At 31.9% G+C, this 135,132-nt stretch overlaps 9 protein-coding genes across 20 annotated transcripts; 3 read left to right on the plus strand and 6 right to left on the minus strand.

The window, feature by feature from the left end:
- The first annotated feature begins 16,726 nt into the window (after nucleotides 1-16,726).
- On the plus strand, nucleotides 16,727-28,876 carry LOC145315444 (alpha-(1,3)-fucosyltransferase C-like). Its single transcript, XM_080155426.1, has 9 exons — nucleotides 16,727-16,897; nucleotides 18,286-18,365; nucleotides 18,690-18,785; nucleotides 23,220-23,352; nucleotides 25,612-25,731; nucleotides 26,349-26,437; nucleotides 26,752-26,986; nucleotides 27,888-27,974; nucleotides 28,521-28,876. Exons 1-9 carry the CDS (start codon nucleotides 16,727-16,729, stop codon nucleotides 28,740-28,742), a joined length of 1,233 nt encoding a protein of 410 aa, XP_080011552.1. The 3' UTR covers nucleotides 28,743-28,876.
- On the minus strand, nucleotides 19,639-20,413 carry LOC145316927 (uncharacterized). Its single transcript, XM_080157756.1, has 2 exons — nucleotides 19,915-20,413; nucleotides 19,639-19,760 (listed from the first exon to the last, which is right to left on the minus strand). The coding sequence occupies exons 1-2, from the start codon at nucleotides 20,280-20,282 to the stop codon at nucleotides 19,655-19,657; spliced, it is 474 nt and encodes a 157-aa protein (XP_080013882.1). The 5' UTR covers nucleotides 20,283-20,413; the 3' UTR covers nucleotides 19,639-19,654.
- An 8,425-nt stretch (nucleotides 28,877-37,301) lies between the features above and the next one.
- LOC145316941 (uncharacterized) lies at nucleotides 37,302-42,811 on the plus strand. Its single transcript, XM_080157787.1, has 7 exons — nucleotides 37,302-37,386; nucleotides 37,833-37,880; nucleotides 39,373-39,449; nucleotides 40,007-40,033; nucleotides 40,518-40,593; nucleotides 41,602-41,682; nucleotides 42,151-42,811. Exons 1-7 carry the CDS (start codon nucleotides 37,342-37,344, stop codon nucleotides 42,214-42,216), a joined length of 420 nt encoding a protein of 139 aa, XP_080013913.1. The 5' UTR covers nucleotides 37,302-37,341; the 3' UTR covers nucleotides 42,217-42,811.
- A 321-nt stretch (nucleotides 42,812-43,132) lies between these two features.
- On the minus strand, nucleotides 43,133-69,925 carry LOC145316936 (uncharacterized). Of its 3 annotated transcripts, XM_080157779.1 has the most exons (19): nucleotides 69,779-69,925; nucleotides 69,192-69,486; nucleotides 68,312-68,841; nucleotides 67,423-67,598; nucleotides 66,364-66,468; nucleotides 66,021-66,100; nucleotides 63,774-63,817; nucleotides 59,671-59,746; nucleotides 59,083-59,171; nucleotides 56,004-56,100; nucleotides 55,207-55,290; nucleotides 54,078-54,392; nucleotides 52,452-52,513; nucleotides 51,294-51,789; nucleotides 50,932-50,975; nucleotides 49,353-49,578; nucleotides 49,089-49,183; nucleotides 47,368-47,536; nucleotides 43,133-43,314 (listed from the first exon to the last, which is right to left on the minus strand). In XM_080157779.1, the coding sequence occupies exons 3-19, from the start codon at nucleotides 68,431-68,433 to the stop codon at nucleotides 43,186-43,188; spliced, it is 2,409 nt and encodes an 802-aa protein (XP_080013905.1). In that variant the 5' UTR covers nucleotides 68,434-68,841; nucleotides 69,192-69,486; nucleotides 69,779-69,925; the 3' UTR covers nucleotides 43,133-43,185. The 3 variants fall into 3 exon arrangements, with proteins under 3 accessions (XP_080013905.1, XP_080013906.1, XP_080013904.1); XM_080157780.1 differs by having other exon boundaries at nucleotides 49,353-49,467; nucleotides 68,312-69,486; XM_080157778.1 differs by having other exon boundaries at nucleotides 68,312-69,486.
- Nucleotides 50,661-97,332, plus strand: LOC145316934 (protein deacetylase HDAC6-like). Of its 7 annotated transcripts, none has more exons than XM_080157771.1 (20): nucleotides 50,661-50,681; nucleotides 84,860-85,083; nucleotides 85,372-85,507; nucleotides 85,640-85,754; nucleotides 86,076-86,242; nucleotides 86,425-86,554; nucleotides 86,668-87,305; nucleotides 87,480-87,671; nucleotides 87,784-87,958; nucleotides 88,861-88,972; nucleotides 89,518-89,655; nucleotides 90,055-90,152; nucleotides 90,477-90,566; nucleotides 90,727-90,841; nucleotides 91,101-91,178; nucleotides 91,889-91,957; nucleotides 92,420-93,254; nucleotides 93,738-93,878; nucleotides 94,046-96,262; nucleotides 96,910-97,332. In XM_080157771.1, the coding sequence occupies exons 2-17, from the start codon at nucleotides 84,919-84,921 to the stop codon at nucleotides 92,873-92,875; spliced, it is 2,874 nt and encodes a 957-aa protein (XP_080013897.1). In that variant the 5' UTR covers nucleotides 50,661-50,681; nucleotides 84,860-84,918; the 3' UTR covers nucleotides 92,876-93,254; nucleotides 93,738-93,878; nucleotides 94,046-96,262; nucleotides 96,910-97,332. The 7 variants fall into 7 exon arrangements, with proteins under 7 accessions (XP_080013897.1, XP_080013900.1, XP_080013901.1 ...); XM_080157774.1 differs by having other exon boundaries at nucleotides 94,046-94,529; nucleotides 94,897-97,332; XM_080157775.1 differs by having other exon boundaries at nucleotides 94,046-94,529; nucleotides 94,905-97,332.
- Nucleotides 69,391-74,595, minus strand: LOC145315445 (transmembrane protein 14A). Its single transcript, XM_080155427.1, has 5 exons — nucleotides 74,522-74,595; nucleotides 73,971-74,037; nucleotides 73,604-73,705; nucleotides 69,779-69,862; nucleotides 69,391-69,486 (listed from the first exon to the last, which is right to left on the minus strand). Exons 1-5 carry the CDS (start codon nucleotides 74,593-74,595, stop codon nucleotides 69,391-69,393), a joined length of 423 nt encoding a protein of 140 aa, XP_080011553.1.
- On the minus strand, nucleotides 74,523-78,990 carry Rcd-1 (Required for cell differentiation 1). Of its 3 annotated transcripts, XM_080157785.1 has the most exons (9): nucleotides 78,857-78,990; nucleotides 78,560-78,726; nucleotides 78,037-78,338; nucleotides 77,787-77,894; nucleotides 77,057-77,216; nucleotides 75,988-76,823; nucleotides 75,329-75,795; nucleotides 74,867-74,979; nucleotides 74,523-74,703 (listed from the first exon to the last, which is right to left on the minus strand). In XM_080157785.1, exons 1-6 carry the CDS (start codon nucleotides 78,927-78,929, stop codon nucleotides 76,683-76,685), a joined length of 951 nt encoding a protein of 316 aa, XP_080013911.1. In that variant the 5' UTR covers nucleotides 78,930-78,990; the 3' UTR covers nucleotides 74,523-74,703; nucleotides 74,867-74,979; nucleotides 75,329-75,795; nucleotides 75,988-76,682. The 3 variants fall into 3 exon arrangements, with proteins under 3 accessions (XP_080013911.1, XP_080013910.1, XP_080013909.1); XM_080157784.1 differs by having other exon boundaries at nucleotides 74,867-75,795; XM_080157783.1 differs by lacking the exons at nucleotides 74,523-74,703; nucleotides 74,867-74,979 and having other exon boundaries at nucleotides 75,361-75,795; nucleotides 75,992-76,823.
- LOC145316937 (retinol dehydrogenase 13-like) lies at nucleotides 78,941-82,796 on the minus strand. 2 transcript variants are annotated; one of them, XM_080157781.1, is made up of 8 exons: nucleotides 82,628-82,796; nucleotides 82,320-82,376; nucleotides 80,955-81,127; nucleotides 80,690-80,840; nucleotides 80,397-80,564; nucleotides 80,106-80,186; nucleotides 79,749-79,856; nucleotides 78,941-79,364 (listed from the first exon to the last, which is right to left on the minus strand). In XM_080157781.1, the coding sequence occupies exons 1-8, from the start codon at nucleotides 82,779-82,781 to the stop codon at nucleotides 79,228-79,230; spliced, it is 1,029 nt and encodes a 342-aa protein (XP_080013907.1). In that variant the 5' UTR covers nucleotides 82,782-82,796; the 3' UTR covers nucleotides 78,941-79,227. The 2 variants fall into 2 exon arrangements, with proteins under 2 accessions (XP_080013907.1, XP_080013908.1); XM_080157782.1 differs by having other exon boundaries at nucleotides 80,955-81,137; nucleotides 82,628-82,700.
- Nucleotides 97,333-98,503: 1,171 nt separating the features above from the next.
- Glut1 (Glucose transporter 1) lies at nucleotides 98,504-132,182 on the minus strand. The gene is made up of 10 exons (XM_080157769.1): nucleotides 130,917-132,182; nucleotides 123,508-123,639; nucleotides 110,899-111,067; nucleotides 110,379-110,474; nucleotides 105,347-105,635; nucleotides 103,533-104,212; nucleotides 102,775-102,978; nucleotides 101,167-101,309; nucleotides 100,659-100,756; nucleotides 98,504-100,443 (listed from the first exon to the last, which is right to left on the minus strand). Exons 1-10 carry the CDS (start codon nucleotides 131,612-131,614, stop codon nucleotides 99,986-99,988), a joined length of 2,967 nt encoding a protein of 988 aa, XP_080013895.1. The 5' UTR covers nucleotides 131,615-132,182; the 3' UTR covers nucleotides 98,504-99,985.
- Between the last annotated feature and the right edge of the window lie 2,950 nt (nucleotides 132,183-135,132).

Raw genomic sequence — 135,132 nt, forward strand, 5'->3', positions numbered from 1 at the left:
GACATTATCTAGCTGCATAATCATCATAAACTGTTGACTTCTGCCAATGGTAGCTAAAATCAGGAAAATATATAATATTTTTTTTGTATGTCATTATATACACAATACTTTTGAACAAACACACTTTCACACACTAGCGCGCACGCACGCTAACTTCATGAGAGCGTGAATCTAAATAAATAGAAATTTTCTACCATCAGATGTTCTGCTGTGTTGTTACATCTATTTTAAATCTGTTATCTTAACAGTGGCTCCCCTCCCCGTTGGAATCTCATTAACTTTTTATCATTTGTTTATCTCATAGAGTCTCTTTTTCTAAATTGCTATTTTTTTTTGGTTTCAAATTTTTTTAATTTGATGTGCTGGTAACTGTAATTTTATTGGTTAATATTTGTTTGCCTTTTTATTCTCCAATAAAATAATGTATAGGCTTGAAAAGAACGTTTTTTTTTCAAAGGGGTGGTACATAGTGGTGATTTTTAGAATTTATTTTTAAAGTGAAAAGTTAGTATTTTTTCTCAACCTACTTTTAAAAATTGCACTACTCTAAGATATATTTCGATTTTAGCAATCATTTTCAATTCATTTTGTCTAAAAAATATTGGTACAATACATATGATAACAGCAATAAGATCAAAAATATGAAACATAAATTTATATAAAAAAATTATTTTAATCAAATTTTCATAGAACTTTTCCATTTTAAATAAACCAAACTTATAGTTAAAAATATTGAGTTTCTTTTCTTTAATTATATCATATTAATTAATGATATAGAAAACAGGCATTTTATAATGTAACTTCCCTTTTCACAAAAAAAAATTCTTTTTTATATTATTTATTATTTTGAAACCCAAATTTTAAGCATCAAATGTTTTTATAGAATATAAGAATATCTATCTAGTAAATATAATATAAACTTCGAGCAAAACCACATAAGTTATATTTTTCTCTTGTCCGTCGTTATGTCAAAGTTTGAAAGATGAAACACTTTTATTTGCCATTAACTTCAACCTGTAATATACACAATTAACTGTATTTTTAAAATGTATTTTAAATGTTAATACAGCTTTGATTTGGTTCTGATGACATTATAAATATTATTTTGTATATTTTTTTTGTTGAGCTTTGTTCAACTACTACTTGTTGTTTTACATTTAATCTTAAATATTAAAACATTTTATTTTATCAATCAAATTTATAAACACCATCTGATATTGTATTTTTATCAAATTTCGTAGCCCTGCATGTTTTTATTTTGATATTTTACAATCAATAGTTTTTATATATCTTTTGCAATTAGGATCAACTTTTACAAAATTAACACTAAATCAATAAAGCTACACAAACAAATTTATAAACCAAGAACTTTGGACATGTTTGTTCTTGTCTGTTTCGCATTATACAATATTTTGAACATAGTTCTTAATTACAAAAAATGTATTAGCTTACCTTCCCCATTCGAGTTTAATTCTATTACTTAATGTTTTTATTGTAAGCAGGATTAATATCTTTTATGATAATCCTAATCTATTTCACTCCTAGTAATCCAAAGCATTAATAAGTAACAGATTTTTTGGTTAAAGCAAAAATTTTTTTTATTTTTAACAAATGTCTAGTCACACATCACATTACTTATATTTTTATATTCGTTTTTATGTCATTTTTGGTATTGACATTTAATAACCCCTCCCCTTAAGGTGAATATTTTAATTTCAATTTACAGAGGGAGTCCATATTCAAATTAAAACTTCTTGTTTTGCAAACACGTAGCTATTATATTTTTTGGTCTGTCAGTCCTTCCTTATACCTTTGCACATGCACAAACCATTAATCTACTTACGAGGTTGATACCTCCCCCGTCCAGCTTGTTGGTTAACATTACATTTAAAATATTTATTTCATTTTGAAACAATGAAAATGTTTAATTTACAAAGCACGTCTGTCTTAACTTTTGACCCATAGGAAAAATTAATACAGGTAAACATTAATACAGGTAAACTTTTCTTTTTCAAAACTAATAAACTTTTATTTTAGTGTACACATAAATGTATTATACATTATCAAATAACACAAAAAGTACCCTTACAGGTGCTTTTAAATAAATCATTTTCATAACTAACCTGTACTGTATCTATGTACGAAATTGTTCTTGTTTCTTTTGTACTTATAAATCCAAACTAGTTTTGGCATTAACAAAAGTTATATACACAATATTCCTACAACGTTTTTTTTTACAACAAGCGAGTCTTTTGTATGCATAGGATCGGTCTGTCCGTACGTCCATTTGATGTATGTTGAACTTTTCAATGTAATAATTGTCCCATTCATCTGTTTTCATCATAATGATTCTTGGGACAACCAGACAAAATATTATAATGGGAACAAAATTAAATCTTCAGCTTATTTATAGTTCTTCAGATGTAAACTATCCCTACACAACTGTAAGGCAAATTTATACACACTTTAGTTTAAACTTATAAAAGAAAAAGAAAAAATTTGGTTTTGGTCTCCAGCTCCATACAAAAGCTATTAATGGTTTATTATTTTTAAATATTTTTTTAACTCTACAATTTCGCTTTAATCGATGTTGACAAAATTCCAATAATTTTTGAAGACATATTTTCATCACTTAATATAAAAATTGAGTTATAGCCATAAATATTTACATAGCTCGAACCCCTTTTCATGTTTTACCCCCTACATAAATGATAAACCTCACCATAATTACTTAATTATCCCAACCATAGTTTTATGACTAATGCTCAAAACAAATTTGCTTTCAGAATACCTTTTCCCTATGACGCAGCCTCTAGGTGCGTCATAAACGAACCACTTCTTTAATAAAAAAAAATCTACGCACAAATCTAAATCGCTTTGGCAACAAAAGAATTAAAAAATTATCTTTTTTTTCTTTCTTCAAAACATTCCAAAATGCCATAAAAGATCTATTGCGTCGTACTAAAATGGTAAATGCCAAAATTTGACGTATTTTCAAATCCCTAGCAGGGATTTCAAGGGATGTTGTTTGATATTTTATTTTCTACCCATCTACTTTTATCATAAAACTATTTTTGCCTCACATATTTTTTTTTTTTTTTCTCAACATAGCGATATATATTTTTTTAAATGTGGTTTACTATCCCTATTCATCCCTGTTAATGATATCTGAGGCCTTGCTGAATCTTAAATGGTTTTGGGTTTTCAAAACCCCAGGCCATATTTGAAATACATTTAAAACAGCCAAGATACTTTGCAACTTTTCAAATTAATTTCCTAACCAATGACGCTCACAATAATTCTGGTTTTTGATTAGTTAATTTATAGTGTCATTGTGCGTTTAATTTAATATTTTCTTTTACTTTATTTTCATTTTTCCTTTTCATTACAAAACTCATACTCCTAAATTACATATGAATTTTTGTTGCTACTTTACCTAAACACCGTTTTCAAATCCACCCATATCCAATACACACACATTGTTAATAGTTCGACGTAATTGTAGCAAAACTACTCTATAACCACTTATAATTTGACAACTAACCCTGCAATGTATCTATCTTAATTTTCGACCTACAAGAATGCATTTAAAGTAACAACAAAGAAACTCTTTTAGTCCACATCTTGTCTTGCACATTTTTTTATTTTGGTTTTGGCCTTCTACTCATAAATGATGTCACCCTTGTTTTGGTTCAATAATTTTTTTGTGGAAAAATATATTCTATTCAAACTCATACAATTAATTTTTTTTCTCTTCAATTTTTAAGGGGGTGGCTCTACCTTTTTCTATAAAACAATATGCTTTACTTTACTATCCTTCAATTCCTGTTTAACATAATAGTTGAATTTTTAATCTGGGCTCCAAACCAAACTTCAATAGAGCTAATTTATTTCAAAGCAATGATTTATACAATTCATGTTCGCCTGTCATACCTTATATCTTGTCATACTGACATGATAAGAAACAAGATAAATTTTCTTTCTTCATTCTAAAACATTTTTAAAATTACTGTTTTTGTTTTAAAAGATATCAAAAAAGTTATTTCTTATTAATTTGTTTACTAACTTTAAAATACATAAGTTTATCACAAAAAAAAGCCTAATAATAGTACTACTTAAAACTGTCTTACTCAAAAATTACCCACAAAACAAAACTGTATTGTATCCCTTAAAATCCCTGGTAAATAACGATGGAAAATTTTAGGTGGACCATAGATCAAAAATTGACAAGGCCCATTGTAAGATTTAGTCCCTTCCACTTTTAAGCATAGCTTCTCAATCCATTTCAAATTTTAAATGTTATTTATAAACCTCTCTCTATTTGAGAAGTACCCAAACCCACAACCCCAATACACATTTATAACATTTTTATAGTAACAAAGCTACTCTATAATACCAAATATCCCTCCGTTTTTATGCCTGCACAAAAATGTTTTGAAAAAAACCATTACCCTCTTAACTATTATGTATGATATATAACTTAAGTCCCTACTCCATAAATCATAATGACCGTTTGCTCATTTACATTCTAGTAAGCTTTTGTTAAAAATTTATTTAATCATACACCTAAAGAATTTAAATTCACAAAATCGTTTTTAAAATTACTATTAAACCCCTATATATACATATTTAAAACCCAAAATATGTAAAAATATGACTTGAAATGTAAACTTTGGATAAATTTGTTCTCTTTAAGTATGTCTGTTTTTGTATGTTGTTTGTGTCTGTGTGTGCGAGTGCCCTCAGATTATACAAACTGAAATACCAAATAAGGATTTTTAGTTAAAATGAGTGTATACAACTTTTATAACTTAAAAGTATAATTAAAGTTTACAAAATGTACATTTTTATTTCATTCAAAACATAAAAGTCCAAATTTTAAGACTCAATACTTTAACACTTTTTATTGAGTAAACATAAACAATTAGAAATTTAAAAAAAAATCCTTAATTTCCTCGCTTTCCATGTCAATTTTTGGTATTTCTAAAAGCGAAGCTTTTCTAAAATTAGGGTTTGTCCGTACGTCTGTTCGTAAGTAACAGAAAGTTTTTAAAACAAATTGAAATGTCTTAGAATCGTCCTCTTAATAGAGTAGCAACTCTATAAATGTTACCATAATAAATTTGTATGCCCATTCAAACACGCGGATTTTAATTTTCCTTTTCTATGCTATGAAAAATAATCCTTTCACACAATTTTTGGATCACTGATTTGTAGATCAACAAAGCACAACGTTATTAGCAAAGCATCTCTATAATCAAGTCGTAAAAATGTAAGTATGCCCTAAAACAATATTTTGTTTTTAAGCAAATTTTCAACAACTTTACTTACAATTTTGTTTCGACTTTAATACATATATTTTTAGATTTTTCCGTTCGGACTTCCTACAAGTGTTAATCTTTGTTTGTTTTTTCTACTATTCCTGAGCTTCGATTTTATGGAGGATGTCATTCTTGTATGTATGTGTGTAAGTATGAACACGAGTGTAAAATATGTATGATTATGTTAATTTTATGTTTGATGACCCCCCCCCCCCCAAGCATAAACATTTGTTTTTTTTAGGGGGAGGGAACGGCTTACTCTTTTACATAATAAAACCAGGAGAAGGTAAAAATACTATAAGTAAAGTCACTGAGATTTTACTTTTTTGGATTTTTTTGTAACTAACGAAGTTACTAAAAGTATTTTTACACCTTCGCCTTACTGAAAGGTGATGGAAAGTATGCCATAATGAATGGTGTATGACCTCCTTTTAAAAAAAGATTTGATAATTAACAACAGAAAAAAACATCCTATTACTTGATTAATTTTATCTTATATAGTTTGCAGAATTTCTTTGTTTTTATCTATAAATTTTGAGTCGTTCGTTTGCTAAAATTTTCATATTTTAGTTCATAAGTAATCTATTTTAAGATATGAAACATGTTCTATAAAATGTAATTTAGTTTGTCAAAATGACATCACCCCTTACCTTTTAAAAACATAAATAGATTGCTTTTAAGCAGAATATTTACTATTAAAGTTAAAATTAGTTGACTGTATCAATGCAAATGATTTGTTTCCATTTGTTAAAATCTTCCCCACACATGGATAGATATACCCTTGTCATGCATATTAATAGATTTATTATTATTTGGATCTTGCACCAGATTTTCACATTCTATAATAAAGTTAACCTTTTAGCAGGCTAAGCGTCCTCCTTCTTTTACCCCATTCTCCCCTCCTACTGGACGAACAGCCTGACCAATAAATGCAAAGGGGTATTACAATCTAATTTGACGACAATTTCAATCTTGTCATAATATCCACGTATATTTTACATCCATTTGTATATTACTTTTGATGTAAGAAAGAAACTCCATTTCCTGTAACCTTCATTCAAAATAATCCATTATCGCACATTTAACTCATAACTGTCTTAAAAATGGCTTTCTATTATGTAAATTTCTCAGTTTGACAGAAATCATTTTTAAATCAAATTATATTGTTGCACTCATAAGTTTAAATATCATCTTTTTATATTGAATTAGAAATTAAGTTTTTTCAAAACATATTACAGTATGCCAATTTGAAATATTTTAATTTTAACATTTTTAACTTTCTCTTTGAAACATGCGCTTTCTCTAATTAAGATTCAACCATTTACTTGTCTATTTTATTTTTATTCTTGACCACCATGGTTCTTCATTTGCCATATAACTGCTTTCACAAATATTTCCAAAAAAGACATTTATATAAATTTTCTTTCTTTATTTATTAGGATTTAATTCAATTGCTGCGCTACTTGTGGACATTATTGCCCTTGTTAGTCTTACAGAAAGAAATTATATAAAATAATGTTCAATATCTTTCAAATTGACAAATCCTTTCTGATATACATGTCGACAATTAAAATTAATAAAACCTATTATGTAAAAATTTCTCTTAATTCGATTTTTATCTATCTTTGTAAAAACTCTTCTTACCCCAGGAAAACCCAAGAAAGATCTTAACTTTTTGAGGGGGGAGAGACGCGCATAAATTGGTTGCCATTATCGCATACAAAGATTAATTAAAAATTTTGAAATATTTCTATTAAAATAAAGCAAGCATCGCAAGCATCATGCTTATCAAGATCAATGATAAAGCTTGTAACAAGAATATAAAACATTTTTCATTTACCATTCCCTTGAGACTACTGACGAAGCATCTAGTATTTTACAAAAACCATTTTCATGAAAATTTAAAGATATTTAGCATTTATAAACTTTTACAAATTAATCCTTTTGATTAACTCATTTAAATACCTTAAGTTTTAACATTAATAAAAAATTTAAAATCCTCCAATTTCCTGATTCTTCATCTTATTACAAACATATGTCAATGACAAACATACATAATATTCTCAACTTTGTAACTTAAATGGATTCTAACTACTATAAGCAACTAGCGGCTACGGCCCCAGCATTTTGAGACCATGTATCTGAATATAAAAGATTACCTAAACAGCAGTCTAAAACCATCACAGGACCTCTGTAAGTTTCACTTGCAATAGAGAACCGAATCAGTTTAGTATTTATTGAGATCTTAAGCTTCAAAACAAAAACAAAAAACCTTGATACTTTACAACATAAATATTTTCACATAGTAAAGGTTGCGTGATTTTATTGAAAATAATTGTAGTTTACTTTTTTATCAAATTTCCATTCCATTTTTAGATTTAAAGAAACATATCTATTCATTACATAAAATATGAGTATTGAATACGACAAAAGTTTAATTAACCTTATATTTTATCTTTACTTTTCTGAAAAATCCCAGAGAAAAGTCTAGCACACAAATAGTTTTTAAAAATAAAAGATACGTTTTATATAGCTTAGATTCACTTTACATGCCAGTATAAAATATAAAACTTTTTAATAAACAGTCTGCTTTCTAGATTGAATGTTTCTTAAAGCTTACTTTAATACATTATCTGACAATCCATTTCCTAGAACTTAATTGTTTGAAAATAATTAAATAGAGTTTATTTAAAATACTTGCTCAAAATGGACAAACTTTTATCATATGTTTTAGTTGCTGTACAAACATCTATTCAATAAGTCACCATAACCAATTATTTCATCTTAGTTCATGGATTTAATAGAAGAAAAGTTCCCTTACAACCCTTTTTTGGACATTATTTCTTACCCAAAAATAGTTTTGTACTTAGTATCAAAGCCACGCCAAAATCCAATATCTACTTCTGTGTTTCTGTATAGACATATTAATTATTACTTGAATTTTATGTAAATATTTCAATCATGAAATTATGTATATAATTGTTAAGTAACTTTTTCTCTCACTCAATTAACTGTTCTTATACATAACACATAAGATGCTTGACAACTTTGCCATCAATTTTAAGTTATATTTAAACCCAACAGGCATCAGACATTACGACTTTTTAGAGATCTTTAGTATATTACCCATTTATTTATTTAATAGTTTGTTTCTTGTAACACTATTATTTAGAAATATAGCTCATATAAAAAAACATTAAACACTTAATTTAATCTTCTGTACTAACACAGATATTTTAATTTTAAATTTGTTATCTTTATAGTTTAAAAAAAAAGAATCTAAAGCTTTCTAAACCTATTCGTTTCCAAGAACTGTTTTTCTTAACAATCAATTTAACTATATTTTAAGTTTAGAAGCTAAAAATGTATTTCATCCACCTGTCAGTCCATCCATATGTCCGTTAGTAAATCTGTCTATCTGTTAGTCTTTCCGTGCATCCTTTCGTCCGTCCATCAGTCTGCTTGTCTGTTATGCCAACTAGTTTTTCAATTGCTTTGATGTTTTTATTACAATTTTTTTCATTCAAGAGCTTTGCTACCCATGGACGTTGTTATCCTAGTTCAATAACAATTTAATTTACTAATAATCATTTTTACCCGTACAATTTTTCCTTGTACAATATAAAATTAAAGTAAATATTACACAAAAAAAAAAAATAGTTCAATGCAGATTTTTTCCCCTCCAATTTTAGCTACCTTTTTGTCATGATTTTGAAATTTGTTAACATCCATAAAACAATTGTTTTTTTTTTAAAAGGTGGGTGGTTGATACAGGTTTTAATAAATTTTGTTTAAACATTTCTAAACATAAGAGTTGTTGTGCAATGTACGTGATTGTCGTAGTGACCCTTATTTGTGTTCTTGTCCTGGACTGGAGTACCAGTTATCAGTGGCGCAGGTTAGGCGAAACCCCACAGGGCCACGCGTCAATCTAAATAGCCTGCATTGTAGAACAATTATGTTCAAAGAAGTGTTAAAATAGAGTTATTAAAGTCCTTTAGGTTATAAACTCCAAAAAATGTATTTAAAAATGTATCAACCAAAAAGTAAACCTTAATTTAAAAATTTTTCACATCATTACTTTTGAGTCAAATATTTCTTTCAAATAGTTCAAGAAATTTAAACACAACATCTTTAAGGCCTTAATATAAAGAGAAAGTTCTGTTTAAACTTCTTAAACATAAACTTTTAGCTGTTGATTTTTCCAATAAAATAAGTTTATCCTTGTCTTAAACTTTTCTGCATATAATTGTATGTTAAATCACAACATTTAAAGCGTGTTTTATAAAATTGCATTACTGTAACCTTATCAACTAATGAATAAAAATGTTATTTGATAAATATTAGATTATCAAAATATCGTTTCACCAAATGCCTTAATGATTTACTCTTGTGAAACCCTCTAATGTTTATGAATATTTGTTCTTAAAGTTTTAACAAATTAACTCTACATTACATCTTAAAGTTATGAACGTTTAGAGTCTTGTTTACCATAGTATTCTCTTATGACTATTGCATTAATAGATATAATTGAGAACAAAGTTATATTGTAACTTAAAAGAAATATTTAATTTAAAGTGTTCCTGAAGTATCTTATGATTCTCAAAAAATTTTAAGATTTTATTTACACGAAAATCGCCACTGGGTACCATCTAACCATTTAATTTGGGTTGAGATATCAAAATTTAGGGTCTTTTTGATTTCTCAACTCAATCTGATAAGAAAAAAAAAGTTTTCTTTTCATCCAGCTTATTGTGTCCCCTAAATATAAAGGTTTGACCAACCTTTCCCTTTTATCCTCCACAACTTTCCCTTAATCCCCATAGAATTTTCTAGAGAAACTTTTTAAGACAGTTTTTTATGTTAATGCTTAGCATAAAAAGTTACATGTTTTGATCTCTAGGGTCCTCCCCCAAATGTTTTTATTTGTACTGTAAAGTAAAACATTATTGACCTATGTTTACTTACATAACACATTTAAACAAAATCCCTAAATATGTTCCCAAATTTTACAGGACTTTTTGATATTACCTTAGTCTCGTCCATAAAATATTCCCCCCCATGTTGATTTTTCTCAAGTCCCCTAGAGTATAATTAACAATTGACACCTATTTGGCCTTAACAGGGATAGAGTAAAAATTGTTACTACTCTTTGAATGAGTTGAACGATAGGACAGTTCCTCACATCCCCCGCCCCCTGAAGTATTCCCTTGTGTCAAACTACTTGGCCTTATTGGGGTAGGATGACCCATGGGGCTACTTCTTGATTCAAAAATTTTTAAATCACATTTTGTGGATGCTAACAAGACAATTAGGGCTTTGTGCTTGTGACAGCAAATTGTGATTCCGCGAAATAAATTCTCTAGCGGTATACTTGGAATTTATTTTTGCTAAATTTTCATTAAGTATTGTAAGAGGTCGAAATGATCCAAATACAAATGGAACTTATGGTCTGTACATGGCAGAAATTTATATAGTCTGCGACCGCCGAAAATGTTGACCATACAGGTTATCCGACTTTTCTGTACATGTAAAACAACATTATTCATTAATTCATTGATTATTAAGAGAATGATGTCTAAATTTGACCCAAATTAATCAATAGAGCTCAAAGCTCATGTCTGCTCATGTAATTATTTATTTCAACTTTAATTCTGGTTGTCTTTCGGTAATTTTTATTGTAAAAATAGGAAACACATTTTTTTTAGAATGTCAACAATAAGAATTTTTTTAATTTAGAGGGGTGGATAGTGTGCCTATTTTATCTCGACTTAGAGCCAGCTTTGGCCTGAAGCTGACTCTGAGTTGATTTTCTTGCCTATTTTATCTCTACTTAGAGCCAGCTTTTGGCCTGGAGCTGACTCTGAGTTGATTTTCTCTTGCTTAATCTTGGACATTGCTACATGCAATGATAATATTGACCTGGAGTCTGCTTCATGACCAGAGCTGACTCTTAGTTAATATTATCCAGTACTTTCTTCTTGACTTATAGTCAGCTCCCTGGTCAGAGCTGACTATGAGTTAACTTTTTTATCTAACTAGCCTTAACCTGTAATCAGCCCCCGACCAAGGCTGCCTACATGTTGATGTTACACTGCATTTAAGATTTTTAAATTAATTTTGTTGTATTTCAATTTTGACATATAGCCAGCTCCTTGGTCAGAGCTGACTATGTGTTGATTTTTACATTTAGAATAATCATAAATATCATTTGTTATTCTTTAATTATACCATGGTATCCTATGACCGTTTTCATGACTATAAATGAACCTTACTTCATTTTACTTCAATTGACTCTAAAAAATGTTGTTGATTTAAAAAACTTAGTTTACTGCCAGTTTCCTTCTTGGAACCTGACATTAAATTGACTTTTGGTCTAAAAGATTAGTATCAGACAACCCTTAATATTTGATGTTTAAGTCAACCAAATGACCTTAAGTTGACTAATATTCTGTTTTCAGAATACTGTATTACTTTTTTTAGATTTCAGCCAGTCTAAGCTTGAACTGACTGAGATTTGAAATGACTAACACGATTACATTAAGCTTAATTGTATCAAACTGCACTTAAAAGATTCTTGGTTTATAAATTTCAGTTACATTTATTGAGCTCACATGACTGTAAGTAAAGGTATAACTTTGCATTCCTTACAGTAAAGAAAAGTACCTGTTCTGGTATTTAATTTTGTACAGAAAAATTATCAAAGAACATTAAATCACTTCTCACAAATGATTATCAGTATCTCATTTCCAGAAAAGTTGAATTTAAATACTCTCTTACCCTATCCTTATCAACATTGATATATATAATGTTACTCTGTTCTATTTTGTTTTGAAAAAAGAAAAAATTCAGATCCCAAATATTAGTTCAAAGTAAAACATTGGTAACTTAAGCATAGTACCTGCCTGTGCATAATCACTTATTTTAAAATCTACTGAATTACAGTTGAGGTTGGTTAACTAACTTTATTTCTTTTCTATTGTCCTTTATGCCATGGTTGACAGTAGAATAGATATGATAAAAAACTTAACCTTAATTTTTATTTGTATTTTGCATGATTATCAAAAAGTTATGTAGAAATACTTAATTCTGCATAATAATTTGTCAAATTATTATTTAAAAGTTTTTTTCAAAGCTCATTTCACTGAAGTTGCAAACAAATCTTTTATGCAATTTTGTTTAATAATAAATCACTAAGTAATTATGAATTATCCATACAAGGTTTATAATTAATATTCTACACTTCTTCTTTTATTAGAATTTGCATAAACTTAGAATGTAGTTTAACAACCGCCCTTAAATAGTTTAGACTTTGTAGTATAGAATGTAGTTAAAACTAACATCTTAGGGTGGTCTAACGACTGCCCTAGAATATATAAACTTAGTAAATACACTAACACTTTAAGGTGGTTTAACAATTGCCCTATATTATTTATCTGTTTCACAGTTTAGTCCTTAGATATGTTAAGTATCTAATTTTTGGTTTAGATCTTAATTACATTAACACTTTAGGGTGGTCGAAAGACTGCCCAACGTTAAATAATTAATTTTTTGTTTATGTCTTAATGATATTAACACTTTAGGTTGATCTAACAATTATCCTACACGTAAAAACATTTAACTGTTACACATAAATGGGAAAATCGAGTTGCCCTTTAAAATACTCAATTAACAATAACCCTAATTAAACAGGCAACCAAAAAGTTTTGTTTTATTAACATCTTACCCAAGATCAATATAACTTATTGCATATTCAAATTTTCATTTTTATTTTTTTTATTTTTTTTTTTTTTTTAATTTTCTTTTTTTTCCAAATTTTCATTCTTTTTAGTTTAAAGATAATTATCTAATGTGTAAAAAAAACACTGTAAAAATCGATTCCTGCAAAAAATTGCAGAGCTCCTCTGCATTTCTAGTAGATTACTTAACTAACCTTCAAAAGTGGTGCTTTCCTACATTAAGAATAGATATGTCTCAGGATTAATAGGATTGTTCCAATTTTTTATGTTGTATTTCTTTTACCTCCCAGTCCAAGTTTTATTTCATTATTCATTTAAAGAATAGTTCTTTTTTTCATACAAAAATATACTTGAAATGTGTATTCTTTGCTGTGCTATCTATGGATGATATTGTCCGTGGTAATTTGTAAATTTTGCTCACAGCAAACCTACTCTATAATTTAAAGATAAATACGTTTTTATGAAAAAAATAACCCAAGGATTTTTAGAGACAAAATTGTCCGTCTAATTACCCACCCTTATCTTAATTTTTCCCCTTTGAAATGGATGATTTAATTCAAATCGTACTATAATATATATAGTTCCCCACAGCAAACCTACTCTACAATTTACTTAGTCTTGTGTTAAAAGATTGAAATAATTACAATATTAATTTTTTTAATGTTTTAATTGTTTTTATTTTCTAATAATTAATGATAATTAAGAATAAGTAATAATGCACGTGCCGCGGCTAGGTACGTAGGAAAATAGAACAATAAAGACAAATACAGGAATTAGAAAGCTTACCTGTATTACCAAGTTACCTTAAACATTATCAGATTGTTGTAATAGATTTTAGCAATAGCTCATAATTGTAATATCGAGATAAATATTTGTAATTTTTATGTAAATATGGATTGTGATTGTTATTGATTTTTGTATATGTTGTTTATCATATCTTGTAAAGGTTATGACAGGAGCTTAATGAAAAACTTTTTAAAATCCGGGTGACTGTTACATCCTCAACACATATATCTACCATATTATGCTATTGTAACAACATAAAACCATACTTTAAACATTTAGAATTACTGTACTCTACTATACTGTAGTTTTGTGGAAAATCTATGCTAGTTTTTGTAACAATCTATGCCCCCCCCCCTCTCTTATATACACTGTGCAGAGTGTCTACCTCAACACCAACCTTTACCACTCCTACACACACAGGGCAGGGGTGCCCCTCAACACAATCACCGTTTGGAAGAAGTAGCAGTTCTTTGCGAGCTCCGGTGCTATCACATCAAATTATATTTTCAATAGTTTTTTAATAAATTTGCATCCACGGTCCTCGAAAGAGGGCTTTGGGAATAAATACAGCTCACAAAAAAATAAATAAATGAATTTTCTTTTAAGTAGCATTTGATGTTTTTATATCTATTATTTCTGACACCCAGAGGGTTGGCTCTGTCGTAAAAAATAAAGTCCAAATAGTAGTATGAAATTATGTTAAAGTGTTGTTTAAAAGTTTAATAAAAGTTTACCCTTTCACGTGACATATTCTTAAATTTTAAGAGATTAAAGATGAATTATACATTTTTGGGTACATTTTGGGTTCTACCATTAATCTATTATTCCCCTCTTTATTCTCTTAAGATAACAAATTTTTTATCAATACTACATATACTTGTGGTGCCCAAAGACGGGTTATCTGTAAAGGTATTAAAATGGTATGCCACAAAAAATATATGTAATTTTTTATTTTTAATCTGTTATCTTAACAGTGTGCGTTGAAATCCTTAGAGAAAATGACATTAATTAAAACAGACGATTATATCATTTTGAGATATTAACTGAACCAAAATGTGAAGATTTTGAAATGTAATTTGAAACAAACTTAAAATGTATTCAAGAATACTAAGAAAGTTAAAAGCTTACAATGTAAGCTATATTGTGATTGTTTTCATATTTCTTTTTCTAATTTTGGATTCACCAAACAAATTTTCAAGCAACCAAAATCAAAAGGTAAGATATATTTTTAAAAGCGAAGCTTTTCTATAATTAGGGTCGGTCCGTACGCCCGTCCATCCGTCTGAGACGGATAGCTTTTTTCGTTAATTTAGGCATGTTAGAATTGTCCTATCGATTTCAAACTTTGCATGTTAGTTTCCTGTAGTAGTTAGGTACGATTTAAAAAGCGTAGCAACTCTATAATCATTACCCGAATGTCCGTACGTCCATTTAAAACATGTTTCTACTTTTCTAACAACAAATTTTTATGTGATCTAATTATCCGATTGATCTGATTTTTGGTATATTGATTCCAGGGACAACAAAGTACAATATTATAAGCGAAGCAACTCTATAATCAAGTCATAAAAATGTATGTATTTGTATGTCCATAAACATTATCCTGTACCAAGCAGTTTTTCAAGAAATTTACTTACAATTTTGCTTCGACTCTTATACATTTATATTCTGATTATTAAGTTCTAACACTATACAAGTGTTAATGTCCGTTTGTCCTAACGTTTCAGTGCTTCGCTATTATGGATGTTGTCATCCTTGTTATCTTAAGAAGCGATGCGGTTTCACTAAAAGTGACTGTTCTGAAGCAGAAAGGGGAGGGGTTAGTTTTTCCTCTGTGTTGTTTATTAGTAGCGAAGCTACTCTATAATTCACAATGTCCGTCCGTCCGCCTGTCCGTCTGTCCGTCTGTCCGTCCGTCCGTCCGTCCGTCCGTAATTAATGAATTGGGGGAAACGTGATTTTCTCGGCTCCTATAAAAGATAGAGAGCTGAAATTTTTTGACAACATTCCCATCATTAAGGAGCACAATAAACTATGAAACATCAATGGCGGTCGGACTGCTTTATAGCAGGTTTTAGGCTATATTTTATATTTTCCAAATTTTCCCCATATCTTTGGTGTTTATGGTCCGATTTTCAAAATTTTTTCAGTTAAAGATATCAAAATTAAATTTCCCGTCATTTGAAGAAAACAGCAATGACGGTCAGACTGCCTTTTTGCAGGTTTTTGGCTATTTTTATATTTTTCACATTTTTCTCCATATCTTTGGTGTTTATGGTCCGATTTTCGAAATTTTTTCAGTTAAAGGTATCAAAATTAAATTTCCTGTCGTTTGAAGAAAACAACAATAACAGTCAGACTGCCTTTTTGCAGGTTTTTGGCTATTTTTATATTTTTCACATTTTTGCCCATATCTTTGGTGTTTATGGTTCAATTTTCATAAATTTTTCAGTTAAAGATATTAAAATTAAATTTCTGGCGTTTTATGAAAAGAAACAATGGCGGCCAAACTGCCTTTTAGCAGGTTTTTGGTTATTTTTATATGTTGATATATTTCCCCATATCTTTGGCATTTTTGGTCCAATTTTAAAACTTTTTTGCATTAACAGTTTCAAAATATTTTTTCCCATTGTTATGTGCATCTAGTATGTAATTTACTTTAACCATCTTCATCATACAAAATAAAACAAGGTTTCATGTTTATTTTCTCCAATAAATCTATTATTGATTTTAAATCTACTTCTACGTATTCCCATCCACAATTTTTGTGCTTCGCTACTTATGGATGTTGTCATCCTTGTTTTAAGTCAGGTTAGGTTAGGTTAAATTGGATAAAAGTACGGACCTGATGATGATTTGGTGTTTTATATTTTGAGCTTAATGAAAATTAACTATTCAAAATTTCATGATAAAGATTTTAAACCTGAATATGATATCAACAATTATGGAGACAATATAAACCTTCCTGTGCTAAAATCCAGACAAAACGAGACATCTAGCAACATCAATTTAAAGTTTATTTTATTCTGGAATGAAGCTTATGGTAGCAAGGTGAATATTCTAGTATAGTTTTAATTTTCATAATAATATCTTTTATGCGTGTCTTTTTAACTTTAGTTGTTTGTTAGAATGTAAATTAATTCACTAGCGACTGCGTCACTCTCCTCTAATGGTTATGCGCGATGGTTAAGAACTATTTTTTTCTCTGAAACAAAAAAGTAGTTACAGATATCATATTCCTGATTAAGATTTGTGAGAGATGATCGATATAGGTAAGAAGTAACAATATATTATACAATTATCAGAATATAGTCATTCATCACATCGCATTATAGACAACTTTCTGCGGATATAAAAATGAAAAATTTTAAGATTAAAACCAGTTTTGTTAACCCCGAAAGGGTCAAAGGCCCAGGCTAACAAAACTTGTTTTAATTTTATGATTTTTTTTAATATTCGTGAAACGATCTTTATTTTTATACATTTTGTAAAAAATATTTTGAAAATATGTTGTAACTAACTTCTTAAACAAAAAATTACAATTATTACTTATTAGGATTCTGTTTTGAAAAAAAAATTATGTATAATTTAATTAATGTTAATCTTATGATGTTTTTAAAAATATTTTTATAAACGCGTGAAAAGAACGAAAATTTATTGATAACAAGGGTACGATAACATCCATTAAAGCGAAGGGCAAACGAACATTGACTATTAAAAGTAGAGCACTAGCCCGTTTAAGTAAAAAAATGGAATGTAAGAAGTCTGAATAAAAATGAAGTAAATGAAAATCAGTCGTAAAATTATTTTTGAATGGATGTCGAATCTGGACATATACTTTTAGTTCTAGAAAAAAATATAGAGATGCTTTGCCTTTAAGAGTGTCAAGATATCACTACTATAACACGCATTATGTAAAAAATGTTATTTATAGATAAAAATCCATATCCAACATAAAGACGGATCAGACGGATAAACAAACCACGCACCTACACTAAATGTAGAAAAACATTGCTTTAACAAAATTTAATAACATGCAAGAGGCCTCATTTTATTAAATAACACATTTTATTAGTATCCTTTTTCTACAAATGGCTTCGTCCCTAGCAGTGATATAGAGCAGATGTTTAGTGGTCCTGAAAAAGGGGGAGAGAATGAGGAGAAAGAATAGAAAATCATGAAACCTTTATATCTAAATATATGTATATTGTATATAGGTTGTTTATTTGTAAGGGTTATCTTTACATAAAAAATATATAAAGTCTATCTTAAATAACAGCTGAGAAAGCATTTACAGAATGGCAGACAAAGTAAAATTATAGAGTAGCACCGCGAATAAAAACAGGCATTATGCAGCCTTAGAATAATTTCCATTACTGTGATTTGACTGTGACAGACACACAAACACACATCCTAGCTACTAATTGGTGATAATTTAGGAGTATGATATTGGATTTGGACGAAACCCTTTCTACTGGAACCTTTGTCCAGAAACCAGATGTTTTACTACAGATAACAGGTGGCAGATTTGGTTTAGCAAAAATTAATATATTAGAAAAATTACTTATTTTCTGACATGACAACAAAATTTACATTTTCATTGTTGGTTAACTTTAGTCTAATATACAATTTCATGAAAAAAAATAACACCAAAGTGTGAACTAAATTCAAATCATGGTTCAATTTTGTTATTTAAATTATACTGAAAAGTTTATCTGTATTTATATTTTTCCTTTCACTTAATTTCTCTGAACATATCAAACATCATTGCAGTTGATCTTATGGTTCAAGAAATAAGAATAAAATATAGATTCGATCTCATTCTTTATATTATTATTTACAGAACTTTGAAGAAAGTTGAAGATTTTGATGCAATTCTATTTCACCAGAGGTCGTTGGACTGGAATGATTTACCCAAAAAGAGGAACAGAAAACAAAGGTACTTTGTCAAATAACCAATGAATTCGCCTCAAGTGTGAGGTGTAGAATCGCCCCTCTCACATCATTTTTTCTTTCATATTTTAAATGGAGAGGGAGGGAAACTTATGAAACTTGTCTTAAAAATTGTGCAACTTTCAGTCCATCCGTTCACGAGATCTTGAAGGGCGTACACACAGACATACATTCTGTTACTTTAGAATATTGGCTGGTTCGAAATATTGCTGAAATAATCTATGGCTTTAGTGTAGACTTCAACGCTAATGTTGGTTATTTAGATAGACCTGTTCAATACAAAAATAAAGCTACTTGTCCTTTCATCTATAGACACAAAATCACTTACAATTAAGCAGAACTTAATTGTAAACTTTTCTCATCAAAGTTTTTAAAATCGGACCACAAACACTAAAGATATGGGGAAATTAGTTGTATAGAACAAAAGCGGCTAAAGATATTGTCTAGTAATGGGAATGTTGACAACTAATTTCCGTCTTATATCTTGAATTAGAGCTGACAAAATGGAATTTCCCCAAAACGTTGCAGAGAGACGGTCATTTTGAGTTATAAAGTAGCTTCTCAAATAAAACCTTGCGTTGAACCCGACTTCTACAAAAATTTCCATACTAACTAAACAAAATTGTAATCAAAATATGTTTTTGGATTTAGATAATATGTGAGTAAAATAACCAAAAGTCTATATAAAATATTTATTTAGATTTAGGGAATGTAAAAATATCAACAAATACATTATCACTCAATAATAAAAATATAAACAAATACATTATCACTCAATGATAAAAATATAAACATTCAATTATACAATTTTTATATACAAACAAACACATTAAAAGGTTTGGAAAATTAACAATCTTATTTTGATTTTTTGGTCATATTTTTAACTCTTATGCTGCATAATTTCTTCCATAATTTATTGATAATTGTGTTATCTTCTTCAAATGGTCTCATTAAACATCTCCTGAAAAAAATGGAAAAATTAAAATCTTTAAGCACTACCTAATTATCTAAAAATATCTAAAGAAAAAATTCCAAATAGTTTTTTTTCTTCAATTTGATTCTTTAAGTTGAAAGCTATGAAACTTTGACTAAAAAAAATAATATTTGAAACTTACCATAATTGTTTAGATGTGATCTCAGAATCTTCATTGGGAACAAGAGCAGCTTTTTCATCCAAAACAACTTTAATCACTGGCTCCTTGTTGAAGTCAACAAATTTATAAGTAACCCTCAACACAGGATCAATCAGAGAATTTTCATATGCTGTCGGCTCATCTTTAGTATTATTATCATTGGCATTTGTATTGTCTTTATCCTTATCAGGAATCTTGACTTCTTTGATCCATATTTGCTTGGTGTTCGGATTTATCCCATTGTGATGGTAGAGAATACTGGAGAAAGATAATGGTGAAGAAGCCACTTGCCTCAGCAGTGAGCTCAGATACAGGCAGATTATTACAAGGCTTGATAGTTCTAGCTTCATCTTCGACACTGGTACACTTGTGAATGTGCTCTTCTTGGGTTAAACATTTCTTTTATACCTGAGGAGAACCAGAGAGAGAGCACTGTCAAATCAGGACAGAGGACGCAAAAAAAGTTTACTTTTGCATTTTGGATATGATTCCTTACAAATGAGGATTCTTTAGAAATAATAAAAATCTGTGAAAAGAAACTTAAAAGTAAATCTTATTATATTATATAACATGCCCTATTCTTTTCAGGGAAGATCTGAAATGAGCTTAGCCAGTTTAATCAGCATTTCCCTTATAGTGACTTATTGAGTACAGAAACCCCCCTTAATTCAAATAAGAAGTCGAAGAGATTTTTGGTTTGTTTGTTTATTTCTTTAGGTTAGGTTAGGCTAGGTTATTTTGGGTACTGGGTAGCCCCGAAGGGTTCGGCCACCCTGCAGGAGGTAGACACAGGAAAAAATTACAACCCAAATTATTTCAAAATAAGTAGAGGGGGATCACTTCTCGACATTTACTTGTGGGAAAATCCCTGGGGAAAATATCTTATAAAAACTTGTTTACCCTTTGAAAGCTTACTAGGGTTCAAAACACGTCTTAATTTTTAATCTTACCAGAGATTTGAGGTTAAATCACAATCCTATATAATCTAAGTGTGTCTAAGTCCGTGTTTATTACAGCATTTGGGAAAACTGTTCTTATGGAGTACAATTTTTGGGTATAGTCCCTTTTTCTGGCAACGCCCATTAATTCGTCGTTTTTTTTAAAATGGCCTTTAATAGACAAAAGAAAACCTTACTACTTTTTACAATAGGATATTGAAATATGATATTAAAATATAATTCTTATCAAATTATTTCGTACTCATAATTACGAATTAATGAATGTATTATTTCAACGTTTAATGAAATAATTTGAAAATTAGCCACATTTTAAACTAAAACAAGGATGACAACATCCATAAGTAGCGAAGCACAAAAAATTGTGGATGGGAATACGTAGAAGTAGATTTAAAGTGTATTTATTAAAATCAAGAATAGATTTATTGGAGAAAATTAACAAGAAACCTTGTTTATTTTGTATGATGAAGACGGTTAAAGTAAATTACATACTAGATGCACATAACAATGGGAAAAAATATTTTGAAACTGTTAATGCAAAAAAAGTTTTAAAATTGGACAAAAAATACCAAAGATATGGGGAAATATGACAAACATATTAAAATAGCCAAAAACCTGCTAAAATGTAGTTTGGCCGCCATTGTTTCTTTTCTTAAAACGCCAGAAATTTAAATTTTGAATAATACTTTTTATAATAGGATATTAAAATATGATTTTAGAATTAATTAATGCATTATTTCAACGTTTAATGAAATAATTTGGAAATTGGCCACATTTTAAACTAAAACAAGGATGACAACATCCATAATTAAGTAGCGAAGCTCAAAAATTATGAATAGACATCTGGGAAAATGATCTTTAGAGTATGTTATAAAAAATTTCAATAATAAAAATCACGAAACCTTTTAAAATTCCACCCGTTTATCTTGAACAGGAGTTAAGAAAATCACAAAAACTTTAAAAACTAGGAATCGATCTAGCACCCCAACTAATAAGGGTACCGTAATCAAACTTGATGGAAATATGTAGAGTTTAAACTTATTCAATCCCTGAAATTTTCAGCTGTCTATATTGTATAGGGATCGAAAAAATCAAGAAATCCTAAAAATCTAGGAATCGATCTAGCACCCCAACCAATAAAGGCATCTTAATAAAACTTGATGGAAATATGTAGAATTTGAATTTATTTAATCCCTGAAAATTCCAGCCATTCATCTTGAACAGGAATTGAGAAAATTGCAAAAAAGTAAAAATCTAGGAATCGATCTAGCACCCCAATTAATAGACAGATGGACAACACAATGTATAGATTAGATGCGCACATGTCATGGTAATCTACACTCAAAATTTTAGCTGACAGACAAAGTGAATTATAGAGTAGCTTCGCTACTAAAATTAACATATGTGTCCTATTTATGCATTTTTTACTTATCTTTCAACAAAAATTAGGAAAATATTTTAAAACTTTAGAAGAGGCATTTTACAGACGTCAATCAAATAAAATCGCAGGGAGAAGGGGGACGTTGGGCTATAAATGATGCTGGTACCTGTCCCTGCTGGTACCTAAAGTTTTATGAACAGGCCCACTTTTTGGTTGGTCAAAAAAATTGTACTCTTATTATAAATATTAAATTGTTGGTTCAAACTAAAAGTGTAAAAACTTTTCAAACAATAAAATTTCAATCTATAGATGAACTATTTATGTTGTTTCCCATCTTTGGGGATTGATTCATCTCAATTTATCGCCCATTGGCTTATCTCTTTAGATCCATGATAAAATCCTTTTTAATATGGCTTTGCAGTTCTGTTTTTCCTTATAAATTCTATCTTTAGTAACAAAGCTACTCTGTAATTCTAAATGGCTGTCTGTCCGTCAGAAACATTTTTTTACCAATGAACATCTGCTCTACTGTCCACTTGGTCCCTTTGTCCATAAATTTCTTTGGATGTTGTCATCCTTGTTTATATTTTCAAACTTTATAAGATTTTTACTTTTTTCTTGTATATGTAACAAACCAAACATGTTAGTCTTTAGAGTTTTAGTCTTAACAAGGATGACAACATCCATAGAAGCGAAGCTCTAATATTAGAAGGAAGAACAAACGAACAATAACTCTTGTAAAAAAAGGGTACTGAGTGATAGCTGATAAGTATGTAATGCTCCCTTTTTCCTCTCATCGTCTTACTTATGGCAGTTCGTCCTTGTTTTTCTAAATATTCTATATATTAGAGGTTAAAACAAAAACAAAATAGGAATTTTACATTTTTTATCCGACTTTGCAAATTGTAAGAGGCTAATGTTTATTCAATAAGTGTATGAATTTTATTTAGGTATATACACTATATAATGGAGTCTGCTCAGTACCTGTACACAGATATCAGCAGTATGAACAACTTCTTCAACTGGACCATGACCTACAGGAGGGACTCAGACTTTTACAGGCCCTATGGAAGAGTGGTTCAGGTAGGAAGGTTACAGGTAGCGCAGCTACTCTATAATCAGGGCATTTCCGTTCTTCCGTCCAATAAAGACCTTCAGAAGGGACTCAGACTTCTACAGGTCCCATGGAATAGTGGTTCAGAAAGGAAGCTTTCAGGTAGCGCAGCTACTCTATAATCAGGGCATTCCCGCTCTTCCGTCCAATAAAGACCTACAGAAGGGACTCAGACTTCTACAGGTTGTACAGGTAAAGGAAGCTTTCATGTAGCTCAGCTACTCTATAATTAGGGCATTTCCGTTCCTCCGTCCGTCAATGACCTAAAGGAGGGACTCAGACTTCCCTGGACATATAAGAAGAGTTTAGCAAGATCCTTCACTACAAACAAAAAAAAACTTACTAAATTCTTAGGAATATGAGCATCATCTAAAGAATATTTTTTATGTACAGAAAAAATCGGGTATAGTCCCTTTCGTGGCAACACACCTTAAGGGGCGATTCTTCGTATTTTTCACAGTAGATTTTCTCCTATTTATAGCCCTTACGGGGGGCTCTAACCCTGCGGGGCAAATTGCCCAACCCTCTGGGGCAATTACCTAACCCAATATAACCTAACCTAACCTACAATCCACTAACACGATTTTAAAGGTCATTCAAAATTGAATGAAAAAAGTTTATGGTTTCAAATCCTCTATTCATATCTTATAAGATAAAATTTTTTTTTCCTTGGAAGTAAACCTTCAACAACTATTCTATTTGAATGATACCTTATCTATAATCTGAATGAAACTAGATTGTACAATGAATTCATTAATATGACTTCTATTATATAGAAAAATCATTTTCTTACATAGTATTTTATTCATCTGATTTTTGTACAAGGCTTTATTGTTTTTCGTTAAATCATTCATTGCACTTTTGTTTTTCTGGAGAAATAAATAAAGAAAGAGGTTGAGGCAAAACAATGTTGATTTGATCCTAGCTTAGGTGTTAACAAACATCATAAAGCCAGTAAATATATCTATGTATAATACAAAGTAGTTCATTATATTTCAACTAGTCCCTTAAATCAGATTTTGTATGACAAAGTTTACCTAAATAATTTTGATTTATATGTATTGTTGTGACGGGCGAAAGTAAATTCATAATCAATTTTATATTTGTTCATAGGTTCTGAAAATAAAAAAAAAACTATGTATAAAACTCAGTGCTCGGCAGCCGCGCGTCAGACGCCAGAAAGCCTCAGGGAAAGCAACCTTCTACAATTTTAAAAAATCATGTGGATGTCTAAACCTGACCTAAATATTGCAATCCCGCTTTTCAAAAAAAAACTTTCAAACCAGCTAAACGGGTTTAAATTTGAGGCTTAGTCGCGGCTGACGCGCGGCTGCTAAACTGGACTTTTTTTGGGGTACTTTTAACAGTTATAAATCTATCTCAACCATAACATTTATAAATTAGTAACTACTGCTGCTTCATAACGAAATATATTTCAAAGAAAAAAATCTTCATTATCAATCGCATCTGTAATAGAAAACAACAACATAAATAAATGAAAAAAAAGCATTAAGAATTATACAAAAATAGTCAAAATGTTAAAATATATCATAAAAAATAAAATTTTAAATTCACAGCTACTGTTTAGATCTTTACTATAACACATCCAAACATCAAATAAAGGAGAAGCGGTCAAACTGGCTGTGTAATAAGAGAGAGAAAGGGAAGGGTATATAGTTTGAAAAAAATATTTTTTTAAAAACAATTGCAACTGCATTTTGAATCAAGTTCTACGATTTAACAATGGTTCAAATTTTCTAATATAAAATTTTTCACGGGCTAATCTTATCCAAGGATTATTACTTTTAAGTTGCTCAAAAGGAACAAATTGTAAATGGCAAGGGTTGTGGCCATTTTGTGAAAAATGTTGTCCTACAGTTTTTACAGAATTTGGTTCAATTGAATTTTTGTGTTCTCTAAATCTATCCACTGCTTTACGTCCTGTTTGTCCAATATATTGTTGATGAGATTTACAAGTTCCATTATCTTTAGTACAAGTTATACAAAATATAATATTTTTTTGGGTGCAATCAGCTAAATCTGTTGCATGTTTGGTTATATTAAGAGGTCAATACTGGATGGGGTACAGATATTTTTTTTGAGGGGGGGGGGGTGGAGGTACACATTTTTGGTGGAACTTAAGAACTATAAGTTTTAGAGACAAATATATAGAGACATATATAAGGTTTAAAGATTACTACTAAAACATGTTCTATATTTATTTCTAGATAAAGCCTTTACCAGAAAATCTTGACGAATACATTAGAAGTTTTGGTGCTAAGAACCAGTTTTTAGCCGCTGGAAAGAACAGGACAGCTGCCTGGTTTGTTTCACACTGTGCTACACAGGTAATGTTATTGTCAGGAAGTAAAGAACAATGAAAGATAATAAAATTTCCTTCAACTAAAGTTATTATAATTGAATAGTGAGTGGTCTTACTATAGAAGCAGCTAATAGTGCTCAATAAAAAACGAGCTAATACAAAATATAAAAGCTTATCATTGGTCATTTGTATTGTATGACATCATTTTTTATTAGGCACTATGAGCTGCTTTCTTACTAGGTATATTTCTCCCTTTGTTATGGCAATTTTGAATTATAGATATAGCACCTGAAGAAATGGATTATTACTGACTCATTACAGTTATTTGTTTTATGTATGCAATTCTACAATAATGTATGTCAGTATGTATGTCGCTAAAACCCGCCCCCACCATCTCAAGGGGCGAAACCCTTATAGTCAAAGCTATCAGTTGATTAAGAGCTGAATTTATATCTGAGAAAAATCCCTCCTATTTAAGTAAATTATAATTAATTGGTGTTTCAATAGATGAAAAATAGCATTACTGGTAAATGGACGAACTGAAATTCATAAAATAATTGCCAACTGTAAAATATATTAAAACTTCATTCTCTGGTATGTGTGTTAGTTTCAGAATAAAAATACATCTCTATTGTACTTCAGGCCCGAAGAGAACGGTATGTGAAAAAGCTTTCCAAATATTTTGAAGATATTGATATCTATGGCAGATGTGGTAGGAAAGAGTGTCCCAGGTAATTTATTTCATTTATAATTTTTTTTTATTTTTCACATTTTATCAATGCCATTAATTTACTAATTAATGTGTGAGGGGACATTGGACTGTATATTTGACTGATACCCAACGAATTATACGCAATTTCTCTTATTTGGTGGCTTACAAATTTTTGGTACCACTTGGTAAGTTTGTTTAAACTAGAAGTATTAATTGAAATTTACCTTTATATCCTGGGTGAATGAAATTATTTTTTCTTTCAGTATCTGCGTACAACTGTCCATAAAACCATAATAGAAATGTGGTATATATAATAATCAAGATATTTTTCAGGTCAGATGATACAGACTGCTATGCCAAGATTGAAAAAGAATATAAATTCTACCTTTCATTTGAGAACTCCTTATGTACAGATTACGTCACTGAAAAGTTCTTTAATGTACTTAAATACAATATGGTGCCCGTCACGTACAATGGAGCTGAGATGGAAAAGTTTGCACCGCGGCATTCGTACATTAATGCACTTGACTTCCCATCTGTACAGGAATTAGCCAAATATCTTGAAAAGGTAACATTGTTTTCTTTCTCGTGTACTAAAGTAAAAGGATGTCTATATGTATGTATGTCGGCATAGATCTCGTAAATGGCTGATCATTCTACAATTTTAAATTTGTCCAGGGAAGATTTTTATTCACTGGGTGAGGTTAAGTTTTGATTAATTTCTTCAATCATAAAAAATGTTTATTGACTCCCCTCTACCTGCAGAGGGTTTGTAATTGATGCAAGAGACAAAGCCACTAGCTACAATTATAGTTAAAGGTCAAATCAACCTAAACAGCTGAAGGCCCACCTTTCCAAAATTACTAGTGGAATGATTGAATTGAATAACAGCACACCAACACATATACAAATATCATATTTTACACACAAAAAAAAACAAATGTCCCACCACAAATTTACTTTATTTTTTAAGGCGAAGCTTTTCTATAATTAGGGTCAGTCCGTCCATAACAGTTTGCTTTTTTCGTTGATTTAGGCATGTTAGAATAGTCCTGTCAATATCAAACTTTGCAAGATGATTCCTGTAGTAGTTAGGTACGATTAAGAAAGCATATCAACCCTATAATCGTTATCAGAGTGTCAGTACGTTCATTTTGAACATAATGATTTTTAACTTTTTCAACAACAAATTTTTATGTGTTATAATCATCCGACTGATCTGATTTTTGGAGTACTGATTCCTATTACAATAAGGTACAATATTAAAAGCTATGCATCTCTATAATCACGTCCTAAAAATTTCAGTATATCCTTAAACATTATTAGGTATTTAAGAAGTTTAGCAACAAATTTACGTACAATTTTATCAAAACTTATAAATCTATATTTTGCATGTTCAGTTCTGACACTCTACAAGAGCTTATTTTGCTTTTATGGATGTTGTCATCCTTGTTGTTGTTTAAATTAAGGTGATGAAGGATGATGCTCTGTATGCCTCATACTTCTGGTGGAAGCAATTTTATCAAGTTAGAACCTCAACACAAGATCTCAATCAGGTTATATTATAGAATTAGGGATCTTAAGGGATAAGACAATGGAGATAAATTAATTTACATGGTGTTAAACAAAATTGCCCTTTCTGTAGATTAAAATTATTTGTTGAAGAGTTTTAAACAAAAAAATAAATTAAAGTACCCAAAGTTTTTGATAATACGAATAAGATATAGTGGTGATAAAACTTTGGGTACCATTGTAATTTACAGTCCTCTGTCCCTGGCTCCCTGCATATGATAAAAAGGCATTAGAAAACTTTATACAATGGCAGCTACTTTATAACTATGTTGCGTCCAAATCTATCAATAGGTGGATAACTTACTGTATGAGATTGTCTTTTTTGTTTAAGATATAGACTTACTGTCTACTGCCGTTTCGGCTGAGGATTGTGAGAGCTACAGCAAATTTTTAAAAGTTTGATTGACTGCAGCTGCGTTTTATAAAAAATTTGAAATTTGTCAAATAAAAAATGTATGGTACTTTTAAATTATTTTACTCCGCTTTCTTGAATAGAATTATTCTCGTTTAAATCTATTTTTATTTGGTAGGCGTTCTGTGATTTATGTGCCAAACTTCATGGACAACCGAATGGTAAAAATGATCAGGAACATTCTAATGGAAGAATTCAAGAGCAACCAGATACACATCTGCAAGAAAATCATCTTGAGCATAATTTTAAAAATCCGCAAGAATTAGACGAAAAAGTTTACACAGATCTTTACAAATGGTGGGTTAAACAATCACATTGCAAGAAATTTAGAGCTCTGTAAATGATGACCTACGTTGTAGAAACCAAGAACTATAGAATAGTTTTGTTGATAAGAACATGGAGAGCTTAAATAAACCAATGCAAATATTTTTTTTGTAATTTTTCAATTGATATTAATAAAATTTATAAATCATTTTTGTACATCTTTTTTATTCATATATGGAAAAGACGCTTACATCAAAAAGTAGCTTTTAAAAACTATAGGCGTTACAGATGAAGAGACATATTTTATAGAGTAGATTTTCTACTAAAAAGACAATTTAAGATTGCTGTGTGTTTGTCTGTATTGACAGCCTATTTATAAATAAATGATTCCTAAATATTTAAATACAAAAACATGTCATAGTTATCATCCACAATGCTTCATAATAATTTTCAATTTAGAGACATACCCTGCCTATTATTTGAGAGTTAAATTAAAATTAACATGTATGAGCTGTGGCGCTATACTCATTAAATTTTTGGGGTACATTGTATCTTATTCAATAAAATGCAAGTTGGCGGTAAAATGTCAAGTTGTTCACCACAGTGAAATTTGCTTGGAAATTATAAAAATAATTTTATTCAATAGTAAAATTAAATAGACTTTTTATTTGTAGAAGCAGTTATTTTTTATTGATTACCTTTATGTAAATCAAAGAATAGTTATTTATAGTATGGTGTTATTGACAGCTTTCCGCTGATACTTAAATAAAAGGATGAAAACGAGTTTTGTTATCCCCGAGGGGACGAAGGCCCGGACTAAATAAGCTTGTATAAATCTTATGACTTTTATTTTATTATTCGTTGGAAGTTGTCTGTAATACGATGCCATACTTGATTTTTTAGTTATCCTGAGAACCAGTTCTAATTCAGCGCCCCTAGCATCCAGAGCATTGTATTTGTAGTGTAGTGAAGTGAAGAAAAATAGCATAAAACCATCCAAAGACTTTAACAATGAAATGGGGACTCTGTTTTCGAAGGGTAGGTGAAGGCGGGTTGTTCAGAAAAAAGGCTAAAACCCTTTCAAAACTTAAATCTATTCAAAAATAAAAACCTAAAACCAACCTGAAACTTATGTGGAGCAAACCTGAATTGGAGAACTCGATCGGTTCAGTTGTCATAAAAAAACCTTGATACTTTTAAAAAAAGGATATTCAATTAATTTATTTTTAACAAATCTTAAATATCAATAAAAATTTAAAATTGGAAATACTATCCCACTGTGGAGAACAACTTGCATATTTGATAAAATTTCGACCAATCAGAATATTCCTTCAGTTCCTGCTTTTTTATTGGTTCAATTTTAATCATAATTTATGTAAATTAAGAAATAATCTTGAATTCTACATAAATATAGTGTTTGCGTTTAGGTTAGATTAAATAAAAATGATTTTAGCTAAAATCTATAAAAGCTATAATGTGACTCATAAAAAGCTTCACTGTTAAGATGTAGAATATTGTAGCAGAGAGAAATTTTAAATAAGAATTATAATATTTAAGAAATTTACATATCTAAATTAAGGGGCGTGCAGAAGGTTTTGCCACACCACTTAAACCAGAATTGAGTTGTGTGTATAACAGACAAAAAGAGGGGTGTATTTTTAGTGTCATGAATTGGTTACACCCTCTAAGAGTCCACTCAATCAAAAGCTAAACAAGCGTCCCTAATTTTTATAAACCTTTTTTATACCTTAACACCCCCTTGGCTGTATTAGGGGGTGCTGGGTGGTTGACACCTAGAGTGGTGCATCAACCCCCTTCTGGACGCCTCTGCCTATATTATTGTAAACACAACGAATTTATTTTAAAAATTTTAGGTAAAATAATTTTTTTTTCATTTTTACCCTAAGAAACTTTTGATAAAATTTCTAAAAGAACCAAAGCATTTCCATAAAGAAGTCATTAATTCGTTAGTGTAACTGCGATGCACAAAAACAAAGTTTAGATTCGTTAAAAAAAAACTTTAACATCATCATTTTAACCACCTCCCCCCCCCCCCACTCCAAAAAAAAGCTCGGACGTAATTGGCTGAATGCGCAGATTCGGCTAAATTCAAATTTTGTTGAGGGTGAGGGTGGCTTAGCCCGAGTGTGGCTTACTTTCCCTCATATTTCATCCGGAGCTCAAATGAACATTTAAGGGAAAAAAACATATTTATGATGCTTATTTTACGTAAGGTTAGGAGAACCTCGCAGTGCTAGTATATTATAGGGATAGGACCCAGCAGGGTTAGAACCACCTGCAGGGGAAATATAAAAGTTATAAAAAATCTTACAAGGAGGTAGGTTCGTTTATCAAAAAGTAGGTTTTATAGAAAGCGCCGGGTCAGCATTATTAGTTGGCTTGATTAAGCCACGCGGCTTATGTTAAACCTTTTGTAAACTGCGCGACTGAACTCAGCAGAGACTGCGGATGACGAGCCATAAGCGCAAACTCTTTCATTCATATTATTAAAATAAATTTATTTATTTGTTTAGTTTTTAACTGAAAGCCAGACGTTATTTTTAGATTTTTCCTAGTATATTTTCAATTCATTATAAATCAAATAAATAAAGTTTTAGTGAAACTCTTATCTAAGAATTGAACTAATAATAACGAAACAATTTATATGAAAAAAAACTAGTTGTTTCGCCTCTTGTCTCTAGCGAAGAGCAGGGGAGGTTATACAATAGCCTAAAACCACCCCAAGACAATTAAAGAGCTCACCTAAAAAGTACTATTCTTTTGGAACAGCAATTTAAGAGATTTTTAGCTACAGACAAGAAAAAAAATTACTTACTTATCCGCGTCTTGCTGTTTCAGCAAATTCAGCCTCTAAGAAAAAACTTATTACTTTACATTTTAGGACAAGCGGCCACGTCCCTAGAGGCCTCTATTTTCAGGGGATTTTTTTTGGAGGGGTGGGGGGGGGGATGAAGGAAGACTAATATTAAAGAGCGATTTCCCTTGGGAGGGTTGAGATATACTTCCCAACAGTAGTTATAATACATCACTGGTGCTATAAGAAACTTCACTGCAAAGGAGAAACATATCGGTATAGAGGTCATCGAGACCCTTCGCTACAGACAAAAAAAGCTTACTAAATTATGTTAAAGGATATAGTCAGTAGACATCTAACCTAGTTTTAAAAATCCTAATAAACAGAGGCAAGCTTTTTTGTCTCTTCATGTTTGTTTTTAGACATGCATACTTACAGACACAGACAGACAGACAGACAATATTATGTTTAGCAGCCTTTTTTATATATATTTTTATCAATAAATTAGATATGTTAAGTACAGTAAAGCTTTCATGTTTACTCATCTTGATTTAAAAAAAAAATAATTACTTAATCATTATGTAATACTTCAGATAAACCATTAAGCTTAAATCAAAATCTTTTGTAAGTTTCGCAAAATTTTTCTTTTTATATATTTTATTTATTAAGATCTATAAAGAAAGCCATAAAAGAATAAATTCAAATAAAATTATAGATGAATCAAAATCATTATATGCTTTTTTCAAGTTATCTTCTTTATAATGCTAGTTTCTAGACTACATGTAGTTACACATAATGGCCGTGCAGAAAAAATACCAAGTCAAAATACACCTTTAAAGTCTAAAGAATTGGGTGGATGGGAAAGAGGGGGAAGGGGGGGGGGGGTTGTCCATCCCTATATTCCAACCAAACCACAACCTTACCCCTGAAATAAATCCTAGTGAAACCTGTGCACGCCTCTGGATATCCTTCTCTTACCCAATTCATTGACCTCATTTCAAAATTAGACGTCGTCGTCGGCTAGAAATACGCAAAAATTTGGTTTGAAACTTTGCAAAAACTATTTTGCTACAAATATGAAGTTGGCGGATAGTTTTGTTCAGTTTAGTTATACACGAGATACTGAACGTTACGTTATCATAGTTATCATGAATGCCAAAGTATTTGGATGTATGTGTTTGTGTGTTGCAGTGTGTCCAGTAGAATCTAGAAAACTGCTCTAACGATATAAAAATCAGATATCCTTTGTATTGGTATTATATGGTATCAATTTATTTTGGAAGATGTGGACACAAACCTATCAACCCTATGATAAGAAGTCCCCCCCCCCCTAAAAAAAATTGTATAAAAGTAAAAAGTACATGTACATGTAGAGTCTTATGATATTATTTTGTTCTTATATTACATTGCGTCTAAGTAAAGACGTTTAAATTTGTACCTACTGATGGAATTCATCTATCTTCAATAGCAGCTACTATATTAATGAGTTTTAATTAAATGGTGCTAAATTTAAACTCTAAAGTATGTACTCCATAATTGTTGCTCAAAGGTAAATTATACATATATTATGCCTCCAACCTTCACTATAGAAGGAGAAAATGCCTCAGCTTAGAATATGTGAAACTCATTATCATACACATTAAGGACTTACAGACAAAGGGTTTGTTCAATGTAGTTTGCAAAAGTTGGGAGTTTAGTGCCTTTGGATATAATATCAACCATCTAATGAGGTGGTAAAGCATAGTTAGATAGCTGCGCAGCTTGCATTTGTGGAATGGATTCATCCTTGTTATTAAATTTTCAGCTATAATTAATTTGCATATGTTGAAATGTACTTAATAGTTAGACAATAACAACTAAGTACACTAGTGCGGATCTTCATAAATGTATATTTGAGAGAATATTCTAATATTTCTTTTAATTGATTAAAAAAGCATCTTAATATTAATAAAGATCATTTTAATTAGCTTCTCTGCCCCTAGAGGCGTCTCATAAAAGTTTGGGGTGGTTATCCAAAACAATCTATTTCAAGATCAAAAATAATAATTTTTTTTGGAGTGGGTACATTTTTCCTAACTTGTGTAAGACCCTGAAGAGGAGCACTATTTGGTCCAATTTATTGCGAGATCTTAGCGGACAGACATACATTCTACTTTTTAAATAAAATGATTTATATAATATATAAATAATCTGTTCCCGAATATATACATATTTTTGATTTTACATTCTATTCTTTTCCATATAAATCAACTATAAATCAAAACTACCTAGAAAATTATGATTAATTTCACACTTCAGTTTACCATAATCAGTTCAAAGACCTCACTATGCATGCATTAAATTAAAATGCTTAGTGGGGGTCATGAAACTTAAAAAAGAGACAATAACTTATAATTATTAGAGAGGCATTTGTGTTTTTAGATTACTTCATTGTCTAATAAAAAAGATTGATAGAAAAGTATCTAAGCTTTTGAGAAAATATTAATCTATATGTTTTTATGAACATTTTGCTTCAGGAAGAACCCTAATTACATCTCAAATTGCGTGTGTTTTATTGTAAAACAATAAAAATTCCCTAAATAAATTTATTGCCATCGCCAAATTGAAACAAAAAAATTCAAATGCCTTAAGAATGCATTTACAAGAAGCTTTGAAATAGTCGTACCTTGGTAATCAACTCTTAATGCGACAAGCTGTAACGTTAGGTGTAACAGCAAAAGATAACTTCGATTGCGCAACCTTTGTTCATGACACTGGATTAAGCCTATCTATCAGTCAAGGACGTTCTCCCTTTATATTGATGCTATTTTCTGAACATAACAGTTAAAGCTACCATTTTAACAGTTCTTGAGAATATTTAAAGTATTCCTAACTAAAATTGGTCATTAGAAATAAACGAATTGCAATTTAAAAAATAACTAATCTATTATTATAGGTATCTCTATTGGGGGTCTAGACCAAATTTTTTTATGCATAATTATTAAAATATTATTATATGCACAAATCAATTAATTTGCATATGCTAAAGACACTCTTAAGACCACATTAGTTTTATTTTGCGATGGCCAGTTGCTGGAAGGGACGGGAACGAGTCTGAAACCGAAATTCGACATAATCAAAGATGTTAAACTGATAATAATAGGCTTTGTACAATAACATACAGTTTGGTTCAGAAACAGGAAAACCTTTTTGACAAAGTTTGAGACTCTCACATTAGTGTATAGAAAATCGTACCAAATCGGTGTAAGTTAGACCCATAATATAAATGCCAGCAACGATTTTGATTTTTGAGTGATGACGATAGGACACAATGTCATAAGTGACTGTTAATTACTTTTTATTTGAACATCCTACGTTTCCATCTTATATTATCATGAAATGATGTTAAAAAAATAATTCCTATGACATTAAGGCATGGTTCCACAAGCGTGGCATTTCCGTATGAAGCAGGAAAACAAAAATTTTGTTCATTTTTTGTCATAGATTTAAAAAGCATTGTTATTCTGTTGTTAATATTTAATGCTTGTCAGTCCTTGTGTGTGATTTATCTAGCGTTGCTATTAAGGATGTTGAAATCCTTGATTATATTATCAAATTACGACACTCACACACACATACATCCACACACACATGTCAAAGTAAAAAAGACAGAGAAATGAAATCTGAAAATCTAAATATCAGGACAAAATGGGGCATTTATGTTCACTGGGGTGGGCAAAAAGATGCATTATTTAACATTTAAAGGAAGCCTGCAACAAATACACCGCTATTACTGCCACAAGTAGACCCAATACCCAAAATATGAAGCCTCCAGCTTCAATAACTGTAAAGTTGTATGAATTTTGAAATAACATTTTAGGTGTATGAAAATTTTGAAAGTTTTCCATTCCTCCTGATAGAAATTAAGAAATTAATACATCGTTTTGAAGTAAAATTAAAAGCTAATTTTTAGCAGAAATTTAGGTTGTCTGTAACAAATTTTGTGTACTAGGTCTACTTGTGGCTCTTTCAGCAGATAGAGCGGTGTAATTCATTCAGGCTTCCTTTAAAATGAGGGGGCTGAATGGGGGCAGTTGATAGGGAGGGGGGGGGGGGTAGCTCATAACCTCATTGGGTTTGCACGCCCCTTGGTATTAAGACAACTTACCAAAAATGCTTATGATCCAATAACCTACCATCTAATTGTAGCATTTAAGGGGGGGGGGGGGATGTCCTAAGATGCGAGACTTTTTCTTTCAAATTACAGCAAATTTTTCTCTGTTTAAAATAATAATTAATAAATTTTCCTAAAAGGGGATGGGGGGGCGGGGTCATATTGACACATGCCGCTTCAGCCAACAAATCCCCGTCCCCTGTCCCATCCCCCTACCCACTCTACTTCGTTAAAAAGCAATATAAATAATTTCAAATATAAAACTGAAACAGTTTAATTTGAGTGATTCTACAAATAACTTTGAATCTGTATATAAAGAAAAGTCATAATAAACAACGTATTACAAGGATTTGTTGCCACTGCTGAGCAACTACATATTAACAAAATTTTCCTTTCTTTCTTTTTGTGGAAGGAAATATAACTTGCAAAGATTTTTTGCAGCTCTAGCATTCATAGGGACTTTTAGGGATATATGGCAATGGACTATAAATTAATGGACATTATGCCAGAAGGGAGGGAACATTAGTCTGTTTATTACACTAGTCGCCAAAGTTTTATAATAACATATTCTTATTCGTTGGCTTAACAACTTTGGACACTTTTCATAAATTTGATTGGTTGGTTCATTAAGTTGAATGTCCAAACGTTTAAACTACTTATTCTAATCTAAACAAGGGTTCATTTTGTGTATAATCATTGGTGATATACATTAATTTATCGGCCATTGTCTTATCCCTTTAGATCCCTGACTTTATGCTATTATGTAATTTGTGTAACCAAATCAAAATTTAGTAAAATTCACCAAATTATTGAACTAAATAATGCAGATTAAAAAATTTTAGAGACCAGTATAAATTACAGTCCAATGTCCCCTCCTTCCCTGGTCATGCAAATTTGAACCTAAGCAGGACTTGTCTAAAAGACTTGTGTCCTCTCCTCTAGTCTAGCAGACACTCATAACAGCCGTCTAGTTTACTTTTGAGACGGCGCTTGTATCACAATATTTGCAGACGAAATATTGAAAGAAAGAGAAAGGACTATACTTTCCTTTTATTATGTTGTCATACTTATGTAAGATTGTTAAACAATTATAAAATATAAATTACTTTTTAAAGCAACGCTTTTCTATAATTAGGGTCAGTCCGTAACGGTTAGCTTTTTTTCGTTAATTTAACTATGTTGGAATTGTCCTATTGTTTAAACTGCATGATGATTCCTATTACAGTTAGGTACTATTTAGGAAGCGTAGCAACGTACCCAGAAAGTCCGTAAGTCCATTTAAAAAATGTTATTTTTTACTTTTTGACAGCATTTTGTTTAGAATATTCAAAAACTTAAAGTATGACCTTTTACTGCATCCCCTATGTAAGCAATTTTGCAACAAGTTTATGTACAATTTTCTTTAGATCTACAAATAAAATTATTGTTCTGCTTATTAAGTTATGACACTCTGCAAAAGTTATTGTTCGTATGTCTTCATTCTGATTTTAGAGCTTCGCATTTATGGATATTGTCAAACCGTGTAAATTGTGTTTTAAAATCTAAGGGAAAAGGGAAGTGATTGAATAATCACATCACCTTCTACTCAAAGATGAAGCTTTATGAAAAGCATATTACAATTTGACAATTTTTTTATGCAACATATATCAACTTAGCAAAAGAAAATATTTTCAGGTTCTTTTTATGCGAGTTTAAATTATTTTAAAAATGTCGGACATGAATGCAGGAATACGTGCGATGCAAATGGCGCTAAGGAATAATGATATTATATTATATTTAATGAAGAGAGAGAGAACAGGGGTGGAGTAGTGTAAGATAAATCTTATTCTGGCACTGTCCCTCATATGGTTCGTTGATCTTCTAATTTTCTTAGGGTTAGAGCCTATCAAATGAAAAAATATTATTAAAAGTTATTAAAGACGGACTATGTAAGGAATGGATATTTTATCTCATTTCCAATACGTCAGATGCTCAATATTAATAGCAAGATTAGAGGGAATGCCTTGGCCCAGAACAGGCGGAACTTATTTCCATGAACACTAACAGTTAGTACTTTATAAAAAGATCGTACAATTAAAGAGTTAGTTGTCTGCAGTAGTTGGGATATTAGTGCCATGGACCCTGCAATGTTATTAAACGTCCCTTAAAATTCATTTTAAAAGTATTGGAAAATATTTAATATTATTATCTAAATTTTTAGTTCAAATTTCGGAAATACAGACTTAAACAGTCACACTCAAAGAGATGTAAGTTTATCCTTAAAAAGTAACAGGATGTTTGTCTGTATGTTTGTACCGAAGGATCTCGCTAACCGCTGAACCGATCGGGTTCTTCTTAACAGGGTAGCTTCTCATAGATCCCGTGAAGGTTTATAACTATTTTGGAGGAGGGTATCAACACCCTCCCAAAAGAAATCGCCCCTAGAAAAAAATTACCCAGCCCCCCCCCCAAAAAAAAAAAATTCTGAACTTTTTTAAAAATCTAAAATAAAAAGGGCTTTTGGATTCCCCCTCAAGTGCTCCTAGAGGCCTCTAGAGCTTCTCATAGATCCCGGGAAGGTTTATAACTATTTTGGGGGAGGGTACCACCAACCTTCCAAAAGAAATCGGCCCTAGAAAAAAATTTCCCGTCCCCCCCCAAAAAAATTTTAACTTTTTTTAAAATCTAAAATAAAAAGGGCTTTTGGATCCACCCTCCTCAAGTGCTCCTAGAGGCCTCTAGAGCTTCTCATAGATCCCGGGAAGGTTTATAACTATTTTGGGGGAGGGTACCACCAACCTTTCAAAAGAAATCGCCCCTAGAAAAAAAATTTCCCATCCCCCCCAAAAAAATTTAAACTTTTTTTAAAATCTAAAATAAAAAGGGCTTTTGGATTCGCATCCCCCCTTCTCAAGTGCTCCTAGAGGCCTCTAGGGGCGTAGCCGCTAGTTTTTCATAAAGGATTTCAATATTCAGAAAGCGAAAAGTCATGTTCAGCAAAGTAGTTGATTTTCTGTTCATATATTGTATATGTCCGCTGATCTGCTAAATTTACAATTTTAAGAGAAGCTTTATATTGATCTTGGTATTTTTCACAGCCAGAGCTTAGAAAAACGATTGAAGATAAATCTCTATAAACAATTAGTAACACCCACCATCCAATAATACAGAGTAAGAGTACGGATTCAGAATATACGCGATTATGTGACTACGGTCTTTTTTGGTATGTTTACATATGCTGCGACCGTAGCTCAACACGTAGCGCATCCGCTCGTCGTCGGGAAGGTGATAGGTTCGAATCTCGGTCCGACACCGCGTCACAACTATAGACGGTAAAAATGGTTCTTACTGCTGCTATGTCAGGTGCGCGACATAAATAGTTAGAGTAGGGGGCATGCCTTGGCCCAAAACAGGCGCAACTCACTACCATGCACAGTTAGGACTTCTCAGACAAAGGTCGTGCAATCAAAGGGTTGGTTGTCTGATGGGCAAATGGACGCTTTACACCGCAATCACAGGGCATAGGACTGACAACCTTATCCCATATCCATTAAAAAGCCACATTGTTACAGAAACACTGCGAAATTGTCAGCGGCCTATGCTCCCCCTGTGGAGTGAAAAGGGCTTGTTACTGTGTTTTACATATGCTGCGCGCTGCAGTTAACCGTTTGACCGCCAGAAAATTTTAAAGTTATTGATAGAAGATACCTAGTTAGAGGGGATTCCCTAAAGAGACAACTTTGATCTTCAATATTTTAGATGTTAAAATATGCAGCCTGTGAAGATCTAAGACATTGGATAGACAATAATAAGTTTCACCTTTATTTCTTTCCAAGGTAATAAGAAATTTCTGATAATTGGGGAGGGGAGCAATTGACACCTTTGTGTGACTATATCCGTGTAAGGTAAGTTGCTCGGACTGAATTGCCATATCGTCAACACAAGGCAAGGCTCTAATAAGTTTTTTTTCGCTTAAGAAAATGGAAAGCCTCTGAACCAATTTTGTTACGTTTCTAAGGATTTCTCCAGAACACCAATCCCATCTCTTTCTTAACCCTAATATCTAGAATGTAGCTGCTATATTTTACCTTATATAAAAATAAAAGGGTGGCTGTCTGTGTGTAGTAAAGGTTCTCGCTAACCACTGAACTGATATGGTTCTCCGTTACAGTGAACATTCTTAGAGGTCTAGGGAAGATTTACAACTAAGTGGAATATACCTTGACCTTCAAAAGCGAAATCACCCCTATGAAAAAATATAACACCCTCCTTTTTAGAACTGAAATTTAATTGAATGGGTCGGCTTTCCTCACTATTCTCTAGAGGCCTCTAGGGGCATGGCCGCTACATTTGAATATATTATAAACATTTAATTAATAACTATTTTTTTCAGTGGGGAAAAAAGAGAATATGCAGAAAGGTAAAAATATTTCTAAAGTTTGTTTATAAAAAGGCATTAAACTCAAGTTCAAACAATTGAATTTAATCGTGAATGCTTTTACTTATTAATAGACTTATTTAAATTCTACAAAGTTATAAGATGTGATGGAATTAGTCATTTTTATTTGTATTTTTAAGAAAGCAAGGATGGGAGAATGATAAAAGTCTACATTATTCTATAATTCTTAAGAAATTTAAGGTTTCTTTTCAATTAGGATAAAATTTTTCCATGAAAAATCATGTATTGCATCTAATTACAGACAACTTTTCACGAAATTATAACACCAATCATAAAATTAATAATAATTTTGTTTTAGAATAGTTTATTTCTATTTTCCTAGTAGTATAGTTCATTTTGACTTCGGCACCTGGAGGCTTCAAAGCTGGTTTTAATCTTGTAATTTTCGCGGAAAGCTGTCTAATAAATAACTATTTATATGACAAAATAATCATCTTTATTTTAGTTTTAATGGAAACTTAGATGCAAAATTGGAAGCATATCATCGACAATTCAACGAACGCATTAATGTTCAACCTGTGGTAAGTGATAACACTATAATACGAAGGACATTTTATAATTCTCTTAAAAGTATTATAGGAATCTCAACTACTTTTGGTGGACTTATTATTTATGGAGAAAATTAAAAAATCAATGCCCTTTTGTAGCAGAATGTGTATACTTTCTAACCAAACTGTGTTCTTATTGGTCTAATTTACTGATTATGGAGCAAGATCTACTAAATTTATTGCTATAGAAGTCATTGACAAATTTTCTTTGAAAAAAATCACAATTTCCAAGATAATTTAAGTTCTAGGTTTTCGTATTTGAATTACTAAGTGATTAAATCTATCCAGAGGTGGATTCTTAAAAAAACTTTTGCCTCACTAAAAGTCCTTTGCTTCACTAAAATTAGTAAGGCTCTCTAAAAATTTAGGGGGATAAATTTGCCTTACTATGTTAGTGAGGCAGTGAGCCAAAAAAGTTTTTTGATAATTCACCTCAGTAATATGTTAAAACAGTTGGACCAAAATGAATGGAATTTCACAAAACCATTTAAGTTCTAAGCAATCTTAACTATCAAAAAAGTGATTCACAAATACTTTGTTAAAGTCAAACTGACGTTTAAATTTTTGGTTTAAAATGTCTGAAATCATTTCTTAAATTATTTTAAAAAATATATTTTCCTAAAACTAAATTTTGATTAAAAAATTTCCTTCGAAAATTATTTTGATAATTTTCTGAGCTCTTCACTGATACTTCATCTTTCTTTACCTGTATTTCCTTGTCTTCTTTCTTAACTATTATACATACGATATGGTCTTAAAAATTCGGCAATGATTTTCATCCAGATTTGCAATTTTTAAAGTTTATTACTTTTACACAGAGCACTAGAAAGATTAGCATTTACAATATTGGATGTTTTCGTTGAAAGATTTTTTTCTCTCAATGCTTTTCAGTTCGAAGATTTTTTCCTTAATGTTTTTGAAAACATGGAAAATCTTCGAAAGTCATTTGAAAACCTTGATTATGTACCTAACTTTTTTCAGTACCTGGATTTTTTGAGTCATCCTGGTGATGGAACAGCAATGGTTCGTTTTAAACTCACTGGAAATTACTTCTGGCTGCAGGTTCGATTCTATACTCTTTTAATTTAAGGTTAAAACTGAGATAATATGCTTTTAAATGAGATTAAATTCAAACCTTAGGGATCAATTAGAGGACCCTTTCATAATGTCAAGATCCATTTTGAAGATCCCTATAATGTATCAACTTTACTGTACAAGTACATAGTATTCTTTTTATATTTTGTCACTATCAAACCAAGTACCCTCATGACCACTGATATTGACCCCATTATTTTGAAATAAATGGAAATTAAGAAGGGAGTGAATGCTTTTCGTTTGTTTGTTTTTTACTTTAGCTCAGGTTCGTTCGAATAATAAGTAGCCCCGCAGGGTTAGGAAAATCCGGGTAAAGGGCTCCACAGAGGGGTTTAGCATAGGAAAAAAAACCAACCCATTATTACCAATTTATTTAAAAATTTTATTAATGCTCAACCGGCTACTTGTAAGAAAGCACCAATTTTTCTTTTTTAGGCAACTTTTAGACTCGGACCAAACCCCGGTGATATCACATTAGATAGCTATGATCAAGGACCATAGAATATTTTCTTTTGCACTGACTGGATACCTCATGGTCGTGCACAGAGAAATTCCAAGTGATTATACTCACCTCCGCCTCTATTGTGTACAATCAGGCGGCGTTACCTCAATTCCATAATTCTTTACATTTAAATTTTAACTAACGCATATTTTTTTTGTAAATCCTATAGATATTTTGATTAAAATAATTTCATTGTTGTTCACCTTCTGATTTTAAATTAAATTTTTATTTATCAGCATTTTTTGCAATGGCCATTAGTTTGATTTCAGAAGCTGCTTTAAGATTTGATATTTTGGCAAATGAATTGCAAAAAAACCAAGTTATTGTGCATATATACAATCTATGTGAATCATCTTTAAATATCAACACATAATAGGCTTAGCTACTTTTGGAAATAATCATTCTTTTTTTGAATATAATTTCTAAAATTATTATTTTTGTTTTTACATTAATTTATGTTATTCAGGAATGATGTTATTTAAATGCTGTTCTTTTCTTATTTATATTTTATTTGATAACAGTACAAATTGATTGTAATGTAATTTTTATACCTTATTTATACATATATGAAATTAAAATAAATAAAATTACAAACTTTTTCTTATTTGAATGTTGCATGTACATTGTACACTGATGACAATTTTTAGACACCATTATAACCGCTGGATGAAGCAACAACCGCGGTAGTCGTATTAAAGCATACTTCATAACTTCGCCTTATTAAAGCCACCCATTAAAAAAAATTTATTTTGCAGACAAGCTGCTGCCGAGCATAGAAATCCATACTTAAAAGTAACAGTATCTGTGTTTGTGTGTAACAATGGTTCTCGCTAACCACTGAATCGATATGGTTCTCATTTACAGTGTAGCTTCTTATATAAATATCAATTTTCAGGAATCTTAATTAACAAAGACCTTTTAATTAAATTTTAATTATCGTTTATTACTAAATGATTTATAATATAAATTTATTTATGAAATTTTCTCCTATGTTGAAGCATAACATGTCTGGAGATGTACTTGCCTCCGCAAATATCACAATTTGTTTCTATTTTTGGTTCATGAGCTGCCTCCTTGTGTCGCTTTATATAGGATTCCTTCAATACAATAATGGTGTTTATCTTTAATACAAAGTAGCTTGATGTCTGTCCGTCTGTCTAAAGCCTAAGATCTCAGTTACCACTGAACCGATCGGATTCTACTCTTCAGGGTATATACCTATTGGTCCTGTGGTAGTTTTAAGCTATTTTCTTGGGGGTGGGACACCCCCAACTACCTTAAAATAAAAATTCCCCCCTCCCAAAAAAATAGTTTTCTGGGGAAATTACTTCACATAAAAGGGGGGGGGGGGGGGGGCGTAATGACATCTATTCTTAAACCGTGAGCAAAATGGTCTAAATATTGAGCTAGACCCTCCAAACTTGGTATATAAGCCTAGACCTATAGGTATTACATCTAAATGGCAAAAAAATCCAAAATTTTTTATTTTTAGGTTAGGTTAGGTAAGAAAAACCCTGCGGAAAAGGGTTTTTTAGGCTTTTTTGGTCTATTTTGATGTGTAAACTTACCTTAAATTGTTTTTTTCTTAGGGATTTAACTTAAATACACTTTATCTATTCATATGGACATTATTTAAGATAATTCAGCAAGTCGGGGACCGACCCCAGGGGCTAGGTGGGTGGCCCGCAGGGGTTAAGTGCTTTATTCCCAATATATATATAGTGATACATCAAATTAAGGGTTTTTTAGGTCAAGGTACTCAAATTCAGAGCTAAAATAAGCATTAGACTAATCTGAAGCTAGCCCCAGCGGGCTAGGTTGGTGGCCCGCATGGGTTAAGTGCATTTTTTCCAATATATATCTTGTCATATATCAAAATATAGGTTTTTTAGGTCAAGAAACTCAAATTCTGAGCGAAAATTAGCATTAGACTAACCTGAAGCTAACCCCCCCGGGCTAGGTTGTTTTTTTGCAGTGCTTAAGAGTACTTACCTAACCTAACCTAGAAACTTACTTTTATTTTTACAGGTTTTTTTCTTAAATAAACTGTGTCTATTAATGAGGACTTTATTTAAGATGATCCAGAAAGTCGGGGACCGACCCCAGCGGGCTACGTGGGTGGCCCGCAGGGGTTAAGTGCATTTTACCAATATATATCTTGTTATATATCAAAATATAGGTTTTTAAGGTCAAGAAACTCAAATTCAGAGCTAAAATTGGCATAAGACGTACCTGAAGCTAACCCCCGCGGGCTAGGTAGATTTTCCGTTGGGCTTAAGTGCATTTTACCTAACCTAACCTAGAAACTTACTTATTCTTTTTGTTTTTTTCCTTGAATAAAATGTGTCTATCAATGAGGACATTATTTTAGATAATCCAGCAAGTTGGGGACCGACCCCAGCGGACTAGGTGAGTGGCCCACAGGGGTGTAGTGCATTTTTTCTAAAGTATGTGTTGTCATACAATAAATTTTAAATGTGCTCATAAATAGACACAGTTTATTCCAGAAAAAAAACCTTAAAAAACAAGTAAGGTTCTAAGTTAGGTTAGTTAAAATGCACTTAAGACTTGGAGGCAACCTGCTGGGGCTAGCTTCATATTAGTCTGATGCTTTTATTAGCTGTAAATTTGAGTTTCTTGACCTACAAAATCTATAATTTCATGTATGACAACACATACTTTTAAAAAAATGCATTTAACCCCTGGAGGACACTTACCTAGCCAGCTGGGGTCGGTCTTCGACTTGCTGGATCATCTGAAAAAGGTTCTGATAAATGGACAGTTTATTTGAGAAAAAAACCTAAAAAAAAATATTAAATGTAAGTTTCTAGGTTAGGTAAAATGCAATTAAGCCCTGTGGACAACCCACCTAGCCCGCTGGTGTTAGCTTCAGATTAGTCTAATGCGTATTTTAGCTCTGAATTTGAGTTCCTTGACCTAAAAAACCTATCATTTGAAGTATCACAACATATATATTGGGGAAAATGCACTTAACCCCTACGGGCCACCCACCTAGCCCCCTGGGGTCGGTCTTCGACTTGCTGGATCATCTGAAATAAGGTCCTCATGAATGGACAGTATATTTGAGAAAAAAAACCTATAAAAAAAATATTAAATGTAAGTTTCTAGGTTAGGTTAGGTAAAATGCACTTAAGCCCTGTGGGCAACCCACCTAGCCCGCTGGGGTTAGTTTCAGATTTGTCTAATGCTTATTTTAGCTCTGAATTTGAGTTCCTTGACCTAAAAAACCTATCATTTGAAGTATCACAATATATATATTGGGGAAAATGCACTTAACCCCTACGGGCCGTCCACCTAGCCCCCTGGGGTCGGTCTTCAACTTGCTGGATCATCTGAAATAAGGTCCTCATAAATGGACAGTATATTTAAGAAAAAAAACCTAAAAAAAAATATTAAATGTAAGTTTCTAGGTTAGGTTAGGTAAAATGCACTTAAGCCCTGTGGGCAACCCACCTAGCCCGCTGGGGTTAGCTTCAGATTAGTCTAATGCTTATTTTAGCTCTGAATTTGAGTTCCTTGACCTACAAAACCTATCATTTGAAGTATCACAACATATATATTGGGGAAAATGCACTTATCCCCTACGGGCCACCCACCTAGGCCCCTGGGGGTCGGTCCTAAACTTGCTGCATCATCTTAAATAATGTCCTTATGAATAGACACAGTGTATTTAAGTTAAAACCCTAGAAAAAAAAACAATTTAAGGTAAGTTTCCACATCAAAATAGACCAAAAAAAGCCTAAAAACCCCATTTCCGCAGGGTTTTTCTTACCTAACCTAACCTAAAAATAAAAATTTTTGGATTTTTTTGCCATTTAGATGTAATACCTATAGGACTAGGCTTATATACCAAGTTTGAATGGTCTAGCTCAATATTTAGACCATTTTGCTCACGGTTTAAGAATAGATGTCATTACGCCCCCCCCCCCCCTTAGCAGCACCAGAAATACTTTTTTTTTAAATTTCCTCTTGGGGCAAAGCCCCTAAAGGCTAGGGACGAAGCCGCTAGTGCCAATATATAAAGTAGTAAGTTTCAGATGGTCCTAAGACGGCCTTAGAAAATTCTGGTTTTTTTTAGATTTAAACCTTGGGATGCTTTTAGGCTATTTTTGTGTTCAAACCTTCTCCATCGACCCTAGACCCTAGATTGGGGCGCAACCGCTAGTTATAAAGTAGCAAATATCTTATATTTGTAGTGTAGGATTTTACTCACTTCTGAATCGATTAAGTTCTCCATTTTAGGAAAGTGTCACATAGGTTCCGGGTTGGTTTAAGGTTATATTTCTAACCTTCCCTGAATCCCTACACCTTCGAATACAGCGCCCCTATATGCTAGGAACGCCGCTACTAGTTCAATCCAAAAGAAGCACAGAATAGAAGGAAGTAAAAGTGAAAACATTGAAACCCCTTTCAAACATTTGAAAGGGGTTTTCAAATCGATGTATTGTAATCAGGGTTGAAAAAAAACGGTCTGGGGTGTATATATTCAGAAAAATTGACCCTGATAAAGGGGGAGGGGGGGTAAAAAAATAAACTGAAATTTTTTTCTCGCCATATTTCTCTCCTCCTTGGTGTAAAAAACTAAACACAGTGCGTTCGAAGGTGCTTTGACTTTAGTGTCAGAACCTAAATTGGGACATAGTGCATTTCATTACCCTAGGTTAGGTAACTTCATTTCACTTTTCAATAAAATCTAAAATGCAGCCGTTTTTGAGAAAATTAGATTTGAAAATTTCAAGTTCAATTTTCACCCACTAGGAGTTATCGCATAACCATGACAAGAAAAGCAAAGATTATTTATTTAAAATTTTGAACAAGTTTGCTTTTAAAAAGTTCTTTATAAAATCACTCCTGAAGTGAGTTGATTCATGGCCATTTTTATCAGTTGCTTTGCTAAGGTCACGAAAATTCAGTCTTAAATAAATCATATAGAGAGGTTTTATGACAGACTTTATAAAAGCAAAGTTGTTCAAAATTTTAAATAAATAATCTTTGCTTTTCTTGTCATGACTATGCAGTAACTCCTAGTGGATGAAAATTAAACTTGAAATTTTATAATGGTAACATAGGAAGGTACATGGCAGATGTTTAAAATTCTATCTTAACATTTTATTATATAAACACCATGCCTTAAACATTTTGTTGCACACAGAGCACTCTACAAGTCCAGCCGTGTTATGATCCAGTTTTATGTGTTTGTTCAGGTGCCACTTGGCATGAAATCTCTTCTTGCAGGTATCACAGGAGTAAGGCTTCAGATCATAGTGCTTTGTAAGGATGTGCGTCTTCAAGGAATGTCTAAAAATACAAATTATAGAAAAGAGCGGATTTTTTAAAGTTTGAAAACGCCTTTTATGTAATTTAGGGACTATATTTGTTGCATTATAGACAAAGCTTGTAGGTTTTGAAATAAGTACTACATCAATGTTTTTAAAAAGGATAATCCCCAAGGAATTAAAGACTTTTTGCAGCAAATGATTCAAATCAAACCCCCCCCCCCTCTCTAAAAAATGTCTATATGCCATTCTGCATTTTGTAGATATCCTTTATGGGGAAAAAAGGAGTTGTAGATTTATGAAACAAACATTGTCTCCTTCATTCCTGATAATCTCCTTTACATTAAGATTCAAATTTGTACGTTACAAAATATCTTAAAAGGGGAAGGCATATTACAATTGTCCTCTTGATTTCAAACTTTAGATGATGATTCCTGTAACAATTAGGTACGATTTAGATAGTATAATATAATATCCTATTCATCTAATTTTTGGAACAATGATTCCTTTGACAACAAGGCTCAATATTTTATTTATCGATTCTTAAAAATTAAAGGTACTTTCTTAAAAAGAGTCCTGTATTTAAGCAATTTAGCCAAAAGTTTATATTCAATTTTGTTTATACTTTCAAATTATTCTGCTTATTAAAAGGGGGGAGGCGGAAGTGACACCGTGACTTTTTAAAACCCAAATTAAAAGTCAAAAGAACTCATCTAAATAAAGAGTTACATATCTGAGATTTGACATGGCAGTTGCTTTAAAGAGATACAATGTGGAACTGTGAAGAAACGGCGGCGGAACCGCCACTACCGCCGATTCTTTCTGCCTTTTCTCGCCAAATTCAATTATAAGGAACGACAGGAAAGTGGAATGCTGATAATGCATGATAGTGTGGTATTACTAGAAGTATGATGTTGTTCAATATATTTGCACTCCATTTTTTTAATATTGACGTATTTGAAATATTACACGTGTTAAGTGAAAATATATCTAAGGGAAATTTTTATGAAAAAAAAAGTTTATCTCAGATGATTAAAAATTGTCTAATTTGTCGAGAAAAGGCAAAAAAAATACGGCGAGAAACGGCGGTTTTCGGTAGACAGTTTCTTGGCAGTTCCATATTGTACCTCTTTAAAGGAACTGCCATGCCAAATCTTGAGTTTCTTTGACTTTTAGTTTTAAGTTTCAAAAAGTGTCACTTCCGTCCCTCCCTTTGACACACACAATTGTTTGTTCTAACGTTAGATTTTAGAACTTAGTTTTTATGGATGTTGTATCCTTGTTCTGTTATTTTTCTAGTAAGACGAAAATAAACCCAGTACGTAGTAGCGAAACCGTACAAATTAAAAATAGTTCCTTAATTAAATTCTAATATTAAATCTTAATAGTTTTATTTATTTTTAGTGAAAAATAGCTTAGATAAATATATCATAATAAATTGAAAAGAATATTTGGCATTATCCTCTTATAAATACTTTTTTTCAATTTTTAACAACAAGGATGACAACATCATATAGGACACTAAGACATCCTGTTTCTAAGTTTAATCTACCTAGCCTTAATTTGTTGAATACCTGGTTTTGAGAATAGTTTTACAGTGCGGACACATGTGTGCCTGTCTGTTATCACAAAATCTGTGACGGGTTTCACCAGTTTTCATCTTCTCATTCTAAAACATAGATATTAAATGGTTTTAAAGCCAATATCAATGATATTGATAAAATATTAACTAATGTGTGCTTTTGGAAAAAGCCTTAAAAACTGGGACTATCATAAGGTTTCTCTCGTTCGTTGACAACTGTTTATATCAATACAATTCAATAAAAATACATTCCTACCTTTTCTGGCTTTTCGCTTATTTGGAGTTTCTTTAAATTGTTTTGATTAAAATTCTCACTGGTTTCTTCCAAAATTCTGTTCTCTTCATCAGTGAAAGGAATATTTGATGCATCTCTAAATTTTATTAAATAATCTTTATAATAAAGTAACAGGATGTTTGTGTGTTTGTCTGTGTGTATGTTTGTACCGGTGGATCTCGCTAACCGCTGAACCGATCGGGTTCTCCTAAACAGAGTAGCTTCTCATAGGTCACAGAAAGGTTTATAAATATTTTGGGGGAGGGTACCACCACCCTCCCAAGAGAAATCACAATAAATCAAAAATATTTCTTCTCGAATAGACTCCTACGTAACATTGCAAAGTATAGTAGAAATTTGATAGAGCCTTCTTCGCAACATTGCAAGGTATCGTATTATTTTTTTAATACTCCAAACATTTAAAGTGCTACTAGAGGCCTCTAGGGTGTAGCCGCTAGTATTTTTATATTTAACTGAAGGCTTCATCCAAAGGCTATCAGTCATTAAGCCCATTGGTTTAAACTTATTCTAGTACATATACAAGTTTCTCTGTAAAGATCAGCCATAACCTTAATTACAGGCCTATTAGAAGAATACTTGCTTGTAAAAAGTGTTGAGATTGGAGTGTATATAATGGAATCATATCCTTATATAAAAGTAACAGTATGTCTGTGTGTTTGTCTGTCTGTACCGAAGGATATTGCAAACCGATGAAGGGGCGTCGTAGCTCAGTGGTAACGCACTGAATTACGGTGATGAGAGTTTGAGTTCAAGTCCCCATGTGGCAACTCAAATTCTCAGTTGAACATATTCACACAACTTCCCCTGATTGTGTAAGAAGGGAGATTATTAAGTGGTTTGGATACTTACTAATCACGTACATAATATCTGTACAACCCTTATCCCAAGCTCCTCTGCGGAGAGCGTTATTCATTACGGTGACTTAATTTGGGACACCTGCCATACTCGGCGAGGGTGAGGTAATAAAGAGTAGCTCCCTTGAGACAGCGGGTCAAGGCATAATGTACTTGGGCGTGGAGCTTGATAGCCCCAGTGGCTATACAAAAGTGTCTCGTCCTTCTGCATGACTACTTAGGTCCAAACACTAAGAAACTATGGCTACACACACACACGCTAACCGATGAACATTGAACCGATATCGTTCCTCTTTACAATGAAGCTTCTCATAGGTACTGGGAAGGTTTACAACTATTTTAGGGGCATGCACCCTTCCAAGCAAAATCACCCCTATCAACAACTATTAAAGAAACCTTTTATCTTAGTCCTTTACTTGATTCACTTCTACAAGAGGTGTGTATTAGCTCTATCTGTGTGTAACCTTGAGTTCGCTCAAAATTTTTCTTTTTACAAACAAAATGAAGATGGGGGGGGGGGGTGGGCGACTTTTCTTCAACCTCAAATGCACGCAATATAAAATAATATATAAGAAAATCTTCTTAAAACATGATATTATCACATGATTTTAAAACAGAATTCCTTATGCAAATTGTTTTTACAGCTAGGATAAAAAATCTTATTTAGAAAAATTATTTAATTTTACCTTGGTACAGAATATTTTGTTTTGAAAACTTTTCTTATCTGATCCTTTTAAGAGAAAATTCTAGATGAAAATATAGATAAAATTAAATTGCAGATTGCGGCTGTGCCTCTAGAATCTTAGGCTCCTAATTTAAAATAGGTAATTAGGCCTTAAGTTCCCAAATATAACAAAAATATATTACCTAAGATATTCAAAAGGCATTAGGTATTTAATTCATGGTTTCAGAGATCATTAGCTTTAGACTAAAAAACTAACAAACTTATTTTATATATTAATATTCAAATTGCCTATCTTTACCCCTCTGAATTATAACAGTTTAAAATAAAAAATATTTTTTTTAAAAACTTCTAGAATTTTCATGCCTTTTGCTGAATTTCTCTTTTTCCGTCCACCTCTTTCTCATTGTTTGTATTTATATCTTGTTGATTTGTATCAGTAAAATGAATTTGAACATGATCATCTTGATTATCTTGAACATGATTATAAAAGAAAGTAACTTGATCACCTCCATTATCCCCAGGTACAATAACTTGACCAACAATAACGTTATCATTTTCATACTTCATGACCAAAGAATTTTCATTAGTTTGGCTCTCTATAATCGTTTTCAAGGGCTCATTATCAGTTTGTTGTTTTGTATCATCTACTGGCATGTTTAGGCTATCATCAACCACAACAATAAACTCGTTTTCTTCAATTGCAGATGTTAATCCATTAAGAGGTAGATTATTAGAAAAATTTACTATCTCGCTGACATAATGGTCACTTTTGTCATATATTATATCGTAATTTGAAGATTGATTTGATACTTCAAAATTTTCATTGCTAGGTTCTTCTTTAAGTATGAATTCTGTTTCTCTGAGAAAAAAAAGCAACTTCAAAAAATATATATTCATCAATAGAACCTTCTAAATAAACCTTACATATATAAGATTTTAAAGTGTGTAGTAAGCGGTTTCTAACTTTCTACTCTGATTTATGATTTTAAATAAAACAACGATGACAACTGTCATAAGAAGCGAAGCACAAGAATATTTAAAGATTTATTAAGTTAAAAAAATGAAAAATCAGAGTAGGTGCTTATTATTCAGGAGAATATTTCATAAAATTTTCAGAAGTAACTGTAAGAAAAAGTTTAATGCTTTCATCGAACAATAAATAGACCCAAAGGGGGTGGCTCTAACACTGCAGGGCCATATTCCTTTATTGTACTATCTCTGTGGGGCTCTCATAACCTTTACGCAACCTAACCCAAGCTAATGTTAAAATATACGTCGCGTTTGTGGTCGTAATGTCACATTGGAAACAACTTTTCTGCATTTTTTTAAAGGATGAAAAGCATTAGGTATTATATTACAGATATTTTTTTTTCTTTCAATGGTTTAACAGAACTCTGAATATTTTACCACAGCATAAAAGGTTATAAGTCTGACATATTATGTTTAGTTGCCATATCTGCACTACTGACCAACCAACTAGAAGACTTGAAGAGCACAGGCTTATCAGTAAATGGTACTCACATTATTTCATGTTCATCCGATGATTCTTCTTCTTCAATATGAGATCTTGTTTCCATATTCTCCTAAAAATTTTGTTTCTTACATTTTAAGGGGAAAAAGAATTTTAAGTAGAAGTAAAAACTAGGTTTGGTAGTCTGAGTATTATCAGAACTATTTTATTCAATTAAAAAGTTTTGGTACCCCCCCCCCCCCCTCCCTCTTACAAAAACTATGACCCTAGCCTACCTAGCCGCAGCGCTCAGCCCCCTAGCCTGCCTAGCCGCGTTCGCTCGGCCCCCTAATAATTATAAAAATTAGCGTTCTCTGCCAGAGTCATAGTTTGGTCAGGCGCCGTAGTCTGTTTCCAAAAATACTGGTCAACGGATAAAGTAAAATGAGGTGTAATAATAAAAGTTCAGGTTCAAAGTCGTATGTATAGGTATAAAAACATGCAAAATATAGTACGTAAAGTAATATAAAATATTCAGTAAATTGTGCGCAATAAAACTAGATATTTTTTATTTCAAGAAATGACATACAGGTTTTCTTCGGGGAACTTGAAAATAAAAGCTTATTTCTGTAAGGCTTTGTACCACATTAATTTCCACTGAATTAAAACCCGTTGTAGGCCATACTAAAAAAATATTTATCGTCCACGGAAAGCTGTCAGTAATATGATTCGAAAAATAAACAATATTTAACATAAAATAACATAATTTGCTTGAAAGAGCCGTTTAATCAAATGAAATAAACAGGTATGAATGCAGGTATCTAAAGGGATAAGAATAACCAAGAACTGGATGTACATCCCCATTATACAAAAATACCTCTTCTGTGGATTACGAATACTGGTTGAAAACTAGGTTATTAACCCAAACCCGGTTTTTTTTTTTTTTTGGGGGGGGGGGGGTAGATTATAAAAAAACAGCGGATTTTTTTGGGGGTTTTATTCTATATTAAGTTAGTATTACATTTAGTAAATTATAACAGATTCCTACAATTATTTTCACTTTTAGTTTAATATTTTCTATCTAATTTAACTAGAAGTTGGAAATTGGAAGTTTTAAAGAAAATAAACATTTAAAAATAGATAAATACATTTATTCTCTTCTGTTTTGTTAATAATTGTATGTCTAAAACAACCAGTTTTCATCATTATATTAAAGCAGTTTATTTAACATTTCTAAAATAACCCACAAGAAACGGATTAATGAAAAAAAGCCGGGTTGGGTCAAACTTTTGATTTAAAAACCCGGATTTTTAACAACCCTAGTTGAAAAGTTTTGATACTTCACTTACTGATCCAACCAATCTAAATTCAATAAAATGTATGTTTGTATGTATATAAAGATTACGATATACTCTGAATCAGGTTTCCTTTGTTAAAAGGAACCCTATAGATGCCTTTAGGGGAGAAGCCGCTACAAAAAAAATAAGTGGTCATGGTAGGTTTTAATTTGTTGAACTAAGAGTTCTCTCAAATGGTTGAACTTGTAAATTTGTGTTTTCAAAGGGCTTTTTATTTGTTTTAAGGCGGTAGTCATTATCCCCATCTCCATATTTTAATAGAACCAACACATATACATTTAGGCTTGGGGCAAAACCTTTGGCATAAATAAACTAAAATTGACTAATAATTAATTTTACCTTAATACTGAATATATTTTGATCTTGCGATTCTTTCCATTTTGCAGGATCATCAATTCTTTCCAATATTGCGCCATCCCCTCCCTCAATCAAACCTTGTTCCATTACTTTGTGTTTGTCAGAATCACTTTCAAGTGAGTTAACTATTGATGTAGGCTGAGATTTTTTAATTTCATCTTCATGTTGGACTAAATTAGGTCTTTCAGTGGAATGATAAAGGAAAGTATTGTTGTCTATTTGGTGATTTTCTGGGCCATCAAAACAATCTGAATCTATTTCTTCTTGAAGTACGTTTTCATGATCAGCAATCTCATCCTTAGATAGACAAGAGTTGAACCTCTGTTTGTTTAATACTATTCTATATTTTTAAGCTTATTAAAGGTGAGATGATGTGTAAAGATGCCACTTTTTATAACACAAAAGAAGAGCAAAAAAATGTTAGAGCAAGTTTGATTAAAAAGTGGCACTTCCCAGACCTTCATCTCCAAATTTTCATTTGATTGGATTAAAGGAGAAACAAATATTTGAATTTATTATATGCTATATGAGTGTCACTAAAAATATTTATTTTGGATTTGAAAAACAACCAAAAGGCGTGTGAAAAAAAATAATTATAGGTCCATATTCTCTTTAAATATACGTATCAAATTTATAAAAGGTGTTTATTTCTAAATACCTCTAAAACAATAGTGCACTGAAACATTTATTTTATCTTTTATTACTTAAATATTGTATTTTTCAACCAATTTGTTAAAAAATAAATATGTTTTCTTGAATCTAATTCCAAGTACAGATTTAACTTGAGACATTTTTCCCTAAATATTTCCATAAATTTATATTATATTTAGGGATATTTTGAAACACTTAAAACAAAATTGATGTAGGTATGTTTTTTACTATAGTTATGGACCTATAATTAATTTTTTTCAAAGCCAATATAGTTACGGTATAGAACCTTTATTTTTGACTTCAGAAAAGTGTTTGATTATTTCTAGTTTAAAAGCTTAAGAAATAAGATTCTTTGCTTTGTTTATTATAGTTGTATATTAACTATCAAAAGAAAACTGCTTAATAATATTTTAGTTATAATTTTAAATTAAATTAGAGATTTCTGACAGCCATCTTTTACCTGTTGTTCATCATTACTATGTTGAGAAATATAAACTAGAACTTTATCTATTTGTCCTTCCTCAGTCACATCTACCTCAATTTCCTATAAAAAAAAATAATAAGTGCGATGCCCAGCTTGATCATTTGAGGTCAGGTTAGGCTAAGTTATATAGGGTAATTGGTATCCCCGCAGGGTTAGGGCCCCCCACAGGGATTAGACATAGGGAAAAAATACCCCCCGCCTTACTTTTAATTTATTATTTAAAAATAAGCGGAGGGGGGGGGGGGGGTTGTCATCAGTGCACAACCACTCACTTGTAACTTAATACCTAATAATATTCTAAAAATTAATAATTTTGATATCCTCGCCGCTGGAGAATGAATGTTAGTAAAAATATGCTGCCCAATACATTTGGTTGTATGACGGAACCGTTCGAGTTCTTGGAACGTCTAATCAATTTTTCATATGCTCTAGTTTTTAAAAAAAGGACCAGCGAACTTATCTTTTCCTTCTTTAGTTTTATATGTACTTTTAAATAGAGCTTTACTTTGGTGTGTAGTTAGGGGTCCAATTTTGTGCAGTAATAGCTTATATCTGTACATTATATATTTTTTCTTAAGTTTTCAAATATTCTCCAACAGTTTGCTTAAATAAATGTACCCACAACAAAGAGATGTTTAAATCTTAATTCCCTTACGTGGTCTCTGTCCCTCATGGTTCGAACCTGTAATAACATCAATTAAGATATTACTATTAGGCCAGGGTGAAAATATGAGTTAGGAAAAAACATGTATGAAACTAGAACAAAATCTAACCTTGTACATAGATATTTGTTGTTGTTGATTATGCCAGGAATTTACAGAGTATAGCTGAAGCTTACTAACATCTATTTCATTTAAAAACTCCTTTTTCCTGAAAAAAAAAATTAAATCATAATAGCACAAAGACCTAGGTATTCTTATTGAATTTTTTTCTCTCCATTTTTCGGTGTTACTTAGAATATCCTGCCTTAATGCACATATTTTTTTTTCTTTTCAATCAATGTTAAGATCAGCTGTTCCCAGGACCTATGAAAAGCTACACTGTAAAGGAAAACCATATCAGTTCAGCGGTTAACTGAGATCCTTCGGTACAAACAGGCAGACAGAAAGACATACATCCTATTACTTTAATACAAGGACGTCAAAGCAATTATATAAAGTTTCATAACAATCTGACATTTATTCAATGAAGGGGGGGGGGGGTTAATGCAACCATCTCGTAATCAGTGAGCAAATGGCACTTAGAATTCGAATTTCCATCTGAAATTTTGCATGAGTAATCCTTGGTAGGTCTATTTTCCCTAAATCGAACAATAAGTTGGAAAAGTAACGGCTAACGGCTGGCGGCTCAGCCGTTTGGCCATTTTTTGGATATCTATATTGCAAATTAGTCACGAAACCTATCTCCACATAATACTCTTTTCCACTCCAAAACGCTATCAAACGGTTCTAAACGGTAGCTGTTGGTACTAGAAGTTTTAAAAATGGTTATTGCTATCATTTAACATGACTAAACCAAAAATATGTTTTAAAAAGTTGATTCCTACGTAATTGATGATGAATTTACCCTGAAAATAGGCAAAAAACGGCTAAACGGCTGAGCCGCCAGCCGTTACTTTTCCAACTTTTTGTTCGATTTAGGGAAAATAGACCTACCAAGGATTACTCATGCAAAAGTTCAGATCAAAATTCGAATTTTAAGTGCCATTTGCTCACTGATTACGAGATGGTTGCATTAACCCCCCCCCCCCCCCTTTGAAAAAATAGATAATGCAGTTTTGGTTTGTATGATCTTTTTAAACAAATTACAATATGAGCACATGCGCAAAAACAATTAAGTAAGTAATCATTCTGAAGAAAAGTTCATTTAAATAAAGGTATTATCTTCTACATTGAAGTCAAATGTTACGAAACTTAAAATTACTAGTTATATGAAGCAAGTTTTACATAAATGTATTCTAAAATCTTAGGAAACTTTTTATATTATTTGAATAGATTTTATTTTAATATATTGTCTTTGTATAGGATTATGTAGGTTTTCTCAATTTCGGGACTAAAAGGATATGTAATTATTAAGTTTTCAAGATTCTTCTTAATACAGTATACGTTACGAAAAATGACCGGTTTTTAAAATAGTCTAGCCCCACCTGTAATGAAGTTGTAACCCTATTTTTTGTTTGTGTAATCTTTATATACATGTATAATGGTGTTTGTTGCGGTAAATTAGGTCAAAGAACATTATCCGACATTCAGCAGGCTATGAAAGTAAATATTCAAAATGAAAAAATTCCGACCCTAATGTATTTTAATTGAATTTTGGTTAAGCCGAAAAAATTTACTTTAAAAGATAAGGGTATGAATTTTTTCATTTTGAATTTCTTCTTTTATAGCCTGCTGAATGTCGGAAAATGTTCTTTGATCTAATTTACCGCAACAAACACCATTAAACATGTATATAAAGATCACACATACAAACAAAATAGGGTTACAACTTCATTACAGGGGGGGCTAGATTATTTTAAAGACCGGTCATTTTTCGTAACGTATACTGTATTAATTTGAAAAATAAAAAATTCATGAACTTAATGTATTGTGACAGTTTATGAATCAAATGGGTGTGAAAATATCAATTACATAAAATATCAAAATAGCTCACTCTCTCCCTTCTTTAAGCTTTTTTTTAAACGTTTCAACCTACTTAATACTTTTGACTATACCTTAATCCTGTTCTAATTCTAAAATATGAAACTTTAAAAGTTCATTTATTAAAATCTATCATTGTTTTATTTTTTTTGAGAATTAAAAACTTTGATATCACAAAATATATCTGGTTTTATAGGATCGAAAAGTGATTCCGAAGTTTTATATTAATAGGACGATACTGCCATACCATTTAAAGATATAGGTTTTGAAAATATCACAAGAAACCTAAAACTAGGTTAAATTAAGGCATAAAACAAAATCTCCTAACAAGTATTAAAGAGTTATGAACAATAAGAATTATAGTTAATAGCTTTACCATCTATAATACTAAGTAGAACGATGTTTGTTTGTCTGTCTATCTGTTTGTTTGTCTGTCTGTATGTTTGTAGCGAAGGATCTTGCTAACCGCTGAACCGATCGGGTTCTCTTTTACAGGGTAGTTTCTCATAGGTCCCGGGAAGGTTTATAACTATTTTCTTGGGGGGGTGGGACACCCCCAACTCCCCCAAAAAATGAAAAATACCCCCCCATAAAATTAAAATAGTGGGGTCGACTATCCCCCCCCCCAAAAAAAGTTATTTTTTTATTTTTCTTTTAAATCTAAAATACGAAAAATCGGTTTGATCAAACCTCTTGGGGCAAAGCCCCTAGATGCTAGGGGCGAAGCCGCTAGTTTATTACAAAGTAGAACGATGTCTAGTCTGATCGTCTTTCTAAACCTTAAGATTTCGGTAACCCAGGGATGGTCCGGCCCAATACTGGTTTTAGGCGGGCGGATTTGGGCCTATATATAATATAGTGAGCCTTTTTTGTGTGTAGCAATTATCTCGCTAACCGCTGAACCGATATGGTCCCCTTTACACTGAAGTATCTCGCTAACCACTGAACCCAAAAGGGTACCCAAAACCCTTTTGAGCAATTGAGACGCCCAAAATCAGAAAAAGTGCCCAATAGTCAATCCCTGCGGTATACGATTGAACTCTACTTTTCATGAAATATAGATACTGGTACTGCAGTGGTTTCAAGCTAATTTGGTTTTTTGTTGTTTTTTTTTTTGGGGGGGGGGTAGTGACATCTCAAATTTCCCCCAAAAAAGATTTTTTTAAAGAAAATAAAAAAAAACTTATTTTGATAGAAAGAAATTACTTACTTTGCTCTCTGAGGTCTATGTAATGGTTGGAACACCAGATTGTGATGGTCGAGAAAGTGCCAGCCAAGATCCAGAAACCTGTCATACGTCTGGACAAACAGGATTTTAACTTTTAATATACTTATATTAAAATAATAGGATCTCTGTCTGTCGGTCGGTGTGTTTGTAACCGCTGAACCGGTAAGGTTCTTTTTTTTACGGACAAGTTTCTTATAGATCCAGGTAAGGTTTTAACTTATTTGAGGTGGGTGTGAGGGTATCTAAACACTAGTACCTGCAAGAAAAATCACCGCCCCCCCCCCAAAAAAAAACCCCCACTCTTTCCTAAATTGACCGTGGCCTCTAGGGGCATATTCGCTGCTAGTACCTATATTTAAAATATAGGTAATTTCTATCTCCATTGTAGACAAACTTCGTAGAATCTTAATAGTCCTAAGTAAATAAGGGAACAAAATAAAATAGTATAATTACAAAGTTCATGCGGTAAGTCATGATTTAAAGAAATCTAAGTCGATAAAAAATCCGTAAATATTACACAATATAAAGCCCCATAGGTAATTAATTTGTAAAATAATTAAGTTAAAATTCCTGTTCACAGAGACTGCATGGATATATTTTGTGGCTTTCTTCATGTTTATTCAGATCTTCAGAACTTACAAAATATCTGCGTAATCATTTTTTATACATCTTTTTTAAAGCGAAGCTTTTTTATAATTAGGGTGGGTCAATCCGTTACGCTTAGCTCATTTCGTTAATTTAAACAGGGTAGAATTGTCCTATCAATTTAAAACTTTGCATGCTGATTCCTTTAACAGTTAGGTACGACTTAGATAGCGCAGCAAGTCTATAATCGTTATCAGAAAGTCAGTACATCTATTTAAAACAAGCAGATTTTTTTAATTTTTTGACAACAAATATTTTTGTATGTTAAATTATCCTATTCATCTAATTTTTTGAATATTGGTTCCTATTACAACAAGGTACAATGTTATAAGCGAAGCATCTCTAGCATCAAGTCCTAAAAACGTCAGTAAGTATGTCCTTAAACAGTATAATGCATTAAATTACAAATTTAATTACAATTTTGTAGACTTATGCATAAATATTCAGTTTATTCATTTCTGACACTCTACAAGAGTTAATGTTCCCTTGTCCTTCCATATCAGAGCTTCGCTTTTATAGATCATGTTGTCATCCTTGTTTTTATGTACAATAAAATTCTTATGTGTTGGTTCCTGAGAAGCAAAATCACTTCATTGGTACTTTTTCTCTCTTAAAAAATACAATATAGGAGTTGGATGTAGTTGTAGATTGTGGAATATTTGTATAAAATACTAGGGTAACGTGGGGTAAATGCGGTAGGGGGGTCTAATTCCGGTCACTCGACCAACTTTTTTAAAACCGTTTTTTAACGGTGTTCTAAACGTTTGCGAGAGATCTTCAGAAAAGCAAAGTTGTAGTTTATTGCCTATACTTTCATTTCTTACTTCAGCAAATTTTTGTCAGATCACTCCTTCTATGATTTTTTTGCCCTCAAAAAGTTGCAAAAAATTTGCAAAAAAAAATTTTCAAAATAGGCCATGTTCAACCTAAAATTGTGAAAAAATGGTAAGTCCTATTGACCCGCGGGTTTTTGTAAAATGAAAGATATGGCATTCATTTATCGTTTGCAATTGGAGGCGTTGTTCTAACTTGATTTTTTCATAATTTTTTTTTCGTCTCAAAAATATGGTCAATTCCGGTCACTTTTTTTACTTTTTTTTTATTACTATATTTATAAATATATTATACCCTAATGTTTTTTCAGGTGATCTGGAAGCATGAACAACCCCAATGCATGACAAAGGCTTTAACCTTCCCTTGCCTGTTGTTAGATGTACATTATTAGTCATTTTACTGCTTGTATTATGTCATGTTTTGTTGCCTAAGCTTTTCAAATTGTAAAGACATTTAAAATTTTTCAGACACATTTTTATAGTAATGGGAAGAGTATATCACCCAAAGGAACGCCTTAAATATTTGCCTGAAGATGTATCAGCTGCATTGGCTCATGTAAGAAGGGGTATGTCTAATAGAAAGACCGCTAGAAGATTTTAAATTCCATATGAAACTCTTACATCTTTTTCGTATAAGAGGGTGTTCGCGATTTTTGCGCGGTTTGGATTTTTTATGTCAAATCAGCTAGGATTAAGCTAGAAAGGTGTTTAAGGTGTCTATAGAAAGCTCTTTGCATGTCCTAACAAAAACTCCCCAGGATATGGGTTCTATCTCCAAGATTTAGAGTACATATTCAAAATTTTGCATTTTCAAAATTCCTGTTGCATAAAATGTGTTGAAATATTAGAGTTAGACCCCATATCATTTCGAGTTAATTGTCAGGCATGTAATTTTGCATCTTTAGACACCTTAACCACCCTTGTAGGTCAATCCTAGCCAATTTGAGACAAGAAAAATTGTATCAAAAACTGCTGTCAAAACTGGCAGGATTTTTAAAATTAAAAATTTTTTGGGAAAAAATCACTTTTTTCAAGAAATTCCAAGACCTGCGAATCAGAAATTGCCTCTAATTTATGTATAAAGCTTAAAAAAACCTAATCATATAATAAAAAGTATGATTTTTTTTTAAAAGTTTGCATGAAAAAAATTGATGTTTTTTTTTGCGATTTTACCGACTTTTTTAAAATGGGGAAAATGTTGTCAAAAAATTGTCTGATCTGCATGCGACTAGTACTGTTAGAAAGCTAATGACCTCAGCTTTCTACTCATAGTTTAATATTTAAAAAAAAAATATTTTAAGGGGGTGTTCCACCCCCCCAAAGTCAACTGACCGGAATAGCCCCACCGGTGGGGTTATTCCGGTATAGGCCAACCGCCGCCCTTTAAACCGATTTTTGACCGACTTCTAGTTGCGAGATCTTAATGGGACCAAGACAGGCTTCTTCGTTATTGCCATATCGTTCATTTGCACTCTTAAAAACCGGAAAAAGTTTTTGGGAAGTATGTTTTTTTTTAAGTTGAAGAAAAAAATTGACCGGAATTACCCCACGTTACCCTATAGACATTTATTTATCAAAAGTTTTACTATGTAAGGTAAATCAAGAGATATTAAGTGTTAAGACAATTGATGATGAATTAATTTACATCCCAACTGATGATAGAATTATTAGTTTGGACACTATTAATTTAGAACCAACCAAATAACCAATCAAGATTTAATAAAAGTAGCCAAAGTTTAAGACCAAAGTAGCATGATGTCTGTCCGAAGCTTAAGATCTCAGTAACCGCTGAACCGATTGGGCTCTACTCTTCAGGAAATATACCTAGTGGTCCTGTGATGGTTTTAAGCTATTTTCCTGGGGGGTGGGACACCCCAAACCCCCCCAAAACTAACAAATCCCACCCCCCAAGAAAATGTATTTACATTTTTTTTGTAAAATCTCAGAACCGATTGCGCTCTACTCTTCAGGGAATATACCTACTGGTCGTCTGGTGGTTTTAAGCTATTTTCTTGGGGGGTGAAACACCCGAACCCCCCCAAAAATAAAAAAAAATCCCAACTTCCAAAATTTTTTATTTTTTTTTTCTGTAAACAAAAACCAGCACCAGCACCATAAAAAATTTAAAACCTACCTATTTTTATTTCACAAATTTTAACTTTTGTGTATGAGAACAACCTGGGTTTAATTTGTACAAAATAAAATTTTTGTGTATACGGCAAACAACCTGGGTTTAATTTTTACGAATTGAATTTTTATGAAAAAGTGGCAAATTCTCAAAATTCACCTAAAACCACCACAGGACCAATAGGTATATTCCCTAAAGAGAAGAATCCAATCGGTTCAGTGGTTACCGAGATCTTAAGGGACGAACAGACAGACATCATTCTACTTTGTATTATAGATAATTATATATTAGGGTGGGTTGATTTTGGACATTTTTTTTCTGAGGCCAAAGCGGGGATCTGCAAATGATTTGTATGAGTATAATACACCTCTGGATGATTTAAAATTTATCCTAAGTCTTAAAACCTCTGACGACCAGACATTCAATTGTATAGCTATTTGTAAATGGGAGTCAATTTTTTTTGAATAAGAACTATAGCTTCATGGTGCTCCCAGGAAAGGCATTGAGGAGTAGAATCAGGAACTTTTGACCGTTTCAAAAAATCTCGTTCCTAGCCTGAGAAAATCTAAAAAACCTCTACAAATTAGACAATTCTCAATAAACCTTAAAAAATTGTGGTTTTTTAGTGATCTCTAAGGCTAGGAACGAGATATTTTGAAACGGACAAAAGTTCCTGATTCAGCTCCTCAAGGCCTTTCCAGGGAGCACCATGAAGCCATAGTTCTGATTCAAAATTTTTTTTGAATGTCGTCTTTGCATATTAATAAGTAATGAAATATATTTTTTAGTGGTCGCGTTCTAAAACTCAATTTTTTAAAATTCTTTTTCGGTCAGAAATGTTTTAAGGTTAATTTTATCTGTTGCATACCCCCTCTTTGTCTAATTCCGATATGAACCCGCCCTATTATATATATATCAAAAACATAAATCTGGAAAAAAAACTCGGAACTGTTCATAAATATTTATCAAATTAGACTACTCCATTTCATATTAATAAAAATGTTTTTCAAATAAAAAACACAGAATAAATTAGAAAAAAACATCGCATTGGATAAAAATATATTTTCCTCGAGCATCTTCTACAATTGTACAAGTCTCTTCGCACATTCACCTAGGTAATTAAGTTTAAATACATTTTAATCTTATTTACCCTACAAATTTTTAAAAAATATAGTTTAGATAAGATTCTTTTTATACGTGAAAGTTTGGCTATAGTTGGTTTCGTGACACTACCCTCTATCGCCGCTAGAAGACGCGATGTTATCGCCTCTTATCACAACAGGCATTATAATCTTGTCATAAGGGGCGTTCAAGGGGCGATAGATAGAGGGCAGTGTAACGAAACTAACTACAGCCAAAAGTTGAATTAATTTTTTTTATCCCATTCAATTTTCAAAATAGTCTAGAATGTGAGACCTACAAATCCCAATTTCAAACCTTATAAAATAAAAGCATTGATTTTCTTTCAAAGACTACAAAGTTGCTACATTATAGGAATTTTCCTTTAAGGTTTTATATCAATAGTTTTTGGAGGCCTCTAGGTTCACGTAAAATATTTTCTTTTCAATATATGACAAAATTACCATAATATTATTTTTTTCTCCGATAGATTGGGTTAGATATGTATTTTTTGGTATTAGCTGTTTACCAAAAATATCCGCTAGCGATTTCTCTTGGGAGGGTGGTGGTACCCTCCCCCCCCCCCCCCCTAATAGCCATTAACTTTCCCAGAACGTATGAGAAGCTACACTGTTAAGGAGAACCATGTCAGTTCAGCGGTTAGCGAGATCCTTCGGTACAAACAGAGAACATTCCTGTTACTTTAATATAAGGAATATGACTTAATTATCAACATTTCACGGATGGACGAGCACAGTTATGGAATCTCAACGACAAAGATTTTTTTATCCAATCTTGACAAGTGAGGTATTTTTGGAAAGAGGAATATATATAGAAAACGCCTATGAAAATTAGAAAATCCGCAGAAATCATATTTGCAAGTTATTTGCAAAAATCTGCAATGCTAATTTGCAAAATTAATTTCATGCCTTAAGTGACTTATTTAGAAAAAATCTTTTTATGAAATGTGTTTATTTATAAGTTTAGAAAATACTTAGAGCAAAAAAAGTTTCTTTAGTGTTACTTTTTTCACCTTATATATGAAAAAAGCAGTTTCTCACATTTTATGATAAAAAAAGGTATAGGAACCAAAAATATGATTTTTCTTGATGTAAACACAATAATTGGCATAAAATCTATCATACTAAATGTAAAAATCAGATATAGAATCCTTTTTAGAGCTAATATAGTGCAAAAAGTAACCAAGACATTTTTGCAAAGTATGAAAATCTGAAGAAAATAGTTCTTTTTGCTTTTGATATACATATCAGATAAATGTATATAAAATTAGTGATTAAAAACTATAAAACATGTTATAAGTTTTTTCAACATTGTCATTGATTAAATTGCACTTTTAGGTTTAAGAATTACCGAAGTAGTGCATAAAAACTCTTTTTATGATGTAATTGAACAAAATAAATGCCAAAAACCAACTACAAAATGGTCTATTGCATTATAAAAAACGCCTAATTGTTGATTTGAATTTATTTTGTTTAATAACTTAATGAAAAGAGTTTTTATGTGCTACTTTGGTAATAAGTAAACCTAAAAGTGCATTTTAATAAATGATAGGGTTGAAAAAGTTATAACTTGTTTTATAGTTTTTGATCACTAATTTTATATACATTTATCTGATATGTATATCAAAATCAAAAGAACTATTTTCTTCAGATTTTCATACTTTGCAAAAATGTCTTGGTTACTTTTTGCACTATTTTTGCTCTAAAAAGGATTTTATATCTGATTTTTACATTTAAGATGATAGATTTTATGCCAATCATTGTGTTTACATCAAGAAAAAACATATTTTTTGTTCCTATATTTTTTTTTTATCATAAAATGTGAGAAACTGCTTTTTTCATATATAAGGTGAAAAAAGTAACACTAAAGAAATTTTGTTTGCCTTAAGTATGTTCTAAACTTATAGATAAACACTTTTCATAAAAAGATTTCTTTTTAAATAAGTCATTTAAGGCATGAAATTAATTTTGCAAATTAACATTGCAGATTTTTGCAAATAACTTGCAAATATGATTTCTGCGGATTTTCTAATTTTCATAGGCGTTTTCTATATATATTCCTCCTTCCAAAAATACCTCACTTGTCAAGATTGGATAAAAAAATCTTTGTCGTCGAGATTCCATAACTGTGCGAGGAGAACATACAAAAGAAAAAAGTTTTATTTGAAAGACAACCTGTGGGTGAATAGTATTCAGATGGTAAGGTAGAAATCTAACACGGGATGGACATAAGGGACAGGGTACAGAAAACTTTTCTAAATATCAGGGTTGTATTTTTAGCTGAAAATAATAGAAAGCCAAAAAAGGTTATTTTAAAAGATAATTGGGCAAAAAAAAGTAGTAAAGATATACATATGTTATGCGTTTGGATTTCCTTACTTTCACATTCTTTCATTTTTTCAGACATACGAAATAATAAATTTTTTTTTAACATTTATAAGAGTAGGTAAACCCTCTTATTTATAGAATAGATTACTAAATATTATATACATAAATTAAAGTTTGACAACCCCTATTCCTGGTAACAAATGATGAATCTCAATATGGCTGGTCAGTTTTCTATCCAATACTCGAACTCCGCATACTTTGCAATCTTCATACTTGTCTTCACTCTTTTTTAAACCTTAAAAATAAAACATTTTAGAATAAATTTACTTTTAAGTACCTTATACATGTTGATATTATATTTTGTCGAAAGAAAGACTGTTTTTCTACAAAATGGCCGGTAAAAAAATACAATCAAAAGAAAATTGATTAGTTGATAAAAAAATACAGATTAATAATAAATTTACATATGTAGAAAGAAGAACAATAACGAATATTTTAGACAAGCGAGGTGGAAATTGATTAAAAAGAAATGTCACTTCCTGAGCTAGAGTTATTTAAAAGGGGGAGGCGGATGTGCCACTTTTTGAAACCAAAAGTAAAACGTGCATGATCTCAGCCCATTAAAGAGTTTCAGCTCTAAAATTCGGCACAGCAGTTGCTTTTGTGGAGAAACGGCGGCAGAACCGCCACTCCCGCCGAAAACCGCCGATTTTATTTTGCCTTTTTTCGCCAAATTAGACAGTTCTCAATCATCTGAGATAAACTTTTTTTCTCATAAAAATTTCCCTTATATTTTCACGTGACACTTGTAATATTTTAAACATGTCAATATTAAAAAAAGATTGCAAGTGTAAAATCTTACAAGTGTCAAGTGAAAATATATAAGCGAAATTTTTATGAAAAAAAAAGTTCATCTCAGATGATTGAAAATTGTCTATTATGGCGAGAAAAGGCAAAAAAATTTCGGCGGGAGCGGCGGTTCCGCTGCCGTTCTTCACAGTTTCATATTGTTTTCCACAAAAGCAACTGCTGTGCCGAGTTTTAGAGCTGTAACTCTTTCATGGGCTGAGATCATGCACGTTTTACTTTTGGTTTCAAAAAGTGGCACATCCGCCTCCCCCTTATAATAGTAATAGCACTAATGTCAATAACAACTAAAAGATATCTATTAGTTTATGTAGACTAACAAAACTTTCGATAATGGTAAAAAATATGATTTCATTACATTTTAGTTGTCAAAAATTCTTACCTTGATGAACAATTTTATTGTGTCTGGTCAAGCTTCTGAGGGTGTTGAATTGTTTATCACATGTATCACATGAATATTTGATTTCTCTGTGTGCTTCTAGTATATGTATCTTGAGTGAAGATTTGAATAGCTTGTGACAGTGTGGACACTCAGATACATTCTTCTTATTATGATCACTGTTTAACATTTTAGTAAAGTAGGCATTGTTGAAGCTATTTATAGGCTAGAAAATGCCTACATTGAAGTAGAATCATAAAAACTACCTAAGAAACAGTTAAAAATAGAGGTTAAGTTCTAAGATTTAGCAAAGTAGTGAACATTACAATATAAAACTTTGAAAAAACTGTGGTGTCACTGTAAATTAAAAAAAACAACTCAATTCTTAAATAAGTACATTAGCGGCCACGCCCTGTCTAGTGGAATGAAAGGGGAGGGGGGTTATATTTTTTGGAGGCGATTTTTCTCGTGAAAGATTCCCGTGACTTATAAGCTTCAATGTAATGGAGATCCATGACTGTCATATCAGTTAAATATCATGTAGCCTTACTAACAATCCTATTTTATCGAAAAGAAAGCTTCTAGAGGCGAATACAGAATTATTAATAAAATAAAAAATCTTTATAACTCCGTTTAGAAGAAACCCTTATAATAAACTATCGCTCATAAATTGTTTCATACTAGCCGCTTGCTACGCCCCTAAGGGCATTTGAGGAGTGGGAGGGATTTTAGAAGCGATTTCTCTTCGGTGGGTGGTGTTGCCCTCCCCCCAAATAGTTAAAAACCTTCCTAGGACCTATGAGATGCTGCATTGTAAATTAGAACCATTTCAGCGGTTGGAGAGATCCTTTTACTTTAATGTAAGGAATAAATAATAATAAACTAACAATACCCCTTCACTATCCTTAAATAATGTGAATCTAATTCTGCTATTCTGTGAAAACTTTGTCTGCACATTGTGCAATTATATCTGTAAATTTTCTTACTTAGCCCTACATTAAAAGGACTGTCCATCTTTCATTTTCATCTGAAATAAATATGCATAAAAAGATTGGTAGGTAATAAATTAATTTTATTCAAATTGTACAATACATAGATAAAAATACTAAAAAAGAAATAGTTAGGTAAATCACAAGTGAATTTTTTAATGTATTATTTGTAAAAGACGAAATTGGTTTTAAAAGGGCCAAATAAGAAAAATAAAAATAATAAAATTCAAAAATATTTAAGTTTATACTTCTAGAATGTTCTATCATTTGATTTATTTGTATATAAATAGTAACAAATTCTAAATAATTTCTATCTCAATCTATCTATAACTAGGCTATGATGTAAGGCATCTAATTTTGTGACATATAATATCTAACAATGTGTAAAATTTATAAATGCGATATTTCAAATATTTCTATTACTATAAGGCATCTAGAGTATAATATTATTCTATGTCTATAATTTTTGCTATAAAAACTATCTATTTAACCAATATAAGGAATATAAAATATAGAAGATTCAAATCACTACCAAAAGAGAAATGTTAATGATTTATAAATGCTGTAGGTATTACAATTAGGACTAAAAATCCATACGAATTTAAGAATAAGCAGAAGTAATAATACTTGTTAAGAAAAAACTAACAAAAAATTTTGCAGTACCTATGTAAAAACCTTTCTATTGAGATAATATTCATTTATCCCATCGTATTATAGACAGTTTTCTCCGGATAGTAAGACGAAAAAAAAATAAGATACTTCCTAAAAGCCGAAGGCTCAGACCAACAGAACAGTGATTAAGTTTTGATATTTAAATTTTTTGTTGTTGAAAATTTACTATAAAACGATAAGATATAGGTATGATTTTTTTAGTACGGCTCAGAACCAGTTTTACTCCAGTGAAAATGAATCGGATTTAAAACCATTCTGGAAAAAAATATTACAAATCTAGGAATGTGCAGAGTAAAAACTGTGGTAAAATTTAAGATCTAGCTCTCTTGTCGACACTGAGTGCGACATACAGACACTTGATTATCATCAGAAAGGATAGAGAGGCCACGACTCCGGCTGGAAATATCTGAAAAATATTATAATCATTAACTAATATATACATAACTAGATGATTAAATAATACTTATGCCATATAAGTTTATGGATAGACTGAATAAGAGTAGATTTGCATCTACAAACGTAGTTATTAAATTGACTGCAAACCTATTAGCGTAAAATCATGGAAATATCCTTTTGTTAGGGGTGTATAATTGCAAACCTAGTCGAATTTTTCCCCTCCGAACCATAAATATTTCTTTCCTAATTTATATATTTCTTTATTTCTAATAATGAAAAACATGCACCCCCTGAATATTTACCTTTCCCGACTGGATGAACCTGGCAGACATGAGTATGAAGAGTACTCCCGACACTAGCATTGACATACCCCATTGTCGCGGATCCTAGTAGGTGTTTATACATTACAATATCAATGTCTTTCTTTTAGAGAACGAAAGAACATTCGCTTCGCTAATATAATATTGTTCCTTATTGTCCTAGGAATCATTATTACAAAAATCAGATGTATAGAATGAAATAGAAACTGATTGTCAAAAACTTTTTTAATATCAATATGCTTTAAATAGATTTTGGGACTTTCTGGTAGCAATTATTGAGTTCCTGCGCTTTCTAAACCACCGTGCCAAGTTTAAAATCTATAGCACAATACTAAAATACACAAATAAACGATAAGAGCTACCCATTGCGAACGTAGGGACCTCTCTAATTTTAGAAACGCATCGCTTTCAAAAGGGAATCATTTATTTGTATTTATATTCCTGTGAGCTCCTGTATGCAGCAACTCCAGCCAGAAGACCTGAACCAACTCCCATCACACAAGACATTATGGATCCTTTAAAAAAATTAGCTATTTTGTATATCAGATTAATTTCAACATTTAACAAATTATGGATTTTAAATGCTATAGGTTAAAATTATTGGAAAAGTTTGGACACTGGACAATCAAAATTTAGTCCCCAAAGATTTAGCCGATTGCATGAGATCGTGTTTATAAAACTTAGGGTGCGAAGGAAGAAATACATTTTAACTTTAGTGCGGGCTTAAACATTTTAATTAAACGATTTAAAGAAGTGCAACTAAAAACTAGAAAAATCAAACGCTTCTGAAAATTGTTTATATGTAGGTATATTATATATTATTATATTTTGTGCTCCATAACATACAATTACCTTTAGTTAAGAGTCCCATAACCCCACCAGCTATGATCACCAAAGAATAAGCAAAACCAATGAAATCTGTCGTCATTTTGATATTTTATCTGAAAATATTATTTTTAAATATTATCACATAAATAGAAATAATGACTAAAATTGACTAAATATGCATATTTAAAATACATAACAATAAAACACTACTCAATAATAATAGTTTTCCAAAAAAAAGCTTACCTAAATGAAAACTTTTATTCTAATCATAAATTATCAATTATCTTTATGATCACTTGTGATTAATTTTTCGCAACTCTTTTTATCTGGCAACCTTGATTTATCTTAAAGGAATTGTGTAAAGACGATATCCGTAACTGTTAACTATGATTTATCTTGAGGGAATTGTGTAAAGAAGGTATCCGTATCTGGCAACCATGCCAAGGGAAAGAATGGCCACTGCTCCTGCTGGCATCAACTAAAATTTTTTTAAAAAAATTAGCTACCTAGTATTTCAAAGATCAAATGTACCAAAAAGAGGTCTGATAAACATCTAAAGGGGTAGTTTCACGAAATGCATTTGAACTTAATTTAGTGAACCGCATATTTTTTGCTAGTCAATGGGTTAATCTATATTTATATGGCATATAATTGAAAGAATTTCAATTTTCTACCACGAAGTTTTGAAAATATCAAGACTTGAAAATCGTCTTTGTGATATATGCAATTTAAAAAGACGATATTTAAGTCATAGACGTCCAAGGGGGGGGGGGTCATTTTACCCCTCCCCCATAAATACGAATTACCCCCCCCCATTATTTTTTTTACCCCCCCCCCCTCAAAAAAAAAATAGCTTGGACGTCTATGATTTAAGTCTTGATATTTTAAAAACTACGTGGTAGAAATTTGAAATTTTTTCAAATATATGCCATATAAATTTAGTTTAACCAATTATTAACCAGGAAAAAATATGCGGTTCACTAAATTAAGTTCAAATGCATTTCTTGAAACTACCCCTTTGTGTTTATGTTATTTACAGAAATGTCTTATGATGATATATTTTTGGTTCTTTGCTTTAAGCCTCATGGACGCCATCTTCCTTGTTTTTATTAATTTTATATTCTTTCTTGGTTTAACATATCTAGTTTAGCTACATTTAAGGATTAAAAGAAAGGTTTTAAGGGTTTATTAAAATGAAAAGAAATAAACTATAGTTCTTAGAAACATAGAATTAGAATATAATTCATAATTTTTTGAAAACCTAGGTGAAAAGTTTTCCATTACTAATGTTACTAGAAATAATGGGTTTCAGTTACTTAACCCAATTCAAAAGAGGACTATCCACGAACGAGAGCAAGTGATTTTAAGCACCTTCCAGCATTGATTCTAAATGTTATTTAGGTGTATATTCTAGGGTTATGTTTAACATCGTTATATCAATTTTTAAAAATAAGTTTCACCATAATTTTCTATGAATAAAACTTTGAAATGTTATGTTTTTTTATGAAATATCATCAAATGTTTTGTTGAGTTTAAAGGTTCAAATAAAATAACACGCCAAAACATAATCAAATGCTGTAAATTACACTGATAAACTGTTAATAATATTACAAGTTACCATCCCTTTATCTAAATTAACACTTTTCATTAAAAAATTTTACTTTTGTGTCACAGCAGTTTGAACTCAACAAAACATTCGATGAAATATGTTTTAAAAATTTCTAACATTTTGAATCTTTTTCATATAAAACCATGGTAAAACTTATTTTTTAAAATTAATATAACGATATTAATCATAACCCTAGTATATTCACTAAAACAAACATTTAGAATCAATGCTGGAAGGTGTTTAGAATCACTTGCTCTTGTTCGTCGATAGTCCCCTTTAATATAGTACGCCATCTTTCTTGTTTTTATTAATTTAAACGTTTTTCTAATCTAGGAATATTTATATTTTTTTGTTGTAAAAAAAAACAAAGACAATGCCCTACAGCAGCAAAGGAAAAATGGGCATAAATTATTTTATATTAAAGGAACTCTGCAAGAAATACCCTGCTTTAACTGCTGTAAGCCTGCCACGAGTAGACCCAATACCCAAAATTTGAAGCCTCCAGCTTTAATAACAAAAAAGCTACAGACATTTCAAAATGATTATTTTAGTACAATGAAAGTTTTGAAAAATTTTCATTGCTAATGATGGAAATTTTAATATTAAATTACGTCGTCTGGAAGCAAAATTAAAAGCTTATCTTTGTCAGAAACTTAGACTGCCAGTAACTGATAACATTTTTACAATAAAAACACCCCTTTTTATATTCAAAATGTCTTAAAAATTCGGTTTAAATTGCGTTTGAAAGCGTAAAATCATAGCGGGAAAAAATTAAACTAATGTAAGTAATACAGATGCTCAGCTGTGATTGGTTGTTCAGCGGACTTAGCACGGACTCAGCGTTATGATTGGCTGGAAATCCTTTAAGGCTGGCATTCTCACACTACAGAACTCTCAGTACAACGCAAATTAAACTGATTTTTTTTTATGATTTTGACTATAAAGAAGCGTGTTTTTATTGTAAAAATGTTATCAGTTACTGGCATTCAAAGTTTCTGCCAAAAATAAGCTTATAATTGTCCTTCTAGGCGACGTATTTTAATAATGAAAATTCCATTATTAAAATTGAAAACTTTTAAAATTTTCATTGTACTAAAAATATGATTTTGAAATGTCTATAACTCTTTTGTTATTGAAGCTGGAGGCTTCAAATTTTGGGTACTGGGTCTACTCGTTGCAGGCTTTCAGCAGTTAAAGTGGTATATTTCTTGCATGGTTCCTTTAAGAAAAACAGTAAAAATACAGAGAACATTAGTTCATATTCAAAAATACGAGGTTAATTAACTGTTATTGTTAACATTTGCACGGAGTTTTAGAAAGTTAGATAAAAAAGTAATCGCAGTTATAAATATACAATGCTCAAAGGATACCTTTCCAGATTTAGCGGCTCTAGCACCCATAGCTGCTGAAAGAAGCGCGGCTGTTGCCAATCCCGGTGCAATACTTGCAGCTGTCCTGCCGTCGTTGCTTACCTAGAAAAAATAACACATTGCTCTAATGACAGTTTCACGAGATAAACTTTTTACTTAAAATATTTTTGATGACAATGTAGCTAACAATATTTACAGCGGCAATTTCAGTATAGACAAAGACAATTACATCCATTGATAAGCCAATTGAAGAATGATTGACCAATAAGTTTATTGTCACATTTTCCCCATAGGGTGCGTTTCGGTCTGACTTTGTAAGACAAAGTGAATTATAAAGCTTTGCTACAAAAAAAACAAAACTGCTTACCGAATAAGCACCATACAAAGCTAAAGTTCCACAAGTTACACCGGCTACAAGGGAGGGAACTGATTTTCTAAAAGTAAGAACCAACATATTTCTTCTATTATTTCTTTTTTAGTCAATATTAGCGCAAACCAACACATCGTAAAAAAACTGATATTATAGGACACCTGCCATAATCATGCCAGCGGTAGGTAATAGGGGAGTTCAGATAAAACGGCTTGTCTGATTTTAAATTATCCAATAAGGACGTATACCTCATTACAAATCCATTTTTATCTTTTCTGATTTCTTCGTTCATTTATATGCACTGCAAGATAACTGCAATGGCTATTCCCCATCAATTGTAGGCCTTCTTCTGTCGGTTAAAATTGTGTACCAACATAATATATGGGTTCAACCGTTTGGCCGCTAGCTGCCTTTAAAGTTCAAAATTCGAATCTATGAAAGTAGTCCGTTCGGATAAATCAATCAATATTTTGACAATCGGATTAGAATCCGGTGTGATGTAAATTGCCTCTTATTGTCATATTTTGAAATAATATTAATGATCTTGCCTTTTTGCATATCCCATAATGCCACCCATAGCCACCAGACTTCCGTATACATAGCCAGGATAATCTACAGACATTTTAAATTTTTATTATTAGTCTGAAATCATTTTAAAACATTAACTAGACTTGATTTAAGTTCCAGTTGTTTGTTGATTGATGTTATAAATTGAATTTGAGATATATTTCTAAGAATAAAACGCCAAAATTTCTTAAATATGATCAAAATGTTTTAAAGAAAACTGGAAAATTAACCTATCTAAAATAAAATTAGCCTTTTAACTGATGAATCAAATTGCAGTTAAATCAAATAAAAAGTTAAATAAAATAGTTATATTATCGACTACCAACCTGTTATTAATAGCTTTTAGAATATTAAGGAAAATTTCATTTAAATATAAATAAAAACATTATTTCTTCTTTGAAATATTTCTATTTTGAACATCAGAGAACAACAAACAATACTGTTTTATATTTTACCAAAAGGGGCAAATATTGTTTCTATTAATCTTTTTGTCTATTTTAGGGCTATAAACGTTCTTTTATAAAAACAAGCCTTACATAGATAAAAAAAAACCAAAAATTTAATCGGATTAGAAAATAAATATTTTTTGTTTTATTTTTACAGTTTTTAAGTCCCAGAAAAGTTATTAAACTATTTTTGGGTGAGGGTACATCCACCCTTATAAGATAAATCTCCCTTAAGAAAATAGGACCCCACCTTAATATTTGTAACTCTTTAGAACTTAAATTCAAACTAGAAGGCCTTTCGATGCGTAGCCGTTAGAAATAAAAATAAGAGACTATATTTACCCCCTTTAGAAAAGTAGATAAATACACAAGTGTGGTCCCATAACTTCATTTATTGTGTTTTTTATTTTATTTTTCAGAGTCATTATAAATACAATAAACGCTCATCTTGTAATAATGACAATGACAATTAAATAACTTTATAAAGACAGCAGATTTGTAGTATTACAAAATGACAACATTAAAAAAGACCCAAAATACTTTTGATAAAATAACAAGGGTATATAGTTGTTACCAACCTAATTGAATTTCTTTCCCCAATTTATATTGTATTAATACGTAATATTTTCTTAATTTTAATCGGGGAGGAATTTTAGGAAATAAACACATCTGTAAGAGAATTTCAAATCTCTTGAAAATAGGCTATTGTCGATGTGTGCCAAAATTGAAATACATTTGAAAGTATACATACAAAGTTAGAATCAAGATAATAAATAAAATTTTGGCATATATCAGAAAAATCGCCACACCTATATAGAAATTTTTTTTTGAAAGATAACAAAATTAATTTTCAAGTATATCGGAATATGTTCATTTACCTTAGAGTAAAAAAATGAGACTAAATGTAACTAAAAAAGTTATAATCTATTTTGCAGAACAAAATTGTTAATTGTTTGTGATAGAACTTATTCCGATAAAACAGGTTTAATTAATAATATTACCTACAAAAAAACAATAAATAAAGTTGATACATATTACAAAAATGGGAAAAATACATATCTTTAACAATAAATACGACAATTCATAAATATGTGGAAAATTTTATTTCAATGTGCATTTACAAATGAATATATTGCAATTAGAATTCTTGAAGAAAATGAAATATTATTTTACTGATATTAAAGTTGTCACTTTTTCCACCTAACATTTATTGCCTTAAATCACCGTAATAACATCATCAAAAGCAGTTCTTTTTTCACTTCTAATTTGGACATCTAAACAACAGATTTTTTCTGCTTTACTTGTTTTGTTCGCATCTGTATATATTTTTTTTCTAATAATAGTTATGCATGACAAGACTATATCAAAAAAGGTAAGATATAGAATGATGCATAGATTGTCTATCACTTATTTATCACTAAAAATTTTCCAATTAGTCAGTTAAGGTCATAAGGAAAACATTATCTTTATTTTCATACTATATCATTAACTATAATTTTGGTATTAAAAAATGTAATAAACCTTTGCTAGGTAAATATACAATGACTATTCATCCAGTGAAACAGATGAGAAAAAATATACCTAGAATATTAATAGGTTTATAAATTGTTCTTTTTAAGTTAAAACTTGAAGGTCTAGTTTATTAAGGTTTCAAACAGGAACGCTAGGCCAGCCGCGGCGGCCGCACTCCCTCAAGTTATAACTGGAGCTTTTGTTGTGGCTGCGGCTGCTGCTGTTTCTGAGTCTGGCTGGACATTGTCTCGATGTTCTTGAGGAACTGCGCCAGGCCGTGTTTAGTCGCCTTGTCGTCCTTTAGGCACACTGCAAATGTCTCATCCTAAAAAGAATGAACATAGTTGTCATGGTAAAATTATTATTTTAAGTAATGAACTCACAGCATAAAGATCAAACCTGTAGTAAAACAAGTCGATAAATGAAAGAGTATTCCAATAACGCTTTAATTATTCAATATATATAATAGCATTACTGACGCAACGGACCGAAAGACCAAAAACATAGACAGACTGACATTGGATTAAGGCAGTTGCACCACTCGTTTATGAAACATACCTTGAGCTGATCTGGCAAGCACTGGCAGAGTGCCTCACATGCGCGTGTGTTGTCGGACAGCCTCAGGTAACATCTGACCACGTGCTTCAACAGTCTCTGGCTGGGCTCTTTAGCTAGCTGGATCACCATCCGAGCCAGGATCATGGCCACGTGAGAAAACCTGAATCATATTTGTAAAGATTTTCTTGTTTATTTACAGCCAAACACAATAATTCAAACCTTAAATTGCTTTAATAGAATATGAAAAAATTGTTTACAATCAACAAAAATAGATCAAGATAATAAAAATTTGATTATTGTTGCACCCTATTTTCAGAACAAGGAATCTTATATACATCATATAACTGCAGGGTTTCGGATCCGCATTGATTTTATGCGGATCCGGATCCGGATCCTCAAAATTTGGTCAGTGCGGATCCGGATCTTTGACAATAAAAATAAAATCACCAAATTTTTCAAAAAAATTTATTCTTCAATTCGAAGTCAAAAATACTTTTAATTTTCAAGTCTGAACCTAAACCTTAAAGATTGGCTCTCATCAAGAGAATGTCTGAGATTTTATATAAATTTAGGTAGATTTTTCCATTTTTTCCGCATTTTTTGGAGTCTAAGGATCCGGATCCGGATCCGCATTTTTTTTGCGGATCCGGATCCGGATCCTTGGACTCAAAATATGCGGATCCTTGCGGATCCGGATCCGGATCCGAAACCCTGCATATAAGAAAAATACCTGTCATAAGTTTGGCAAATATAATATAGTCCCGTCTCGTCCTGGAGAATCTTTTGCAGAATAAAAGTTGCCACAGTCTTGCTCAATTCAGATCCAGACTCCATAATCCTAAATTGATCATTTGTAAAATTAAAGTTGCATCAAATTTGGATTAGGTACTATAATAAAACAAGTATGGTATAAAAGAGACTTTGAATACGTTCAAATATTTTTTGAGTCTATTTTTATAAATCAAATAGTGAATACTGACCTTAAGCATAGAGGAATGATTTCCGTTGTAAGAAGAAAGTTGATGACCTCCTGTTCGTCTGTCTTCACAAGAGCACCAATAACCCCAAGACTAGTCAACCTCAAGAATTCAAACGGCCGCGTCTTGGATACCGTATGTAGGAAGGGATACAGATATAGGGGAATGCTGGCCAGCAGGAAAGCAGACCTGGTGTCCTGGTGAGAGGCCACACACTGGAGTAGGGCAAGAGCGTTGCATACACGATTGGACTGGTTAGCTGTTAAAGTTGGTGGGTTGATAGCTGGGTAGATTTTTATAATTTCCTAAAAAAGTAAACAAACATTGAAAAGTAATAAGTAAGAGGCCTACAAAATCATTGTTTTTAATTTCTGAACATTATTTCATCAAGTGTAAAACCATAAAAAAAATCCTCCTAAATTAAGGTACTCTTAGGTACCTATCTAGAACCCTTAAAATGAAAATAATTTCTTATCCATTGGTCTATATACTTTTACAGTGAAAATAAAATTGTCAAGAGGCCGACCTGCAGTAAAGCGGCCATTGTGCCGAAAGAATGCCAGAGCATGGGTGCCAGGTCAGGTACAACCTCTCTCTTCTTGGAAAGCTCCAGGAGGGCCTGCTCACGGGTCTCTGGGTTAGACAACTCGATGATCCACTGGTAGATTTTGTCTCTGTCCACATGCTGGTTACCTTTATATTAACATGGATCATTTTATGTATTAAGGGTAGAAAGCAACAAAAAACAGAAGGTATTTTAAGAATTTTATTTCTTATCAATAAAATAAAATCAAGGAGTTCTGTAGTATTGCGAACCTCATACCTGCTTGACTAGTGACTGGAGGAGCTGGCTGGTTTCCAGCTCCAGAGCTGGAGCTTGGCGGACTTGCCGACATTTTTATATCAGTCTGCAAACGTTTTATGACATATTATACACTTTTAAATTCTTGTCTATTTCTTTATGTTTTGTTTAAACAAATAGTTTTTTTTTAAAAAACTCAACCAAGTATAAAAATAAAAGATCAATAAATAATTAAGCTTTTGATCTTTATAATAACTACCACAGCCTTTGATACTTCTTACTTAGGACTAGAAATTAAAGACTTTAATTTCGTTTTTGTAGCTTACATAGGTATATATTATTGATTAATCTATAATGTATTCAAACTATTCAGTCGTACTTTGAGCTATAACTTATTTATTCTTTATTAAGTCCTCCTTATTAAGCAAACCAGACCAATATGAAGAGACTGCCAACATCTTGGCGGCCAGCTGGCTATCGTCTGCCACAGGATCAACCTCCAACGACTTCATGTTTGAGAATAAGGTTCCTAGAAGTAGACAGGATGTGTCAAATGATTTTGATTTTGTAAAATATGCCAACGTTAGTACTTCCAACAAGAAAAATTCAAAACAAGTAAAGCTTGTGGGAGCAAACTTTCAAATTATGCTTTTGGAAACTATAGTTACTATTCAAATTACCCGACCACAAAAACCCTTGCCATCGCGAAAGCAGTGGCATGCGGGAAATTGTTTTCCTTTTCTAACTTTTGCCTACAATAGTTTGTATCTCTCTTTAATTAAAATTAATAACAAAATAGTTTTTTAAGTGGTTAGTGCTTCAACAATAAAGATATAAAGATATTAGATTAAAAACATAAAAATAACAGAAATAATCAAGCTTTCTAAGGTTTTTTTTTATTATTTTGACTTACCTGAAGGTTCATTCAATATGGGATTAGTGGCCACAAACAAAGGAGTTTGGGCTCCACGTTCAGCTGATTTTGTTAATATCCACAATAAAGGATTCGCAATAAAGTTTCCTACAAAATATCAAGGATAAGTAAAAGTATTAAAATCTCAGTATTTATTTTAGGGAGGAGACTTCTATGTAGTTCCCTTTCCCTATATTGCGTTCTTATTTTTTTAGCTACGTCTTTTGCATGCATATACATAATCTTAGCAATCCTATGACATAGAAATGAGTTTAGTTTTACGTTGTTTAACATATCTATGTTTGTACTTCATTAATCAAAAAAATCCTCCTATGGACAAGAATGTTTTAAATTTACCTGATATACTTTTATCTACACCCATGTGTCTTTTAATATTAGTTCCACATACCCCTGGGTAGACGGCGTACAATGATATATTTTCCTAGAAAGCTATTAAGTTCAAGCGTTTGTATAGTAAAGAACAAAAATAAAGTGACAGTAAACAATGCAAAAGTACAACAATATCCGTTGTAGGTGGAAAATAATGACCAAAAGTATAAAAACATTATCTTTTTCAAAATAATACATTCAAACTTAGAATTTAGGAATGTTATCTATATAGTTTATTATTTAATACGCGACTTGAACTTTCCTTGTTCCATAATTTAGCTAATTCTCGTAACACCAACATATTAGCAAGCTGAGATCTGGTGAAAGCTTCATTAGCATCGTACTTCTGATCACAGTTCAAATCTGACAAGTCTATTTTTCCTTTTCTATAATCCAAGTTCACCAGGTTTATGACTCTTCCGTGGCCTGAAACAAGCATGAAAAAAATCAAGACAGGTATTCTTCCCTATTGTGAATATAAAAGCAATAAGTAAACCTGATTGTAAAATTGATCTATAATGATAATTGTATTAATCTAAATAAAAATCTACCTGAATTTATCAAAGATGGTTTGAGAAGATTTGTTAATAGAAAAGGTCCCAAGTGATTTGTTTCTAAATGTGTTTCTATACCATCAGGAGTTAATGACTTTTTACAATTCATGACACCAGCATTGTTTATCAGAACATCTAGCTTATCTTCCTGTTCATTAAGAATCATGATTTGCTTAACTTAAATCATAAGGCTTCACTTTTGGTGAAAAAATTATGGGCGTATAAACACTTCTTTAAAAAATGATAAAACATGATTCTTTACCTTTTCATTAAATTGATTAACAAATTCTCTGACAGAATTAAAACTGTTAAGATCACATTTTCTACAGTAAATATATTTATTTCTTGTATCGATGACAATTTCTCTTCTTTTTTCTTCACATTTATTCATGTCTCTGCATGCCATATATACCTTTCCCTTCATCTTTGCAAGTCCTGTTTTAACCTGCTTATTTACTCATCACCCAAGTATTTACATAATAGGTGCTGAACACCTTTGAAATACTTAATAATGAATATATATTATATTGCAATAACTATCATTCTTATGTTCTATACAAATAAAACATTTCAATGTATATTTTACAGGGATAAGGGATAGGAAACCTGGCCATAAATTAGGTCTCGGCCTGGTTTTGAAAGGGATCATGCAACTTTTACCATTTGCCTAATTTAATGACCTTACTGGCGGACGGCTCATATTGGCTACCGCTCTAAACCAATAGTGTTCTGTGATTTGGGCTTGTTTTGTATCAACCAATCACCAATTGGCGGAGCCAATTGGTGATTGGTTGATACAAAATAAGCCCAAATCACAGATGGCGGAAATTTTAGAAGCAGACAATTATAGAAAAAATAATGATTTCGTCTGCTACGAAAAAATAAATATAAATGGTGTTAGATCACATTAGTTTAATTATTAAATCTGCTTAGAGTTAAACATTAAAAAAGGGCCACATAGAAAAAACAAAAATAACGGGATTATTTTTTTGGAAAGAAGGTAGCTACGAAGTTTTATTTGGTAGTTTATAAATTAGATGTTGTATTTTGAATTTTAAAAATTTAGTACGGAAATGATACAACACCTTCACCCTAATTTTTGTACAATACAACACAGTACAGATATATCATTACATTATATCCAGTATAGTATCCAAAGAACTTGATAGAATGTTACCCAAGTGCATATTTATTTATTTATTTTGAATTTTAATTAGCAATGAAATTTTCAAATAAAATTTTTACTCATTAATAAAAATGCAAATAATACAAACTAAAATCTGTCTGAGGGAAACCCAACGATAGCTTTCTGACAGTTCAAATTACCAAAGTAAAAGATAAAAAATTTTGGGAGAGAAAAAACTTCATTTTAACAAAAGCCATTAATATATAGGTTTATAAAAAGTTATGTTTTTTACTTTAAACTAGCTACCTGAATTTGATTCTATACTTTATCTACACACACACACACAGCTTTTTCATTAGCATTTTATACGAACCACTGCGCTATCCCAAAACTGGTTTATTAGGCTAGAAATAGGCCTAGGCTTGAAATAGGCCTGAAATAATATTTTCCTACGTTTCCCATCCCTTATCCCTTATATTTTAGAGTAATAAGGAAGTAAACCTTTAGTTATTTCTAATCCTATTCCAGAATTAGCTCCTGTCACCACGAATACTTTACCCTGAGTAAAATGATGCATTTTAAAGGAGGCAAAAATTATGTTTATTTTCAAAACCAATTTCAATTAAGCACAACAAAACATTTTCTAAAAATTGATGGTTTAAATTAAGGGTTTTCTACAATAGCAATGCCCCTTTTATTATTACGTTATTTATATTATAGGTAATATTTTTGGTACATTGTTTTGTAAAAAATAAGAATATAAAACAAAATTGTTAAGAGTCAACATAAATAACCAATAAAATGCCTTTCCTGAACGTCTTTAATAAGCTGTTTTTCAGTTTTAATTTGCTCAACTTTCTGGCCAGCAATACTATCTTTCCAGATGACAACTCCACCAATAATAGTACAAGTTGCCCCGCTAAGCAGGGCCAATTTTCTCATTCTACTTGGTATTTCAATCATTTTTAGTAGTCTGAAAATTATTAATCTTTAAAGGGGGAGGTAATTTTCTAGTAAATTCCGTAAAGGTGTGTGTGTTATAAGGCCTAAAAATAGTAGTAGAACGATAAGGTGCTCTATATATTTGTATTCCCTATTGAATAGAACAATAGGGAGCACCTTATCGTTCTACTACTATTTTTAGGCCTTATAACACACACACCTTTACACACTTTTACGGAATTTACTAGAAAATGACCTCCCCCTTTTTTACTTTTAAAAGCACAATTATACATTTCAACACTTTAAACACTTAAAATTATAATACCTACTAAATTAATGCTTTAAAAGTAAAGATAAAGATAAATTTTCCGTTTGGTACATTAATATTTTTATCAAATTAAATGTATTATATAGAACATATAAAACTATATTTCAAACCGAGTGTGTACGTAGCAATTTCCTAATTAGCTTTTAAACGAACAAATAAAAAAATCTTATAAAACCACTATTCTAAAACAATATATATAAAATATCAAGTACTAAAGGTCACTAAAAAGTAAATGGCGATCGATTAATAGGCTATTGATAGAACTAGGAAGGTCTAAGCACATCTTTAATTAATTGAAGACTAACAAGAATTTAACAAAGGAAATGAAACAAAATAAAGAACAAATTATACAGTTTATCTATCTCATCTTAGAATAGATTATTATTCTAGATTGTTAGAAACCTTGCCAACACTTGAATTGTTCATAAAATTGTACAATACTTTAAAGTTTAACTTCTTTTATTTGTTGTAGCAATCGGGGAAGAAACTGAAAGTAAGCTTCGAAACCACTTTTAGTCTGCTGAAGCAGTCGCGGCATTTGCGCAGCCAATATGCCAACTTTCGGGTTGTTTCAAACTTATTTACTAAAACAAATATAAGAAAGTAAATATCAAATATTACTAGAATTTCACAAAATATAAAATTGACTTTAACCAAATTTGTCAAAAGTGCAGCTTTCGTTATTTTTCAATTCTTGTAAAGTTATCTTATTTAGTGATCAATTCTATTGATATAGTTTGGCAACCTCAAAGCGCACAATGCCGCGTCAAAAATATTAAACATATTTATCTAATAACAAACTTGATAAAAAAGTGAGTGGGCGAGAAAAAGATAGTTGATTTTTAGGAAACCTTGAACATTTTTGAATTTTAAGAATAAAATAACATGCTTTATTTCTATCGAAAATGCTGTCAAAACTGCTTATAGAATAGCTGAATGTCTTTTTTAAAAATCGATAGAGCCTCCAGCTTTTAACAAAAGTGAAAGTTTATTTCTAATCAAAAATATCATCCAGCATACAAATTGTGTTATGTTTTTCTAATTCTGCAAATAATTTACTTATTTTAAAATAAAAATTGTGAAATAAAGAGTTATTTATGTGTTATATACTATTTTACATATATCATATTAAATTCTGTATTAAATAAAGTCTTCATAAATTACCTATTACAACAAATTTTTTAAGTATACAAATATTAAATATGCAATTATTACCTAGATTTTTGATGATAAAACTTTTAACACTTATTACATATCTTCTTTATATTTCTTTATTCTTAAAATTTTACAAGTCTCATTAAAAGCATCAATTTTGATATAAGTATTAAAATTGTACCTAAGCAATATTGGAAAGAAATATGTTTGTAATATTTTTTTATATACACAGATATAAATCATATTAGACTACGAAACAAAATGCATTTATATTGCGTAAAAAAAAACTCTATACTTGAATAATTTTGACTTGTCAGCAGTTTTTTTGTCAATTAAAGTGCTGCGCTAAAATAATAATCAAAAGATATAGATATTTGTATTACTTTGGGTTTTGGTTATAACTGGTTAAATGAAAGGTTTCGTGTAAATTACATATGTGTACTCAAATTATTGGCATATTAGAAGTTTTTGCAAATTATTTATAAGTTTGAACAAGTTAAGATGAATTTTTATACTTTCTTTTATTACAGCTACCTTAATTACGACAAAGTGTAGTTTAGTTATTTTACTCTTGAATAAGTATTTATGCTAATGATATAATTTATTATAATTTCAGAATGAACAATTAAATCGTTAAATAAAATAAGTTGTGGTGTTGACACAGATCATACCACAATGTCTTCCCCTCAACAACCAGCAAACATCACAGAGCCAGCCTCAGCTCAGTCGCCGCCAACAACAGTAAATGAGGCCAAGCCAAACAATATTTCTACAATAAATAGCCAAGTAGCATCAACCATTATGACTTCACCATCACAGTATGCTGAACCTAGTGGACAGGTATGGGATCATGTGCTAGTGGTCTACGATAATTTATTCTTACCGTTTACGTTTTATTTTAGAAATAAAGCTTTTCTATAACTTGTTTCTGTAAGATACCACGTCAGTATTTCAGAGAAAGTTAGTTCGGTTGTATTTTGTGGGAAGAATTATCTAATCGATATTAAACTTTTGATATTTTACACCTTTTATTTGCTTGTTTTTAATTTAAAAGAATGAGCATATTATAACAGCGTACTAAAGTTTTACTATTTATCTGTAATATGAAACTATAGCTGGTTTTTGTAGGAGGATAGCGAGCAAGGTGAACTAGCCTGTACGTCTAGTGTTGAGACAGTGTCCGTCAGGATGTTGACGGCTGATGATAGACTTGCTGTCAGCATTGGTACCATCAACATCATTGATACTATGGATGAAACAACTACAGGGATGTGTTTTTTTTTGCTTTTGATTTGATATTAATATAATTGCTTTTTAGAAGCAACGAGAATCTATTTTATAATCAGTACAAACATTTCTTTCTTTTATTGACCAAAAACACAATGGCTAACATCTTCAGAAACTACCCTAAAGTACGCAACGGCAGAAGAATTGGCTGAGAGTGGAAACAATGAAGTAGTTGTCTCTGTAACAAGCTCCACAACAACTACGGACAGCCCTTCATTGTCAAGGTATGAAATGGTTTTAAAAGTCGTGACTGCTTAATTTTTTTGTCCAACTTATATGGGACAAAAAGCAATATTCAGAACAGATCCTTTCTTATGCCTACAAAAGTCAGCCACATTGACTTATGATTTACATTTAAAATTCTTTATTTGTCTGACTGAATAAACCCCTATCTTCCTAGTGGATTTATAATTACCAAAAATGACAGTCAATCGTTTAATATTTAGGTATATAACTATCAACAATGTGCACATACTTTAAAATAATATTGACATTAATTACATTTTTTTTGCATAGCGTTGAATTAATTTTTAATACTCTTTAAGGACTCCAAGTCCTCGAAAGTCTAGTAAGAAGCCCGCCAGTCGACGATCATCTGGCCGAATCAGTGAGATTAGGCGAATGAAAGCGGAGAAGTTGGCAGAAATGCGGAGACAGGCCGAGATGGAGAGCATTGTCGATAACAGAGAGGGCAAGGAAAGAAAACCTACAGGTAAATATAAAAATTTTTTTTGTCGTTAACTTTACGCCTGTGATTTAATGGTTTTATAGTTATATTACAGACAGAATACATTTTTCTCTCTTTTAAATGGCCATTTTTTATAATGTCGACAAATCAATTTAAAAAGTATCACTGATTTGAAAATCTAAACAGTTACCCATCAATTTTTGTAGGATTGGTGTATGATGAGCGAATGTTAAAGCACTTGTGCCCGTGGGACCCCCATCATATCGAGACACCAGAACGCTTGAGCAGAATCTGGTCCCGCTGCATTCAGCTTGGGCTTGTTGATAAATGCACCAGGTACAATATAAATTTTGATAAAATAAAATAACCTTTTTTTACATTTTAAGTGTTAAATTCTTTTTAACGAGGTCACAAAAAATTTTTACAAAATAAAACTTATTTTTATTTAGGCTTCCAGCTAAAGAAGCAACCGACGACGAAGTAAAGCTGTATCATTCAGACAATTTTATATCTGTGCTTGAAAACAGCCGCACTGCTGGAACAGAGGCCAACCGCGCCACCTGTGAACACTATGACAGCGTGTACCTGTGCCCTGACACGGCAACGGCCGCCAGGCTGGCTACTGGAGCCGGCGTTGACTTGGTAAATGCTGTTTTGGCCGGCAAGATTCACAATGGTCTTGGTCTTGTTCGACCTCCAGGCCACCACGCCATGGAGGATGAACTAAACGGCTTCTGTGGTTACAATAATATTGTGATTGCTGCTAAAGCCGCCTTGGAGAAGGGACTAAAGAAAATTGTCATTATAGATTGGGATCTGCACCACGGACAGGGGGTTCAGCGCGCCTTCTACGAGGATTCTCGAGTGCTGTACATGTCTGTCCACAGGTATGAGGAGGGCAGATACTGGCCACACCTCCGAGAGTCAAACTTTGATTGTATCGGAGATGGTCAGGGAACGGGCTTCAACGTTAATGTTCCCCTGAACGTGGTTGGCTGTGGCACTGCGGAGTATTTGGCCATTTTTCAGCGCATTTTCTTGCCCATTGCAACGGAGTATAATCCAGATTTGATATTAGTATCTGCAGGTAATGGTTTTGTACATCTAATCATTTAAGGTTTAATGAATTAATAACTGATGAATAATTCAATTACCATTTAAAAGCCTCTTATTTGTTAATACAGGAAACATTTAATTTATAAATCAAAATAAAATCGATGAATGTTTCCTAATATATATCTTACTGTGTGTTGTGTGTTAGGTTATGATGCTGCACTGGGCTGTCCTGAAGGTTGTATGAAAGTGACACCTGCCGCCTACTCTCACTTTGTTCACTGCCTGGACGGCCTGGCTGGGGGTAGACTCGTGGTCCTGTTGGAGGGCGGTTACTGCCTGGACAGCTTGTCAGAGGCCGCGGCTCTTACCCTTCGCACTATGACTGGCGCAGGAACAGGTTATATCTTATATTTAAGTTTTAGGAATGAAATGCAACAAAAATAATGCCTTCCAGTGTTACAAATTGTTATCAAGCAGAAAATAGTATCTTAAATAAGTTTAATTTCTAGGTTCATTGCCTGCTACAGGACCAATCAACGCGAGTGTACAGAAGTCCATCCTTGGTGTAACAACTGCGCTGCGACCCTACTGGAAGTGTATGCAGTTGCGCCCCATTCTCACTTCGCTGCCATCAGCACCTGACGGCAGCGTTGACGTAGTTGCCCTGCGCCATCTTTATCCTAGGTGGGTAGAGGCAATGCTGTAGCCCATTTGCAATTAATGTTTTTAATTTAAGCTTAGGTTGTGCTGAAAAATTATGAAAAATAGAATTTTAGTTTTGAAAATTAGAAGAGAAATAATGCATATTTAAATCATTTGATATCATATAAAGTAGTTAATCTTAAAGTAAAAAAGTGAGGGGGTGGAAGTGACACTTTTTGAAACCCAAACTAAAAGTCAAAGGAACTCAACTAATCAGCTCTGAGATTTTGCATGGTAGTTGCTCTAAAGAGGTACAATATGGAACTATGAAGAAACTGCGACGGAATCACCGCTCCTGCTGAAAACCGCCGTTTTCTTTTTCTCGCCAAATTAGACACTTTTCAATCATTTGTGACAAACTTTTTTTTAACAAAAAGTGTCAATAGAAAATATATGGGCAATTTTTGGGAAAAAAATTAAGTTGTCTAAGATAATTCCATATTGTTTAATTTGGCGAGAAAGGCAAAAAAAATCGGCGGGAAACGGCGGTTTTCGGCGGGAGTGGCGGTTCGGCCCCCGTTTCTTCACAGTTCCATATTGTACATCTATAAAGCAACTGCTAAATATTAGAGCTGTAACTCTTTATTTAGTTAAGTTCCTTTAAGTTTTAGTTTTGGTTTCAAAAAGTGTCACTTCCGCCCCCTCACTTTTTTACTTTAAGATAAAAATCAAATTATTTAAATATGCGTTCTTTCTCTTCTAATTTTCAAAACTAAGATTATATTTTTACTTTGCCCAGGTATCTTAAGGGTTATAAAGGTTTAAGTAGCAGCGTAAATTTCAGTTCAATATCCCCTCTTCCTGGCTTTTTTGAGTCTCCAATAAAATTCATAAATATCTTTTATGGCCCAACTTTAGTTATTGAAACCTTAATATTTATTTAGTCTGAAGTATGACCCTCCAGCGGATTGGCCGCCAGAAAAATTCCCAACCAGTGATTATTATTTGGTGTTTGACAAGGAAACTGAACAGAAACTGGCCCTGGAAATTGCCAAGGTATGTACACTCTACTGAGGAATAGTTAATGAGAAATTCGAGGTACCACTACTATTAAAAGCTCAAAAATTATAGAAGGGATAGATGCATGAATTGTGCATTAAACATGTTTGATTGCAAGCATAAGTTACAAGAATATCATCTAACATACATAATTTTGTATTACCTACATTAAACAGCAATCAATTAGGCACCACCAAAATAGTAGGTAATCATGCTGTTTTTTGTGAAAATAGGACAGCCTTATAAGTTGCATTGCACATATTCAAAAAGTATGATTTTCAAGTCTTCATATTTTTAAAAGTACCTGGTAGAAAATTGAAATTCTTTCAAATTTATGTCCTATAGAATTAGTTTAAACTATTAAACGGAAAAAAATGCAGTTCACTGAATTTAAGTTTAAATGCACTTCGTGCAACCACCCCTTTCATAGTTTGTGATAATTAAAGTCTTAATTCCTACAACAACCAAAAACTCTTTTGGGCTCTCTGGCATTTTTACCTTATAATGCTGCGCTTCGTAAAAACAAAATTGATCTTGTTAAGGTAAACTTAAATACACGGTTGCGGGATACAGAGTGGCGCGTGTGTGTAGCCTATGATGACCTGATGTGTCGTCACAGGGATGATGGACCACACCCGGAGGCTCCGGAAAGGATTGTCAGAATTTATGAAAGAATTAAGGTTAGTTGTACTGTTGTATTATCAAAGACAATTGGATGTTTATGTCAGTAGCCTTGTAGCTTGGTAACATTTAGACAAAAGTGACATAAGTATACTAAGAGAAGCTACATTCTAAAGGAGAATCAAATAAGTTTAGCGGTTAGAGATCCTATGGTGCAGACAGTTAGACACACACACACAGATACAGTTACTTTATTATAAGGACTAGTTGCTTCCACCTTAGCCTCAGCTCTAAAGGTGGGTGGAGTGGGGTGGGTTCACGAAAATAGCCGGAAACTACCTAAACACATTTATTTGACATGCCCTTAAAAGTACAACCGATTCAGACGAGCATTTTTCCAGATTCAGACAAAAAAATTTACTACTTTATAATATAGGATTCATATTGTTTACTTTTAGGATGGAGGTTATTTTGAACACGAGAATGTTTTGGAATTGCCCAGAGGAAGAAAGTTGACCCTAGAGGAAGCTCTTCTTGTACACTCACAATCTCATTGGTAAGAAAAAACCTAACTGGACTTTTAAATAAATTCTAGTATGGCAATGATTCCGGTTAATATCCTCTGGATTAGAACCGGTTTTTTTTTATTAAAAAATTATGTATCGTATTTTATCAGAGAAAAGTTTTCTCAAATAATAAAATAAACCCTGTTTAAAACTGCGTATAAAATGATTGAGGTGAATATCTATTCCATAACTAACACAATCTTGGCTGTAACAATTAAGTTAAGACATCACAATGCTTATTATGAAATAAATACCTTAATGTTGTCGATCAAAAAACTACCTTAGACTTATAAATAAAACTTTTTATTTTTCAGGGACGCAATGGTTAGAACAGTAAATATGACAGAGCAAGAGAGAGACGAGTTAGCAGAGTCTTATAATTCTATTTATCTCAATGAATTTAGGTAAACTTTAATTCAGGTTGTTTCCAATAGTCGCCTTGCTTTAATTATATTAGAGTTCACTTTTCGTAACAAAATTTTACGTTATTCTAAATATTACCTATATACCACACATGTATCAGTAGTCTTTATTTTAATATCATACTTAATCATTCTATTTTAGTTTTGACTGTGGTCTGTTGTCAGCTGGAGCCGTTTTGAACACAGTAGACCGTGTGCTGGCTGACTGCAGGTCAGGTCTGGCCATTGTCAGGCCACCTGGACACCATGCTGAGGAGGTAAAGAAAAAATTGAGTACTTTAAGTAGTAAGGTATTTTTGTTTGTCTGATAAGATCTTGCTCTCCTTTGTAATTACCAATATTTACATAAACAATCTTAAAAGTTGATAAGAGAAATATAGTAGATACAAAAAAGAAAAATTATTAATTTTTGTTCTATAAATATAAAAGTTTTCTGTTTATTATTTTTTTGTGCAACACAGCATTATCTTTCTTTAAGTAAAACCAATTCTATTTTATGTGTTTTTTTGTCATTAGGAAGAAGCTCATGGATTCTGTGTTTTCAACAATGTGGCCATAGCAGCCCAGTATGCCATCTCTGTACATGGACTTTCAAGGAATGATTATTCACTCCCAATTATTATCTTACCATATATAGAGTAGGTAGCTACGCTATTAATAATATAATGTTGAAATGAGTTGAATATAATTTAAATCATTGAATGTTGCTTAGTTTTCCTACATTTTTGTTTTGATGTGAAGGAAAGGTTTTTATTTAGTCTAAAACCATCCCAAGACATTCAAACAGCTTCCTAGTACAAATGATTCGGATCATTATTTCTGAGATCTTTAGTTTCAAACATAAAAACATTGCTACTTTACATCATACTATTTACTTATTTTAGATTTTAAAAGAAAAAGTACATAAAAAAAAAAATTTGGGGGGGGGGGCGAAATTTTTTTTTTTCGAAGTGCCCTCCCACCTTAATTTTTAATTTTAGTTAAAGAAAATAAAAAATAAAAATTTGGGGGGGGGATTTTTCATTTTTTTTTTTTGGGGGGGGGGGGGGGGGGGTTGGGGGTGTCCCACCCCAAAGAAAATAGTTATAAACCTTTCCAGGACCTATGAGAAGCTACCCTGTTAAGGAGAACCCAATCGGTTCAGCGGTTAGCGAGATCATTCGGTACAAACAAACAAACAGACATCCTGTTACTTTAGTATAAGGATGATTATAAATATGCAGTTCTGAAAATTAAACTACCTTATTCCTTATAAAATACATTAAGTTGATAGAAACAATGAGTGAATGATTATTTTTGTACACAGAGTTCTGATACTTGACTGGGACGTCCATCACGGGAATGGCATCCAGCATATGTTCTACAATACTGACCAGGAACATATATTTAAATATTTTTTCAATAATTTATAATCTTAAAAATGACATAATGCATGTGTGTATAACAGTTTGTATATCTATATCTTATAATATATAGATTTATCATACCTAAGGTTAATTTTAGTCGCTGAAAAATGATATATTTTGGTTTATAAGTAGTTTTATGTCCTTCTTAATCTTCTAGGACCTAATACATCTAGTCTGACCGTTTTTCGCTTTAATCAGTGGTAGCTGGTCTAACAATCAATTCTACAAAAAAAATCACGAAACCTTTCAAGGTATCGTGGAAGTTTATTTTGGTTTTTTTTATGGAAATGAAGAGGGACGAGTAAGAAGGGGAGGAAAAGGGGAAGGTGTTTGTGGGGAAATTTTCCTTTATAATTGTTTGTCAGAATACCATTCCCTTTTTCCTGGCTTTAATTAAAAAAGACCTTACTTATTAAAATATGTTTGTGGCAGGTTCTGTATATGTCCATCCACCGTTACGAGTATGCATCTTTCTTTCCCTGCAGCGAGGATGCTGACCTAGACAAGGTGGGCGAGGGTGCTGGCAAGGGCTTCAACGTCAACATTCCTTGGAACGCGCGCAAGTGCGGTGATCTCGAATACTATCTTGCATTTATGAACATTATTCTTCCAATTGCCTACGAATACAACCCTGAACTGGTGTTGGTGGCCGCTGGCTTTGACGCAGCGCGCGGTGATCCCCTCGGTGGATTCCGCGTAACGCCCGGCATGTACGGTCTAATGACGCATCACCTGGCCGGTCTGGCGGAGGGTAGGGTTGTGGTGGCCCTTGAGGGCGGATACAACTTCACATCGATCTCAGAGTCAATGTACATGTGTGCCCGGGCGTTGCGCGGCGATCCCTTGCCACAAGTTATACTTGACAACCCTATCAGGAAAGATTGACAATTCAAATATATAGAAATGTTTAATTTATAGAACTTTTTAAATAGATTTGAAGATAACGTTTATCAATAAAACCTACAATGAATACTGAATTTATTCAGTTTGTCACTAACTACAAAATTAAAAGTACAAAAAAATTTATGATTTAATCGTCAATCTTATTGTATCTACAGGGACGGTGTCGTAGCAACTTTACAAGAGGTTTTGAATGTCCAGCAGAAATACTGGCCATGCCTAGAGAACACCACCCTGTCTGTGCCGGAAGAAGTGAACCTATTGTCAGAATTCAGTCAGATTTGTACTCAGGAGGAGAGAGAAGGTTTGGACGGACAGCGAGATCCTCCTCCTGCTGCTGCGAAGGGAGATGGATCTAAGTCAGGTATGATTCAAATATATAAAATATTAGCGTAATTATTAGCGTGTCGCCCTGTTGTCGGGTACGCGTCTAGAACATACTGTGTCATACTAGAGTCATTATAATTGGTACCTTATTCTGTTATGTCAGGCGCGTGATATCAATATAAAGAGTAAATGGGATGCCTTGGTCCTTATACAGGCGCAACTCATTCCCATGCACAGTTAGGACATCAGGACAAAGGTCGTGCAATCAAAGGGTTGGTTGTCTATCAGGCGAATGGACACTTTACAATTTTAAGAAGCTGTGTATGTTTCAAGGTGCGTGGAGAGGTCTAGAACCCTAAGCGACACCAAGCCCCATAGAGGTCATCATCATCATGATTCAGATATATAGGGTGATCACGTCAAAAACAGATTTCGATACGGATTTATATTTTTTGTTTAATTTTAGAATTAGGTATAACGACTTGTAATGTTGATTTATCGTAACATAGTGTTATTACAGGAGAAGATTCTGCTGGGGACAAACCAGGTGGTGAACCAGCCCATGACTTGGACACACTTACCTCCGCACCCAGAAGTCAACTTCTTGCCAAGATGGAGGCGTTGAATATTCAATAGATCCAAACTTTCATCAGAGACTGGGGTAATGATTATGAAATAGTTGGATTTTAATATAAACAGGCAGAAATATTTTATCTGTAAAAATTGTTTGCCTTTAACTATTACACAAGTAAAAATTAATCCTCAATACAAAAACTATGACTATAAAATCCTTATATTTAAAATCATTATTCCTTACTTTTTTGCCAGATATTGTTATTATTCTAAAAAAATATTTAACCAAAAAAATAGCTGTATGATTTAAAATTAGAAAAAAGGAAACTTTAACAATTAAAACTAAGTCTATGTTATAAAGTAATAGGTAAGTTGTTTGTATGTGTGTTTTTCCGCTAAGATCTCGAATGAATACTCCAAATTTTTGGAGAAGTTTAGTATTGGTATAGGACAATTTTAAGTTATTTTGTACGTTGGTGCGTTACTCTCCAAGATTTCATAAATGACCAATGAAAAAAGACCTCATTTAAAAAAAGAAGGGGCGGGTAGATAGATTTCAATCTGGGCGAAGCCACTAGCAAGTAATATTATAATTAAACAGAACCATTATGATATCACTTGGACTTTATTAACACTTCTAACTTGTATCATGTAAACTTAGCATTAATAACTTTTGCCATATTTAACATTCTATGCAAGCAAACCTTTTCTACATTTTACACTGGAGATATTGTGATATGTACACGAAGAATATTTTGTAAACAAGAACGATAACGTTCAAAAGTAGCGTTTCACTGAATTAGTATTTTTCTTCTGTTACAGTTACTTTACCAATATTGCTCTTTCTGTGGCAGTAAAGAATGTAAATTTAAAGTTGGAAAAAAACATTTCTCGACCCTTTTCCGTAAATACTCCCCCGGCCCTCATTAAAGATCCACTTAAAAAAATATTAGTCCAAACATTTTAATTTGAGAGAAATTACCCACATCTACTACTTTTTCACATCTATTCGCTTTTACCCAGCCCTCAATAAAGCTACAAGTACCATGTCCATCAGTCATTTGAACCTTCTGATAATTATTTGATAACCGTATCAAACAAACAAGGGTTGTAGAGTAACTGTGCTGCATAAATATTCATCTAAAATTGTTGCTATATTCTCTACTATGTATTTCTCATGATCATGATCTAAGATGTATTTATGAAACCAGTTTTTAAGATTCACAGTGAAAAAGAAAATAATTATAAATCAACAACAAAAATATATAAAAGGAATAGAAAGCCAATGAAAAAGTTAAATATAAATTTTTTTATTATTATTGGCGTGAAGAATAGGTACCCTTATGAAAATATATTTTGATCCAAACTTATTTCTGGCAAAGTATATTTTTTGGGTTGCCTATTCCCCTTCCTTCATTATTATTATTTAATTTGCGTCTTGTGATTATATTTCAACGTTTGTGGCCTTATTATAAATTACTAATTTATCATGAAAATTTACAGTGAATACTTATAAATTATGATATTAAAATATTCCAACTAATAATTCTGTATATAGTAGCACATTATAGTATGATTCTAAATTTATTAAAAGACCTAAAAAAGATCCCAGCAATTTTAACTACAGAAAAATTAGGAATGGTTATTTAATTGATTTGATTTTCTCTCATTTGTTTTTGTTTGAATAGGCACATCTGTCTTGAAGTGTAAATGGAAAACAAAAAATGTCTGCCCTATAAGAAGTTTTAGACATTTATATCAAGATTAAATCCTAAAATTTTCAGAATATTCTAACGAGGGTTTTTTGAGAAAATTAGATTTGAAAATTTAAGTTTAATTTTCATCCCCTAGGAGTTACCGCATAATCATGACAAGAAGAGCAAAGATTATTTATTTAAAATTTTGAACAAGTTTGCTTTTATAAAGTTCTTCATAAAACCACTCCTACCACTCCTGAAGGGATTTAATTAATGGCCATTTTTATCAGTTGTTTTGCTAAGATCACGGAAATTCAGCCTTAAATAAATCATATATAGAGAGGTTTTATGAAGAACTTTATAAAAGCAAACTTGTTCAAAATTTTAATTAAATAATCTTTGCTTTTCTTGTCATGATTATGCTGTAACTCCTAGGGGATGAAAAATGAACTTGAAATTTTCAAATCTAATTTTCTGAAAAAACCCTCGTTAGAATATTTTGAAAATTTCAGGATTTAATCTTGATATAAATGTCTGAAACTTTTGTTTTCTTCTTAAAGGGCAGACATTTTTTGTTTTCCATTTACACTTCAAGACAGATGTGTAGGAAAAAGAAGAATCTTCATTATAAAGATTAGATTAATAAACTACTCTTTTTTTCTGTAGTACTAATTATTAGATAACTTATGTCCAGTAAAAAAAATTATCTGAGTTAATTGCCCCTTTTGTAAGGGTTGCCAAATTTAAATCTTCCATTTATAATGAATATTATTAGGTACTGCTTAAAGTTTCACAAAAAGAAGTTAGGTATTATTTTTATCGAAGCCTAAATAAAGCAAACTACGGAATATACTTTGGTGTCATTTTTAGAAACTACTACAAAAAAAGCCCATCATTAAGCTAGAGAACTGTGCCTTTGCATGACAGTTGTTTTGATTGACATTAAGGAACTTTGAAGAAACGTTGGTGCACCTGTTGCTGCTGCCGAAAACCTCCATCTATTAGTATTAATTGCAATAAAAAACTTTCGGCGGAAAGCGGCGGGCCACCGGCGTCTCTTAAAAGTTCAACTATTGACAACATAAAAGCAACTGCCAAGCAAAATCTATTATCGTAATTTTTCATTTGCTGATGTCTTTAGGTTGTTTTTAGAACTTGCACTTGCCATCCCCCTTTTTGAAAATCTAAAATTACTGGCAAACCTTTATTTATTTTTACTACTGATGTGATACTTAAACTTAACATTGAACAATCAGTACCAATATGTTAACTAAAGCTTTTCCTGTTCACAAAGTCAAAATATGTAGGTATTTTATGATAAAATCCTATTATTAAAGAGCATTCAATGAATTAGCAACATAGAATAAGATTTATATTTAGTTTTTTGGTATTTGTTGGTTCTTAGTACTATTCATTTTTAAGTAAAATATACTAACATGTTTAAGAAAATTCTATACCTAATGATATTTCTTTTGATTTTGTGAATTGTTTTTGGTATAATCCTTCTTATACTAAGTGGAATAAACAGAAACCACCCATAAACTTTTTTTTAGCCTGTATAGGGAGCCCTAACCTTGTGGGGGTTTTCCAAACCTTCTACCTAACCTAACATCATCTAGAATAGAGATATTATTTCGTTTATTCTGCAAAATTTGAAACAAGGGGGAGGATGGTTGCTGGGTTCACCACAAGCTCGAAGGATGTTGCCAAATTATGTTGCTTGTACTTACAAATAATATTTGTGATTAATGAAAATTGTAAAAACTATTTGTTTATGTATTACTATAATATTGTATTGTAAACTATAACATCACTAAATTACCAAATAATAAGGGTGAACGGAAATAATATATTTTTTATGCCTTTTTTACTTCTTCTACCAATTCAAAAAATGTTTTTAGTGCGCTCTCGTCATTTGTATGGCACTTTAGACTTTCAAAACATTGATCTCTAAAAAGTTGCGGGATTATATATATTATTTAAACGGATTTTTATTTGTTTCTGCTGGTAGCATTAGAAAATGATTTTTATGAAGTAATTGGATGTCGATCTGCTAATGGAGTAAAAAATTGGTCTGTTTAGATGAAAATTTGGTATCTTCACATTTTTCTTCGGATTTTAATTTTTTTTAGCTTGTAGGGTTGAGAAAATAATTTCCAGTATGATTAATATCCGTTGGATTAGAACTATTCGAGATATCAGATAGTTTAAAACTTGCTTATTTACATCGTAATTTTGCGCAATATAGTGATTAGCTTGGCGTTAGATATCTTGAGGAAAGTTGTCTGTTGGGTGTAACTCAGTCTAACACATATGGCCTTGGACAGAAAAGAATATACTACCCAACTTTATTGGTTATGTTGTTGTTGTAGCTCTGATTCTCTGAAGTTAGGATTCAGCGGCACACGGAGAATGGAAGTAAGAATCCTTTGGCCAATCTTAGATTGGTAAGCTTCGCGCACAGCTGATTGTATTCTATGTTACATAACAAGCTGACCCGCAATTCTAGTGGAAGCTACTCAATTATTACTTCACCCTGGCCTAGAGTTTTGGCAGATATTCCATATTAAGCCACCCTAATTAATTGCACTCTCATACGAGGAGCATGGACGAGGGAAAGCATGGTTAAAGCTGCTTGATTGGTAGAATCCTAACTTCCTACAAATCTCCCTCCTTACAACCTTAGGGCATCTCAGGTAAGGTTGCGTGAGCATAATCTGATTAATTGCGACAGCATTTGTGAAACAAGTGCAAAGTCTATATGGGGACTTAAACTCGGTTTCTCCCAACAGCGTAGTGCGCTAACTACTACACTATGGGACACCCTAATATTGGTTCTGGCGTTAAACTGCGATAAACCATAAAGGAAAGGAAAATTCGCCTGTTCATTACACTAACACTAGTCCCCAAAGTTTTATATTCATATTTTCTTCTTTGGCTTTGCAACTTTGGGGACATTTAATGAATCTTTGGCTGGTTTAATAAATTGAGTTATTCATTTAACAACACAATTAAATAAGTCTAGGAATTATTAAAGTTTATTAACTAATTTCTTATAATACATTATTTTATAATTTTACATAGTAAGGTATAATTGGACACGTTAAGTAAGGGAATTTATGCTTATATTATTATGGGTTATGAAGAAAATGATATTATGATTCAAATTAACAACTATTTTTATTATTTTAAACACACAAATTGAAAGGGGAAGCCATTTTTAAAGGATTTTTGAAAAGTTTTTCTTTAATTAAGGAAACAAATTATTTTTACATTTTAACAAATTTTTCGGATCAATTGTGAAATTCAATGCATATCCTCATATTTTCTTATTTTTTTTAACAAAGGGGGTGCGAACTATGCAAACTATGTAAACAAAGAGTTTGGTACAATTTATGCATATCAAGAAGTGTTTATGAAGATTAAAATACCACAATTTGTAGTTATTTTCTCTATCCATTTATGAACATCAAACGCTTTGCAAAATCAAGAAAAATTTAATACATATTAATAAGAAGCTGTATTTTAAGTTTTAGCTGTTTCAAAATGTACCAAACATTTTTAAAGTTTTGTTGCTATAGAAAAAAGAGGCTATGGTAGTATTATTTAACAACTAGATCCGTTTTTAACTCTTATTTAAAATTATCTTAATACATGTAATATTTTAGTAGATTTTTCAAATAATATCTAAAATAATTTTGAGGTTGCATAATCATATCAACATTAAAATAAGAACCACTTTAATTAACATTGATTTTATACATGATATATTTTAACCAAAAATTTTGTTTATAATGATATTTAACAAAAACAAAATAATATTTAAAATTTTCAAATTAAAATTTCGAAAATATCATTAACATTTATTTATAAATTACAAAACAAAAAGGGTTTTAGCTGATTAAATATTTTACTTAAATTTCATATTTACATTAAATTTCATGATTATAAATTTTGTCTTCATTTTTATATTATAACATTTTAAAATAAAAGTATCTTTTCATAAGTAGATAATTTATAACCTTAATTAAAGCAAATTTCACTATTAAGACATTGAACGAAAACCTAAAGATTTTTAAGAATTGATTTATGTTAAAATCACTTTTTTCACCTACAAAATTTTATAGCATTGTTTTTTTTCTTAAAGATTTCACTTCTATTTTTGTTTTATGCTTTAGTATAATTGATAAAGTATTGTATATATAATAGTAAGTTTTATTTTTAAAAGATTTTTTGCTATGTTTAATGTTTATGTATGTATACAAGTTTTGATTATCTTATTATTTTTTAAGTCCATATAACATCATTTTAGCAAATTATTTATAAAATTTTAGGGAGAATTATAAAAAAAATAATTTAAAAATGTTTTTATTGAAATATTCCCGCCCCTCCTCTTATTAAGTCGATTATAATTTTTCTTAAAACAATAGGGTTGATTATATTTTTTATTATAGTTGTCTTTGAATTTTTCTAACATTCACTTGAATGAAACAGATAATCAATGTGGAAACCTATTAGCCTCTATTTGTGGCGGGGGAGGATACTGTCTTGGAGGCGGCTCGGGCCCGGAAAATTGGCGGGGAGGGGGTTCTGGCCCACTATAATGGTAGTTCCTAGGGTAGAGGGGCGGTGATATACAATTATTTCCGATCCGCGGGGTGGACGGGCTGACCGAGCGTGACCGACTCGTCTTGCCGGTCACCCTAGACACCCGACTTTGGCGGCTGTGACAGCTCTCTTGCCGACTCACCTCGGAGGCCTGCGACTGCGGCGAGCCCGGCGATGCAGAACGTGCGCTGCACGGAGAACGTGAGCGGGGAGTGCGCGGCGATCTGGGGGAACGTGAACGCGGGGAGTGGGACCTAGATTGCGGGGAGGAGATCTGTGACTCGGCGGAGCAGTGATATGGGGAGCGGTGGGCGGCCATTGCGGAGCCTGGAGTCCCAGGTGGAGGACCTACAAATGAATGTGTAAAATTCTAATAATCAATATAAATAACAATAAATTCTAAATATTCAGATAAAGATAAATATTTTTTTGTTGAATGTATCCAAAAAATATAATAGTTTTGATAGAATTATTTAATTAAGATTTTAGATTTTATTAATTTTTTAGGCTACAAATAGGTCTAGGGTCAGTTAAATATAAATTGTAAAGCTAAAAATACTCACTCTGTGGTTTAGGTTTCTTTTCCTCCATCAGGATCTGGGGCTGCGGTACTCCATTATCATTCAGTTGAGCGAAATTATTTACACAGTTTACCAGATTCCTAGAGTGTTATGATACTTAGTACTGGACGGACGTACAAATAGTATTATAGGCGGTTCCCATTAATGTGCCTATACAAGCTCAGAAACCTTCCCACCCAAGCCCCACTAATGTTAAAGTATATTGATAGTTTTAGTGTGTTTGGTTTTTACTGTAGTCAAGATAAAACAAAATTGTTAAGAAGCTTTGCTTTGTTAGATATTAATTTCAATATAAATTTATCAAGGGTGGGTGCGAAGCGTTTTAAAATTTTACAAATTCATGCAACATAGGTGCACAACAGTGAAGAAACTAAAGCTTTAAAGTACCCGCTACCAGTGCAGTGTAAAGAATATTCCTTTCAAGAACATTAAAATGGTCGAACAGACAAATTCAATAATAAAATGGCTTCGCCAATTAAAAAAAACTTACTTTTGTTTATTTCTAATTTTAAATAGCGTAGCTATCTCATCAAATGTTTTGTTCTTAGTTTCTGGAACCTTGTTGTATGTGAAGACCCAGAATATTGCCAGGAAACACGAAAACGGAAGGAACGTGTAATTCTCTAGCATTGTCTGAATAGAAAATAGAATTAGGATTGGATTACAGGCAAATTCAGGACCAGATTTTGTACAGTATTTGTTCTGTACATGTATTTTCTCGAGTTTTTCAAATGTTTTTACTTAGGTGTTCGTAGGATTTAAATCGGATCCATACCTTCCATAGAAACAAAATCAGTTTTCAGGCCGTTTTTAAATTTCAGGTTCTTTCATATACTGACATACAAACCCCATGGAACATATGGAAATTAATTTTAATGTCTGTATACAAAGAAAATCCTTTGAAAATCACCATTTTTAGTATAGACAGACAGACACATATCATACTAATTTGACACAAAATTTAATCTTATGTAAATCAGCTATGTTTCATACCCTTGTTTTAAAAGTCATTAAATACATGTACACATTAAATAAATAAATAAATGAAAGTCTTTCTCAATCCAAGAAAACCCATGTTTGGAACGCGTTGAGAATTTTTATTGAAAATTTGCTCAAATGAAGATTAATGTTTATTCTATTCATGCAAGGTTCAATTGATCCTACAAAATGATAAAATACTTTTAACATATTGTTATACAATTTAAATAGACACATAAATCTATTAGCTTTCTTATTACTGAGTATCTGTGGTCGTTTATTTTATGTGCGGGTGTGAAGTATCAGTGCTTCAACAGGCACTTTGTGTGAAAGCACCGATTTTAAAAAAATCCAGACTTAACAATTTGAAAATTGAAAGATAATATAAAGAAGGTCATACTATAGTTTTAAACAGTATTCTTCGGTTGGAAATTTCTAACCGATCACCCCTTCCCCCCTCCCCCAACCAAAACAAAGAAATTTAGCCCTATAATAACGGCAGCGAAAACTTTTAGCTTTCTAAAATGATCTTGATTTTGTCATGAAATTAGCTAGGGGTGATTCCTATATTTGTTTAACATTGCTTTCACAACAGAATTCCTACCCAGGAAAACCTTTTTTCTACTGTGATTATGACAATTTTTATTCGCTTATAAAGAAGAACTGTAATTAGTCATTCTGTGCTAGTAATTAATCATTTTAATTGTCATTTATTCACACCCATACTAGTGGGAATATGCTGCAAAGAATCATAAAGAAATAAATCAAATCAAATTATTATTGAATATGGTACTCAAGTAGGTATCATTGTTTTATTGAATTATCAAATTGTTTTTTTTTTGTTTTCTGATAATAACAAAACACTTTTCGGACTAAAATAATTGTAATTTGTGTTTCTTTGACTTTAGCAAGCATTTGATTAATCAACATGTGGTAAGCTCCAACACATTCTATTGATAACACGACCTTTGTCTGAAATTCCTTACTGTGAATGGTAATGAGTTACGCGTGTTTGCTGGCCAAAGCATTCCCCCCTACTTTTTTAACGTCTCTTGTATGATGCGATGTGGTCCAGACTCGAACAAGATACCATTTGAGCTGTATTAACAAGGATGTTAACCTGCATAGTAGGGAAGCCAATAGCGACCACAAAGTTGGCGCACCAGTTGATGAGGACCGCCACCGACATGGCGGCTGGCCGCGGACCCTGGGAGAAGAGCTCGGCGGTGATCATCCATGGAATTGAGCCAGGTCCAACAGCAAAGAAGACAACATAAAAGAGAGTGGACACCACAGACAACCACCATATCCAGGAGACCAATTCCTAAAATAGTAAAATATAAAGGGTATAAAAAAACATAAACACAATTTTGATCAAAAAAAAAAAACATTCTGACAGTTATAGATACGGGAACTTGCCATATCATCAGTACATTATTGAATACTAGCTGCTACGCCCCTGCTATTTTAGTTTTAAAAATAAAAAGTTAATTTTTTTTGGATTGGGGGTCGACCATCCCCCCATTTTTATATCTAGGGTGGATTAGTTTTTCTAGGGGCGATTTCTCCATGGAGAGTGGTGGTACCCTTCCCCAAAATAATTATAAACCTTCCCAGGACCTATGAGAAGCTATTCTGTAAAGGAGAACCATATCGGTTCAGCGGTTAGAGAGATCCATCGATACAAACAGACAGACGTAATGTTACTTTATTATAAGGATAACCTAACATATAATAAAAAGGTGATAATTTTTTTTACAAAATAATATTTTTCAGTCCTGTTTAATATTTTAAAATAAATTTTAAATATCCTATTGTTTAAAGGCTTATTTTTGTTATTAATCTTATAAGAAAATTTTATAAAAACAATTTTTTTACCTTAACTAAAAATGAAATAGTGATGAAAATTGAAAATATGAACATGCCGCCGAGACCATACAAGTGCAGCGTCCGCCGTCCGCTCCGGTCCATCAGCGGAATTGAGATGAGCGTCATGAGGACCATGACGGAGCCGATGCCTATGGTGGCGTACTTGGCTGACGTCTCGCTCAGCCCCGTCGTAATGAAGAGGTTGGTCGAGTAGTAGAAGACTGCATTAATACCAGAAAGCTGTTGGGAGAGTTGCATCACGATGGCGATGAGCAGCGGCATGCGCAGGGTTGGCGAGCGCAGGAGCTCGAACATGGTGATCCTTGACTCTGCCTGCTGGGCCATCTCCTCGGCGCGCATCTCTTCAATGTCGTCCTCAATGTTAGGCGTGTTGCGCAGCCGTTTCAGGGCGTCGCGAGCCGCCTGCTCCTGACCCTTCGTGATGAGCAGGTAGCGCGGGGACTCGGGACACACGGGCAACAGGATGAGCTGCAGCACTGAAGGGAATAGCGCGATGCCAAGTAGGTAGGGCCAGCCGTCGTCGGTGCCGAGCAGTGGCTCTACGCCGAGCACCTGGCCGGTCAGCAGGCCGACAGTGACAGCTAGCTGGTTAACGGTTCCAAGACCGCCGCGCAGGTTCAACGGGGCTATTTCTGAGATGTACATGGGGACCAGACTTGTATTTAAACCTAAAAAAAAGATTGACCAAAGTTTTAATCTAGTAAAAATAAAACATTAATTCTAATATTAGAGTATTAGTCTACTTAGAATTATAAATTTTAATCTCATTATTAATATTGGAATTATAAAATTTAAATTATATAAAAAAGCCACATATCCCTGTGAAACTGTATGCTTTTATTATGTCTATAGTGTTGTAATTAGAATAACGTTATATTATTGACAAATTATTTATAATGTAAACAAAAAGAATTGCGGCTGAACTCATATGTAGATAGTTTGTCAGCCTTGGCCTCTTTTATTCTTTAACATAAAGTCTAAAAAAACATTAAGTAATATCATCACAATTATGATATAAGTTTCATAGGAAGCAAAATAATACTAGAATTATTTATTGCATTTTATTATAGACAGCTTTCGCCGATATTAAAATGAAAAATTAATTAAATTAAAACCAGTTTGCTAATAAAATTTTATGATTAAATTCTAATATTTGTGGAAAATTGTCTGTAATACGATGCTATATATAATTTACAGTATGGCTGAGAACCGGTTCTAATCCAGCGGATAGTAATCGGTTTCGAAGCCATAATGAAAAAACTTTTAAGAAACTTGACAATTCTTAGTGATATTTTGTGGAAAAGTTCTTATCATTAAATATTTACATTGATATATCAAAGAAGAATAAATATTTAAAGAAAGATTGAATATTAAACCATTTAAGATATTTTTATGAGATTTCAACATGTGGCTATAATTTAAGTTTCATTTAAATAAAAATTTATTCTTGAAATTATTATTGAATTTTCATAACCGTGAAGAAAACACATGCATTGTATTTTATGATCTTAAAGCGCAGCGAATCAAAACTGTATGAATTGGTTAAGACTAAGTCTGACACTTACAAATAAATATTAAAGTATATAATGAACTATTGTTGATTTCCCTTAAAGTGACTATCGAACATTAAGCTCCCCCCCCCCCCCTTTTTTTTGAAGTAAATAGAAAATAAGAAGTGCACTAACACTGTGGGGCTACCCAGAACCCAATGTAACCTAACTTAACCTAACCTAAAGTAATAGACTACCAATATACTAGGCACTTGGAGGAAACTCGAAAAAATATTTTATGATAATGCTTACCACAATTGACACCAATAAGACATCTGCCGACGATCAACAGCTCGTAGGAGGTTATATGCTTGGAGAACACCATCGCCAACGAGGCAGCAATGCCCACCACGTTGTTGATCAACAACCCGCCTTTCCGCCCAAACTTGTTGGCTATCCAGCCGCCGATAAAACCGCCGACCATGCCGCCAATGGCGAATATCGATACAACAATGGCGTACATGAATGTTGAGTGTTCGTAGGTCATGTTTTCTCCTTCGTTGCGACGGCGGTGGGCCATTCGTATAAACTTCTCTATAACCTGAAATACATTTGTTTGTTAAAATTATTTTGCCATTTTACATTCTCGCTCTTCAAATTAACATCCTTATTCCAACATTATTTAAAAGAAGTATAATTCTTAGTTAAATCCGCAATTAAAATGTATAATAAGAAAGATAGGGGCAGGAGGTACTTCTTGAAGTACTGGGGGATATTGACGTCCCTCCCCTTACCAGTCACCCTTCCTTCCAGGGATATGGAAGGTTTGCGTAGGACTAACTATCCTACCTGTAAAAATCCCAACAGTTAGCGAAAACACCCACAGAACCTCAAACACTTATGGCTTTCACACAGCCAGAGGTGTACATGAAACAAGAACTGTTGGAACTGATGCTCAGTTTACTGAGAATATGAAAGATGATGGTCAAATCCGAAAGGAAGCTATCAACTTGATGACAGGACCAATAAGTTCTAAGCAAAGCTGTAAGATAGGAACCTGGAATGTTAGAACAATGTATGAGTCAACTAAAACAGCCCAAGTAGTTAAAGAAATGACAAGTTACAATATTGGAATACTTGGAATTGCGGAATGTAGATGGACAGGACAAGGACAAACTACAACCAAATCAACTGATCAACTGATCAACTGCAATCAATCAGAAACTCAGTACCCAAACATGACATGTGCCTAGTTCTTGGAGATATGAATGCTAAAGTAGGAACTGACAGGACTGGAGTGGAGAACGCAATGGGACACTTTGGTATAGGTACAAGAAATGAAAATGGAGAACTTTTAATTGAATTCTGTTTAAATAATGATATGGTTGTAGGAGGTACACTATTCCAACACAAAAACATTCACAAATATACCTGGACAACGCCTGATGGACAAACAAGAAACATGATTGACCACATTATGATCAATAGAAAATGGGTCAAGTCAATGCAAGACTGTAGGAGTTACAGAGGAGCCGACATATTTAGTGACCATGAACTAGTTGTCAGTAAGATTAAATTAAAGCTGAAGCGTACTGGCCATGATAAAAAGAGTGAGATTGGTAGACAATATGATTCTTCAAGATTAAAGGACCCTGTGATAAAGAATGAATTTGTCTTAAAACTCAGAAATAGATTTCAAGTCTTAGAGGACCTAAATGACGAGACTGAGATCACATGGACTTCAATTAAAGAAAACTTTCAATCTACTGCTAAGGAAATCCTAGGACACAAGAAACCAGAGAAAAAGGACTGGATCTCTGAAGAAACATGGATCAAAATAGAAGAGAGAAAGAAGCTCAAAAACAAAATCCATAATGCTCAACATTTGGCTGACATGAGCAATTTAAAAGCTGAATATACTGCTAAAGACAAAGAAGTCAAAAAGTGCACAAGGAAAGACAAGAGAGATTACATTGACAATCTGGCTGAAAAGGCTCAAAGAGCAGCTGACTTTGGTAACATGAAAACAGTATACAACATAACCAAGCAATTAAGTGGCAAATATAGCAAAAAGAGTGGTGAAACTATCAGGGCTAAAGATGGTAAATTACTCACTACAGAAAAAGAAGTTGCTGAAAGGTGGAAATCACATTTTGAAGAAGTGTTGAACAGACCTGAACCATAAATTACTGCTGAACCAGAACCAGGACATGAAATAGACATAGACACACGACCACCAACTATTCAAGAAGTTAAAGCTGCTATACATAGTCTAAAGAATGACAAAGCACCAGGACCTGACTTGATAACTGCCGAAATGCTTAAGGCAGACATAGATCTTTCTGCTAGGACTCTAACTGATCTCTTTGGTAAAATTTGGAGGCAAGAAAAGATACCAACGGACTGGTCTAAAGGTATAATCATAAAACTACCTAAGAAGGGAGATTTGAACAATTGTGATAATTGGAGAGGAATTATGCTGCTTTCTATCCCAAGCAAGGTCCTATGTAAAGTTATTTTAAACAGAATTGATGAGAAAATTGACAATAAACTAAGAGAAGAACAAGCTGGATTCCGTGCTGGAAAGGGCTGTGTTGACCAAATTTTCACCCTTAGGACGGTTATTGAACAATGTGTTGAATTTAACAAGCCACTCCATGTAAATTTTGTTGATTTCTCTAAGGCCTTTGACTCCATACACAGACAAACACTTTGGAAAATACTAAGAAGTTATGGTATACCTGAAAAGATGATAATTATGATAACTAAATTCTATGACAACTTCCAAGCCTGTGTTTCAGTTGGAAACAATAAGACATCTGATTTCTTTAGAATAAGCACTGGAGTTAGACAGGGATGCATTTTATCACCTATTCTATTTATATTGGTCATTGACTGGGTGATGAAGAAAACCACAGAGGACAAAAAACGTGGTCTCCAGCTGGGCATACTAGGACACCTAGAGGATCTGGACTTTGCTGATGACCTGGCACTGATTTCAGAAACAATCAAACATCTACAAGCTAAAACAGATAGACTAGTCAAATATGCAGGACAAGTCGGGCTCTTTGTCAATGTCAAGAAGACCGAAATTATGAATATACCTACAAACCCTGATCAAAATATAACAATAAATGGTGAACAATTGAAACAAAGCAACAAATTCACCTATCTGGGGAGTGTTATCAGCAACGAAAATGGCTCAAAAGCTGATATTAAGACCAGGATTGATAAGGCTAGGGTTGCTTTTAACAGTCTACACAACGTTTGGAATTCAAAGAAACTTGCTCTGAAAACAAAAATCAGACTTTACAACAGTAATGTGAAATCAGTTCTTCTTTATGGAGCTGAATGCTGGAGAACTGTGAAAACTGAAACAAATCAACTTAATGCATTTCACAATAGCTGCCTAAGAAGAATTTGCAAAATATTCTGGCCAAACAAAATATCAAACATTGAGCTGCATGCTAAGACGAAGTGCAATAGTATTGAAGCAGAAGTGAAATATAAAAGACTAAGGTGGCTAGGACATGTGCTCAGAATGGAACAAAATAGGTTTCCAAAAAAGTGCTTAAAATGGAACCCCACCACTGGTAAACGTAAACGGGGACAACCAAAAATGACCTGGAGGCGGAGCACTGAAAAGGACCTCTTTGATTTGGAATTAACATGGGGAGAAGCTGAAACACTTGCCAAAAAAAGAAATTCATGGAGGAACAAGGTGTCCGTATTCTCTGGACTCAACAGTCAAAAAGAGAGATGCGCCTGATGATGATGATAAGAAAGATTAAGGAGTACAAGTAAAATCTTAGTTTTTTTTTCGTTTAAAAAAGGCGTATATACATTTTTGAAAAACTGTGTGAAGTTCTTTAACATTTTGTTCTTAAAATGTGATAAAATATATGTCAAATAAATCTTTTTATGTATATTTAAATGGAGACAAAAGACAAGATTTGAAAGTCATTTCATTCCTATTTACACACACATATACAGACATACACACACAAACACACACATATACAGACATACACACACAAACACACACATATACAGACATACACACACAAACACACACATATACAGACATACACACACAAACACACACATATACAGACATACACACACAAAGACACAAAATAAATCAAACTCGAAATCTTGAACATATTTTCTGAAACTATATGATTATAAAAAAATTTGGGTGTAAACATAATTTTTAAAGTATTTTTCTGGTTTTTAAGACTTTCATTTACTAGGAAAAAATAATTATTGCCTAAAATTACTAAATCATTCTTATTTTTTGACTAGTTTTACTTTTTTTGATTAACTTTAAATCAAAAAGTATATATGGTTTATGATCTACAAATTACAATGCTTTATAGACATATCTCTCTCATTTTATCATATTCTAATATACATCCATAATCTTGAACCCCTCGTAATTCTTTCATTTTTATTTTGGGAATTGTAGCCTGCTTGTATTAGGCTATATCTCAGCCCAGTTAAATGTTAAATGAAACATTTCATTACCTTAAATCTGTAATGTATTTTGTACAATAAATATTCTGTACAAGCGGACTTTTCCCGTGTTTTAAAAAACTTAAAAAGATTTATTTCGGAAATAAAAAAAACCAAAAATTGTTAAAACTTTTACAAGCAAAGATTTTCAAACTTATGTTTATTCTTACTAATGGGTAAATAAAAATAATATAATTTTTATTAGAGGGAGGAGGGGGGGGGGGGGTTGAAGTTGGGTCATTGTGGAAATAATAAATTTTTCCACAATATTCAGTGTAGGAAGTTAAATCCATCTTTTTGACATTTGAATCTAGAAATAAAAGGTTTTAACATATATCTTCATTTTTCTTTCTCTATTTTTCCTCTCTACCCCCCCCCCTCTTCCCCCTGCTTCCATTTTTTTCTCTCTCTCATTCTTCTTCCTATGTATAACACTTTTATTTTTCCTTTTCCACAAGTCATTTCCAAGAATTCCATTTCAAACTGAATTAGTGACATTTAAACATAATAAAAATAGAAAATTCTTTTACAAAAGATATTTAAAAGTTTTTTCCCTTGCTATTTAAAATATCTTACAATGATGTCATTTTAATAATGGCAAATTATGTTTTTTTTACAAAAAGGCAGCAAATTATGTATTTTATCGACGGATTTGTAAAATTTGAAAAGACAAACTGCAAGAAATCAAAAAAGTTTTTAAGAAAAGTCACATTCAGTATTTATATATCAAAAATCTAAAAAAAATGTTTAATAATGTTTTAGCTTGTTAAAGCTGCTCTGCAAAAGAAAATTTAAATCCAATAGATGTATATTGAATAGATTGTCTAACCTGTTCAGGGGCATTGATAACACCAGTATTGTACCCAAACTGAAGCATACCAAGGACTGCAGAAAATATACTATACACCAGGAAGAAGGTCAGTCCCTGAAACAATTAATAATTACATTAATGGATTTATTTTTACTTGGACCTTACATCAGATTATCATGTACTCAAATAAAAGGAAACTTGTAGCTGGCTAAAATAACGACCTCACACCCTTTACACATCCCTCCTCCTACTGGATGAATGAACTGACCAATAGATAATATCCATGTTTGGAACGCAAATTGACGACAATTTTCTCTTGTCATAATATCCACGTATATTTATTCTAAAAAAAATGATTACTTTACAGCTTTAAACATATATGACCATCGATCTAATCACCTTCTTTAAACTTAATTTTGGCGACCTTAAGTATAAAATCGCAAATTGGCTTAAATTACTCCAATAGACCATATTTATTAATTTATTCGATTATATTCTCCTTTTTCTCAAATTAGAAATGAGGCAAATTAGTTTTTACCTGTTCTAACAATTTATTTTTTCTACGTTGGCTCTCCGCCTCTAGCTTGTCCAAAGAGTCCCGGATCTCGTCAATCTCGTCCTTGACCAGCTGCACCGAGTCAATCTCGTGTTTGATGGCGATCATGTCCCGCTTCACCTCGCACATGTCAGACTGACAAGATTCAACGCTGAAATATAAAAAATGTAAAAATTTAAAGTTTTATATATTATTTTTTTAAATGAAGTTTTGGTGGCTCTAAATATTATGGAAAAGAAAGAGTATGACACAGTTGTCCTCTCCCTTCCTGATATCTGCTATATAATGAACATGGATAATTATAAATCAGTTTTACAGCCATTCAACAGATCTTAAAGAACAAGCACATTTTAATTTGAATGGAAGTTAGATATTCGGGGATAAACTTTGTTTTATATGGGAAGGAGGGGAAAGGGAGGTGCTTAAATGGAAATTAAAATAAATTTTTTTTCACACAATAAAGACCAGAAGCAAGATCTCAATTTTATCTTTAAATTGAGGAAATAAGAGGTTTGGGGATTGATTTAGTTGTGAGATATCATTCTAGATTTACCCATATCAAATTGTTAGCTTTTCATTTACATACTGTACAGAAATACATCTATCTGTTTGATTGGTTAAGACAAAAGATACCCAAAGTTTTGACCCATATATTTTCCTTGATTAATTTAAATTCTAGACAAACTCTTGTGTTCAAACAATACAAATAATTTTAATTAGCCAATGAAATGTGTAGTAATGTTTTAACGAGAAATGCAGTTATAATAAGCGATGCTATGCAGCAGCATTGCTACTATGAAGAAAGAAAAATAAATAAGTGAAGTTTTAAAATCTTTATACAGATTCATCTTAAAACGTTAGAACTAATTTTAAAATAGATTTATAATAGTTATTCATGTGTTTGTGTTTTACCGTAAGTCTGGTAAGGTAAGGTTAAACCCTTTAAGTGGTTTAACTTAAGAAAAGCCACTCCACTTAAAAAAAATTTGGTTGGGGGAGGAGTGGGTGGCTGCTGCTCGCAGGCTCTTTGAGGGAAATCACCTAATGTTTTATAGACGTATTACCAGACTTTTTATGTAATTGGAAGCAAAAACGTTTCTCAAGTCAGATTTGGAAGCATAAGAAATATATTTTGATAAATTAGATTATGTTTTCTTTAGTTTAAATAAACACATTGGTTTCAGACTTTCTTGTTAGTTGTTGAGATGAAAGACAAACTGAATGAGTTTATAAAGTTAGTTTAATGGCGGTTCCTGTCATAATAATCAGCACGAGAATCACAAAACTGAAACAGACTTGTAATACACCAGTCAAATTGCCATATCATATTTTTAAATGGTATTAAGGAATCAACTTTAGTTAGAATACCACATTCGCGTAGGTTATTTTAATTAGAAAAGACTCGCAATATCCTAGACCGATAAGAAATTTGAAAACAAGGATGACAACATCCATAAAAGCGAAGCACTGAAACGGTAGGACAAACGGACATTAACACTTGTATAGTGTCTGAACTGAATAATCAGAATATAAAAGAATCGAAACAGTCAAAGCAAAATTGTAAGTAAATTTGTTCAAAAACTGCTTGATACGGGATAATGTTTCTGGACATACTTACATTTATAGGACTTGATTATAGAGTTGCTTCGCTTATACTATTGTTCTTTGTTGTCCCATGAATCAATATACAAAAAATCAGATCAAACGGATAACTAGATCACATAAAAATTTGTTGTTAAAAAAGTAGAAAAATCAACATGTTTAAAATGGACGTACGCACATTCTGGTAATGATTATAGAGTTGCTATGCTTTCTAAATCGTACTTAACTATTACAGGAATCATCATGCAAAATTTGAAATCGATAGGACAATTCTAACCTGCCTAAATGAACGAATAAAAGCTATCTATCTCAGACGGACGGACGGACGTACGGACGGACCGACCCTAATTATAGAAAAGCTTCGCTTTTAAAAATACCCCGTACATTTTATTATTTTGTACGTCCTTCAAGATCAGCTACGGAGAAAGTATGGAGATAGGGAGGATCATAGGACTATAAATTACACTGGTACCAAAAGTTTTCTAAACACGGTCTCTCGTTCGTTGGCTTAAAAACTTAGGGTGTTTTTATTCAATCTTGATTTGTTAGTACAAACTACCAGTGGTTAAGCCTACCCACCAATTATTTTCTATAAGACCCCCGCACTAACTACCTAATCATTCTGAGAGATTACATTTACCATATAGTTTAAGACAAAGAAATGTATATGATAAAGCAAAAATCTACCAAATAACTCTAACAAAAATACACTAAAACTTATTTAGAAATAATTAGGCGGGTTCTGTGCTCTCTAGGTATTTTGAGGAAAAGCACGGGCTTTTCTATTAGTCCAAGAAAAGTATATTAATACTCTTTTAAGTAATTAGGTTTTTTGACTGTAGCTCTTTATAGGTCTATGGATTGTTTAAGGTTTTTTTCCTTCTTTCATTAATCCTTCGAATATTATATATTTACTATGAAAATTTATAATTTTCAATTATATTTAGAACCTAATTTAAAACATATTTTTGTTGATGCTGCTTAGTATGCAAGACAAAATTAAAGAATTATGAATTTTAAATTTCATAATGAACTTTGTATACACAGCATAATAGACAAACTTTAATAAGAATTTCAAAAATTTTCCCCTTATTTTCATTAGGAAATTTTCTTTGCAAGTCTGTATAGTGGTCTTTTTGTGCTATTTCCATCTCTTATACCTCTCTCTTTTTTTCTCCTCTCTCTCTACATAAGTCTTTCTCTTTTTCATCCCACAATTAAAATGAAACTAACTATTTTTTGTAAGCCTTATTTTTTATTCTCGCCTCTCTGTCTGTCTACATTATCTCTATCTATCTATCTCTTTTTCACCCTACTTTTTTGTTGGTGTAATTTTTATTAAAAAGTGTTAAATGTGCACTAAGTATGCATATTACAACTTTTAATATGTTAATTCAACATCACCAAAAACTATTCATGATACAGCAAAATCAATTCTTTGTAAAGGAAAAAACTTAGAAATATAGAAAAAATATTTTTCATTTGTAGTTATGATAGCATAGGTTAAAGTTACATTTATCAGAAATGGTAAGATTGAACGTCCGCTCCGTTGGGTAAGGTCTCTGGGAGATTAAAAAACATTAGCTGGATTGCCAGGACACTGTATTGGATAGTTATGCAAAGAAGATGCTTCTCAGGGTGTAAGAAACTTAAAAATTGTAGAAAAGAGAGAAAGTACAGCTTAACATTTTTTGCTGTAAAATAAATCCCATTAAAATAATATTTATATATCTCGTTTTTTATTTTAATCAAAAGACTTTTATTTCCATTCCACATGTTGACTTTAATTTTTTTAGGATTGCTTTTTCTCTTCCTTTTAACCTTAATGCTTCTTTAAATCGTTTATACTATGAAACCAAAGAAGTTAATTTAACAGATTCGAAAGATAGGATATTGAAAATTGAAATGCTCGGTAAATAAACAATCCGAAGCCAAGGTTCAGTACTTTTGGAGTCTAATATACGCTACAAAAGACATTATTCTTTAAAAGATTTGCCGTCGCAGAATTTCTAGCTTTTACTTCGTGAAATCAGAGTCCTCCAAGACACATTTCTTCAAATAATCCATAAACGGAGCCCAGCATCTCAAATCACGAGTGGCTTCAGTGCTTATCATTTCATGAGTACTTAAATCATACTGTCTTTTATAAGTAAACACTAATTTTAGTATTATCTTTCAGAAGGAAATCAACAAAATATTTAACATATGTGATGATTATAAATGACAAAAAAGCCCGGGTATTTCCTTTTAGGTATTTCTCTACATTTCAAAATTTACAATTTTAATATTTTTTTTTTGCTGTATCGTATTTTATTGTTGTTTTGTTTGAATGGTTATTTGCTCTCCTAGTCCCAACAGATGCTAGTTTTCAAATTACATCATATTAAACTTCTTTAAAAGTATCTATGTTCTATGTTTTAGTATTTTTTTGGTACAATTTAAATTCCATTTCATAATAATAGCTGTTTCGCCCGGCTATACTCAAAAAACGCCTATCTCAAAAAACGCCCATCTCAGAAAACGCCTTTTTCATAAAACGCCTACTACATTATTAAAAATTGTCTTGTAGTGAAACATGTCAGTCTAAGGTATTATGAATATTGTACAATATGTACATTAATAATCTTCTTATTGAAATATCTATCCCTGAAGTATATTGTCACTCTTGTACATTCCTTAGGCACTTTTTATTTTTTTAAGCATTTTGAGCAAAACATACTAAAGGTTTGCTTTTTGAAAATTGGTCACAATTTAATAACAAAAGCTTTTACCTAGTTAATTCATGTTTTAAGTTTCTTTGTTTCATTATCATATAATTATCATTATCATTATCTACATACAACTATCAGTTATTAAAATAAGATGAACAACTATTAGCTCTATAAAACATACTTCTTATTTATTTTGTTATCATTTGACCTTATATCTTGAATTAACAGAATTTCAGGTTGAAATATTGTGAATATGACTAAACCTAGTAAATTTGTTAAGATATATTCATAGAGATGTTGTGGAATTTTGTTCTAGTTTTTATTAAGCTCAAAATAAATTTTAAATTCATGTTGTATAATTATTAACATACAGAAATAATATACAAAATATTTATTTAGTATAATATGCTTTAAAATTATCAGAATTATATAACTTTTTCTCAAAATAAAAAATTATAAAGCAATTTAACATTTTATTTTTAGTGAGGTTATTTTAATGTCTTATCCCTATATTCCTTCTTATTTTTATCAGATTCAAAAATTATGTACTTTTAATAAGCTTCAATAATTAAATCCTTTCCTCTAATGAGTTCTCCATCCAACAATTTTCTCCCATCCCCCATTTTCCATTTATTTAAACCTTCTCTATTCTCTTAATAAAGCAGCATTTCTTTAGTTTACCATTTTATCCATCTTTGTACATAGTTTATTGACTGGTCGATTTGGTAACTGTTTATTTGTGTTTTAAATAATAGATCAAGAATAAAAGTATTTTATTATTCTATTTTGAGATAGGCGTTTTTTGAGATGGGCGTTTTCTGAGATAGGCGTTTTTTGAGATGACCCTTTCGCCCCTAGACTTTAGATGAAGCGAGAAGAGTATCTAAAAAAGCCTGGGTATAGTCCCTTTCGTAACATCGCACCTTATTGGGCGATTCTTCGTAATTTTCACAGAAACTTTTCTCCTATTTTTAGCCCATGCGGGGTGCTCTAACCCTGCGGGGCCAATTACCTAACCCTGTGGGGAAATCATCTAACCCAATATAACCTAACCTAACCTAAAATAACCTATAAAAAGTCATTTTAAAATACGACGGATCGCCCCATATGGGGCGATGTTACGAAAAGGACTATTCCCAATCTTACTACTTTATATTATAGGATTGGTTTCCAGTATGGTTTCGAAACCGATGGATTAAAACCAGTTCTAAGCCATACTAAAAAATCATGTATTTTCTACAATATTAAATAAACATAAAAACCGGAATTAATCTTACAAGTAATCAATAGCTATCCGCGGAAAGATGTCTATAATACGAAGTTATAGATCACTATTGTTTGACTTTAAATCTTAAGGTTAGAACGTACTTAGTCAAAACTGACGGAATATGTTGTTATAGAGTATCTACGCTATGATAAATAATGTTGATATTAAGAAGCACAAATATATTAATCTTAGTGTTATACTTATATGTATTGTATAATAAATTACACCAAGAAATAGATACTGGGTGAGTCAAAATCGGCACTTAAATAGATAATGAAACTGTGATATAATTATTTTTGAACATAGGAAATTTATTTTTAGTTTAGCAGGTAAAATTTTAATATTATATTCTTTACAGATCTTCATGAGTATTTTTAGAAGTTTCCCTCAAAGTACCAAGTCGAGCACAGAAACACAATCTCCTTGTTATTTAATAAATTATAAAGAAAATTAAAGGGGGGTGGGGTTGTTTTTTTACGTGCTTATCTTTTACTTAAAGTTAGGTTATAATGCATACAGGGTAGCCCCGCAGTGTTAAGTTCCTCTGCAGTGGTTGGGTTTAAAGAAAAAAGCTACCCCACCCTTATTTTAATCTATTTTAAAAATAAAGGGGAAGGAGTGCTTGGTTCCATGTTTAAAAGCCACTTTGAGATAAAGCACAATATATTTAATGCAAAAAAAACACCCAGTTCTTATTTTAGTTATTGTTATCGAATACTCAGTAAATTAAAGCTATGAGGTAAACTTTTTTTCTAATAGCTGTATGATATAGTACGTGCTATTTATATTTAAGTTAATATCATTATTATTATTTAGGTAAAATGAATTAAGCACGCAACCCCTTTTCTACAAAGATTGGTTTCCTTCATTAGTCTCTATGTAACTATTACCGATGGTTTCTCCATTAAACATATCCAAGTGATCTAGGGTAGAATTTTGAGATTGGAAATAAAATCATAAATGTTCTAAATAGCTCTGTGTGTGTGTTTGTTTAAAGGGGTAAATATAGCAAATGAAACAATAGCAAGTAAAGACAAACTTTTAAGAACTATTGGATTATCAAGCGACTAAACTACTTAAAATGCTAAACTATTTTCATCTTTGTGCGTAAGCTAAATTCTATTATAGTTTAATCCTTAGTACAAACAAAATAAATTAAAGAGTAGCATTTTAGAAAATTATGTTTAACATCAATCAAGCACTCATAATTTTGTATTTTTCTTAAAAAGTCGGAAATAAAATTTCTTAGAAACTTTGGTGGTTATTAAATATTTTTAACATTGGTCGGGCATATGAAAATTCCCTACAAATATAGTTATACAATTTGTAGTAACAAAGCTAATCTATAATTCATTTTGTCTGGTCGTCTGTATCACTATGATTTTCTCAGCTGAAAATTAAGATAGACTTTGCATCCAGTATATAATTCATAATAATTAAAAAAACAATAATTTTTTTTTATAAGTTTTGTAATAATGTATGAATTATCTCATATTCTCTCTTTTTCTTTAGATGACAATCAAAGATCTTCTCTATATGTCATTTTGTCGGATTGTCCATCCATGACTTTCTGTGTGCTTTGCTACTCATGGATGTTCTTGTTTTGTTCTATTTGAAATGATCTTCCTTGGTTGCATAGATACCCGGCTTAGATAACCTATTTTAATCAATTATAAAGAATTCTTCTTCACTAAGTGCAAAATAATCTTACAGAAAAATCCCAGGATCCAAGTTTGGGCCCGCTGCATACACACACACAAACACACACTCATACATATTTACACCCACCCCACACACTCTTACACACAGAGAATGACACACACTGACAAAACTTTTATGATTGTACATTGTAAAACTAAATTGATGCATTAGGCCAATATACTTAATGCTAACTTTTGATAGGCACTACAGGAGACCTGTGTGGGTGTAGGTGGGTGGGTGACAGTGTATGTGTGTGTGTGTGTGTGTGTTGGTGACAGTGTAAGTGTGTGGGTGTGAGTAAGTGTGTGTGAGATTTATTTACTGAATAGCTGAAGTTAAAGAGAAAATAAGGGAGGGACTAAACTATTTAATTGTGTGTATTTGTGAGTGTTTTATTTGTTTGTGTGTGTGTGTGTGTGTGTGTGGATTAATGTTTATTTGTGTGTATACAGGTGTAGAGTGTGCAATTATGCAAGATTTGAGATTAAAATTAATTATTTTCACTAAAACATAGATAGATAGTTGATGACATTAAATTTTAAGGAAAAAATTCTTTCGCTAAGCTATTTAGAATGTTAATTGTAGTAAAAACATCAATTTGAAGCGAAGCACAAAAAAATCGTGGATATCTTGAATAGCAACTGAGAAATTCACATTTATATGAATTGGTTAAAAAAAACCTCATTGTATTTTCATTTATGTATTAGCTTTACATATTAACCTTTTCCGAAATCCGCCATAAATTTTACACTTGTCTTCAGAAAACTTATGCTTCCAAAAGTTAGATTTATTGCAAATTTTATTGCTTTGCGTAAATTGCGCAGTTATTGTATCTAAACGCCTGCCAGACAATCATAAATTTTATTGCCAAAAATACTTTGTTCTATTCGTTTATTACTAACGTCTACCATGGGGATGGTTCAACTGAAGGACAACTATTTTAACCCCATTTAATATTCTGACAAATAATTAATACTGTTATGATATTAAAGTAAAAGAATAGTGGGGACAGCACCTACTTTTAACTTTTATCAAATACGCTTATTGTATTGATTAAATACTTTTGGCGTAAAATCGTTTTTTCTTCAGATGAACCATCCCTTGTTCCGATTACTTGCAGTGCCTTCCCCTTGTCCCTGTGACTACGCCCTTGGATTTTAATACTTTTGTTCTGCTTAGCAAAGATAATTATTAATACTTTTCCCATAATGTCTTCCAAACCCATTAATATCCGCTGGATTAGAATCGGTTCTCAGCCATACTAAGAATCATATATAGCATCGTATTACAGACAATTTTCCAGGAATATTAAAATAAAAATTGTAAAACTAATACCAGTTTTGTAATTTAAATAAATATTTTAAGAAATAACCCAAATTGTTCTTTTTCTTTTTTCAAAAGTATTTTAAAGTTTCTATAAAATTGTTGAATATTTTTTTCAATAAAAATGTAAAGCTTGAAAGGTCAAGAAAATGTGAATGGATTGCTGTTATGCAAAAAAATATTATTTCTTTCAAAGCAGTTAAATTATCGAAATTCGCTATTGGTATCTATGTAAAATCTAAAATACTTTTAATACATAATCCAGGGGTTTCCCTAAATTGTGCCTTATCGAGCAGAGACCCACATTTTTTTGGGTTTGTGTTTAAATTTAGGTAGGGGCGTAGATCCTTTACTTTTAGGTTTAGTTTAAAAAGAAAATAATTTTATAAGCCTCTCCTTGATCTAAGAAAGGCATTTCAGTAAAGGAGAACCATATTGGTTCAGTGGTTAGCAAACCTTCATAACATAAAGGGACATGTATATGTCAAACGTTGTTATCATATCAAGATAAGACTGCACATTTAGACGACATAATAGTTATTTCTCGCATTGTGTTATAACCAGCTTTCCGCGGATATAAAATATATAATTATAAGATTAAAACCAGTTTTTTAGCCCTGAGATGCTGAAAGCAGAGGATAAAAAACTGGTTTTAACCTTATGATTGTTCATTTTATATTCGTAGAAAACGTAGATATAATAAGAAAATAAATTTGCTGTTTTTATTGATGAAATTATTCGCAGTTATGAGTAAACATGATGCAAAAATGTTTGTATTTTCAAAACTATTGATGAAATTAAATAAATAATACCTGTGCATAATACAAATACAATTTTTATACAATATTACGATTTTTGGTAGGAAAGCTACTCAATAAATCGAAATGTTCGTCTGTCCTTCAGTCAGCTAAATTTCTGAAACGTGATTTTCTCAAATGATATTGAAAATGGCTAAAAAACCGCCTCTACCCGCTCCCTGAACCGCCCGACGACCCTGGTCACCATGTCCCTGTCTAAGGAGACGAAGTTCTCTTTGATTTTAGCAATGAGAGAAATCTTTGTTGTATTGACGTGTCTATTGGTTCGTGCTTTAATGGTGCTCTAGGCCTAAAAGTCCATTGACGTAAGATCAGGGCTGCTGGGAGGCCACATCTCCTTAGAAACGTGAGTAACCGCATGATCCAAATTCACCCATCTTTCAAGCTACCCTTCGACACGGCGGCTCAGATTTGAGTTACAGTTCAGCTAGAGCGGCGTTACATACCTTTTTTAAAATGGCATGAAGATTTAGCTATGGTTGTCAGTGCAACCTATAGTCTAAAACAAGTTTAAATATGGGTCCCGGGAATTTTTAAAGATTTTTGACGTTTTAGATATTTCAAAATCTGCCAAGTATGACTTTGCCGGTGTACTATAGACAAGCAAGATAGGATAGAAAGCTCTAGTCTTTTAAAGTGTCTTACTTGTGTAACTAATAGTATTCCCAGCAATTTTCATAAGTCTATCTTACAAATTTTGCCCCCCAACGACAGCTGAAAAAGGCAATTTATAAAAGGGTGCGTTATTTTGCCCCCCAAATCAATTTTTGAATTAATTTGCTTGTTGGTTATACCTTATTCCTGATTTTGCCCACCCTTTATAGCATATGTATAATTTACTTAGTACGTCAGTCTGTCTGTAATGCTCTGATGGCCATTAGGTTTCTGTAGAAAAATTATTAATTACTCAGTTGCTAGTATAGATAGACGGCTGATTTAAAAAAAACTCTTAAGAATAGAAGGCTGAACACTTATCATCTATACTATACAACTTATTGTATCCATCTGACAGTCATGTTCCGTTTTGTTTTACATTTGCTTGCTTAGTACTAGTAGTTTATACTTTTACATATATACTTTTACACTTATTGAGAGCTTCGCTAATTATTGATGTTTTTTTAAGTATTTGTGCTACCCATGATTTCTAAAACAGCTTCACAATTAAGTTTCTGTTTGCCAAAGTGAAGCCTTCAATTATTTTTTTTTTTTGACTTGAGAAAAAGTACTTATTTAGATAAAAGTTTATAGTTGAATGAATGAGTTTGAAAATAATACTAATGTCACTTTTTACTTACATATGTACTTATAACATATGACTCTAGAGAATATAGTAATTTCCTTTTTCAAGTTACATGGACAGGGATATGTGTTTTAAAAATAAATTGCGAGGTCCCTTAAGTGGCCAGTTGAACATTGACTCCCATGTTTTTAAAATTGAAAAAAAGGGGACGGAGGATAGTTTTTGGTTTGTTTGTTTATTACTTTAGGGCAGGTTAGGTTGGTTTATTTTGCTTTGTCGCTGGGAAACTCGCAGGGTTATGGCACCGCAAGTATAGGACACGCAGGGGTTGGGCATAAGAACAAACAACCAACCTCCTTTATTTTTAATTTATCTTTAAAAAAAGGCTAGGGTGGGACTTCAGAGCACTATTTGGGAAAGGCTCACCCTCCCCCCCCCCCCAAAAAAAAAAAATGTATAGAACAGATGGAGGAAATAAACTTTGAACTGTGAATTATACTTTAAAGACTCTTTCATCCATTCGTTGGCTTAAAAACCATTAAGGAAAACATTTGTTCCATTTGCCATATCTAATTTTCTTCTTCATAATACTTGTTCCACTAATTGACTTCTTCCCAGGGTTTTCAAGGGATAAGACAAAGGACGATAAATAATTGTACATCCACAATCATTGTGGACAAAATGTACCCCTATTTTAAAATCTATGGTGGAAAAGTTTAGACACTGCTTAAATGTACAACTTAATTAAGATTTATGAAAAATATAATTTTTTTTCTCAATACAATAAATCGGAGAGTTTAAAATATTTTGAGATCAGTATTATTTAAAGTCCAATGTCCCCCCCCCCCTCCCTGGTTCTTTTTGGTTTGTTTGATGAGATAGAGACAATGACACAAACACAAGTTTTCAGTAAAAACCACCAGCAATTTTGTTGCAGAAAAACGAACCCAGTAAAAGTGTCGGACTGATAATGACGTAAAAAAAATAATTACCCAATGAGAGGCCACTATAAATTTACCATTGGTCAATAATGGCCTCTCATTGGCTAATTTTGTTTTTACGTCATAATCAGTTCGACACTATTACTGGGTTCCAGAAAAACAGCACATTTTTCACATTGATATCCGAAAAAACGTCGGGGTTTATTTTTTTTTTTTTTAATTTTTATTTTTAATTACAAGTTACCCAGTAATATAATCCTAACTAGCTATCTCATAAAAAAAACTTTGCTGTTTTGCGTGAATCCAAACAAAAACTTGAGAAAAAAAGAAAATGTTTTTGTATTCTCTATTATTACTGGGGGAGGGGGGGGGGGGGGAGCCGCATTACCTAATGTAATTATCTTATAACTAATAACAAACATTGATTATTTTTGCCAATAAACCTTATTAACAGTTGCTATCTAAGAATGAATCCTCAGATGTTATCTTTATAAAAAAGTATCAGGATTTCTGTTTGTCTGCGTGTAGCGATCTCAATAATTGCTGAACCAATATGGTTCTCATTTACAGTAAAGCTTTTTATAGCCCATAGATAGTTTATAAATATTATGGAAATAAGAAAAATCGCCGTTATCAAAAATTAAAGTTTCGCTAAAGGCCTCTTGGAGCATAGCCGCTAACTCAAGAAATGCCTGTTATATCATTAAAATCTATTAAAGTATACATTTTACTCAAGGTTTTCAAAATTATTTATATTCTTAAGGGAAAGACAATGGACGCTAATGACGTTCCCAATAATGCTAAACAATATAATAATTATTCGTTAAAAGGTTTGGAAACTGAAAGTTTAAACAAGCTAACCAAGAATTAATAACTGTACCTAAAGAGAACGTGTTTATATAACTTGGAAACCAGAGTAATTTTAAGTCCAGTAACCTTTCCCTCCCCATGTTTAAGAGTAGCAGCACAACTAAAGCTAAGTGTGTACCTGCGTGTTAGTTCATGTAGTTGTCCCCTAATTTCTGATAGTGCTACGTGTGTCTCTACACTGGGTATCCCGTGCAATTCCTCCAGCTTCCCGCTCAGGTTCCGGTTCATTATCTGCATCTGCTTCTGTAACCTGGAACAAAAATTATCCAGTTATTTTTTTAAGCTTTGAAAGATAGGCTAATGAAAGATATGTTAGAGTAATATTTATAATTGTATAGGGACTCGGTATTCAAATGGGATGTAAAGAAAATAGCATAAAAACACCCAGAGACCAATGTGAAGCTTCCCTTAAAAGAAAAAGTTAAAAACTTAATCAGTTCGGTAGTTACAGACAAAAATAACCTTACTACTTTATATAATAGGATAGTACATATAAAAGTTTAAATATTATAATAGGTTCTAGGATTGTTTGCGACACCCCCCCCCCCCCTCCACCCCCAATTAAAATGAAAATCTTCTAAACAATTTTGAAAAGATAATCTAATATCTTTAATTTAACAAAAATGTTTTTTGGACTGTCTGAAAAAATAAAAGTTAGAGAAAATGATTAATTATGATTTGATAATGATTAAATTGTGTTATATGCCAATCAGGCTAATGAGTTATATAATGAACAAGCACGATGCCATCCATGATGCCGTCCAGGGTAACATTCAATTAACAATTAACTCAAAAAAACTAAGGTATTTTAGTATGTACTATTCATGATGCAGTAAAATACACAATTAAAAAGGAAGCAGCCAAGAAGAAGTATGCCTGCCAATATTTTAGGTCTGACTAAAAATCAGATGCCTATTTAGTATTAGCCTTTGTTAAGGCAACAACATTGTAGTACTTCTTTATCAAGGATATTATGGAACTAAAGAAAAATTTAGGTTAAACAAAGGAGTATAGTCCAATTCGTGGCAACGCCCCTTAAGGGGCGATTCTTCGAATTTTCAGAGTAGCTTTTTTCCTATTTCTAGCCCCTATGGGGGGCTCAAACCCTGCGGGGCCAATTGTATAACCCTGCGATGTAATCACCTAACCTTACCTAACCTAAAAGACAAGTCTTTATGTTGTTTATTGCAAAGACTAAAATTTTTATCTCCTTCTCCAACTCTTTGTTTAAGTCAAAACTACAAGAATTAACGCGATTTTACAAGAATTACTTTTAAATTTTGCTTTCAAAAAAATTGTGTTGACTGATGAACTATGATACTAAAAATTTTAAAAAATAAACAAATAATACTTTACTCAATAAAACAAAAAGATATTGTTCTCTAAACTAAAATACAAAAGTTAGAAAAAAGTAAAATGAAATATCACCGAACTTTACCAATTTCTTTTGGAACAATGTACCATCAATTTTCAAGTTATGAGATATGATATTATTCTGGTCTGTGCGTCTGTACATTAATGCTTTAGAAGTTATACAGCATTTGTCCTTGTTATTACAAAACAAGGACGAGTATTTCACTGAGAAGCGCAGTAGTTGAAGCTTATTACGGTTTTGAATGAGCAGAGTAAAATTAATTTTTGGGAGGGAGTTTCCAATAAATTAATTACTGATTTTTGATCGTTCTTTAAGTCAAGGGTTATGAATATGATTATTTTGCTGTTACGGATTGCAGACAAATTGACGCAACGGATAGACATTGACTAGTAATAGAGAAGCTACCCTGAAAAATATGGATTTAAATCTTAGCAATAAAACTCCTACATACAAACACAATTATAAAAGGGTGCGAAATTTTACCCTATCCTCTTCTTACACAACCCACTGATAAAACCCTGTGCACGCAACTGAGCACAATAATCCACTAATAATCAGTTCTTTTAAAACCTTTGTTTGTTGTAGCTGCGCCATTTTATAAAATAAAGGATAATTATTCTTTTTGCTATAATTATTTCGTTTGCCATTCTTATATTTAATTAATAAGTTGAACACTTCGAAAAGTTTTTAAAAATTCATTTCATATAAGAAAATTACATATTTAGGTTATATATTTGTTTAGACTTTAATATAATACTCGTGTTATTAATTACTTAAAAAGATAATTAAAATAAGTAGGATAAACATTTATCTAGGAAAAAAGAAATAGAGAGAAATATATATGAGTCAAATTATATGATAACAAGGACAAGTATTTACATTAATTGCACAGCATTAACTAGTTAAAATAAAGAATATAAATTATTTTTGGATTATATTGAGTAACAAACGTATCATTAAGTATGAAAAATAAGCTTATTCACGTATTAAATAATATTTTTAATTGAGGGAATCATAAAGTAAGTCATTTGAAGATGCTTCGCACCTAAAAATGCGGATTTTCGATTTCTTTGCAACAACTAAATTCGATTAGTTGAATATAGGTAGAAAATTTATCAGCAAAAAACAAGGATAATAACATCCATAAAAAAAGGATAAAATAAAAGTGGAGGAAAAATCAAACAATAAGGACTATATCCATAAGTAGCATAGCTTAACATTTGTAAACAACATAATTATTTAGGCATGTTAGAATTGTCCTATCGATTTCAAATTTTGCATGGTGATTCCTTTAATAGTTAGGTACGATTTAGAAAGCGTAGCAACTCAATAATCATCACCAAAATGTCCTTACGTCCATTTTAACCGTGTTGATTTTTTTACTTTTTAACAACAAATTTATGTGATCTAATCATCCGATTGATCTGATTTTTGGTATATTGATTCCTGGGACAGCAAAGTATAATGTAATAAGCGATGCAACTCTATAATCAAGTCCTAAAAATGTAAGTATGTCCATAAACATTATCCTGAATCAAGCAGTTTTTCAACAAATTTACTTACAATTTTGCTTTGACTCTTATACATTTATATTATGTTTTCCGAACGTCAAAGTAATTTACTTATACTAACTTTAGCGCCCTTCGTTATAAATTTATATTAATAATTTCTTTTAAATCAGCGATCTACCCAACAACAAATTCTAGAGTTTTTGGTCCATAGTTTCATTTCTTTGCTACTTATGTCCTTGTTTCTATCAAGATAATGAAGAAATAAGAACTGGATTTGTTTATAATGTAGCTACGCTATCAAAAAAGAGGAATATTAAAGCTTAATTAGTTAAGTAAAAGAAGGAAGAAAAGAGAGAAAAGAGAGAAAGAGGGGAAAATGATACATCGATAATGATAATTATATGTATATTATCACCCAGGGTTACGAATCAAGCATTAGAGGGATAAATAAAAAAAAGAGTAGCGCAGACATTTTAAAAATCAACAATAATAAAGTAAGCAATATTTTGAGAAGAAATGCATAAATTGTTTATTAGTGTGTGTCTATGTGTCTGGAGAGGGTAAAGAATAAGATAATGGAGCAGTTAGGAAAAGAAATCCAAGTTATTTTTTTTAAATGGGAGTAGGTTGAAAAAATTAAAGTATGTGGAGGCAGAGTAAACATATCATCTATGGAGTGGGGTAAGGCTCAATTTTTTACAATTGGAAAAACTTTAATCTACAAGTATCTTCAAAGGGGATATGAGTAAGAATTGCTTAATATAAAATGTGGAATATTAAAATCATTTTCCAATGATCTATAACAATATTTTTATTGTTGACAAATGTTCCATGATATTCCTGGCTGCGCTACCACTGCAATCATCAAAACTTGTAAAGATATGGGGAATTAGTTTTTACATACAATTTCCTTCAAATGCTTTCTTGGACCTTTCAACCCCAAAAATAAAACTCCTGCAGAATACATACTGTTGGTGGACAATAAGGTTAAAAGTTCAATCTATAGATCAAAAACTTTAAAATGATTCCTATAAACTGTGTCAAACGTATAAAAAGCCAGTATGAACTATGGGAATGCCTTGGCACATTAACAGCACCTTTAGATTAATAGAAGTAAATTAAAATGGTAAAATAATTTGCTTGTTATATAAATATTTACGTGTAATTGGTTGATAAAGTGAAAAAGAATATCGAATTTCATTTGTTTTCCCTTTTATTACTTTAATACATACTATACAAATTATGGGGGGGGGGGGGATTTGTTTTATCCCAAAGTAAATAAGGGGGTATTGAGAAACAGTATTAGCACAATAATAAAATTATACTACAAATAAGTGTCAAAAATCAGCAGCTTACAATAAATACGCCCCCAGCATTAAGTGGAATGCTCCCATTCTTTTGCAATTTTTGATTCGAATCTATGCCAAAACGCTTAAAACCTAGACTAATAACTATTGTTACATTTATTTTACTATACACCTCTAAGACTTCCATACTGAAATTATGCTATTTAAGGGTCTATTATCGATATTTTGTGCTTAAGAGGTAGCAATAGTTTTAAAGTGGTAAAAGTTATTTATCGCATAGTATTAGAGATAGCTTTTCGCGGATATATAAATGGTATATTATAAAATTTAAACCGATTTTACCTCCGATACGATACATGATTTTTCAGTTTTGCTCGGAACCGGTTCTAATCCAGCGGAAATTAATCGGTTTGGAAGCCATATTAGAAATAGTTAACTTGAACTATCTTATAAGCTATATTTTTATCCTTATACTAAAGTAACAGGATGTTTGTCTGTCTGTGTGTCTCGCTAACCGCTGAACCGATCGGGTTCTCCTTAACAGGGTAGATTCTCATATGTCCTGGGAAGGTTTTTAACTATTTTGGGGGAGGGTACTACCACCCTCCCAAAAGAAATGACAAAAAAATTGTAAATTTTCTTAAAATCTGGGAGACTTCAAAGTAACATTAAGAGGTATCCGTAACATAAAGAATTATCGTAAACTTTAACAAACAAAAACATTTAAAGTGCCACTAGAGGCCTCTAGGGGCGTAGCCGCTAGTAATTATATAAAGTACTTATATAAAAGGAATTTGGTAATGCTATTGTTGGCTAAAGATAATTTTTTTATCCCTTGTAATATTCCTTATATGTAAGAGTCATTTTTGTTGGTTTCGTTAGCTTTGCATTAACGCAATTAGTATAAGAAAAGTGTGAGTAGCTTATTAAAATTATATCTTTATATTTTGTAGTGCAGCTATTTTATGAGTATGGGCTCTCCACCTTTCTTTTAACAGAAGTAGTTTATCATTCCTTTCACACGTTTTTTTCTTTCTTTTGATTATTTTTTTTTATTATAAATATGGTAACCGAAGGACACTTTAAGGAAGACAATGAACTATAAATTGTTGTACATCCCCAATTTTGACGAACAAAAATACCCTTGTTACAGATTGAGGCTATATGTGGAAAAGTTTGGACACTGCTGGAATGTAAATTTCATTTAAGATTTATAAAAGGCCTTAAAGTTCGAATGAAGAAACTTGTTGAAGGAACATTTTTAATTCAGTCCAATGTCCCTTCCCTCCCTGGATAACAGAACAAACTAAGGTTAAATAAAACACATGGAAAACATTTTCTCGTATTCATTCAAATCCGGTAGATAGAAACCGGTTCTCATCCGTACGAAAAAACTATGTCAGGCATCGTATTATATCCAGTTTTCTACGAATATAAAAATATAAAAAACTGGTTTTAATTTTATAATTGTACATTCTATATCCGCGGAAAGCTGTTTATAATACGATGCGAGAAATTACTATTCTTGCAATGGATAATTTGAATAAAAAACTTTAAAATAGTAACTTTAATTAATTTTCTTTTTGCTCATATTGCGTATGGACCTCAAACAAAGTTTTTTGTTAGGATAGAACCCGCAGGGTTAGAACCACTTGCAGGGCTTTGATTTCATTTTTAAAGACATAAAAAATGAAGGGGGCCGGAGATTTCCATCAGTTATTTGTCTGAAATAGGTTTTAGTAATTAAACTTTTTTTTTTATTAACATTTGTTAAAGTGTAAGCTTTAAATCTTTTTTTAGAGACTTTAGCTTATTCTTTAAATGTTCCTTTAGTAATATAGTCTGAAATATATGCTTGTATGTATGTTTTGGTTATATAAAATTTATCTGAAAACTTTGTTGACTTTTGTATTGTAATATTTTGTATTTATGGATAAATTTTCTGGCACCTTTGTGCAGGATGGTATATTCAGAAGATGAATTTCTAAAACAGGTTCATGAGATTTAGAAAATTGTCAATGAATTACTCAATTTGTCTTTTTTATTATATATCTGATTAGATTTAAAGCAACAAGCAAGAACGTCCAAGGTTTCTTATTTACTGGTAAATATTTGTATATCTTGAACTAATATTATTCCTATCTCACCCCCTGTGTGTAAATGTTGACTCGATAGTTTGATAGTTTGAAAATCTCATGAATTATTTATTTTCAATACTTTAAAAATATTCTTTATTTTGCTCCACAATTCTGGGTTGGATGCCTCCACAACAAAACTGTTGTATCGTGGAAATGTCGGGGCTTCAGGTCTAGGGCATGCACACGATTTTGGAAGATGAGAATTCTAATAAAACCCTTTTATGGATAGAAAATACGTACCAGAAGAAAAAGAAGTAGCGAGTTTCGTCGTATTTTCACAGTAGTTTTTCCCCTATTTCTAGTCCGTGCGTGGAGCTCTAGACCTGAGGGGCAGTCATTAACATTTACCTAACCTAACCTTAAATAACCTATCAAAGTTACTGTGAAAATACGACGAAACCCGCTACTTCCTTTACTTTTCATGATCCAAAATATTTTTTCAAATTAAAGTTGGAGGATTTTTCTTGTCTACTTAATTGTTGGTGGGTTAATTTTAGAACTCTCTTCACATATGATTGAGTGTGTGTGATATAGCATGTGTGTTTGTCTTGAAGAAAATTAAATGAAAACTTTGTATTTTGATGGCTTTTCAACAGGGTGTAAGAGGTAATTAATTTAGCTGATTTTTAAATTTGTACACACAGTAAAAAATACCACTTTCTTGTAATGTTAAAAATTCTCAAAAATAAGAGATTTAGAGGAATCTTTCAGAAGAACGTCAAAACTATTTTTACACAACCAACTAAAACTTTTACAAAGTAAAATAACGTTTTTTGCTTCAATTTTATTTATCTTAAACTTAAAGTTTCATGCTTTCGCAAAATTTTTATTTCATATAACCACCCAGTATGATAAACTATGAATCTTTGTGTCAAGTTTTCCCCTAATCAGATATGATGTTGTTGTTGTGTTGATTTCTTTGGTTTTAAACTTACTCAAAACTATGGTTAACTTAATTTTTTCTTTGGGACATATCTTCAAAAGCATAGCAATTCTTTTTATGGATTTTACGTTTGTTTTTTAAACTTAAAATTAAAAGTTAAAAATCATTAGGAAAATATAATTTTTTGTTATTTGCCTGAACTAACACGGTTTTAAAATTGATAATGATCTAGCAGCCTAAACTGTAGACAAAAGAGTGGAAAAAGATAAAATTTGTAGAACACGCTTTGCATGAAATGATAAGGCTAACGTACCCGACAAACGGATCCTTCTGCTGCGGACTCTGCAGGTCCTCATCGTCGGCCCAATACGGATACGGCGAGGGCAGCAGCCGACACTGGGACAGGGACTCCCTTTCCTGCATGGGCGGCGGACACGGGGCCGGATGGTCCGACTCGTCGCCCTCCAACCCATCGCTCTCCGGGCAGCGCAGGAGACCGGAGGCGGATGTTCGCACCTGCGCAAAACTCGGGTACGGGTCCTCAATATCTATATCATCCAGGTTAGCCGTGGCCGTGCCCGGCCGCTCAAACTGACCGGCTGGCGGAAGGATACAGTCGGCCGACGATGGCAACGTAACGGCGGTTGCGTCATGCAAGCTTTTGCGTGAGGCTGGCCGCGAGAGTGAGGTGTGGGAACGTATCTCATCCTCGTGGAATGAAATCCTGAGGGGCTCCTGTTCCTCATCTCCATCACTCTCGTCATCCTCGTCCTCACTGTCGTGATGACGGGCCTCGTGTCTAGCGGCAGCCAAGTGACGGCCTGAGCGCTGCAACGGCTCCGGCAATTGGATACACATTGCCCGAGAGCTGGGTCTATAATTGACTGCTACAGATGGCGGCGTGGATCCTGCGGCTCCTACTGCGGTCAGTACGTCGGGCGGCCGCACGCGGACGTTGATGCCTTCAGGCGGCGACATGGGCCCGCGAGCCAACAGTCTTAAATCACTCATACTAATTTTGGCGATTTTTAACGAAGACTTTGCGGATTAAAAAATAATTTAAGGTTTTTTTTAACACAACTAGCTTTTGGGTCAAATCATACTTTTATGCTCATTTTTATGATTTTATGACCAAAGCTGCGGAGCAATGTAATTTGAGCACACTTGTCTGAATATGTTGATTCCTAGATGACTTAAAAAGCCATTATATTTATGAGAATGGTCATTATCACCAACACAAGCATACACAATATCAACCAAAGCTTACTCTCCCTCTCTCTCCCTCACTATCTCTTTCTGTTGGCTATATTGAGAGAGTACAGATATTATTATGGTATGTACTATTTTGATCCTCACAACTTATCATATTTTTAAAACCATCTAAAACTAAAATCAAATATTCTATATATGGTATTATTATTTCACGTTTTAATCATATCACTAGGCTCGACACTAAACAAGGAAGAGATTAATCTTGAGTAGGAGGGTTATAATATTAATATGATAAAAATGGTGGTGATCCATGTTTTCTGCAGGCATCAAATTGCTGGATCGATCCTGTTTTACTGTGGAATATGGACAGCCAGAGGGAAGGGTGCCTTACACTCTTGGGCCTAGGAGGGAAAGGAAATGTTAAAGGGGGGAGCTGTGGGTTTGTTGGGGGAACAGGGAAGGTTAATATGTTTGTGTGTGTATGTGTGTGTGTGTTTTAAGAGGATGGTTGCAGTGAAAAAAGGAAGGAAGAGAAATTTTGGTGGACCTTTGAGGAGGATGTTTATACTAAATGTCCATTTCTAATAAATAGCAAATTATATTACATTATTCTCTTCTCTCTTTATATGATTCAACAATTTTTTATCAAATGTATCGAATGTTTTGCTAAATTCGAAAGGGACTAAATCGTTTTTCTAATTTCTTTTTTTTTCAAATAGAGCATTTTTTCTATAACACGATAAATGCTAAAGATTATACTGTTTCATCTTTAAGACTATGAACAATAAATAACGTGAAATTTAACCCAATCATAAATCATTCTCTGTGTTTTGGTAGAAAAAAAACTAAAAATCTTTGTTTTAAGATAATTCCCAAATGAATTGAAGATCGATCAAAAAGAATTTTTTTTTTATTGGAAAATGTTTCTTTTGAAGGAAAGCAAAGCCCTAAAAACATTATGAACCAGGGTATACAAATACAATTTTCATGTAATGTTTTTGCTAAATAGAAATCAAATCAATTAAAAAAACAAATAGAATTTTTTGAAATTATTTATGAATAATAAAATAGAAATTTATTAAACTTCAATTTAAATATCATCTGTTTAAAAGCGACAGTTAGATTTGAAGAAAATCTAATTTACTTGAAAAATATTTCTTAGTTTTGTAAGAACAGCCGTGGAAAATGGGCCTTCTTCACTGAGGACTACAAATTTGGGGGAAACAAAACGGGAATGGTATAATTACAAGAAAGGGAACAAAATGGGGGTAATAAAAGTAAGGGAGGGGAATGGCGGGGGGGGGGGGGGGTTGTAAGGCCACTGTGAAGTCTTTATTGGTCCGCCTACTCTTTTGTTCCTGGGCCTCGTCTTTAAATTTAGAGGGGAAAATTATGGGGAAACAGGCAATATAGTTTTGGCCTCCATGGTTATACAGAGAGAGAGAGAGTAAGTAAAGGCAAAAGAAAGGATTAAATGGTGGGCATTTCTCTACACTTTTCTCTAAATTTTGGAAAGATATTTAAAAGGAGAAAAATGATAAAAAGATAAAAGAGATGATGATTAAAAGAGATAGAGAAAGACAGTAGGATAGAAGAAGGAATAGATAGAAAGAGAGATTGATAGAGAATTAAGTGGTGAATGAGAGAGTGTTGATATTTAGTAGTGGCCACACCTACACTCTGACCTGCAATAACTAAAATTCTAACTTAAATACAAAGATTAACTTAGTCCTTACAAGTTTCTTCATAAAGTCCAGCCCTAAATCCTTTCTTTTCAAAAACTTATCACAGTAGATTATAATAAAGAAAAGAAAATGTAATAAAAAATATGAAAAACAGGAAAAAGTGTTTGGATGATAGAATAAAAGAATAGAGGAATAAGAAATGGCTTTGTCAATGACCCTGAAATCAAATATTATTGTACAGCTTTAATCAATCAATATTTCCTAAAGTCCTTTTTGAATATAAACACATTTTACCAAAAAAAAATTTTTTTTAAATGTGCAAAAAAAATTTACATTGATGAGAGAGCGGTTTGAGGGATTTTGATGATTTTTTTTCCTGAAAAACTTGTTTATTTGATTCGGACGATAGTTATAATTGCATTGTAATTATGAAATTTTTATAATCATCATTTTTAAATTAACCAAATTCTCTGTGCTTTAAACTTGTCTTTTAATTGCCCTTTTATTCTTTTATGTAGTAAAAATGGTCGCTGAATACTGCACCCTGGTAGCTCTCTGTTTATCTATTATTACAGATCTTTTGTTTGTATGAGAAAGGAGAAAGAAAAGAAGTATGGAGAGTGAGTGTGAGTGATTGAATTGCCATATAATGTAAAAGGGTGCAGTGTTTTCTTTTCGGGGGGATGGAGGGAGGGAAATCTTGCCCAATAATTCCAATTTTGGGGAGAGTCTCTGTCTCAGCAACAAGGATCAACTAATAAAGATTTGTTATTTAGCATGCTGTCAAAATATCAATAAATAAATGTAAAATTTTATCAACAGCAATTTATCCTTAAAGATATTATTCCTTAACATTTTAATTCAAAGAAAATAAAAAATTTATATCACCATTAAACATTAAAAATTTCAATAAATAGTAAAACATTATTTTTATCATAAATATATAAGCGTTTTCAACATCTAAACAGTTAAACACAGAGATTCTTTTTAGAAAATCTCATTTTATATGTTTTTGTTTGAATAAAATAAGTAAAACATGTAAAGAAAACTATCATATCTGTTAAATCCATTTTTATAATGTTTTTTTTTTGTGTGTCAATTTAGATAAATATTTCATCATTATAATTTGTATAAAAATTTTCTTTTGTATTATTTATTGTCTAAAGTAGACATTACTTATTTTTTCATTATTGCAAATGCCTTATCCCTGAAACGGGAAAGACATAAAAAGGGGGGTGACACATAGATTGGGGTGTTACAGGATGCTGCTGGCACTCTGGTAGCAGGATGGAGGGAAGGAACTACAGATCAAGGTCACAATTTTGCTCAATTTAGTACAAATAACAATTATGGGTCAATTAAATATACAGATACCTCATGTTTATCTGGTCATCATGTAAGATACTTTTTTTTTGTGGAAATAATTAATTGGGAAAAAAACTTTTCTCGTATTCATTCGAATCCGGTGGATAGGAACCGGTTCTCATCCATACGAAAAAACTATGTCTAGCATCGTATTATATCCAGCTTTCTACGAATATAAAAATGTACAATTATAAGATTAAAACCAGTTTTTTTAGCCCGTGCCTTCGGCACCACGGGGCTAAAAAACTGGTTTTAATCTTATAATTG

Source organism: Acartia tonsa, chromosome 4, assembly GCF_053477335.1.
Source record: "Acartia tonsa isolate MP-2025a chromosome 4, ASM5347733v1, whole genome shotgun sequence".
NCBI classification, from domain to species: Eukaryota; Metazoa; Arthropoda; class Copepoda; order Calanoida; family Acartiidae; genus Acartia; species Acartia tonsa.

Bases quoted from the DNA above. Each gene is read 5' to 3' on its own strand.
- LOC145316936 (XM_080157779.1), bottom strand. From the start codon at position 68,433: ATGGACAGTCCTTTTAATGTAGGGCTAAGTAAGAAAATTTACAGATAT. The intron at 56,101-59,082 runs GTAAGTAATTTC...TTTTTTTTTCAG, and splicing joins CATAGACCTCAGAGAGCAAA to GAAAAAGGAGTTTTTAAATG. The intron at 47,537-49,088 runs GTATTCAACAAA...TTGTATTTTTAG, and splicing joins AAAACTATTCTCAAAACCAG to ACATTCCTTGAAGACGCACA.
- LOC145315445 (XM_080155427.1), bottom strand. From the start codon at position 74,595: ATGTCTGTAGATTATCCTGGCTATGTATACGGAAGTCTGGTGGCTATG. The intron at 73,706-73,970 runs GTAAGCAGTTTT...TATTTTTTCTAG, and splicing joins CTTTGTATGGTGCTTATTCG to GTAAGCAACGACGGCAGGAC. The intron at 69,487-69,778 runs GTAAATATTCAG...AATATTTTTCAG, and splicing joins GGTTCATCCAGTCGGGAAAG to ATATTTCCAGCCGGAGTCGT.
- LOC145316941 (XM_080157787.1), top strand. From the start codon at position 37,342: ATGTCGGACATGAATGCAGGAATACGTGCGATGCAAATGGCGCTA. The intron at 37,881-39,372 runs GTAAGTTTATCC...TCAATATTTTAG, and splicing joins ACAGTCACACTCAAAGAGAT to ATGTTAAAATATGCAGCCTG. The intron at 39,450-40,006 runs GTAATAAGAAAT...TATTTTTTTCAG, and splicing joins CACCTTTATTTCTTTCCAAG to TGGGGAAAAAAGAGAATATG.
- LOC145316937 (XM_080157781.1), bottom strand. From the start codon at position 82,781: ATGATTGAAATACCAAGTAGAATGAGAAAATTGGCCCTGCTTAGCGGG. The intron at 80,841-80,954 runs GTAAAGAATCAT...CTTAATGAACAG, and splicing joins TTAATCAATTTAATGAAAAG to GAAGATAAGCTAGATGTTCT. The intron at 79,365-79,748 runs GTAAGTCAAAAT...GTCTACTTCTAG, and splicing joins CATATTGAATGAACCTTCAG to GAACCTTATTCTCAAACATG.
- LOC145316934 (XM_080157770.1), top strand. From the start codon at position 84,919: ATGTCTTCCCCTCAACAACCAGCAAACATCACAGAGCCAGCCTCAGCT. The intron at 90,842-91,100 runs GTAAAGAAAAAA...TTTTGTCATTAG, and splicing joins CTGGACACCATGCTGAGGAG to GAAGAAGCTCATGGATTCTG. The intron at 91,958-92,419 runs CAGGAACATATA...ATATGTTTGTGG, and splicing joins ATATGTTCTACAATACTGAC to CAGGTTCTGTATATGTCCAT.
- LOC145315444 (XM_080155426.1), top strand. From the start codon at position 16,727: ATGAAAATTAACTATTCAAAATTTCATGATAAAGATTTTAAACCTGAA. The intron at 23,353-25,611 runs GTAGGAAGGTTA...ATTTATTTCTAG, and splicing joins CCTATGGAAGAGTGGTTCAG to ATAAAGCCTTTACCAGAAAA. The intron at 25,732-26,348 runs GTAATGTTATTG...ATTGTACTTCAG, and splicing joins TTTCACACTGTGCTACACAG to GCCCGAAGAGAACGGTATGT.
- Glut1 (XM_080157769.1), bottom strand. From the start codon at position 131,614: ATGAGTGATTTAAGACTGTTGGCTCGCGGGCCCATGTCGCCGCCTGAA. The intron at 104,213-105,346 runs GTAAGCATTATC...TCTTTTTTTTAG, and splicing joins TCTTATTGGTGTCAATTGTG to GTTTAAATACAAGTCTGGTC. The intron at 100,757-101,166 runs GTAAGTTTTTTT...ATAACACTCTAG, and splicing joins AAAATTAGAAATAAACAAAA to GAATCTGGTAAACTGTGTAA.
- LOC145316927 (XM_080157756.1), bottom strand. From the start codon at position 20,282: ATGAAGCTAGAACTATCAAGCCTTGTAATAATCTGCCTGTATCTGAGC. The intron at 19,761-19,914 runs GTAAGTTTCAAA...CATTTTTTTCAG, and splicing joins ATCACATCTAAACAATTATG to GAGATGTTTAATGAGACCAT.
- Rcd-1 (XM_080157785.1), bottom strand. From the start codon at position 78,929: ATGTCGGCAAGTCCGCCAAGCTCCAGCTCTGGAGCTGGAAACCAGCCA. The intron at 78,727-78,856 runs GTATGAGGTTCG...GTTAATATAAAG, and splicing joins TCCAGTCACTAGTCAAGCAG to GTAACCAGCATGTGGACAGA. The intron at 77,217-77,786 runs GTATTTTTCTTA...AATATGATTCAG, and splicing joins ATTTGCCAAACTTATGACAG to GTTTTCTCACGTGGCCATGA.